Source organism: Candoia aspera, chromosome 13 (assembly GCF_035149785.1).
Source record: "Candoia aspera isolate rCanAsp1 chromosome 13, rCanAsp1.hap2, whole genome shotgun sequence".
In the NCBI taxonomy this organism is placed as follows: Eukaryota; Metazoa; Chordata; class Lepidosauria; order Squamata; family Boidae; genus Candoia; species Candoia aspera.
In genome coordinates, this window is record NC_086165.1 from 1,889,704 (window position 1) to 2,021,238 (window position 131,535).

Below are 131,535 nucleotides of genomic sequence, written 5' to 3' on the forward strand. Positions count from 1 at the left end.
AAGAGATTATATTTGTAAATGCATTTATATCTGTATTGGGGAAGGTCGGAAGTCACTTTCTTTTTCTGTCTTCTCTTTAATTCTGCACTTTTATAGTTTCCCTTTTTTTCTTTAGTTCTGTTTTCTATCTTTTCTATATTCTACATTTTGTATTTTAATGAAAATTAATAAAGTTCTTGTAAAAAAAAAATTGGGGAGAAGACGAAAGATGGATGGAACAGCTAACAAGTTAGCAGGGACCCAGTGCCCCTAATGGCCCATCTTTGAAGGATAAACAGCCAGATTTAAGAGATCACCGTGTGGCAGGGATAAATGTGGAACTACTAGGTGAAGGTGCCCAAGCCATCAGATGCCTGAGTCTACAGAAGGCTGAGGTCAGGGACCCCAGTTAGCCGACGGGCAAGAAGTCGATTTCCAGAGTGCCAAATAAAAGTCTGGAGGACCAGAAATATGTGGCCTGTTCAGGCACCAAGGTCAGGTTCCAAAGGGCAGCATTACTGGTTGGATTGTAACCAGGCAAGCTGCGGGGTACAATAAATTGTACTGTGGGGGTCCAGGGTCACATGTTCAGTCCTCTGGCCAGGTTGTCACTGCTCACGGCGCATAGATTGCCAGCTAGCGGGGATACCAAGATGCATGTCTCCACAGCAGATGCTGGCACCTCCTAGAAACCTGGCGTGTTCCATGCACAAATGCACATACTGAAGCGCCTTACAGAATGTGCAAAACAACCTTTTCCCTTTGCGACTGATGCAAAATATGAAGAACAGCCAACATCCCACAGAAGACATGCCGTTTCCAAGAAGGGAGGATTTTCTGCTTTTTTTTTTTTATCGTATGGCACAGCAGTTCAGTGTTCATGCTGCTCTTTCTTGCCGGGAAATCGTTGCGAGGTCCAGCAGCCAGATGTGAGGACTATTTAGCCGTGATGAGTCATGTTGCTTGGGGTGCACCACGAGGAGGCTGGTCTGCATTGCACCGAGTTGGGCTGAGAGGGAGGGACTGGCCCAAAGTCTCCCAGCCGCTTTCATGCCTAAGGTGGGACTGGAACTCACAGCCTCCTGGTTTCTAGCCCAGAACCTTCACCACTAGACCCAACTGGCTCTTAGATTTCCTGCTAGTGCCAAGCCATTGCTTGTGAGAATTCCCTAACCCAGTGTGTCTCAACCTTAGCAACTTTAAGATGTGGGCTTCAACTCCCAGAATCCCCCAGCCAGCATGGTGGCTAGGGAATTCTGGGAGTTGAAGTGCACACGTCTTAAAGTTGCTAAGACTGAGAAAACACCGCCCTAACCCCTCAGCCAGCCAGCTGGTTATCGCAAAGGGGAAAAGCAGTTGCGAGCCCACCCGGTTCTGACAACTTGTGGCTTGACCCGGTGCTACATGCAACTCATTTCCTGTGGATTCTTGGCGATTGTTTGCAAACCTGTTATTCTGATATGCATTCTTGCTAGGAGGAAGAAGGTGTCCTGTAACGGCTTCGGTTTTCTGGAGGCTTTACTAGTTTGTCATCAGAAGTAAAACTCAGGGCTACCCTTCCTGCTTAGCCTGAACCTTCATCAGTGTTCACAAGGTAGTTTTCTTCATTGTTCATTTCGGACATGGACTCCACCGGAGACACCCGTATTTCCAGTGGAGCGCAACCGGGGGCAGCTGCCAGCACACAACCGTGTTTGTTTCATTCCATTGAGAGGTGGTGTCTTTATGCACATGAATAAGGTCCTGATGAAGCATTTATTGCTTGCACTGGTGAGGTCAGCAGGGAAATTTTCACCTTTTCTGATTCAGCAGCAGTTGCTTCATATACCAGCCCGTTGTTTAAGATCCTTGTATCTTAAGCAAAACAATATGCTGAATAGAGGCAGTTATTGGACTCCTGGCTTTAATCCACCTTGTTAGCAATTCGTAAGTCTTTGCTTTCATTCTGAAACTGACTCCTGGCTCAACGGCAAGCCTATCCCACAAGTTACGTTTTCTTGTGAACTGTACTTTGTCCACAAACTGGGCTTACAACAAGCTTGCATTTGCTCTTCTGAATTAGCACCGGCACATGTTTTGGCAGAACAGATTTCATGGGCGTGCTTGCCAAAGGCATCAATACACACACACGCATGTGTATGAAGTGCCTTCCTCAAAAGTACGTGTGAGTTGTGTCCTTCTGTATGCTGAAAACTGCTTTTGGCCACCACCTTGACACCTGCTCAGGCCCTCTTGAGTTTTTCAGAAAAGATCATACGGCTTCAAGGTGGAAAGGCGACGGCTATTAACAGCCTCCAAGATCAGAGCACATCAGCTTTATGGCAGTCATAAGTCTCTGCAAACGAGAACGTTCAAGGCTCCAAGAAGGTTCTGCCAAAGTTATTTCTCTGCCGAGATCCCAGAGCATCCATGGTAGGCTGCTCCAGTTTGGTGTCCTACAAGATCCAAAATTCCCAAGCGGCATGCCAGGACTGGGAATTCTGGAAGCTGTTTTCTTAGAGAAGAGTTTGCTATGCTCTTTACAAGCCTGGCTGCCTATACCCAGTGCTTCCCCTAACAGGAATTCTCAACTGATCCTCAGAGATCTTTGGGCAAGATTCTGGTTTTCCATTAGACGGCTTTGAGGTTTAGTTTTACCCTGTTTTTAAGCCATTTATCATTGCTCTTGAGAGAAAGAACAGAGAGATGGGGAAAAGTCAACAGCTGGAGAGAGAGAGAGAGAGAGAATAAAAACGGGGGATGGTACTGGCTTTGTGGTTATCTACAGGGTTGGGCAATATTTCATTTCCCAGCATTAATGCTCAACCTTTCTTTTATCTGTTAAGTGCCAGTGCTGGAAGAGGTGGGGTTAGCCACCTCTTGCTTCTTCAGGCTGATCTTCTTAAGCTTTCACGAGGACGTCCAGGCTGGACATTTCACTGCCAGCTGCTAAAGAGAAGAGCACGCAAAAACTCACTAGTCTTGATTCAGAGTTTAGTAGGGGCCCACCCTCTGCACCGAAAGGGGGCTGGGCCAGAATGACTTGGAGCTGGCAGGAAGCTTGAAGACAGCGCTGAAGCCCGCTTTGGGGCTGAAGACTCTTGACTTCTCTCTCCGGATATTCTGGTTGAGCCCAGCTTGTTTCTCAACGCACGTTGTTCATTGTAAGTTTTCAACCCTCTGCCCTGACGTCCTTCCGGCAAAGTTGGACAGCAAGCACACTGGTCTTTGGGCTGCCCCTTGTTCAACCTGATGCATCTCAGGGACTTTGGATCTTTCTAGTCCTACATCCCCCAGGAGGCCCACCTGAATCTGCTTTGCTGCGACAGGGCTGTTGCCCCAATCGTTTTTCCCCTCGGTGTGTGCTATTTGTACATGATAGTAAAAGAACAGCACCTCACCTGGCACAGGCCACAAAGTCTACAGCAGAGAGCAAGCCACACACCTGCATCATGGCCTATTTTGTGCATCGTCTGGGTGAGCAAAAGTAGCAAGGCAGCAGTTCAGCCCTTCTTTGCCTGAAAGTCTTCCCCATTCATCTTGGGCTAAGCGATTAATTAACAGGGTTAAAATGTACATGACCCCATTCTGGCTGGTGGTGAACTGTGAAATTCCTTTCTTTTCTCCCAGGCTGCCGGTCAATGATTCCTGCCTTCCTCCCATTTAATCACCTGCTGGCCCTCGAAAGTTCCCCCCTGGAGGGGCTTCGCTTCCCAAACGAGCCCTGGCCAGGGTGGGCTCAGTCGAGGCCTAATGCGGCATAATCTCCCTCGGGGAGTCTAGCAGGCACGATCCTGGGGGGCTGCAGACTGACAGCCTCCGCGAGAGAGATCTGGAGATAACGGGGCACCCCATCCAACCTCCTCCTTGCCTGAATATAAAAATCTGTCCAAAAGCCACAGGAGAAGAAACCACAGGACGACATCAGCCTGCCTTGCTAAGGGACGATTTGCGTAGGTCCGCATTTAGCAGGTTGCTAGGATGTTTCACCCAGCCTGTTTGGCCAGAGCAAACAATTTAGTGCCCTTGCAACTTTCCCACTTGGATTTCTTGGTGCCCCTTGAAATGCAGGTGTTGAAGCCTTTCAAGTGTGAAGCGAGAAGAAGAACACACACCCGCATTCAGCTGTCCAATATGTCTTCCAGCCGGTGGCAGAGGACGAGGGAGTGTGAATCCATGAACCAAAGCTGCATAGCTTTCCCAGTTGAATCCTACTGCAGAATTGCTTTCTCATTGCAACCAAGGGAGGGCAGGGAGCTGGTACAGCTAGTCCTTGCATAATGACCACAATTGGGACCAGAATTTTGGTTGCTAAACGAAGCAGTCATTAAGTGAATCTGACCCAATTTTACGACCTTTTTTGCAGTAGTCATTAAGAGAATCACCATGGTCATTAAGCAAATCATATGGTTGTTAAATGACTCATGCAGTTCCCCACTGATTTTACTTGCCAGAAGACAGCCGGGAAGGTTGAAAATGGTGATCACGTGACCGTGGGACACTGTGCCAGTCATAAATGCAAACTGGTTGCCAAGCACCCAGATCATGATCACATGGCCATGGGGACACTGTGATGATCATAAGTGTGAGGACTGGTTGTAAGTCATTTTTTCCAGCATCGTCATAAGTCCAAACCGTCACTAAACAAATGGTTGTTAAGTGAGGATTACCTTCAGAGGAGTCACAGCTCAGTCCCTCATCAGAGAGGAACAGCCCAAAGATGAGGCCTGCTCTGTCTCAGCACCGCCCAGCATCCACCACCCGAGACAGCAGCCTTGCTCTGCCCACTGTTACAGCTGAAAACGCAGTGAAAACACAACGAAGGTGTATTGGGCTGGCAAGGGATTCTGGAAAGGTTCCGATGCCAGTTTTACTAAAAGGTGGCAGCTCTTGCGAACCCCAGCTCGCTTCATCAGGTGCAGGTTTTATGGAAAGGCGCACGCTTCGTAAGCCACAACTCACCTTATCCAATGCATGGAAAGGCTAACGCTACCAGACCCCCCGATTTGGGGTGAGCCACCCTGAGTCCCCCCACTTTTTCCCTAACAGCGCTTCTGCCTGTATCCCTGAGGGTGTAAGAAACCCCATCCAGAGAGAAACCTGACAGGACACACCCCTGCAACGTTGGTGCTTTGGGTGGCAAAGAGAGTTTGGGCCCAGGCTTTGGGCTGGAGACAGCACCGTGCCCAAGGGTCCCTGGCTGAAGGGGCAGGGGGCAAATCCCCTCTAAACCTAGTGGAAAAACTTGTCTATCGGGTTTTGGGGAGGAGAATGAATTGAGTGTGCCAGTTCCAGAGACTCTGCCGTTCAGCCCCTGCCCAGAGAGCTGGATGTGGGCCCCACAGGCATCTCAGGAAAAGCAGACTTTGGCCTCTCAGGGGCTCTGCAAGGCAGAACGGCTGCCCGTTGCTAGCGTTTGGCTGGGAAGGGAGCCCCGAGCGAGGAGGAGGAGGAGACGGGTGGGCTGGTGGGCAGAGAAGCCCTCGCCCTTTTAAGTGGTGGGCACGTTGCTTCTGCTGTCCTCGTGTGACCCTGCCTCCAGACTCTGCAGCGGGCTCCTGGACTGCTGAGCACGCCACGGGGCTGCCATCCGGCTCCAAAAGGCGGAAGGCTGTCGCTTGCCAGAAACCAGCCTTTCTGGGCCAAGCCCTCTTCTGCTTTCCCAAAGGGTAGAAACCAGACTGGAGATGTGAACCCATTGGGCATGCCCAGATGCCCATTTTTACTCCACTGTCCTAGTTTCCCAGCCCAGCTTGGCAGTCCTTGGCAGACCCAAAGAAGAGACTGCGGGTAGCTCCTGATCAAAACCCTGCCAGGCAGGAGCATTCATTCCCAGCCTCAACCCAAAGCTTCAGCAGAGGGCCTGGTCTGCACCCTGGCTTAATTGCTGGCATTTAAAAAAAAAAGGGGGGGGATCAGATGGCAACAAGGGAAGGGGAAAAGTCTGCTCAGACTTTGCCCATCCCAGGGGGTTGGCCTGGCCCACTCCACAAAAGCCTGCTGCTCTCCAGATCCCTGGCTGAGGCTGATGTGAACAGACCTCTCACATGTTGGGCAGGCAGCGAAGGATGAAGGAAGGAAGGGTGGGTTAATGGACAAATCCTTTGCCGCACTCTAAACCAGAGTCCTAAAATGCTTTGCACACCCCCCAGGGAGGGCTGGATATTTCCCGCGACATTCTTGGCCCCCTCTGCACATTAAGCGCGTGCCTCCCCCGACTCAGACAGACACGCTGAGTAGCTCATTCCTCTGCTGCCCAGGCAGGCTTGTGTTTGTGTGTGTGTGTGTGTGTGTGTGTAAGAGCAGCAGTACCAGAAAGCGGAGGATGGGATGCTTCCCCGCTTAACTACAGGATCCCACAGACGTTATGGGCATGATGTGGTCAGCGAGCTTACAGGTTGATGTCTCCTGCAAGTCAACCCTTTGGTTAGGTTGCATGAAAGTGAAACATGCCAGAAAATGAAGGCTGGGTCCTGGGCCCTCCCCTCTAGAAATTACAGGCTTGGCTCAAACCTCAAGAAGTGTCACAGGGGAGGCTGAGCTCACGGCTGTCTGTCATGTTTCTTGAGACCCCGGGGTGGAAAACAAGAGCAAGCCGCAGGGGCTGGGCCGTTTCAGGAGCCCCTGGCTCGGCTTCTCCCCTGAATTTCCTTGAGGTGGACCTTCCCAGCTCTGAGGAGGCTGCAAACTGGAGGGGCCAGGGCCATCGACTTTTACACTGGATGGTTGAAGCTCCTTTTTGGTTCTCCAGGAGAACTTCACAGACAATGCCCAGGCATGTTCTGCTGCAAGGGCAGGGACCACAGCTGCTTGGCAAAGCACATGGTCTGCAGGCCAGGAAGGGTTGGGCATCCCTGGCATCTTGTGCTAAGCAGGATTGGGCAACAAGTGGTGAGAAAGGAACACCATCCCTTGGGCACACTTCTCCAATGACACTGCTTTGAGCCACAGTTGCCTGGGTTCACCCGGTTGGGGTCGCCCAATGCTCTAAATGCCTTGGCAGAAGGACCTCTTCTGTTCCCCTGCAGCATGCGCTTCAAGCATGCTTGGGTGAAGCAAGTCTACAAGAAGCCCACCGTCCCTGGAGCTCCACCAGAGGCTCCTCAATAGTACCACTCCAGCTTCAGAGCAGGTCCCACCGCTATATTGATGCACCGAAATAAGATTGGGTTGGTTTCCCCAGATTTCCATTTGACTGGAACACACTGTTGTTGTTGTCATTTCACAACATAATACTGGGTGGTTGATGCGGTTTTATGTTTGTAATTACATTCTTGGGAGATTACAGTCGAGTGATTGCAGCCCAGTTTTGGGGCAAGCTTCTTTGGCTGCTAGCTTGCTTCTTAATCGCTGGATGTTGGCCAAGAAGCTTCATAATTAAATGTGTGGCGGACCCGCAGGATCTCCTTGGCAGATGACTCAAGGGGGAAAATTTCCCCAAAGTGGGGGGAAAAAAATTGCAAGCTCCTGTTTTCAAAACCGGGAGATTTCTCATGGGGCAGTCAAATCTCACGATCCAGTTTTTGGAGCAACAACATTCCTTTTTACTTTTTATTGTCCCTTTTTCTGACTGCCCCTCCCCAAGAATAGGGTCTCTGTTACCTTCTTGGGAGCCTTCCCCTTCTATGGCCAGGTGCGCTAGACAGATGCGCTGCTGCAGGAGATCAACAAGCCTCCCTGTGTGTTTGGAGGAGGTGGGGAGAGATGTTCAGCACACTGAAAAGAATAACATCCACCCTTTCTTGCTTAGGCCGTCAAAGCTGTATTATTGCACAAGCATGAGTCACGCAGAGTTGGAGCGAGCTGGGCGCGTCCCTTTCTGATGTGTATCTTTCCTGGTTCAATTGAGTTTGATTCTCAGGCAGAAATAACAAACAGGGGTGGTGGGTTGGGAGGACTCTGATTTTCTCCACATCGGCCCACCTTCCTTTCTGTCTCCCACCATTCTTGATCCACCCCAGGTTGGAACGCAGGAGCAAGGGTTCACACGAACAGCCCTGAAGCAGGAAAGTCAAACGCAAACCTGCCAGAGGTAGGCTGCAGGACTTTGGGAGACCACTAGGTGAGAGGCAAGAGTTAGGCTGTCTCCAAGCTGTTTGCTGCCACCTAGTGGTGGCTCTGATCTTTGCAGCCCATATCTGGAAGCCCTACTCAAATAGATCCTTGGTCATGCTTTGCTTTTAGACCAGGCAGATGTTGTGTTCTTTCTTTGAGACCCCGGGGTGGAAAACAAGAGTGAGCTGCAGGGGCTATTTCAGAAGCCCCTGGCTCGGCTTCTCCCCTGAACTTGCTTGAGCTGGACCTTCCCAGTTCTGAGGAGACTGGAAACTGCTGGGGCCAGGGCCATTGACTTTTATGCTGGATGGTTGAACCAGGAGAACTTCATAGACTGCAAACCCTTCATGAATCCCCGGAGTCTTTCATGTTGGCGTTATCATTCCAAAGGGTCTACAGCAAATTCCCTGAACGTTATAAACCAAGGCTTTTGGTCAAGATCTGTTCAGGATCCTGCCAGTAAGAGATCTGTTTACTAAGCAAAGCCTTACCAGCCCCTGGAGCAGGGAGGAAGGAAGCAACAGGATCCCCCAGCTAAGAAAGAAACTAAGGGGAGGTCAAGGGTTCGGGCGGCCAAGAGTCGAGAGCCAGCAATCCATCATGGCCTTAAGCTTAGATGGGGGTCAGTCAAGAGGGCATTTGAGGAGGAAGAGGAGGAGGAGGGCTGCAACACAGGGAATGCAGGGCATGTTAGTTTAACCTGTTTAGTTAAATATTCTAAGGCCCAAAGTTCTAGCCACGTTGGACACGCCGAGCTGAGCCATAAACATTTTGTCTGTGTCAAGCCAACGAGAAAGTGTTCAGTCAGCCATGACTTTCCCTTTTCATGCAATCCAGGGACTATTTTCAGAACTAGGCAGGGCACTAAAAAGGGGGTCGAATGGACCGTGTTGCTGATGCCCATCATCTGATTCCCATGCCAATGTAACTATACTTTTGGCTAAAGTGTTTCTCACACAGTGGGTGAGTGATCCATATTTACGGAACGGCTCAAGGTATTCCCCATCTTTCCGTCCACAGGCACAACCCAGATTTATAGAAGAGGTCTGTGTAAGATGCCTGCCTTACAGTGTCCAGTGAAAGGCACTGGGGTTAAATTTCAAGCTCTCATAAGCTGCATAGGGACTCTCTTCTTTGTCTGTCAAGGCCTTGTATTTCTTAGCTTTGTACCTCTCCTTCCCCCTATCCGGAGGAGTCTGGTAGCACCTTTTCAGATTAGCAAATGTTATGAAAAGGCGTGAGTTTTCAAAAGATATGTGGAGTGATATTTGATGAGTTGAGCTGTGGGCCACAAAAGCTTGCACCTTTGAATAAAGTTTGCATCTGACGAAGTGAGCTGTGGGCCACAAAAGCTTGCACCTTTGAATAAAGTTTGCATCTGACGAAGTGAGCTGTGGGCCACAAAAGCTTGCACCTTTGAATAAAGTTTGCATCTGACGAAGTGAGCTGTGGGCCACAAAAGCTTGCACCTTTGAATAAAGTTTGCATCTGACGAGGTGAGCTGTGGGCCACAAAAGCTTGCACCTTTTAATACAACGTGCATCTGATAAAGCAAATTTGATGCAGCTTGCAAAAGCTTACGCCTTTTAATAAAACAGTTCATTTGAAAGGTGCTACCAGACCCCTTCTGATTTTTGGCTGCCACAGACTCACCCAATTCTCTTCCTACAATGCCTTTACCCCTAAGAAATTGGGGGGGGGGTATCTTAATCACCCCACAACTTCCAGGTCAACACAGCCACAACACCAAAGAAGCCATTTACAAACAGGATCACTGCATGAACATGGGCAGTTCCAGGTACCTGGGATGGTTTATGTACGTATGTACGTATGTATATATTTATTTATCAAATTCCACCTCCACCCATCTCCCTTAAAAGAGTAAAGCCAAAAAGAGATTAAGATACAATAAAAACAAGATATCTTAAATATAAGTATAAAATAGCGTCCAGGATGGCAATATTAAACGTTCTGATTTAAATTCATAAGTTTACCCTAAGAAATCCCATTTTTGTTCCTTCTTGCCTCCTGAAAAAGACATTCAAGGTGTCATTTTCGAGCCAGTCTATGGAGATTCATCCCCTTGTCATTAATTATCATTGTCTATTATTTTATTCTCTTAAATATATTTTGGATACTTCCTTTTTCTTGCAATAGCCATTCCCCTCTAGGGTTTGGACCCTTAGTGCACACAGAGGTGGTTGAGGTTTTTAATGCACACCTATACCTGTTTACAGCCAATGACTGAAAGGGCAAGGGTAAATGAAGGTTGATCCCCCAGGCAGCAAGGAAATCGCCCTGGGTGTGGCTGCTGAAGACAGCCCCTTCCTGATTATTCCACTTGCTTAGATGCCTTTTAAAAGCATTTAAGGACACAGAAAGTAAACAGGACAAGGGAACCCTTTCAGACATCCCAGCTTTTTACAGCTTGGGCTTTATTCTGCAAGGAAATGTTTTCTTTTTTCAGTTTTTCTTCTTTTTAAGCTTTCAGTTTGGTGCTGATGATATATATATTCTCCCTTGGCAAGTGGAAAACCGTCCGGCTGTATCCAAGCTCTGAGTGGGAATCATTGTGACGTTCAATGCGAGAGTTTCACAGCCACTCCTTCCATAATGTGCCTCCAAAGCAAGATGTGGAGCAGAAGTCACCTGTTCTAACTTAAACTCTTTGGAGTGTGTTTATGTGTCTGTGTGCGCGCGCATGCATGTTCTCTCCTGCTGATGCCCTCCCACTAAACCACTTCTGCTGCCGAAGAGAGGCCATGACTCATGCTCGGCAGTGTTGAGCAAAACAGGGCCCCGCCCACCCCTCAGGAACAAAGATTTCGATCTGTACAGCACCTGTTGTACAGCAGAGGGGGGGAGGCGTGTGGGTTTGAGGGCTCCTGCTTTGAATGCAAATAGGAAAAGTAGGTCAGCCCTTAGGATTTGAATGGAAGACATGTTGGTTTTGGGGCCGTGCCCGAAATGTGCAGAGACAGAAATCTGGCTAGCCTCCCTTCCCATCACGATTGCAACACAAAGAACAAATGGAGGAACATTTTTGAACCCCAGGGTGGAGTTGGCTGGGCCAATTTTTATTTTTTCTTTATCTTCCTGTTGCATTTGGGGCAGGGGCAGGGGAATTGCCCCCCGCCCACCCGCCTGCCAGCAGACCACATCGGTATGGCTACGGTGAAGGAGAAGGGCCCCTGGAGTTGGCATAAAATTCACAGCATGCCAGGAGCATCCTGGAGCATGATTTGGAAACCTTCGTAGGTAACCAAAATAAAGAACGATTTCCGGAGTGCTGGCCTTGCAAAGCCCACGGGATAGGTCCATTTGTAAGACGTTCTGTTTCCAGAGAAAGGCAAAGGATCAACTCTTTGTTGCTCTGCCTTAAAATGCACACGTATCTTAGCATGGAACCACCTGCCAGATGAGACCCAGTTTGGTCTAGTGGTGAAGGTGCTGGGCTAGAGACCAGGAGGCTGTGAGTTCTAGCCCCGCCTCAGGCACGACAGCCAGCTGGGTGCCCTTGGGCCAGCCCCTCCCTCTCAGTCCAACTCGGGTGCAACGTAGACCAGCCTCCTCATGGTGCACCTGGGCAACGTGACTCGTCACGGCTAAATAGTCTGCACATCTGGCTGCTGGACCTCGCAAGGATTTCCCAGTAAGAAAGAGCAGCATGAACACCGAACTGCTATGCCATGCAATTAAAGAAACGAAAACCTGCCAGATACCCAAGCAAAAGGAAGAACATGCCAAGAATGACACACACGCACACACCATGTTAAAGAAGGCAAGAGGGGCATGCTGGCTTAACATCACGGTCGTATAGTGCAAGGGGTCAAATTTCTAGCAGCTGCACCACGTCCCCAAAATCTGTGTCATTGGCCCAAGAAGCTGTTGATACTGCAGTAAGCCATCCCTAATCCTTCCCAATGGGCCAGCCATCCAGAACATGGGACATTCCTTTGAAAATAAGGAATATCTACTTATTTACTAGATTTATTTACTGGATTCCCTCTCCCCCCCCCCCCCACCCCACCACAACCCTGTGAGGTGGGCTGGGTTGAAAGAGAGGGACCAGCCCAGAGTAGCCCAGCACCTTCACCACTGCATCAAACTGGCTTCATTTTATTATTTTATATTTTATTTTATTTTATTTCGTTTCGTTTTATTCATTATTTCACATGAGAATACTTTCAAGATCTGGTTAATCTCAAGCTTTGGCACCCAATGGCTTCTTAGCGCCATCGCCTGGTGAGAGAAGGCCCTGCACCTTTGTAGAAGCAGAATTAAAATTTGCAAAGGAGCCACAGCCAGCTTCGAAGCAAATGCCAACCTGCCAGAGGGAAGGCACCGGGAATTATTCCCATCACGTTCCTGATAAACGCCATACCTGCCTGGGGTCATCTTTGGGGGCTGGACTGGAGCCAGGAAAAATATGACAATTCTGTTTCTGGGGCACTACAGAAAGTCAGGGGTGAGATGAGATGGGGAGGCCAAATGTTATTTTTTAAGCTGAACCCCCAGGCTTCTCAATGTTGCGTTTCCATCTTTGGATCCTCCAAGGGAAGCTTCAGTTGCAACCTCTCGATCTCCTTCACTTAACTTTCCAAGGACTGGATGTTTTGCTTTTCCATTTGCTAAACCTTCCCTTTCACTCCCTCCCCCCATCCCTGAAAAATTAAGGAGAAAAAGGCAAAATAGCTGCAAGGACTAGGAGTCCTTTCCACCTGGACACACCTTTTCTGCTTGGGGAGCCTCATTTCAAACCCGCCTTTCCTGAAACGTATGTCTGATTTTGGCTGGAACTTCAGTCAAGGAAAGCCGACATCTGCTGTCTTTTGCAACTGGACCTTTCCAGAGAGTATAGGTGTCTCATTCTTAACTGGACAAAATTTTATAACGATGACGCTAATCACAAGTTTGAACAATAAACGTTGGAAGAAGCTAGACTAGCCGTTTCTAATCATTTCGGCAACGTTTTAAGAGACCTTTTGGAGCACACGTAGCATGGTGTGATGTCGATGCAGAGAATTTTGTTCGGCAGATCATTCCTAGTTCTCTATGGCCCCTCCAGAGAGGAAGAATGACAAAGTACATAACTTGGACCCAGCCAGCTTTGGTGTCCACCTTGGCTTCCCCAGGAGACCCTATCTCCACCCTTCCTTTACTCTTCCTTACACGGAGGGGCTGTTGGAAAAGAAAGACCCCCCAAAGAGGTTGAGTGTTCGGAGAAAGCTGTTAACTTCAGGAAGTGTACCATGGGACCAAACGCCATCTCTGTTGTGGGGTAAAATCTCCCTGAGATCTTATTTTAGCAGGATTGCAGGGGTGTGGATCTTCCTTTTTAAAGAGCCCTGCCTTTTTTTTTTTTTAACTCCCCCTTATGAATATCTGTGTTTGAACTCAAGCCAAGCTCTAAAACCAAGACTGAGCAAGAAGATTTCTTTCTTTCTTTTTTCCAGAAGCAAAAAAGTGGATTGGCATTAACCACAGTCACCATCCATGAACGACAAAGTAGCACTTAGGGAAGTTTGTAATTTGGCAGAAGAAAAGGCTATAATAATACGAAATACGATGTGGTTTTAGAACCCAGGATCTCAGCAATTAAGAGGCAGGAGCAAAGCCAGAAAAGGCCGCTGCTGGAGTTGTAAAAATAGCATGAGAGTCAGCAGGAATTTGCAGTGCGTTGGGAAGCTTCACTGGGAAGTTAACATCTTAAAGGGAGTGGTGGAAGAGGCTGATCTAAGGCCCCAGTGGCCTTAACTGTACCCAACCCCAGATTATACTGAGTCAGCAAAAGAGCTAAGAGTTTATTTCATGCACACAGTGGCATTTTAATGCCCAGGACAAAGAATGGTTGGGCTGAGTCTTTCTGTTGCTTATGAGATGCCACCAATGGATCCGAGAATTCTGCCTGGCATAGTATCTTCCGTTGTGCAAATAAAGTCCCCGTCTTTTATGGTTGGACATGACCTTTCAGATTTTGGTGGTAGGAACTGCTTGTCTAAAAAACAGCAGCAGGCAAGCAGTTCTCATGGATGGTCAGAACACCTTGATTCAAAATGTTGGGGATCACCAGATCTGATGGAGAAAGGAGGGGCATGTGCACCTGGGTGCATCCGCGCTCCGGAAACAATTCTTCAAACAGTGCTTGGGCACTATTTTTAAATGCTGTATTCCTGGGGGGAGGTTGAGAATAACCTGCTTATCTTTTGCAATGAGAGAGGGTCATTGCTCTGGCACTCACTGATGAATCCAGCTCAGGATTCTGGGCTCATAGCAGGACTGACATGGTGGAGTACAAATACCCGGATGCCCATGAAATGGCTGTTCAGAGTGCTGGGAAGCGTTTGGCCCGAGAGATCAGAAAAAACACACACTGGGCATTTCTATAAAAATAAGTGTATTTATAAAAAGCATAAAACATAAACAGTTCTCATATCCAGATCCCTGGATAGGCACAAAAGCTTTACAAGCTCATACATTCACACACGCAGAGCTGGAAGAGGGGCTGCTGGAACGAGAGGCTGCAAAAACGAAACTGAAACTTCTTGCAGCAAGTCCAGGCAAATTCCTCCAGGCAATCAGCAGCTTTAGCTTATATGGTCATCCTTTTCATGCACCCCAACCCGAGGACAATTAAGTTCACCCTGCCGATACTTAAGAAATTATTCAATTACCATGGTTACTTCTTTGCAGCTAACATTTCTTGCAGAAAACACCACATACCAACAACGGCAACACTGAGAGACACAACTCTGCCAGTGTCTCTCTGTGGCACTGTAGTATCCATTTGAAGTTCTGCAGCCCAGATATGGTAGCCCTTGACCGTAGTCCTGAGAAACCTATCCAGAAGGTTCTTGACTAAGGAATGCTCGTGAAGAAAAGTCCAGGTTTCAGTCCCTGGCATTTTAACTGATTGATTGGTAAGCTGATGGAGCCCACCTGACATGAAAACGAATCCCCCAGTGGATGGGGTGGTTGGAAAAAAGTTGCCAACAGCCTTGGAAAACCAATGGGAGGTCAGGTTAACAAAACTGGGCCTGACGCAATAGTATCTGGATCATGTATCGATTTCAGGAGGAACTGGGGGCAAAGCACAGCTTTTGTCTGTCTGCGTGTACATGTACGGAAAGGGGTGTGATGAAAACTGATAAAATGAGATTGCAGGTTGCCTCGCTTGGCCTTGAAAGAGATGCTGGGAACTCGAATAGTTTTCTTGCAGTTTTCAGACGTTGGTTCACAGACAAAATAAATGTCCAGCTGCCACCTTGCCCCTTCTGCATTTGGGGACGTAGAATCTACTGTACTAGGATTTTACCATGATGAGAAATATATTCTCAAAACTGCCTGCAGAGGGCACTGCTGGCATTGGAAAATATCTTCCAATAAGTGCCACTATTTACACGTGGGTGGGTGGGTGTGTGCGTGTGCACATACACACACACACACACACACAGAGAGAGAGGGCAACAGAACTGAAATGCTCGTGAGGTTTCCCCAGCCTAACATTTGCCTCTCGGTGACTGCTTTATTATTTTATTGCTGCAAGGAAGAGTTGAAAGATCATCAGAGGCCTTTCACACAGCTGAAACGAACTTCCTCCCACTTCGGCGGAATTTACAGGTGCCCTAGTGACATTTCTAAGAGGTGCCTTAGACATCCATTGGAGGAAAGTGTCTCGCCTCATGGCAACGGAAGGCTCAGAGCAGAATCTGGCCATCATTCTAAGCCGATGGTTTTTATTATCATGAACAGTTAAGCAAGAAAAAAAAAAGCAGTGGTAATACTAAGTGAACTGTCTCGGACACGGAAAGGGCTTTATTTCAGCCCCTCCCCTGCCAAGATCTACTTCCAGAGACAGAGAGCAGAGCTCTATAGCCATGCCTATGTGAAGCTGAACAGGTCTTCAAATGTGTTCTGTTCACACGTGATCCCAAATAAACAGGGTTTGAAAGATAAGTATAATGCTGCCATCGTGTCACTGAAGATGGCGGCCGTTGAGGAGTGGGCACTTAGCCTGTTTTTACCTGTGTCTGTTTCTCAATCAATATCCTTCTCTAGAAAACATCTAGGTTCACACGTGACCCCAATGAGGACGTATATGATTTCCATCGTGGGGACATCACAGGCAGAAGGACAAATGATGATTTCAGTTTCATTTTGCCCAGCTTTCCCCATCAGCAATTTGCTCCAGTTGGCTTTTCTCTTAATTCATCCCCTAATTGTTTTCATCTGCTTGGCATACCCAACAAGGATCCTACTGCCCTTGTTGTGCTTTGCTGCCTCATTTCCCTAAACGCCCATGGTCCCTTCTTTGCTCCAGCCTGGCCCAACTTTGGCTAGCCCAGACGATAAGGGAAACAGCAAACCATTTGCAGACATACAAGAATACATGGCTCAATCTGGAACAGTGTTCTGACTTTTAGGAAGAGTCTCAGGGAAGAAGAAAGCTTTCTTAGAAGAGATTAGGAATAAATGTCCGCTTTGAATAACAGCTCAGACATTTGTGGAAGAGCAATCCTTTCTCCATCGGAGGAAATGCAGCCCAAGTGTCTGGCCATCTTTGCTTGCAAAATATCCGAGTCGCTAAAGGAGTTGCTGGTTCCGGTCGGTAGGAATCTGACTTTATTTGGGAGAAAACAAGCTAGAAGAACCAAGAGAGGCGGTGATCGATGTGTATTTTTCTTGGCATTCATGGTTTGACATGTACAGCTTGCTAGACATTCAGACACAAATATTTGGAGTTGGACATATGGACAGCAGGGATGAAATAATTATCTATAAACAACCTCAAATGAGGAGGAAAGATTGGGTGGCATGGCTAAGACAGACTTCTGTGAAAGCAGATTCTGGGAATTGTTCCCTGTGTCGTCATCACAACCATTCTTCTCTGTGTTGAAACCCATTTTCGCTCTCTTTCCCTCGCTAAACTCAAGCAGTGTTGTTTCTGAAATACCTCTGGAGCTTTTGCTCAGCATAATCCAGTGTTGGGGGCTGGCTGGGGAATTCCGGCAGTTGAAGTCCACGCATCTTCAAGTTGGCAAGGTTGAGAAACACTGGCTCAACCCATTCAAAATCATCTGAGTGAAATTGATTTCTTGCTCTTTTCAGGTTTAAAAAATGAGCCTGCAACTCCTACCCATCACAAAAAAATGTCTCCAAGGATGTTGGTTATCTCCAGATTCCCCTTTCATGCCCTTTCCCCATCACCTATCTTGGCATCTGCCTCTAAGCTTCTAGCCCTCTGCAAGCCATCTGCTTTTTCATTCTGCCTTTCAGCTTGGCAGGGCCGGATGATGTTCAGATGAGTGCTCTGCGTTTGATGTGGATAAAAATCCTTTTGGATCAGATGCTTTTTAAAGTAGATTTACCTTCAATCACCATTTATTAAATCTCTCTCCACTGGAAACCATTGCATTAAGCCCCGATTATAGAGAATCCGGAGGGGGAGGGTTATTGGAGGAGGTAACATAGCTGTTTTGCCAGTCTTTGTCTCTATTCCTGATCTGCTTGGCGTAGATTGCTCAGATTTCTAGACAGGAAAGACAACCACTTCCTATGGCTTTGGCTGGGACCAAGCACCTTCTAAACTTCACCGGCTGCTGGCTTCTGATGACTGCAGCTTGGAACATGTCTGAATGAGGTTCAGTCTTGGCTGGGCTGGTAGAGACTAGCCACCCATGGAAAGCAAAAGTTTGGGAGCCAAGGGGCAAAGTGGGAAGCTCAGCGGCTCCCTCCGCAGAATGAGCAGCTCCTTCCAACGCACTTCTCTGAAGGGTTCAGTGTCTGGATCCCAGAAGGTAAGGGGGCATTTTCACATCGATCCAAGAAAACCCCTTGTGTGGGGGGAGGGGGCTGGATAAGCCCTCTGGAGGAAGCCAGTGCAGTCGGGGGGGGGGGGGGGTCTTCCAGGTTTGGACTGAGCACTGTGAGGAGTGTTTTGAGGAGAGGCAAGGTGGGGTTGAGGGCTCTTCCTTGGAGCTTGTCTTCACTCTTGGGGAGGGGACATTTTAGGAGGGGACAGCTGCAGAGTCCATTGGTCTAGAGCCTAGAGTCCATTGGAGTCCCCTGGAGTCTAGGTCTAGACTCCATTGGGTCTAGGTCTAGAGCCTAGAGTCCATTGGTCTAGAATCCATTGGTCAGGCCAGCATAACGTAAGAATATTGGGTTTTCTTCTTCTAAGGCATGGGTGAAAGAGGTGTAGATGAGTAGTGGATATGGATGCTTGGCTGCACCTAGATGTGGACCTCCTAAACTCCGCTGAGAGAAAGGTCCAGTGACCCTTCTACAACTCTATTCCATACAACAGGAATTATACAAAGGGATTCCTGGTCAGTTCTGTTTGGCTGACTCATATTTGCTTCTCAAGAAACCTGCATCTTATGGCAGAGTTGGAATTTCTAGCTAGAATGGTTCCTATAAACCACATTCAAAACAAGGTCCAATCTCATATCCAAGCCACAGACGAAACTGCCATATCTTGTACTGGCCCACTCCTCTGTGTAGCCCACAAGTGAGAAATCTGTGGCGGTCTGGCCCAATACCCGTACTCTAACTGACCACATTTCTCTAGGATCTCAGATTCGTGTCTTCACCAGCCCTGAACTGGGGATATGCCCGGGATTCAAAAGGGATCTTCTGCAGTGCTGGGCCACTGAAATGCCTTCGCTCCCTGTTCATGGAACTGGGAACCACTGGATCCATTCTCCCTCTGCCCACAACATGCTCTCCTTTAACTGCATAGGATAAGGGATTCAGGCTGCGACCTCTTGAGGGCAAAACGTTTCAGCCTAAGCATTGGGCCTGACACTTTTGACTCACAATGTGCCTGAACATCTACCGCTTTCTGATGAAGGGAAGAACCATCGCATAGCAGTGCCTTCCCACTTTGAAAGTTTCTGCACACCAGATTGTCTTTAATAATAGCCCAGGAAAAGATGCAACAGCTGATCTGGGTCCATCTGCTGCAGTGCCTGCTTTGGTGTGATCAATAGCCGTATGGATAAAAATTTTAGAAAGCAGGCAGAGGCCCCTATGTCCTACAGATTTGCCAGTGGTAATGTTAAGCTCCCTCGACTTGGAAGCATCAATATCTTCATCTGCTTTTCTTAGATCTTTCTTGCTGGGTGACTAAACATTCCCAGGTGAACATCATTAAAACATACATGCAGGGACAGGCAGACCAAAAGAGGGACAGAGAAACAAAGGTTAGGTCCAAATTATTATTATTATTATTATTATTATTATTATTATTATTATTATTATTATTCAGATTGAACCAAGAAATCAGTTTAGAGCCAAATTTAAACATGACTACAGCACACCCAGGTGGGCTCTGGGTGTCAGCAAAGGAGGCCTGCAAGTAGGGTTACCAGATGTCTGGCGAAAGGAGGACATGTCACATCCTCTGTCCGGCAGGCATAGCTTTAAAATCAAATATTGTCCAGCTTTTTTGAGTATCTTTGGGTGTTTTTAAAGGTTTTTCTTCCCCCCACTAGCAGTCATTCAAACTTTTGTGTATTGGGCCCTTGTAAATTGTCTGCTTCTTTCCTTCCCTCATCTATCAACAGCCTAGATTTACATTATTTAATTTATTTCTGTGAGAAACTTGGAACGTGTAGGGTAACAATGAACTACGTATGAAAAGGAAGACAATACAGAGAGAAGACAAGAAAAACAAAACCCGGATTTCTCTTTCTCCCCTATCTTCGCCTCTTTAATAGTTCAAGGTTAAGAAAACAGCCAGATGCAAGTGTTTAACATTTATATTATTTGCAAATTGTATTATTTAAAAAGATTCCTTTACAAGCTGCTACATATAGATCAATATATTTGCAATTTATGGAATTGGTGGGAACCCCTTTCTTTTATTTTAGAATCACTGTACCTCTAAACATTTTAGAGACCAGTATTGAAGTTCATTGGGGAGAGGGCTGTAATAAATCTGTTGAATATCTTATTAGGGTATTTAAATAGTCACTTCAGAAAGTCAAACTGAGTTAGTGATGGAGCTGCTAAGTGAAGGCAGAATTACCACTGGAAGATTTCCTTGCCTTTGGCAAAATGTCTTTATGTCATACAGAACTTAATTAGTTCACTTATTTTAATATGTATGGATCCAGGAGGACTGATTAACCAAAACTACTTTGTACTATATAATTATGAATGAGATTCATGGTTTTCTTTCTGAAGCCAGGTAATGAAAGAGTGGCCTTATTAGAATAACCTGGATACAGATTAAAGGTGTGGCATCACAACTGGAGAGTATCTATGGGGCAGCAATGCCAGCATCCAACTGATGACTGCTGGGGAGGGGGGGTGGGCTACAGATCTTAGACCTGGAACTGCCTGGGTTCTGTAGCCCAGCAGAAATCATCTCTTGGAGAAAATGCGTCCACAATCATTTCCTTGGCAAAAGAGTGAACCCTTTCCCTGAGTTCATGTGGCCATTTCAGGATTTCAGGGCCAACATTGAAAAACCACCTGCAGTAACGGATTGAGGATGCTTTTATAAAAACATCCTGCCTCCATTTCCCAGCTCTCCTAGTCTCCAGTTTCTTCAAGCTGATTTTTTCTTCCACCTTCTCCTGATGCGTCTGCAGACTCAAAAGGAGAACCCAGCTGGTGTTGCTTGGATGATGGGGTATGTCTCTGGCAAAGAGAAAGCATTTAAAATAAAAGCAGGCTACTCATTCTCAGTAGCTTCACAGTGTGGGAAACTCCATCAAGACCAAAGTGCATTAGATGGACTGCCACCTTGAACCAGCCTGAAGCAGAAACCGTTGGCATTCTCCCTGCCTTGGCAAGTAAAACGGGCATTGCTCACCAGAATCTAGACTACTGTTTGTATAGAGTGAGTGGAAAGAATGGATGCATATAAAGAGAGGTGAGCAAAGTTGCTGTTTCCACCTGAGATTCAGGACAGTCTTCTTCTGCCCACCCTCCCAAGAGGCAGGTTACTGAGGAACAGGGCATCATATGGGATTAGCTGGCAGAACTATTGTGAATTATGGCTTTGAATGGCTAGATGCACAGAGGGGCTGTGGCTCACGGCCAAAGCACAGGCTTTGCAAGCAGAGAAGCTGGTTTCCTTTCTGAGCATTTTCAGTGGAGCAGTCAAGGAAAGCTTGGCAGGTGGCCCGACCAAGCAGAAATGACCAGGTTTAGGAGCTCAGCAGCCTGATGCGCTGTAAGCCAAGTCTGGGTGCCTCCACAAACAACAGCATGTACTATGAGTGCAGAAGAAGACGAGAACCCACAGCACCCAATCCATAGGGAAATCAGTGCGGCCGGACTGTACAGGGCGAAAAAAACTGCTTACGTGGCATCCTCACTGCTTCTAATATAGCAGTCTGGTCTAACTTTAGCTTGCTGTAAGAAGGATTAGACCTAATTAATTATGGCCTTCTTTTTTCAAGGAATGTGGAGTTCTGCCTCTAATGAGGACTGCCCTCTCAGGTCCAATTGTCTCGATTACGCAAATCGTGCTGAGATTTCAGCTGAAAAGAGAGGGTGGGCTTCCAATGAGGATTTGAGAACATCCCATCTAGCTCTTTGTCAAAAGCCAGCTTTCTTGGCCATTGCTCTAAGCCCCCTGTTTGGAGTTGGGGAAGGAGGCTTAGCCAATTGGAGATTTGGGTCCTATCAGGGTTGATGTGTCACGTCGTGTTCTACCAGGAGATGGAACCTCCTTCCAGGCAGGGCAAGGATGGGTCATGGATTTCTAGAAGATTATCTTCAAAGGAAGTCATTGGATTGGGCTGCACAAAAAATGAGCTTGTGTGCTTTTCCTGAAAGAGTGAAACTCCTAACTTCACAGGAGAGTTCTGAAACTTCTACCCCAAAGAGGAGGTTTAAAAACAGACAATTTTGCCTGTTATGCCTCAGTGGTAAAAGCAACGAAACCTCCAAGTTTAATTCCATTGCTACCCCTTCTTAGATGTCCGGCATTTTTTTACTCTTTCGGTACAATTTTCCAGGAAATAACAGGTAGGAATGTTGACATTTGAAACATTTTTTGTGATTGTTATTCAAGATGGTTTATGAGAGTTTCATTTGTTTTTGAAGATGTGTAATAATCAAAATTAGATGTTTCAAAGGAGGCACTGCAGGAACTAAATTGAGGAGCATGGATTGATGGAATCGGGCAGTGTTAGATCAGAAGATTTTGTGGTAAGGCAGTGGCGGATGAAGTCAGGACACTGATTTTGGGTGAATGCAGATTGGTGTTGACCGTTGATTCACCAGTCCTGAACGTACCACCACTGGAATTGACTACCATTCGTAGACCATCTTCCTGCAGAAATGTCATCACTTATCTAAATTCACTCAACTGACAATATTGCTCCTAAACTGGAACTTCCAATTTCATTTCATTTCATTTCACTTTTCCAATGTGATTTTGTAGAACTTCGGTCACCTGGAAGTACTAGTGTTCAATCATCTCCGATGGAAGTTCTGGTGTCCAGTCATCTCCAATCCCTGCCATTCTGTGAGTGTCTGTTAGCTGTATCCATTGAACCTCAACTACCAAATCATGCCAAAGGTTTCTGAGACCCAAAGGCCCAAAGGAGATATTGGAACTCCCAACCAGGGAATTTAGGATACTCTCCTTTGGCCTAATGTTGATACTAGACAGGCGTATGAGCAAAGTCACTATTGATAGATAGATAGATAGATAGATAAGAGAGAGAGAGAGATAAGAGAGATGATAAGATAGATTTAGTGTTAACCAGTTTTGAGTTAATGTACTTAAAACTTTGCTAATGTGTGGAAGTATTCAAAGAAAAAGCTTAATTAGGTTGCTTAAAAACATACTTTTACAAAGCATGCTAAATTACTTTAGCCTGAACTGAGTTTTGTTTCATTTTTGTTGTGGTGGCTTAATATGTAGTAGAAACCCAGATTGTTTGGTTACCTTATGTTTTGATATTGAGTGAACCTCTAAAATGTGTTCATTTTTGTCACACACCGGTAACAGTATAGCCTGCAGCATTTTCAGCAGATTAAGGAAATTAAATATGCAAAACCAGGGAAACTGTAAAGGACTACCCCACATACTACCCCATGGGGAGAGGGACTTTTATCCCAGCAATGAATTATCTCTGTGTTTGTTATCTTCATACTAACACCAGCAGGTCTAGACCTGAAGCCCCAGTTGCATTTCTGAATCCATCTCAAAATGGTGGACAACTGTCTTGGGCCTAGTGATAGATAATCTGACCTGACCAAATGGGATTAACATGTGTCTTTTTAATATAAGATGTAGGGATGCAGCTGTAACAGGAATTCCTGAAATGGAAGTATCTATATGAATCCAGATAACCAGCAGATGGCAGCAAAGGGTTCTAATTTTCTCAGTGTTTTTGGTGCCCTCTAGCAGCCATCCAAATTGGTGCAGCTGAGATATGGTACCCTGACCTCTTCCTTTCGGTTGGCTTCCATTTCCCTCGTTGCTATTCAACCGACCTTGAGTTGTTTCTCTGCTTTCATTCCCCAGGGTCAAAAAGCTTGGATAGAGAAAACCTTCTCCAAGAGAGAGTGCACGCACATAATTGCCAACAGCAAAGACGCTAGCAGGTGACTTTCCTTGGGGGTTGGCGCTTGCATTTGTCGTTTTTTAAACCCACAAATGAGCCATCTTGGTCTGGCAGCAGCACCAGCCAAGCCACTGCCATTATCAGTGGGGGGTATGGCAGAGCCTTGTCTCCCAAGCACCTGCTTGGATAGAGTCCCTTCAGCTGAGCGGAAGAGAGGAAAGATCCAGGTCAGAGGTGAAGCCATCAGGTTTCAAGATCTGGGGGAAGCTGCCTGTCATGCAAGGGGTCCAAAAAGAGAAGCATATTTCAAAAAAGATGAGGTGCAGTGCCAAGGCTGGAATGAGGGGGCCTCAGGCAGTCCTTCCAGCAGTCACCAACCTTGAGGAGCAAAGTCCAAGGTTGGGGTTGCCTGCTCGATTGTAAGGGAAGGCAGCAGATATAAAACTGAGGTTGGCTGATGCAGTGACATTGCAGCCTTGATGCTCCTTTTGAAGACAACCTTAATCTGCAAATCTGCAGGAGAAACTTGGTGCTGATGAGATTCTCCCTGGCATTTTGAAGTGGGGAAAAGAACTCCTGCACTTTTCACACAGGAATAACATTGCCTAGAATAGATTGGAAAGATGATCCTTGCCATTTTATTCCCCATTAAAGATTTAATTTAATTTTAATGCAAGCTGCTCTGACCCTTTGATCTATATGTGGTCGATAGTGTTTCAGCAACCCACTAATTTGCATTATTGATGCTACAAAACTTTGGATTAATCGGAAAAAGTCCCCAATTAATCAGGCAGCAGATTCTTTTTAAAAAGTACTACTAAAATTGCAAAAGGCACGTAAAATCTGCAGTGATGCACTCTCCTGTCCTTGCTCTCATTCCAGAAGGTATTCTCCTAATAAAAGGTTCTCCAAAGATGAAGACTTCTTGCTTCAAAGCTATTTTTTTAAGTGGGTTGCAGATTAATTCAAATGCAATCAACTGATTTTTTTTTAAAGAATTGGCGCATTATCATTTATTTATTTTCTATCCTGCCTCTATTATTTTTACAAATAACTCAAGGCGGCGAACATGCCTAATATGCCTTCCTCCTCCTCTTTTCCCCACCAGAACAACCCTGTGAGGTGAGTTGGGCTGAGGGAGAGTGGCTGGCCCAAGGTCACCCAGCCGGCTTTCATGCCCAAGGTGGGACTAGAACTCTCGGTCTCCTGGTTTCTAGCCCAGCACCTTAACCACGAGACCAGACTGGCTCTACAACTTCCTTTGCCCCAAACAGCAAATGGAAGAAAAGTGGTTAGATGCCAGCAGCTGCGCCTGGTTTCATGTTTCTGCTCTGCTTTTGGCCACAGGTGCTGCTGCGGCCAACTCCTCACCCAACACATCCCCATTCCCGGCGCAACAGCAAACAAGAATGGAGAAGACCCAGCAAGGCAGGTAGAAGCTCAGCCAGAGAAATGGTCCATCAGTAAACACACCCAAGTCCTCCCAACAGATGCCTTTGGAAATCTCGAGTTCCAAGGTGGAGGTCATATCAATAAGTCCATGGTAAGTGAGGAGGGTTCCTTCCCGAGAAGAGATGGTGATGGCATTCCAAGGTGGCCTTCCCGGTGATGTTCTGCTAGGGAGCCTCTGGACATCTGCCCTTAGGCAGTGCCCAGATTTCAGCCCCAGCAAACCTGGAAGCAAATGTGAGGAAGTGACTTTTGAGAAACCCAAAGAGGCAAAGCTTGTAAAGTAAAATGTGCCACTGTAGCTTGGTGGTAGGCTTAGTGCTCCTAGCAGGAATACATAAAACCCCTTTCTCTGGAAAACTAGGGATTAGACTAGGCTAAAACTGCTTTTCCCACCAAACTGGTTGGCCAAGAGGGAAGCCAAAATGGGACCTGAGCGAATCGGGATGTTGGCCAGATCCAGCAGGACTTCTGTGTCCTTTTATCTTGCAGTACATCCGAGTCTCCTACGACACCAAGCCGGACTTGCTTCTCCATCTCATGGTGAAGGATTGGCAGCTAGAACTCCCCAAGCTCTTAATATCTGTCCACGGGGGGCTCCAGAACTTTGAACTGCAGCCCAAATTGAAGCAAGTGTTTGGGAAGGGCCTCATCAAGGCTGCCATGACCACAGCTGCTTGGATTTTCACCGGAGGAGTCAGTACAGGTATCTAATGGCCAGCTGTCCCAAGGTCTTTCAAGAAACTGGCTGTGATTGATGCCATGCTTTCTAGCAAGGTGTGGGTGGAAGACAGAGAAAGCGCAGTGGGCTTTGAAGGATGACCCAAGTACTACCTATTGCACGGGGGATGAGGCATGACTGATCTTGGCTGGAAGCCGATGCTGGTTTGGTGGAACTATGGAAGGCTGACCCTCTCAGAGAGCAGCAGAAGGGTGCCATCACTGTAAAAACAGTCCTCCATCTGGCCATTCAGGAAGATACCCGCTACACATCCTTATGGGACTGTTTTAACCCGTGGAAAGGGATGGGGGGTGTTACTGGAGAAAGTGTCCTCTAAGTTGCATGCAAACATCCCAGGGGCTAATGAGCCGGTCTCCTCCCTTGTGCAGGAATCATTCGTCACGTTGGAGATGCCCTGAAAGACCACTCTTCCAAGTCCAGAGGACGCATCTGTGCCATTGGCATTGCCCCATGGGGCATTGTGGAAAACAAGGAGGATCTGACTGGGAAAGATGTGAGCCTGCCCCACACTTCTGGTGGAGTTTTTACCAAGTTCTTTTTCCTTTCCTTTTCTCTTTCCACCCTGATTAACATCCAGCAGGTTTCAGATCTCACACTCTTCCATTGGTAACCCTGCCCATGTTGCTCTACACAGTTCCACCTTCTTTTCTTACTGGAAAATAAATTATTTAAGGAAGGAAGTGGTTTTCCTGTTTTTTTTTCCTTTTAATTGAGGGGGCCAGGAGCCCCCACACCCACATGGTTTCCTGGTGTCACCCCAAAACAGCATATATGTGCTTGTTCTGGGATTATGGTTCACATCATAACATCTTCTGAAGCTTTTCTCCCAGGCCTACCAAGAAAGAGAGGTTTGATTGATGAGCACCAGACAGGAGAGCTTCAGCTCATCGGATGGCCTCCTCTGAGGTGTCACCAGCTCCATCTTCCTTTGCCTGCTTTTACCCATTTGATTTGCTTCTACACATTTGCTTGTACATATTTGATTTGCTTCAGTGGATTCTCTTGGACATACCCTTAAGGTCTGTTGTTTCCTTCCGTTGTTTAGGCTCATTTTAACTCACAGCTCTGTTACTGCATTTTTAGTTCCTGCTTTGCACTTGGTCTTGATTTCGCTGTCATTTTCTCATTCAGGTTGGAGGTAATGCTAACTCCTAGCTTAACGTTGTACAAATCCATGTTGCGTGTGGGATTTTCCCTTCCTTCTTCTAATGAGGGCACATGTTGGAAACAGGAAGCCTCTGCTTCCATTTTCAGATTAGCTGGAATTCCCCTGAACTTGGAACTTTTTCCCCCTGATGCCTTCAGGATGTGTCCTCCACTAGAAATGGCCTTGATTCAAAGGTTCATATATATATCAGAGTCCCTCTTTTGGGGGAGATGGGTGGTAATTAAATTTGAATAATAAATAAATAAATAAATAAATATCCAAAGAAGCTTCTATTTATTTGCTTGAAGAGGAAACAAGGATGCCATTGATGTTAGAATTAAATTAATCAGTCTCAAGCTTTGGGCTCCCATGGCCTATGTTGTTTTGCAGGAGAGAGGATTTCATTTTGACAGCCCCATCTTTGCTTATGCTACCAGCTGCTGCAAACCTCCCCTCTTTCTTTGCATCTGGCCACCGTATCCGGGAGAGGATGCAATGCTAACAGCCATCTGTTTGGAAATTTATATTGGGCTGGCTGCTGATGTTCTTTTTAGAGCAAAAGGCAGCTTTCTATTAATTGGCATTCTTCCTTCTGGGAAATAATCTCTGGATGGCAGATCTGCCCTGCACTGTGACAGTAACTACTTAATAGCTGCTGTACCCAGAGACATTTGCATCGGTGTGGGTGGGATTTGGGGCCCTCAGCTAAGACCGAGCAACACTGTGCTTTTCTGTTTGACAGGTGACAAGACTTTATCAAACAATGTCGAACCCACTCAGCAAACTTTGTGTGCTGAACAGCTCCCATACACACTTCATCCTTGCCGACAATGGCACCCTTGGCAAATATGGGGCGGAGGTGAAACTGAGGCGCCAGCTGGAGAAGCACATCTCCCTGCAGAAAATCAACACCCGTAAGTGATGGGGGTTCAGATCTTCTGCACAGATAAGGCCTCTTGTTCCTTAGGAAGAGAGTGGTTAGACTTCTCATGGCTGCTGTGTGAGAATACTGATTGGATTCAGTTGAGGAGGGTCAACGTTGCAAGGTACTTCCGTTGCTGATGTGGTGCTTTGGATTTTATGGCGACTTCAGGGCAGCAATGTGGATTAACAGATCTGAATTAATAGATCTTTCTCCCCCATGGGTAGAAACACTCTTCCTGACAACACTCTGTGCTTGATTTGCTAAGATAAAATTGCTGGCTTAGGGAGTATAGTGGTCAGTGTTGATCAGAATAAGGACTGGGATAGTGGGAATGGGAAGGACTTTTTCCTGACATAGCTCACTGGCCAAGCAGTAAAGGCACCCCTGTGAGTAAACCAGGTCTTCCCAGCTCAAGGCCTGCTCTTCTGAGACCCACAACAGCTCAGTGGAACCTCTTCATGATCCGAGGTGGGGCTTTAAATCCACTCTCCAGGCAGATTGGGGTGGCCACCCTCAGAATTCCTAGCCAGGCCATCCAGAGGACACCAGCCTTGCCAAGACTCCAGGGAAATTTCTGCTAGAACTTGGAAGTATGGAAACATTTTCCCAACAACTGTTCTTAGATTCTCCTTCTCAGTCTTCTGCATTTTTGTCCACCCTTGTAAAAAAGGCTAATCATTTAATAATTATTCAGCTCTGGGGATCTAAGCACCTGTCTCTAAGAATGCACGATGCGGAGTTTCATATACACAGATCTGGGGATCAATAACAACAACAATAATGATGATGATACTTTTCCCTTTAATCCAGGAACTTCCTGACAGGTAACTAAGCTTTTTTTGGACCCCGTGACCTGTGGGCTTCCCTTTGTCATCCTATGCCTGGAGCTCACAGTGGGGCAGGGATAGCAAAGGGTTGCTCAGCTGTTGTCTCTAACGTCAACAAGCCATTATTTGCAGCCTAGCTCTAAAGAGTTTGTGTTGGGCCCTAGGACAGCCCTTCGATCTCAAAACAAGACGTCGTAGTAGTTAACTTAAGCATGCCCTTATAATTAAGCGTAGCACAGATGCATCAAAGATTATGTGAAATATATATATTTTTATCTCTTCAATCGTGTCTGGTTCTCTGAGACTGCCTGGACCAGTCCCTGCAGTTTTCTCGGCCAGGTTTTTCAGAAGGGGTTTGCCATTCCCTGTTTCCTAGGGCTGAGAAAGAGTGACTGGCCCAAGGTCGCCCAGCTGGCTTTGTGCTAAGGTGGGACTAGAACTCATAGCCACCCGGTCTCTGGCCTGATGCCTTCACCACTACACCAGACTGGCTCTCTGCAATATAAATACATCTCCCAATAAAGCAATATAACAATCAATGTCCTGATGCACTAGAATAATGAATATAAGCATTTCCCAATACTAGCCCAACCTTAGTATATATCTATAGCAAATCATGAGAGAATCAGAGGCATCTGCAGGATTAGATGTATTCATCACAATGGCTACAAAAGGACAAAGCATGCACCATGTTTGTGCAATGCTAATTTTGCCATTTGATTGTCACTCTTGGATCCCTCTGGGATTCTCCAACTTCATAAAGCTCCTGAAAAAAGAAGCATTTGAAGGGCCTTTTAAACTTCAGGAGATCAGAATCTATTCATAACTCAAGGGAGAGTTGATTCTAGACAGCAGGAGGTAGGCAGGTGAATTAGAAGCTGGCTATTTTAACAAGAGGAAAAACTACTGGACCTTAATTGCACAATTGAGCTGAGCACACAGGACAATTAATTGCAGTTGAATTACTGAAATAATTGGGTGTTCCTGCACACACAGTCCGAATATGAAGTCCGCCATTTCTTCCTCTGGAAGTCCCCTTCTGTATGTTTTCAATAGACATTCCACCCCACCAGAAGGTCAGTGCTAGGTTTAAACTGGCAACACCCCAAAGACCCCAAGCCTCTTTCATGCCATAGTACCTCAGAACCAAGTCATTTCACTGTTGTTCCTTTAAAATTGCACTTTCACAAACTCTTCAGGAGCCTCCCCTTTTCTTGTTCCTGGGTATTCGCGTGAGGTCCCAGTCAATGGAGAACTGCAGGTTTCCATAGCTTTGAAACATCTTGTTGACCTCTAATGGTGTGCCTGGTTTGTTCTACAGGCCTGGGGCAAGGGGTCCCTGTGGTGGGATTGATAGTTGAAGGTGGCCCCAACGTGATCTCGATTGTCTTGGAATATCTGCGTGAAGAGCCACCGCTTCCCGTTGTCATCTGTGATGGCAGTGGACGAGCATCGGACATTATATCATTTGCACACAAGTACTCAGAAGAAGGAGGGTAAGCTGCTGGGGGATCAGGGCACAGCTCGATTTGCCCTTTGCCCTTTTATTTGGGGGGTGGGTCATTTATTTTTCAAAGGCATTGAATCTATTTTTATCTACTGTATTTCCCACCACGGGTAAATGAGTTGCTATCAGGCATGGGCATCACATGCTGCTTGCCCAATCTCTGATGCTGTAATGTAGTTGAAAATTCTGGATAAAAGAATAGCATAATACACCATACGTAATATATAATATGATCTTCTTGATTCCCGAAGCCTAACATGCTTTTTCCCCCTGCTTTGTCTCCCTCAATTTTAGCATAATAAGTGAATCTCTTAGGGACCAGCTGCTTGTCACCATTCAGAAAACGTTCAACTACAGTCGGAATCAAGCTCATCAGCTCTTTGTGATGCTCATGGAGTGTATGAAGAAGAAAGAACTGGTAAGGCTCTTACAGCAGTAATATTTATGGTAGTAGTATTTATACTGTTAGGGATGCGGTGGCGCTGCGGGTTAAACCGCTGAGATGCTGAGCTTGCCGATCGGAAGGTCGGCGGTTCGAATCCGCGTGACGGGGTGAGCTCCCGTTGCTAGTCCCAGCTCCTGCCAACCTAGCAGTTCGAAAACATGCCAATGTGAGTAGATTAATAGGTACCGCTTCGGCGGGCAGGTAACAGCGTTCTGTGACTGTGATGCCGGCCACATGACCATGGAGGAAGCGTCTACAGACAAACGCCGGCTCTTCGGCTTTGAAACGGAGATGAGCACCGCCCCCTAGAGTTGGACATGACTGGACTTAATGTCAAGGGGAACCTTTACCTTTACCTAGTATTTATACTAGTAGTATGATTTGGTCTGCTCTTACCTCTATTTTTCTCCCACAACAACCCCCTTGTGGGCTAGGTTGGGCTGAGAGAAGGAGGACTGGCCCAAGTTCCCCCCAGAGCTTCCATGGCTAAGGGGAGACTCCCCACTCCCAGCCCAGCCCCTTCACCAGTACCCCACACTGACTTGGGTTGAGAGGGACTGGCCCAAAGTCCCTTGGGGCATCCAGGGCTGAGGGTCTCCCCAAGGCCAGCATAACACCTTCACCACTACTCCACACAGACTCTTCTACTACAGAGTTAAATTAGCTAGTGCATTATTCATTGGCCATGTTCTTCTTAATCAGTCTGTGCCTACTTCCCTCCCTATATCTTGATGGGTGCATCCTGTCCTCCCATCCCTCTTTAGAGAAAAGGAAGGAAAAAAGAGAATGGCGCTGAAGGATACATGCAGGCCTTCAGGTCTCATCTGCTGTAGGAGATATAAGAACCTATCCAGGGCTGGATGGTGTCCTTGGGTTAGCTAAGAAACTTTATGTCGTCCTGGGCTGCTCCCCTTCTTCCCCTGCCAGCTGTGTGGCATAGCTGCTACTTAGAACAGAGGTGGACGTCTGACTGGTAAGGGGAAATGTCATGCCCAGCGAGTTCAAATCGGTGCCACTTTGTGATTAATCAGCCCAGGGGACATGCCCTGAGCAACGGGTGAAGCAACAGCTGAGGATACTGAACGGTAACACAGCAGGACATCTGGTTTTTCAGGGAATCCCTTCTGATGATATAATCGGCTTGTCCTTCTTAAAAGCCTCCATCGGTGAATGCCTTTTCTTTTTTTTTTTAATTGTCCTCATGACAATAGTAGTTAGGAGGCTCTGAGTTATGAGACCGGTCTGATCAGATTAAATATTAATCCCCGTGTTCTTCCTGAAGATAAATGGTTGCAGGCAGAACGTCTCTGCGGCCTGTTCCGTCTTCCTTTTCCACCAAATCCAGCAGCTCCTTGGGGCTTATAAAGTACCCTGCGTGCTTTATCGTTGTTTCTGTATTAAAGAAAAGGAAGAGGTTAAGAATCTGATCCTTCAGCCCATTCCTCTGATGGAGGAGATTTAAGGATTAGGAAGGAGAACCCATATGCAGGCATGAAGGCAAAACCTTCATCCATGGTCCACCCTCTTGGATCCATGCAGCTGATACTGCAATGGCTGGTTCCCGGACCGATACGTTTTCTGTGTAGCTTAGTTAAGGCTTGGTAGCAATTTCCCTTTCTTTTAGAGGTAGAAACATATTCGACTTAAAATGTCTCTTTCTTTAAAGAATGGAGGCTGTTTAAAAATGAGATGTAAACATTTTATCAGAGCAGAGTAATCCATCATGCAAAAGATGGGTCATAATTTTTGCAGCCATTGACGGACTGATTATGTACCATCAAGTTGTTTTTGACTCCTAGTGATCACATAGATAGATTTTCCCCAGGAAAAGGACAGAATAGAGTTCTCGAAATCTTCAGAGCACAAAAGAGGAAAATGGAAAGACCTTGATGCTTTTCCTCATTGTTGTCTTTGCCAATCTTCAGATTACGGTGTTCCGCATGGGATCTGAAGGGCAGCAAGATATTGAGATGTCCATCTTAACGGCTTTACTTAAAGGTGAGCTTTCTGTGCAGGGTGTGAGAAGGTGTGGGGAGGTTGGGAAAGGCATGGAAGGCAGAGGAGACCTAACCCATCAAGAGAGGGAAGGCAAGCCCATTGGCAGCTTCTTCCATAAAGGGCTCAGTCCAGGTGGGAAGAGCGCTGGGGAGAAGCCCTTCAGATCCTTCAAAGAGACTCTGCCTTAATGAACTCACTAACAATCAAGGCTGGGAAATCCCTCTCGTGATCAATACAGATCTTGTATTGACCCCAAAACTAACACTAAAGACACTTTACTGAAGTCTTTGTAGTTCTAGCTTCCTCTCACTGCCCAACTCAATGGAGCTTCACACAGGGAACATAGACACTGAGAAAAATAATACGTCCCCTATTTTTCATTTTAGGGTGATCTAAACAACTAGAAAAGAACGGCCAGACATTATAGCCCTAAGTCCTGTCTTTCACTTTACCAGACTGTTGGCCTGTGCCTGCTTGTTTCCTTAGGTACCAACGTCTCTGCACCAGATCAGTTGAGCTTAGCTCTGGCCTGGAATCGGGTTGATATTGCACGCAGCCAAATCTTCGTCTTCGGGCACCAATGGCCGGTAAAGATTTTTCTTTCAAGTCCAACTTCCTCCTCTTGATATTGAAAGGGTGGGAGAAAGAAAAACCAGGGTCTTTCCCCCCTGAATCGCCTATATATTGATTTCCCCTCTGAAAGGAGAATCTTTGCTGGGATTCTTCTGCTGTTACCTTCACCTTCTTCTTCATAACTAGAACTCTGAGGGATTTATTCCTGGGATTAACCATCTCCAGTCCAGGCTTCCACCAGAAGCCTGCCAGTAGCACAAAGCAGCAATTAGAAAAGGCCTTGTTCTGTAGCTGGCCTCGTGCAGTGGATGCCTCCTTTTCAGCCTCTCTCCCTGGTCAAACACGGGTTGCCCAGCCAGGTCTTCATGTAATCCCACCAGCCAAATTTGCATCAGAAGAGGAAGAGAAGGAGGAAACCCAGTGTCCTTTTGCACCTATGTATGCAGATCAGCTCCCTGATGGTGGGGATTAAAGGGCACAGCAGGCATTTGGTCTTACCCCCACCCAACTATCCGCCATGTTCTTGACTCTCTAGCCGTTGGGAAGCCTTGCTGGGACACCTCAGGAAAAGGAGAAGAAATCTCCCGTGCCTCAGGTGAAAGGAACAAGAGGAAAAGGGAAAGGGAAAAAGAAAGGCGGAAAGCAGAAAGAAGAACCGGAAGAAGAACTGGATCCAAGGAAACTTGAACTGTTAAACTGGGTGAGGTTGGGAAGGGCTCGGTGGCTCCTTTCAAGTTTGCCAGAGCTAAGATGTTGCTTTTTTGTCCACATCAGCGACCAGCCCTGAACGTTTTCCTCTGTATTTAGCATCAAAGCTCCCCTGAACCTCAATGTAAGTGGGGTGAACCTTTGGCTGTGCATAAAAGTATGTGGCATAAACCGCTTTCCGTGCGCTCTGGTTGCTAGTCCTTGTGATCACTGGCAAAATGCATTGGCTTCACCCTTCTACCCAGCTTCTCTCTGTGTAAAAATAGTACCCAGAAGGTACGCTGAGAGGACCTTTTCTGGACACCAGCTCTGAAGACTCCCCTGCACCTTGAGAACAGATAGATATACTGTAGATAATTTATTTCTAAAAGGAGTGCATCCAGAGATGGACTTCAGTTAATGAAAATACTGGGCAGAGCTGGCATTCCCACATGGCATCTTCGTAGCATATTTATTTGCCCATCATGCTTACCTAGTCACTGGATTAGCCCATTTTCAGGGTATCCACAATACACTAAATCATAAACTAACATAAAACTTAGGGTGAATTAACCCCAAACTAGGTTAGGCTAAGGTTCTCACAGTACCTTAAGCCACAAAAAAGAAATCAAAGCTAAAACTAACCCAGTTTTGCACCTTCTGCCAAGGTAGCCGCCGTGCTTTTGACCAGCTGAGGCAGGGTTGTCCTTTGCGTTCCCTGGGCATGCTCCCCTCCCTCAGCATGCGCTTTGTCCCTGCCTCTTCGTAGGTCAATGCCCTGGAGCAAGCAATGCTAGATGCGCTTGTCCTGGACCGTGTGGACTTTGTGAAGCTTTTGATAGAGAACGGGGTCAACATGCAGCGATTCCTCACCATCCCACGGCTAGAAGAGCTTTACAACACTGTGAGTGACATCCGGAAGTTTCCTTTTAAGCCTTGGTTTTTATCTGCCCATCGGTATCCATATTACAGAGATGCTTTTCTGCACATCAATAAGTTGATGTCGAAATTCTGCAAAGGACAGACTGTTTTGGTTGCTCCTGTTTTCATAGAGAGAGAGTCAGGGAATCACACCTGGAATTTTCCACCTAACGTGCTTAGCAAACTCAGGTAAAGACGTCGTAGTAGGAGATGGCGGTGATGCTCCCATGCTCTGTGCACACCTTAAAAGGGGCTAATTCAAGGATGAGGTTCAGCACATTATTTGAACACAACCTTTGGTAGGGAGTCGCACACAATGAACTGCATGCGGCTTATTATTAAGAATCCCAGGAAAGGCCAGAAGAGGATCAGAAGAAGAATCCTCTTGATTTCTGAGGAATTACACGCATACATCTGAAATCACTCTCAACAAGTTGGCTGCAGACACTCACCAACTTTGTTACTAAATGCACAGAATGATATCCAGTCCCATTCATCTAGTAATCTACCTGATCTTGTATTGTCTACTTCAGTGTTTCTCAACCTTGGCAAGTTTAAGATGTGTGGACTTCAGCTCCCAGAATTCCCCGGCCAGCATGCTCCAGAGGAATAGATCTAGCAGGAGACTGCAGGGCAAGAGGCAGTAGGGGAGCCGAGCCGAGGAAATGAAATGTCCATCATGGTTCTTCCAAAAAGAAGAAGTTAGAGGGAGAAGAACTGGGGAAAAGAATGGGCAGAGGGGGAATTGCTGAGGCATAGTGAACCCCACATCTTGCCATGTGGTACGAACCAGGTCTTTGTATTAAGCCAAAATAGGGATTCTTTTCTTGGGCAGAGCAGATTGTGCTGACACAGCAATGCTGTTCGTTTAAGGCTTAACACCTTGCATAAACCCCCTCTAGAAGGAATACCTTTAATAACTCTTTGTCACCGTAAAAAAAAAAAACCCACCATGGTATTCTGTTTTTCAGAGACTTGGCCCACCAAACACTTTGCATCTGCTTGTGAGGGATGTGAAAAAGGTAAGATAAAAGTCACTGCAGGGACGATGGGATTCACCAAAAGTTTTTCACACTTATTTCAACTGGGAAGGTCAAAAGAACGGTTAGGCCACGACTCTCTCCAGAATATGCCTTGAAAAATCCCCAGGAGAGTCAGCTTCCAGGCTAGGCATTTAATGTGACATATATGCAAACGTTGGATTTAATATCTGGTGGACTTATGTACTCTTTCGAATCAGCAATTATTCCTTCAGTGCAATGGAAAGAAGCACAGCGTGGGGTGAGGACACCTTGCTTTCTTTGAGAAAGCTGCAGGGCTATCTGCTGACGGGGCAATTAATTTCTGCATTAGCCCTTTCCATCTTTAGTTTCACAGAGTGGAAAGGAAACATTGCTTTTGGTTGAAAATGTAATTAAACCCTTTGGAGAGCTGATTACCACTGTCCCCCCAAAACACATAGATGTATGTTGCTCTTAAGGTTTTTTTCCCCCCCACATAAGAAAGTTTAAAAATTGGTTTTGAAGTTTGAAAAACAAAATTACCAGAGGGTTGGGGCTGAAGGATTTGATAGGGCAACCAGCTATGGGTTGGACCTCTAGGGGGCGGCAAAGAAATACAGAAAACTAATGTTTTTCTGCCATCTACCGGTCATCTAAAACCTTGCAGTCCAGATTTGATAGTCCTAGGATCTGGAGCTTTTTAATACCTATTTGGGGGGGGGGGGGCAATGGAAAGCATGATAGAAGTTTATAATGTTATGTATGGAGTGGAGCAAGTAAATAAAAGTAAGATTTTTCTGTTGTCACTATGCTTAAAACGTGGAGTTTCCCAGAAAAATGGATTGGTAGGGAAGGAAAAGAACTTCTTCACAAAAAAGCTATCAGTCATGAACAAGACATGGTGAAGTCACTATTAAAATGCACGGCTTTTAAGGATGTGCTTCAACATACTAATGAAGAAGCAGAGGTCTATCCATGGTAGCTGGGGAAGGTCAAGCGAGAACCATAAAAAGATGTAAGAACCTATTCCATGGAGAAGAAAAATCCAAAATCTATCACTGGGCCATATTTTTACTGGGACCAGTCAGATAACTCCCAAGCCAGTGCAACCGAATGTATCAGGAACTGGATGTGGAACCCATTGGGTGTCCCAGTCTGGTTCCCTCATTCAGGTTGCCTGCAAGTTTCTTGAGAGGAAAAAATGAGGTTGGCCCCACATATGCCACCTTGAGCTCTTTAGAGGAAAGAGCTCTCATAAAATGAGCATATAAAATAATGTCCTGATTTTCCAATTCTTCAGAACTCTTTATCAGGCACGATGTAACCTAACAAAGATAGTAGAGAAGGAAGTGTCCCAGGATGGAGGTTGTGGGTGGGAAGCAGAGTCAATATTGGAAGGGGCTGGTATCAGATTGTATCTTCCTACCTCCCAAAACATCAGGGTGACTGCTCTTGGAAAAGGAAGCCTTGATGTCACTAGTCTGTAGATCAACATTGCTCAAACTTGGCAACTTTAAGATGTATGGACTTCAACTCCCAGAATACCCCAACCAGAATTCTGGGAGTTGAAGTCTACCCATGCTGGCTGGTGTATTCTGGGAGTTGGAGTCCACACATCTTAAAGTTGCCACGTTTGAGAAACACTGCCATAGATGATCTAGCAGATTCTTGATGTTCTCCCATGTTCACCAGGAAGATGGAAAAATCCCAGCTCAGACTGCATGGTATTCATGGAGCTATCACATCAGCTGCTATTTCATCACTTGCATTCTCAATTTCCTTCCTTCCTTCCTTCCTTCCTTCCTTCCTTCCTTCCTTCCTTCCTTCCTTCCTTCCTTCCTTCCTTCCTTCCATACTGCCATGGTTCATCTTCATTCAGTGACCACCTGGGAGCTTTGGATGGGTGGAGCTGTATCGCTCACTTTGCAGGTCTCATTTTGTCCTTAGCCATTGCCTCGCCTTTTCACAGACCAGACCCCGTTGCTCTCAATTACGCATGAAAGGCACCCAGATTAAACAGCTGAAGCACTGTTTTGAGATCAAAGCTCTAGGAAGTGAGCCAGATTTTAATTGAAGTATTCATAATTTTCAGCATAATGACCTCAGAGGTTATTCCACCTACATGTTGACCAGATCTGGCCTGCAAACAAGCTTTTGATTGTTTGGTGCTGGTGGACAGATGTCTCATCAGTAGCATGCATCTTTGATGTCTTTGGGTTCTTCTTGGAAACAGAAGCTCTAGGAAAGGACAAAAGATGCATCCTTCGAAGCGAGAGACGGGGAATGGTGTCTGCTCCTAAGTTGGGATGGGAGCGTTGTTGCTTACCAGTTATTCTCATTCCTTGTTTTTGCTTCCCTATTGCCTGGTTTTTTGGTCCCTTCAACTCAGCATTGACTCCTGGTGACTGCCTGGACTAGTCCCTGCAGTTTTCTTGGCCAGGTTTTTCCAAAGTGGTTTGCCATTGCCTCCTTCCTAGGGCTGGGAAAGAGGGACTGGCCCAAGGTCACCCAGCTGGCTTTGTGCCCAAGGTGGGACTAGAACTCTCAGTCTCCCAGTTTCTAGTTCTAGTCCCACCTTGGGCACAAAGCCAGCTGGGTGACCTTGGGCCAGTCCCTCTCTCCCAGCCCTAGGAAGGAGGCAATGGCCAACCCCTTCTGAAAAACCTGGCCAAGAAAACTGCGGGGACTAGTCCAGGCAGTCTCCGAGAATCGGACACAATTGAATGGATAAAAAAAATCCTCTCCTAGATCTCTCCTAAACAGGTTTCAATTGCAGCCTAATAAGAAATGAATTGTTTCCTTGCCTGCATTATCAGAGTCCTTCAACAAATCCATGTCGGTGATTCTCTAGGGAAATCTACCCCCGGATTACCATATCAGCCTCATTGACATTGGCTTGGTGTTAGAGTACCTCATGGGAGGGGCGTATCGCTGCAAGTATACGCGGAAGAGTTTCCGAACCCTCTACAACAATTTATTTGGACCAAAACGGGTAAAGCTTATTCTTTGCAAAATATTCTTCACCAGAATTATACCCGTCCTTCCCTTTCCCTCTGCCCCATGCTTTAATCTCTGCATCCATCGGAGATCGGAAATTTCTCCTGATCTCCTTATTCCTTGCAAAAGATTTATTACTCCTGTGTTACATCTCCGACTCATCTTTTATTCTGGAAATCAAGATGTCAGAGATGCAGAAGACAGAGAAGGTGGCAGGATATTTATCCAACCTAAAGTGGGTTGATGTTTGCAAGTTGGCCTCCTCCTCAATGTTTTTGCCTTTGGGACTAGACGCAGCCTGTTATTTAAAAAAAAAAGTAAGAAGAATTTCAAAATATCTTCAGATCTATCTGAGGAATGGGAAGAGACTAGCATAGCATGGGTTGGGTCCAGAATATGTTAGATCTGAGCTATTGAGATCTCAGTATGTAGCTTTCCAAGGTCTATTGGTAATGTGTTGGTATAAATAAATACTAAATTTATTCAAGTCTGTTATCAAGACAGAGTTGGCGTCTGAGATGGCCGCAGAGCCTCATTCCTAGGCCAACATCTTGGCTGCTAGTGAGGAGGTGTTTAACTGACCACAAGAAATTATTGCTGTGCAGCATTCCAGTGAATCCAATGGGTTGACCTGGACGAACCCTGAACCCAATCCATGGTATCTAATAAACTAGCATATAAAAGCAAGTTCACTTGAAAAGACCAGCTCTGTCAGAGGGTCAGAGTAGTAAGGGTGCGACTGGAAAATGATTTCTTTACAAACTCATTTTTCCCTCTCTTTTCTAAACATGCAGCCTAAGGCTCTTAAACTTCTAGGGATGGAGGTAAGCTGTTCTCGTACGATGTGGTGCTTTTCTTGGGGGTGGGGCTTGGTCTCTTTAAGAGAGAAATAGCTACCTCCGCTTTTCTTACATAAGATTAGAGGGAATAAAATTGTCCAACCCCATTAAAGGTTACTGGCAAGTGATTGCTACAGTAAGGAACTACATATGCCTTAATTCTTGCAGCACGGCACTTAACTGCTTTCACATCACAGCGTGTGTCGTGAATTTGCAGCGAATGCTTGCATGCCATCTGTGCCAGAAGAGTCCCTTGTCTTTAGAAAAACTCGGCATGCTAGCATTTCCTGCCTTGTTCTGGAGATCTCCAATGAAAACACACGGCCTTTGCTTTCACGCGTGAACCCGTTAACTACCCAAATCATTTGCAGACAATGGCAGAAGTCTGAGAATGACACAGTCGTGAGGCAGTACCAACTCTGCTACTCCTTCCTAGGATGATGAGCCTCCAACCAAAGGCAAGAAACGGAAGAAGAAGAAGAAGAAGGAGGAAGATGTTGACATTGACCTGGATGATCCGGAAGTCAGCCGTTTCCAGTACCCTTTCCATGAGCTCATGGTTTGGGCAGTGCTGATGAAGAGGCAAAAAATGGCCCTCTTTCTATGGCAGCGTGGAGAAGAAGCCATGGCCAAGGCTTTGGTGGCCTGCAAACTCTACAAAGCCATGGCCCATGAATGCTTGGAGAGCGAGCTTGTAGATGACATCTCCCAAGACCTGGACAACAACTCCAGGTGAGTCAGAGGACACAAGAGATTGGTTCATATGCAACATAACCCCCGTTCTCTGAAGGAGCAACACAACCCATCTGTCTCCTTATGCCCCCTTTTGGAAAATTGTAGATTTGTGTTGGGCGGTTGGGTTGTGGTGGTTGATGGAAATCAGAAAAAAAGGGTGGTCAAGAAGGAAGATAGGAGACCAAGATGCCCAGAAGATGCCTCTCGGAAGAGGTCACAGACCCAGAAGGATTTGTAACTATTCTTCCAATTGCAGTAAATTCTTATCCTTTCTCTTGATGGAAATGTAGCGTATGTGAAGTTAACCACATTATTTCTTTTATATGGTTATCACAGGTATTCTTTCCTTTACTGGTCTGATCTGTGTTACTTTGGTTAATTTCTGTGATGTCCTCCTTGTGCGTTTGTTAGTTTAATTTCCTTCTTTTAAGCGGTTAAAAGATTTTTGCAAACTCAAGGATGATTACTAAGAATGATGAAGAGCTGCAAATTACCATTTTCTTTCAAAGGGCAATGTCATAAAAGGAAGATAAACAGGAACAATGGACAACAATGTAGGTATTCAATTTCTAATCAAACTAGGGTTCTAATACATAGATCATCCCATGAACATCCTACAAAAAGTTGTCCAGTGGTATCATAATTAAATATGCCACTTGATTTAGAAGCAACTCAAGAAGCAATCACCACCCAGAGTCCCTCTTTTGGGGGCAATGGGCGGTAATTAAATTTGAATAATAAATAAACAAACAAACAAACAAACTCATACATTTGTTTATCCCTAAATCACAGCTTGGTCTGCTATAAAAATGTTGTACGAATACCACTTGTAGGTTATGCTGTTCCATAAATAAGATTGGTTTTGTCTATCAAAGTGGTCCAAAAGCTGATCCATCCAGGTTCAGATGGAGTTTTTACCATGCAATCATTCCATGGAATTTTACAGCCTGGAGGGAGCAATAACAGCATCTTCCTTTAATGAACACCAGAAGCTTTCACACTGCTTCTTCTGTTAGTTGTATAATACCTTCCAACTCACAGCATCAGCCCCCCACTGTCTGGAAGCTGTTGGGCAAGGCAGAGCTGAGTCACCCCCTTGACTGGTTCCTGCTTTCTTAATTTCTTCAGGGATTTTGGCCAGTTGGCTGTGGAGCTGCTGGATCAGTCCTACAAGCATGACGAGCAGGTGGCCATGAAACTGTTGACCTATCAGCTGAAGAACTGGAGCAACTCGACCTGCCTGAAACTTGCTGTTGCAGCAAAACACCGGGATTTCATTGCACACACTTGCAGCCAGATGCTGTTGACTGACATGTGGATGGGAAGGTTGCACATGCGGAAAAACCCAGGTCTTCAGGTAGACGTAGACCATGACTTCCTCCAGACAGATCTGCAACCATGACTTCCTCCAGACAGATTTTAAATAAACAAACAAACAAAAACATAAATAAGCAAGCCACCCACCAAATTCCCAGCAACTCTAGGCAGTGTTGAAATCCCACATTTTTGTTCCCTTGAGCTGGAAGGGATGATGGGAATCAACAGATCAATGCAGCTGGAGAGTATCTGCTCAGGGAGAGGTAGCCTCAGTGATCACCTGTGCATCAGATCATATTGAATGACTTCCCACCCTCCTTTTCCTACACAGGTCATCATGGGGATCCTCTTACCTCCCACTATCCTCTTCCTGGAATTCCGCACCTATGACGACTATTCCTATCAAACATCCAAGGACAAAGAAGTTGGCAAAGAAAAAGAGGAGGACAATGCGGTCAGTCTCACACTTCCTCACGCAGAGCAATTCAACCTTCCCAAAGAAACTGGGAGAGATGCTGAGAAATGCCTGCTTCTCAGTGACCAATGCAAGTCCCAAGCCTCCTCCCAGTGGCATCCCCCTCTAGCACTTCCCACAACAAATACAGTTACGACTAACATTCCTTTCTTTATAGTGGCCCTCATGGACACATTCCCTCTGTCTGTCCATTATGGCTGCTGAACCAACAGGTTTCGCAACAGTCCCTAACCCTCAGCCTGGTTGGCGAGAAGTGAAAATTCACCCAGGAAAGCAGAACTAGGTACCGCAAAACAGAAGGGCTCTGTGGTCTGGTGCTGATAAGTTGCCTGGTGGACTGTGTATTTCAGGATGCAAATGCGGACGTTGGCTCTCGAAAGGGAGACGAAGAGGATGGGAACAATAAGCAGAGGAGCCTTCCCATTGGAACTAAGATCTGTGAATTCTATAACGCACCCATTGTGAAGTTCTGGTTTTACACTGTAAGTAAAAATATATCCATGCTGGTCTGAAAACAACATGGCTAGTATTTCTCTTGCCAGTCTAGCGTGTGGGTCAAGGACCACATGGAAATTCTCATTGGGAGGCGAGGTTCTCCACTCTTTCTTGAAGGTGGTCCTGATCTACTTTATCGGCTTTCTAGATGAACCTGCTGTGGCACAAAAGCCTGGACTTGGTGTTCCTTGAACAGCTTCTGATGTTTTGATACCTCTTGGCATCAGTTTGAAGCATCAGATGTTTGATGGACTCCTTGGGTGATAACTTGGAGGAGAAAACAACCTAGCACAGGGGACAGAAACTTTTTTCCCCCCCGTGTTGAGGACAGAATTCATCATAATGTACACCCTGACTTCATTTTCAACCCCTTTCAAAGTTTTGGAAGCACACTACCACCTTTGTTCTCCAGAGGGCATAACTAGATTTCTTAAGGGAAAATAAAAGAAAGCAGATTTCAGCTTACACTAGCAAAACTTCCTAATAGTAGGAAGCCACTGGACAATGGGATAAGCTGCCCCAGGGGGTGGTGGGCTCTTGTGTGCTGGAGCAGAGACTTGCTTGGAGCATGTGATTACGCTAGATGTCCTCTGGGGTCTCTTCTGAGGCTAAAATCCTGTGATTCTGGGCGAAAGTGTTATCGTTGTCCTCAGACAGATCTGTGAAGACATGAGTTGCATGATCTCACCCTTCAGATATCCTACCTGGGCTACTTGATGCTGTTCAATTACATCATCTTGGTTCGGATGGACCGCTGGCCCTCAGTCCAAGAATGGGTGGTCATCTCGTACATCATGACTCTGGCTTTAGAGAAAGTCAGGGAGGTGAGTAAAGTTGGTGATGTGATCCTTCCTCTAAAATCTTTAGCCCGGAACAGTGCCTGAAGAAAGGAGAAGCTTTTTAAACACCTGCAGGTTCTGCATCTTTCTTTCATGAACTGGTGTACCAGAACGATTAGGGCCTAAAGGTCAGGAAAAACTTTGGAACGAAGGAATGAGCAAGGAGGAAACACGGAGGTCCTGATTGACTCTGAGGTCGTTCCACCTCTGAGACTTGCTCCTGGGTTAACACCTGCAGAAGTATGTAACAGGCATCCTCTTGCTCTCCCACTCCAATGTTATTCCTTGGTCCCCCCCCCTCCCCGGAATTGCTTTGTTTTCAGATTTTGATGTCAGAACCAGGGAAGTTAAGTCAGAAAATCAAAGTGTGGCTGCAGGAATATTGGAACATCACCGATTTGGTGGCCATTTCTGTGTTCCTGATTGGAGCTATTCTTCGCTTGCAAAACCAACCTTATATGGGTTACGGAAGAGTGATCTATTGCGTGGATATCATTTTCTGGTACATCCGTGTCCTGGACATCTTTGGTGTGAACAAATACTTGGGACCCTACGTCATGATGATTGGAAAGATGGTAGGTGAATGCAGGTGGACACTTGCATCAGAGGACAGTGGCAGGAAGACAGAGTAGGCTGCGGGTTGCCTGAAAGCAGGAAGACCCAGGAAATCTGTTGAAGGATCTAGGGACCACCTGTGGGGTGTCTCTAGAATCATCTGGTTGGGCAATTTGTCTCCTGGCACCGAGAACTTCAACCGAGACAAAAAACTGGGGGCGGACGCTGGATGCGAATCTCATCCTAGGGTCAATGCAAACAATGTAAAGTCACCTTTCTCTCACCCTTGGCTCTACATAAGGCTGCCAGTTCAGGGGTGTCCACAGTCTGGGTGGGGTCAAAAAAGTCACGATGGTGGCCGTGCCCGTGCAAGTAAAATAAAAAGGGTGTGTGTGGTTTCACTTGCCCAGTCACAACCACCCTGTTGCTTTTTTGAGACCTCCTATAGGCACCTCTGCTGCTCTTTCCTTCCCTAAAGAGGTGGTAGATCTGAAGTGAGCAATATAAGCCAGCACATGTAGCAACCTTTCTTATGGCCCATGGACCACTTGCAAGAATTCAGTAGCAAGCCGCCAAATCACCATTATTTTTCATTGTGCAATATAGTGAAGTAGGCTCACTAGGCAAACAATAAGCTTAACACACCTATAAAAATTGGTTGATGGAGGAAAGCCAACAGTAGCATCTTTCCAGCGATGTCATTAGGTTCCCGGTCTGGCCATTGCAACCCATCCATCCATTGTTCAGTGCATTATGTTCTTGGTCTGGCCATTGGAATCAATCAATCAGCGTTAAAGTGCAGCCGCTGTCATTGCATTAAATAGTTTCTCACGTCTCCGCCCTTTCAAGCGTGATCCCAAGAGAGGAACATCTGGCCATCTTGTGTGCCTAACTGGATTGCTCGGAAACTGCCTTCTCATGTCACAATAATGAAAAGATTATGAACTGAGGGAAGGTGCTCATCTCTTCCATATGCAGGAAAGTAGTCACTGCCTATGAAGGCCCTGTGGTGAACATCTTGGTGGGGTTATTTTAACATGAAGCCCTTGTAGTAGAACCTCCAAAACTGGTGTCCCAATCCCCTGGAGACGTTGTCAAGTCCACTTCTCCCTAGATTGCTCTTGGAGGTTTCCTTGAGACCAAAGTCTGAGGATGTAAGCGCTTCCCGTCCTGAGATTATACTCCCACTGATTCTGGACTAACACTTTAGCCCAGGATCTTAACCCAAGTTCTTCTTTTGGGCAGATGATTGACATGCTGTATTTTGTGGTCATTATGCTGGTGGTCCTGATGAGTTTTGGGGTGGCCCGCCAAGCCATCCTCCATCCCGACGAGGAACCCTCATGGAGACTGGCCCGTAATATCTTCTACATGCCTTACTGGATGATCTACGGAGAGGTCTTTGCTGATCAGATAGACCGTAAGAGCAGAATTCATAGTAAGATTCTGTTTCCTCTTTTCAGGCAGATGATCAGATTCAAAGGAATCCATTTCCCTTTTTGAATTTGGAACCTCTTCCTTTGACGGCAGCCTAACTTTTGTTGTCTCTCCCAGCTGAACAACCACCTTGGAGAAGTCCCTTGAATTTTGTGAGGTTGACAGGCAAGGAAGCATTCCCTTCAATAACATGGCATCCATCCACTTTTTCTCAAGTGTATTCACTGTTTTGTTGTCTTCTAGCCATTGTAAAGTTCGGAGCCCAAGGGATATAAACTTGCAACAAAAGGCCTGTTTTGAGGAAGGGGAATCTTTGGACAAAATTTCTTGTTGCTTCTTTTCTGGATTTGGGAGTAACCTTTGAGTCTTTTTATAGCAGAGTTGCTTCAAAGTATTTTATTGGCATTTGGAAAACAGTGGCAGGACTGAATATACTGGCCTTCTTGTGGAGATTCCCATTTTGCAAACCAGGCTTCATTCGGCTTCCTGAGAATGCCAATAATTAAAATAAATAAACAGCCACTTTCCGGCCCTGTGGCTTTAGAGGGTGTGATCAATGGCTGCTTAGAGCTTCCACTGGCTGCAAAACCTTGCTTGCCTCTGGATGATGACCCTCCCTATTGCTTATTGCACACCCACAACTCTGTCTTCAGATTACAGTCTTACCAGGATGGCCCTGCAGTCCATTGTGTGTGATTCCACGGTGACGTTTTGTCCTTGTGTTGAGAGTGACCCCACACGTTCCTTTACATTGCTGAAATAGCTAGAATATTTGGATGATCATCTGCCAGCTGCCTTGCATAATGTTTCAGAAAGACAAAGAGAAAAGGAAATTCCAGAGCATTCTGGAGTCATGACAAAGCTATTGTTTTGGATTCTCTTATCTTGCCTGTTAAAATATTGGACAGCCTTATCTTTTTCTGGCAGCTGAAGAGTTTTATAATATGCTTTCCTTTCCCATTATTCTTTTTCTTTTTCTTTTCCTTTCTTTCTCCTCTTTTTAATTCTGCTTGTTTTGTTTTATTCTTTGCTTTCGGAATGCTGGGTTAGTCTATGCCATGGAGATTAATCGTAAGTTGATGAATGAATGAATGAAAGAAAGAAAGAAAAGCTTTTTGCGGGCAGGTGATTCCCTCCATTGCATAATCGTGAGCTTTGGGGTTGGGTTCAGCTCAGCTGTATAACACAAGACCCCCCAAACCCACCTCCAACACGCATATTAAACTTGCCTGGCTTCCAAAAACCCACAGCTTGAAATGCTTCGTGGGCACGCTGAGTGGTGGATGATAAGCAGCCGGTAAGAATTTAGCTTGGTCTGTCTAAGCCGCAGATTACACTGAATGCTATTCTTGCATTCAGGCTGATGACTGTAACTTCTCCATCTGCTGCAGCTCCTGTTTTCTCCTGCTGGAGAGGAGAACTGGGAATTTGGTGTTTCACCACCACCATAGATCCAAATCCTTTTCAGTCATTTGAGGAGATGCTTCCTAGCATCTTAGCTGTCCCCTGGCCCCTAAAATCCACTTGCATTTTTCTCATTGAAGAGATGAGGCTGGAACGCAGACTATGAAATCCACATCCAGGAAGCCTCAAAGATTTGTTGGAGACACCTTCCCATAATTGCAGTTAAGAAAAAGATACTTGAAGGTCACTTCAGCTGGTGCTGGAAGCCTCCATAATAACATTTCCCCATTTTCACCAAGGAGTGTCCGTGCCACAATCGTGAAGGCTAATCCAATTTCCTTCTTAGCTCCTTGTGGGGAGAACCTTTATGATGAGGATGGTAAACGTCTCCCCCCTTGTATTCCTGGTGCTTGGCTGACTCCTGCAATCATGGCTTGTTACCTGTTGGTTGCCAACATTCTCCTGGTCAACCTGTTGATTGCTGTCTTTAAGTGAGTATTTCCTTTTCCTCCCATTGTCTTCCAATCAAACAGATATCTAGCATCAGACTTCAGTTTGCAGGATCCATATTATTTTTGACAGAGACAGGATTCATGCACAAGTTGACAGACAGGGAGGCAGCAAACACAGGAGCGTGCACAGAAGAAATTGCACAGCAGCCATAATATGTGGCCACCAGTGCCACGTGTTTTGTAGACTCCTAGGAAAACAAGCAAGCTGTTAACTATTGCCAGATTGCACAAGTTATTCTCTGTTCATTCAGCACAATGGTGGTGGGTAGAGATTTGTTTGTTGGATTTTTCTCCCACTAACATTCTGTCTCATCTACTTTTTGTCTTCATGCAGAAAACAAGGGCTGAGACAGAAAAGGCAATATTTACAGCTCACATTTTTATCTTTCTCTGCCTGGGCCCAAAAGTAGAGACCTAGATACACATGACTGTGCCCACTTTGGGTGCTAGGCTTTGAAATCAGCAACAAACCATCTTTTATTTTATTGCCTGCAGCTGAGTACCCAATAACTGAAAAGGGCATGTGTTTGAAAAGGAATTGTGTGCCAGTTGCACAGCTAAGTCTTACAGGCATCAGGGGGAGAGAGAGAAGCATTATTTTGTAAATATCAACACAATGATGGTTATGTGCAGGGCTGGTAAATAAAATCAGCAGTCTAGAAATTGGGTCATGTGCTTAACACATTCCTATTTGGGCAAATCACACTGGAATGAAGAGGAATATGGGCAGAAACCTGAAGACATCTGTCAGCAGACCCATGATACAGTAATATGATACAGTTGAAATGGTTGTTGAATAGTTGAATTGTTCAACATTGTTGACATATCATCCAAAGGGGATGATCTCATGTATTCCTACGCCTTCGTGGGTTTCCCATCGGACTTCTGTGAGTAGGACTCTTAGGATGGGCTTAGTCTTGGAGATGAACCTGGGGAAAACCTGTGGCATTCCAAAGATGTGTCCTTATGGGAGACAAGATGCCCCTCAAAGGCTAGGAGATAGTCAGAGACAATGACTCAACCTTTATCTTTACAGTGTCTGGCTAAAAGGCTAGAAGCAAGCTAGTTCAATGGAAAAGAATAGAACAATTTGGGCTTCTGTAACTTCTGATTGCTGAGAGAAGTGGAATGAGCATAACGAGATGGTGGTGTTTTCTCCTAAGCTCTAAGAGAATATTTGTTTCCTTGGGTGAGAGAATTTTAGAGACAGTAAAACTTGCATATTGTACACGTGGAATACGAGGCAAACAGCAGGCTTGCCAACAATACAGTAAATATATCCCAAATTCCATCTCACAATTGCATCGGGGCAAGAAAGTAGAAGGTGGAAAAAGCAAATGAGCCCAAAACAAGGCTAGGATGCTTCCTATAATGCCAATCTCTGAAATGCAGCCTATGAAAGCTGCTAACTCAACTGCAGTTGCCCTGAAGGTTAATGAAGTAAGTGCTTTGGATTTGGAGAGAGCAAAAGATTTGCAAACCCCTCTTTTCTGGCCAAGCTGATCTGCTGGGTCTGGATCTAGAGGGCACTCTTCTTGAACCTAGAGACCTCCAGAAATATTGGACCTTAATTCCCACAATTGTCCCATTGGTCACGTTAGCTGGAATTCTGTGAAACCTGAAGTGCCACACATCGGGGGGGGGAGGGCATCAGACTGGGGAAAGCTGGACCAACCTTTGTATCCATAGATGAACCCCAGCTTCATAGTAGAGAGCTCTGCAGTGACGTGGCTAAATGGTGGCTTTGTGTCTCTCACAGCAACACTTTCTTTGAAGTGAAATCCATCTCCAACCAAGTCTGGAAATTCCAGCGGTATCAGCTGATCATGACGTTCCATGACAGGCCTGTGCTCCCACCACCCATGATCATCTTCAGCCACCTTTACATCATTATCGTCCGCCTTTGCTGCCGCTGGAAGAAGCAAAAAGAAGGGGACCAAGATGAGCGTGATCGTGGGCTGAGTATGGGAGGAATGTCCTTGTCTGGTAGACACTGAAGCTCCAAAGATTGGGGTTCTGTTTCCTGCCGCGGAAGACATCTTCCCCCAAAACAGAAGAAAGACCAGCAGGACAGGGAGCAGGCTAGGAGATACATGGCAGGGATTTTTTTCCTGACCCATAAACTGCAACCCTTTCCCATGGATGACCTAGAAGCATAGAACTGCAGAGGTGGAAGAGACCACAAAGTTAATCTGGCCCTCTGCAATATGCAGGAAAGCCAATTAAACCACCTATGATCTCCAGGTTCTCAGTTTTTGGAGATTTTTACGATGAAGCTGGGTGCTACATCTCATGGATGGTTTCGCTGTTTTTTCTGCACCTTGCAGAGGGTTGGATCTGAAGCCAATTTAGTGGCCTGCTAGAACCCCTGAAATGGAGCAGAGCTTACAACACAGCTGAGAAGCTGGCACAGAAAAAGAATATTATCTTAAAAGTAGCTTCAATGAGCACATCAGAGAAACACAGGTTATTGATCTTACACACTCAGCCCTCCCAAGCATAAAGAATCACCCGCTTAGACAGATTAGGTTAAGATATGTAAGAGAATTTCTTACTGATTTTATTGTTGCTTCTGTTACATCCATCTTGGTGGAAAAGATGAAGTTCCTTTGTTCTTCTTTTCTTTCTAAATACTTAAAGGGTAAAGGTAAAGGTTTCCCTTGACATTAAGTCCAGTCGTGTCCGACTCTAGGGGGCGGTGCTCATCTCCATTTCAAGGCCGAAGAGCCAGCGTTTGTCTGTAGACACTTCCGTGGTCATGTGGCCAGCATGACTACACGGAATGCCGTTACCTGCCCGCCGAAGCGGTACCTATTAATCTACTCACATTTGCATGTTTTCGAACTGCTAGGTGAGCAGGAGCTGGGACTAGCAACGGGAGCTCACCCCGTCACACGGATTCGAACTGCCGACCTTCCAATCAGCAAGCTTAGCAGCTCAGCGGTTTAACCCGCAGTGCCACCGCATCCTACTAACTAAATACTTAGTTAGCCCTAAACTCTCAGCCCTATAGCTGCCAAGAGCTGCATGGAAGAAAGGGGCAGAATCCTTCATCAAGGCCCGAGCACATGGCCCTGATGAAGAGAGCAGCATCCATGCTGCCTGCTTGGTCGGTGGAAGAAGGGGAAAGAGAGAGAAAGGAAGTGGGAGTGGCAACAAACTGCTTCCTCAGAGTTGCACTGTGGGACAACTCAATTTACATGCTAATTCACATACTAATGAGGCATGCTGGATTTGCCAGATCCTTCCAAAAGGATCTAGGTACCCTCCAGTCATTTGATGGGATTGTCTATGAGTGACGTGGTCAAGATTGAACTACTAATATTCCAGGAGGTTTTCCAGTAATTATTTTCACAGTACAACTGTTGCATCATCATTCTCACACTAAGATGGCAAGCTGGATTTATGTCAGTGGCATTTGATGGTATTCCCCACCATCGCCACCCCAGAAGCGTTAAATCAGTAACTCTAGCAGATCAGTTTTTGCTCACTAGCCTTGCCATGTCTCCGCCTTATGACAATAGACCAGAGATGACACAAAATAGCAGTTTAAAAACCTGCCACTCCATCTGTTCTTTGAAGTAATATGAAAATGTGCAGTCCCTGGTACTCTCTAAGCCTGGTTGTTGGCTTGCAGATGTTTTCTTGCCTGACTAGGCAACATCTTCAGAGGAATTCGATTTGAATTTGGAAAGAGCAAAAGATTTGCAAACCCCGCTGCTCAGGCCAAGCCGATCTGCACGATCTGAATCTAGAGGGCACACTCTTCTTGAACCTAGTGACCTCCGAAATATTGGACCTTAATTTTGAAGATGTTGCCTCGTCGGGCAACGAAACCGCTGCCAGCCAACCACCAAGCTCAGAGAGCATCAAGGACTCCACAGTTCAACCCTGAGCTACAGAGATTCTCTCCTATTAATATGCAACAGTATTTAAATCTATTAAAATGCAACAGTAGCTGCTTCTTCAAAACCACACCTCTTGCTAGGCAGTTCACCCCTCTAAAAAAAGGAACGTAACTCAGTAACTCTTCTCATTCCGTCCATTTCAGAGCTGTTCCTAAATGATGAAGAGCTGAAGAAACTGTACGAATTTGAGGAGCAGTGTGTAGAGGAATATTTTCGAGAAAAAGAGGATGAAGAACAGTCGTCAAATAATGAACGCATCCGAGTTACTTCTGAAAGGTACCGGATGGAATTACTGTAGTTCTTTTCCCAAGAAGCAAAAGAAAGCTGGAAGCATTTTATTCATTCATTCGTCAGATTAATATAAAAACAACAATCAGGTCAGACAATAAACATATAAAAACAATCATTATAAATATAAAACAATCGTTGTTGTTTATTCGTTTAGTCGCTTCCGACCCTTCGTGACTTCATGGACCAGCCCATGCCAGAGCTTCCTGTCGGTCGTCAACACCCCCAGCTCCCCCAGGGACGAGTCCGTCACCTCTAGAATATCATCCATCCACCTTGCCCTTGGTCGGCCCCTCTTCCTTTTGCCCTCCACTCTCCCTAGCATCAGCATCTTCTCCAGGGTGCCCTGTCTTCTCATTATGTGGCCAAAGATAATTATAATTATAAAGATAATCTCATTATATACAGATTCTTCAGGAGGCATACAAGATGACTTGGTATCCCCATACCACTAAGAACTTGCCAGAATTTGTTATGGTCCACACAGTCAAAGGCTTTAGAACAGGCAATAAAACAGAAATAGATGTTTTTCTGAAACTCCCTGGCTTTTTCCATTATCCAGCGGATATTGGCAATTTGGTCTCTAGTTCCTCTGCCTTTTCTAAACCCAGCTTGTACATCTGGCAATTCTCGCTCCATGAGTTGCTGAAGTCTACCTTGCAGGATCTTGAGCATTACCTTACTGGCATGTGAAATGAGTGCCACTGTTCGATAGTCTGAACATTCTTTAGTGTTCCCCTTTTTTGGTATGGGGATATAAGTTGATTTTTTCCAATCTGATGGCCATTCCTGTGTTTTCCAAATTTGCTGGCATATAGCATGCATTACCTTGACAGCATCGTCTCGCAAGATTTTGAACAGTTCAGCTGGGATGCCGTTGTCTCCTGCTGCCTTGTTATTAGCAATGCTTCTTAAGGCCCATTCAACCTCACTCTTCAGGATGTCTGGCTCTAGCTCCCTGACCACACCGTCAGAGCTATCCCCGATATTGTTATCCTTCCTATACAGTCTTCTGTATATTCTTGCCACCTTTTCTTGATCTCTTCTTCAATCATTATTAAAAATTAAAATATACAGACCACAAGGCACAGGAAAGAGTGAATATTAACCGCAGTAGGGGAGCCATCTTAGAATTGTTCACCTGAAAATTGTGGTATTTGGGGGTATTTTGCCCCCTGAAAATGCCATTTCTGTGCCCATGTTAACATACACTGGTTGAAAGTTAAAATTTGGCTTCTAGAACTCACCCAGCTCAACACCCAATTGGGAGAATCACCTTCCAGCATTAACTCCTCTTTGGAAATTGGAATAATTTTTCCTGTGAATATTTCTCATCCATTGAATATCATGGGAATTGTTGCTTTTCGCGAATCCAAGATTCTTCTCTGAAATAGTACAATGAAGACTGATTTGAGAATAACGTGCTTCCTTACATTTTAATGCTATTTTATTACTCCTCCATGCCTTATCTCAACCCAGCTTCCTTATTTGGAACCTGCCATTGGGCAGTGTGCTTTTAATAGCTCAAGAGGCCTGACCCCAAGGCAGTTAAAGGCACAGCTTTCGGCTAAAAAGGTAGACTGGATAATATAAGGAAGCTAAGTGGCAACTCTTGAAAAGGCTGAATGGCCCAGCAGAATACCTGGCCCCACTAGATTATTCCAACCCTCACTTCTTGCCCTCCTATTTTCTTGTTTTCCCTTCATGATGTTGCCCCTTATCCAAACAAACAAGCGACGTCCTCAGAATCCATCCGCTGAGCCAATTAAAACCCTGATATAAATCTTGGCCTCACTTCTGTTGTTCCAGACTGGTCGTTTCGGCGTGCAAGAGGCCATCCGACTATTTTGCTTACCCGTCTGTCTTTCTACTCCACAGAGTTGAAAATATGTCTATGAGATTAGAAGAAGTGAACGAAAGGGAGCATTTCATGAAAGCTTCTCTTCAGACGGTCGATCTTCGGCTTTCTCAGCTGGAGGACATCTCCGGCCGAATGGCAAACGCTTTGGAGAAGCTGGTGGGCATTGACAAAGCTGAGCTGACTCACACGCGTTCCCGGGCGTCCTCTGAATGTGATGCTGCTTACCTCTTGAGGCAAAGCAGTGTGAACAGCTCTGATGGCTACAGCATCTGTCGCTACCAGAGTGATGAGCTGGTCTATGATACATTGCCCACGCCACTGTCTCCAGCACTGACCTTGCGCAGAGCGGATTCCAAGCTGCAGCTGGTCCCAGATCGGCCAGGAAGCCTCCGCTCGGTCTTTTGCGCAAATGCGGCGACTCCTACGGAAGCCAGTAAAAACACCCTAGAGGTGGTTCAGACTGTCCCTAGGTCCTATTCCAGTTCAGTAGACCAACAGGACCATCGTCCAAGCGATGAGTCCATGTCCCAAACCCTTAAACAGACAGATAGTATTGTGAACAGTCAGTCCGGAACCCAGCCAGCTCTGCGGAATGCCCAGTTGCCTCTAGAGAGAGCCAAATTGGAAGCCACTATCTCTTACCCCTTGGACAAGCCGAGGGCACGGAGGTACTATCCAGCTGAAGCAGGCAGTGCTTGTCCAGCGGCCATAATGAAGTCAAAGAGTTTTATTTTTGCACAAGGCGGAAAGCTGGTTGGTGGGATTAACAACTGGACAGTGGTGGACAAGGAATACAGGACTCTCGTGAACCAGGTGTGCCCTTCTGCAATTCAACAGTGGACTGCTGAGTGGAAGTATGAACTTCAGCAAAAAGTGACTGATGAGCCCCCTCCTGAATATCCGGGTATTGTGCCTAAGCCGGAGAAGCAAGGGGAGCAAAAGCATTTGCTGACCAACCCTGGAAAGAATAGTGGGATAGGCAAAGTTGAGGGTCTAAGTCTCTCCCCTGTGCCCTCACCTCTCATCCAAAGGAGGCCGACTTGCAACCAACTCTCGGTGAAGTCAGGAAGAGCCTGTGGATTTCTGCCCGGGCGGTCAAAGAGTTTACACAGCCAGAAAACCAAGTCCATCAAGGAGAAGCTAAATAGGCCAGGACATGCCAGCAGCATCAGCAGCTTGATGGTCCCTTCTGGATCTGCAACGGAGGAGCAGAAAACAAATCAAGAAAAAGCCTCCACAGAAACCGAATGCTGAACACGGCCTTCTTCTACGAGCCAGCCGCAGGAGATGGGATCAGGCTTGTTTTGCTAAGCCTTGATAAGAAAAGACTGATAGGATAACACTTCTCAAGGACCTGGAAGGCTGTCACCCACAGGAAGACCAAACCCGTTCTGCCTCATGTTCTTGGGCCACAAACTTACAATAATGGATAGAGGGAGGCAGGTTCAACTGAACATTAGAAAAATGGCCTAAGGACCAGGAGAAAAGGAGACTCCACGTCATTGGATGTGTTCCCACAGAGGCTAGACAGCTGCTCTGTTGGAGGGGTTTTCATCTGGATCCCTGAACGGACCAACGTGATGGCCTCTTCCAACTCCAGGACTCTATGAATGCATAAACCCCGACAGACTGCTGAGGGAGTCACTTCTGTTTTCTGCAAGACTGCTTCTCCTCCCAACCCTCCCCAAAAGTCCTTTGAAGAGCGAGCAAATGGTTTATTTAAGTAAGAGAGGACTGAAGTTTACTGGAATGCAGAAGTTAATTTTTCACAGAGAACTGGCCAAAGGTTTAGAGTTACCTTCTGGGCATGTCCATTTGTGAAGGGAATTCCCCATTGGTTTTCATCAGAAGCTCATAAACAGTAAAGAGGTCTTAGGTCAGTGTTTCTCAGCCTTGGCCACTTTAAGAGGTGTGGACTTCAACTCCCAGGATTCCCCAGCCAGCATGGCTCACTGGGAATTGAAGTCCACACCTCTTAAAGTGGCCAAGGTTGAGAAACACTGACCTAAGGAAAGATCTGTTTGACGGTTAAAGTCTGTAGGAGGTGCCCCCATCTCTGCAATTTATCTATCCAGTGGGGAGGACACCCACTCAAGTGTTCTGCTTGGCATCCAGACCGACTGTCTTTAGAAAATCTGCAAAGACACACTTCACCATGCTTTTAACTGTTGGTTCTTACTAATGTTCACTTGTTGGATTGTGGGTTTCTTTTTAATGCTTTCTGCTTTTTAATCATTTTAAGCTGCCTTGCTCGAGTAGAAAGACTGGGCATAAACCAGATGAATAAATAAACAAACAAACAAATTAAAATATCTCCAGATGTAAGTCTTCCCTGTGTTGAGAAGAGTGCCACCTTCCTCCTAAAAGCTGACAATTATGAAAAGAGATAGCAGAAGCTCTCTCTCTTTAGGTGAGTAGAAATGCAGCTTTGATGGATACAATCTTCTGGATGATCACCAGGGGGCAGCCAAGAGAGTTTTCTGTATCTGTTTGCTGGCATCTAGTGGCCATTGCAATTTTTGCAGACCAGATCAGCTGACCCAATGCAAAACTGTATCTGACCCACTAGGACAATAGTATCAATGCTCCCCAGCCTTTATTTTTGCTTGCAATTTTCTCAGGCCATTCTCTCTGTTCCTATGTCCATTCTCTTGCAAACATAGCTGGGCTCATCCCCAGATCAGTGCTTCCCAAACCTGGGGAAAGTACCCAAAATTGGGTAAAAGTGGTTTTTCTTTGGGTAACGACGCAAGAACCCATTACCCGATCACAACAGGGACATTTAAATTGACTTAAAGGGTTTTACCTACATTGGGTAAAAAGGACTTTCTGATCAGTGATTTTGAGTAATGAAGGCAAAAGTCTGGGGAGCCCTCCCCTAGCAAGACCTTCACGACGGCTACAGCCATCGTGGAGGACGTTTCTCCTCCTAAAGCAAAGATTTTGAAATCTAAAATTGCAGGTATTTTTTTGATTGCTGTGTCATTAAAGCCGCCAAACACACCTCTCAAGAGAAAACCCAGGATGTCTGAATGTGTGTGTGTGTGTGTGTGTGTGCAGGCTGCCAAACCCAAGGAGAACATTTTCCAACTGACTGCAGCTGAGCCCTCCTGTAGGTTGCAGGGCATTTTGTTGCTTTAACCCAGGGGTCAGTTGCAACTTTGGAATTTACGGAATTTGGTTGATTGGAAAATCTGCCAGACTCAGTGGAAATCTCAGAGGCAGGGTTGTCTGTGAGGTTTGACCCAGGGGGATTCAAGGGGATGCTGGATTCTTTGAACCCAGAGAAACTCTGAGCTCTGGATGCGTTGATGTATTGTTTTTACTTATTTAGATTTCCTTCTTTGATGTGATTTGGGCCTACCAGATTTGGGGCTGCAAAATCCAGATGGCCACTAGAGACCCGCAGTGCACACCCACCAAAAATGCCTTTGCTGCCACCTGTTGGCCATCCTGATGCCCACAGTCCAGATCTGGCAGCCCTCCTTTCTTTGAAATTTAACTTTTAACCCTGGATTTTCTACCTAAACCATGATTCTCCAACTGGGCAGTTTTAAGACTGTGGACTTCAACTCCCAGAATTCCCCAGCCAGCATGACTGGCTGGGGAATTCCGGGAGTTGAAGCCCACACGTCTTAAAGTTGCCCAGTTGGAGAAACACTGACCCCAAACCAGAGTTTCTGTTGCTTTCCTCTTTCTTCGCAGACTGGACCTGACTTAGCATCGGGTATAAAACAGGGGGGAGGGGGGGAAAAAAGAAAGAAAGAAACCTCCACTGTTTTGTCCCTTCCGGGCTGCCGTCCGCAAAGCACCGCCTCCTCCGCCGCCTCCGCCTCCACCGCCTCCACCTCCCTCCCTCTCGCAGCCCTCCCTCGCCCACCCACAGCGACTCTCGCCGCGGTTGCTAGGATACAGGGAGAGGCGGAGTCTCCTCCTCCGCGCCGCCCGTTGGCTCTGCCCTCGCGGTGACTCCGCCCCTCCCCGCCGGGGGCGTGGCTCCGCGCGCCCGAGGCGCTTCCCTTCCAGGGGCGCTCAGTTGCTCCGCCGCCTCGGCAGGAGGAGGCGGAGCGGGAAGGGGTGGGGCGCGCTCGCGGCCCTCCCCAGCGAGGTGGGGCCACGAACCCCGCCCGGCGCTGCCGGGGAGAGCGACCAGGGCCGGCCTGCCTGCCCGGGGATCCGCCGCCCCCGCTGCCGCCGTCATGTTCTCCCTCCGGGCCCCCAAAGCCACCTTCAAGTCGTACCTTTTGCCGCAGGTAAGCGCCGCCGGTCCGCGCCCCCACGGCCCCGGGCCGCCGCCTCCTCCCCTCCCTCCCTCCCTCCGTCCAGGCCCGGGGCTCCCCAGGGGGTCGGCTCGGCCTCCCGCCTCCCCTCCCCTCGTCCGGAGGCGGATCCGAGAGACTCACCTGGCGGAGCCTCACCTGCGCGGGGAGCAGCCGCCTTGGCCGGCCGGCGGGCTGCCCTGCCAAGAAGGGAGCGGACCTGAGCAGCCCAGGCGGGGAGGGGTCCCTTCGCAGGCGAGCCCCGCCATGCCCATCCCGGGGGGGTCTTTCAAAGGCCCCCCCCCCCGCAGCTTGCAGTTGCCAAGAGGCGGCGGCGAGGAATCCTCCCGCTGGCCAGCCAAGATGCCCCCCCTCCCTCCGGCGGGCACCGGCTGCCCCGCAAAGAAGGGCCCGGGCCGGGCGCAGGGCAGGCTGAGCGCTTGGCAGTGCCCCGGGCCAGGCGCGTCCTCCTCCGCCTCTCTCCGCAGAGGTGCCCCCGGGGTCAACGGAATTGCAGGGACGGGGAAGCCTCCCCGCGCCCCGGGGTGGCTCCTTCCCGTCCGGGCACCCCTCCTGTCCCGGGGCGGGGGCGGGGCGGGGCTCCTGGGAAGATGCCGCCTTTCTCCTCGGCTTGGCCACCTGCATCCTCCGGCTAGACCGCTGCCCCCCGCACCCCGGGTCTCCCCTTGCAAGCTTGCACCCCCAAAACACGTGCTTCGTTTTTATTGAGCGTGGCTGCTTTATCCCTGTTGGAGGAAGAAGGCAGCCAGCGCACTGGGTTGTATCTTGGAAGTTAGGCAAAAAGACAAAATAGTCCACCTGGTGGGTAAGGTAGAGGAGGAAACACACCTTGGAGGGACAGTTTGCCCTGAAGTGATTTTTGAGTTCTTGCAAGGATAAGAGTCCTTGCCCACCGGCTCTGATGAAATCAACACCCTGGAAGCATGTTGGTGTTGGCCTCTTGGATTTCCAGCTGTAATTGAAATATTCCACCTCCTGAAATGTGTGAGAATGTCACCCCAAACAGGAATGAGTTGGCCTAAGGCAGTGTTTCTCAACCTTGGGGGCTTGAAGAGGTGTGGACTTCAACTCCCAGAATTCCTCAGCCAGCATGGCTGGCTGGGGAATTCTGGGAGTTGAAGTCCACACCTCTTCAAGCCCCCAAGGTTGAGAAACACTGGCCTAAGGTTTAAAAGCAAACAGACCCCCTGTTTGAAAAATTAGTAGGCTACTCAATTAGGGTGTTGATTTCAAGACACCTACTGTTTTCCTGGTCATGCGTGAAGTGTGCAAATAATTCGTTATTTTAACAAACCGCTGCTTTCAGAACCGAGCCGCCAAGGAGTCGTTTTTGGAAAGGGTGCCATGGAATGAAGGAAGGAGCCTTAGGATATATAGCTTCACTATGGGAGCCTCTGAATTCCAAAACTTTTGGCTGAAATTTGCTCATTTTTTAAAAAAAACAGCAGGGGTGCTGTCACACCAGTGTTTCACAGGCACAATCAGAAGATGAATCGGAAAAAGTTGCTCAGGGCTGCTCAGACTTGGCGGATCACTTTTGGTGGTTGCTTAATGCTCCGGTCCCGCCCTTTAGACCACGTTAGGGGTTAGCCAACTGTTCAGTCTGGATGGGGCACCCCACCTTCTGTGTTTCTCCCACCTAGAGGGGGGCTTGGCAGGGACTCCAGCTGGGCTCCCCCAGATCAGAGATGAAAGGCCCAGCCTGCTCAGTATCCCGTTCCCAGAGTGACCATCTTCAAAGCCCACTTCACCCATTGAACTTTTTGGCCCTTTTCATCTTTTTGAACTTTGCATCCCATGATGAAGCTGTCTTGTAGAGGTGGAAAAGGCTCTGCAGAGGGCAGGCTGTTAAACGTTATGAGACCCTTCTCTGAAGGTGCTAGAAAGTCGGAGATCCCTTGCACTTACCCCCTTCCACAGCTTCTTCTTGTCCATAGCCTTGATGTTAATAAAAACAAAGCTACCGGTCTTTGTGACCTGTTGGCAGACTTACATTCCACCACAAGGCTTAAGAGTTGCACATAGTTTGGTTAATTGTAGGAGCATATCAACTGTGTATCAATAACCATCAAAGAGATATACAGGAAATAGGGAAGAATTGTTTGCAGAAGCAGCCGAAAGGTTCTGCTTAGGAAAAGGAACATAATTTGGTCTCTTTCATCCTCCTAACAAGAGATTCGTGGTTGCTTTGTGATAAACATGTTGGAATCTCCCTAGTTGCCTTTGTAAAATTGACTTGCCTAGGTTTACAAGGCTCATCTAGGCTTGAAACTGCAGTTATTCTGGAATACCGTTTGTAATCCAGTTTGTTGCAGATTAAGGAGCCGTATACGTCCTCACCAACTAACTATTTCTTCTTAAAGGCATCAGTTTTCTCCAGCGAAGGTCTCAGCTTACGCCTCTTAACAAAACAGATTAGTTGGGAAAAGGTGCTACCGGTCTCCGCCAGGGCATACCCTCCTGAGAAGGAAATGGCTAACGTTGTTTTTGGAAAGGGTTTTTCAGTACATGAGCCCGCATTTTGCTTTTGATTACAGCTTTATTTGCTTTAGCTGGTTTCCTCCTAATTTGCTGTTAAACACGTTTATGATAGCACTGGCTAGTTTTGGATAAAACTGCTTTGAGGGCTGGACAAAATAATACTGGGATTATTTTATGTATTGCTGCTTATCTCCCTTCTCCTGCTCCTGTTTTTCAGGCTGAAGACAAGATAATACCGGAACCTCGACTTAAGAAATTAGAGCCTGTCCTTCTTCCAGGTAAAACATTCCAGACAGATGTCAGAACAGGCTTTGCCCCGTGCAGGATTCTGCTGGAACACATTTCTCAGCCTTTAAGATACTGCAAGACTCTTATTGCTCCTTAAGGGCCTAATTTCCTTTTTAGGCATCTGCAGCTCTTCTTTCAACCCCCAGCTTTCTGTTTTATTTGTCCTGATGGCTTGAACGTTGTACCTTTTTGCCTGTTTGTTCTCTGTACGGCAACAGTTCACGTGTCCACTGCGAATGCCTTTTCCGCCTTCAGAGATTCTGTGGCTTTCCAAAATTGTCCTTTTTTAAACATTCAAAGAGGCCTAGATTCAGGATTTATTAGCCCAACTGATCTCCTGCTTTCAAGAAAACGGCTTCCCCCAGGTTTTCTAGGCGAGAAAAGAGAGGTGTGCAGTATTAATTTTTTTACCGGTTGGTACTGGCTATAAAATTAAATCACCAGGCAGCCCTGTGACACTTATTTCTGCAAATAACCAATGGGAATGGAGGGGGGTTGTGCCTGCTTCTTTCCTCTTTTCCAACTGCTCAGCTGCCTCCTAGAAAACCTCCCAAAGCTCATTGCAGAAGGTGAAGCCGCTTGCTAAGAATCAGGGGGAATGTAATGGTGGTCTTACAAATGTCTGCCAATATTTGTTGGCTCCTTTCCGTGTTATTTTTTCAACACCTGGCACATCAGTGTTTTCTATTTAACTTTACAGAGCCAAGAAGAGAGTGTTCAGTGTTGCAGATACCATTCTTAACACTTAACACTTTCTCTCTCTGAATGGTCAGGCTGGAATAATCCACATAGGCTAAGCCTTCCAGTTGTGCTGAGCGATGCTTGCATAGATGTGGATTTCAGAAATGGGCCTTCGGGTTACTCGAGCAAAATCTGTAAGCGCATAATCCCGTTACAGGCGTTGCAGTGGCAACCGCAGAGCAGAGCTTGGCTTACCATGTTTGCGCCTCCGTTGCGTTCATGCTCAATGATTTATTGGCATTTGATTTCTCTACATTTTGCAGTGTGCTTCCTGGCACTAGACATGTGAGGAGTGGTAGCAGATGCTGGACTGTGACTTGCTAAGATCTCAAAGGAGTCTTGGACAGAAGGGGGCACATTATCTTGAGAATGCTAAGTTGGCAGTGGATTTAAGAGAATGGTGTAGCATCCTTGTAGATTTTTTACAGAAACGTTGCCTTTATGGGGAATGTGTTTGCGCAATGACAGGGAAGTGTGGGAGGCACTTGTGAGCTGGAGAGCAGATATTCTTAAATTCAGTTGCCTGAAGGGAATAAGAGTGCCTTCTCATGCTGAGTGATTGGGCAATGCAAAGGGGAAAAAGGGCTTTGAGTGAATTCCGATTGTTATCTTGTTCTGGCACATCTTGAAGGTCATAATACACTGAGGCAAGTGTGCATAACTGTGTCCTTCCTGTCATGCAGTGCTTTCTGTACGGCCTATGAGACAACAAGCTTATTCAGGGGTTATTCGAATACGTCCCACCTTTGTAAAGGTTTCTGCAGATGACTATTTCCATTTGGTTGCCAAGAACAGGTGGACATCTTCATGAGGTCACCAGAGTAGAGCTCCATTGGCAGGAGATTTTAAGGGTAGGGTTTTGAGCACATTTTCCACACCAATACATGTTATATAATCATACATATCTAGAGGAGTGCCACATGTCAAGGATCTTCAACTAAGATTCACAAGATGCCATGGCAGGAATTGGGATGTCCAGATAAGGAATTAGCAGAAATAAAGTGATCAGACCTATTTGTTTGTTTGTTTTCATCACCGCCCATCTCCCCCAAAAGAGGGATTCTGGGTGGTTTACAATAAAAGGTACTTGATGTAAAAATTCATTCAAGATGCCACTGCACATCCTGGGTTTCAGATCTAAAAGACTAGCTTTTCTCTCATTCCCTTTCATTTCTTAATATTCATATCGCCAAGATAATCTTCTGAACAATATCGCTGTTACCACCAAACAGCATGTCCAAATAATAGTTTGCTGTGCTTAATTATAAAAGGACTCATTTTAAGTCTGTCTTAGCATAGTTTGTTGTCAGCTTCTGCATCTCAAATGTTAAATCTCCTTGAATAGTATTGAATGAAATCTGAACAGGTGGCAACAGTTAAAACAGTGGGCTGTTATTTTGAGGGTTCTTGTGAGACCGTTAATATGTCAGGAGAGCTAAAATCATTTTCAGAAAGCACTTCATGAGCTTGCGAGTTGAATCTCCGAGTGGTAGTTTTTTTGAACCATCAAAATCTGCTACAGAGCAGGTGGAATAGATTCATTTAGAAATAGGTTAGAGGAAATTTACATTTAAATGCCCAGGACATGCTAACAGTAAGCTGCTTGCTGGTGATTACTGTCTCTCAACATTGTCAGGGTAAAATAATCTTTAAAAAAAAACAAATAAATTCAATATATCTGTGGACGTATGTAAACCTATCAGTTATTGTTATCCTACAGCTACCTAAATGCTTCTGCAATACTACAACAAAATAAATAAAGGGACAGAAGTAGAGCAGAGATACAATTTGGAGAGTTCATGGGGAAGAACAATTGCCGATGTAGTTTACCAGAGAGGTGTTGAGTAGCTTTTTCAAGAAGACGGATGAAATTCAAGCTTGATATGGCTTGAGTTGTGCCCATTGTACTGTTCTAAGAGTCGGCAAAACTTCAACGCGGTATGATTTTTTGTTTTGTTACCATTGGAACTCTGGAATTCAACGGTTGATGTTTGACGCAAGAGAGATTAACCTAAAATGTTAATCCCTGAGGACTTCTCTCTTCGTTGCATATCAAATAGACTTCAGCCGGGCAGTGCTTCAGGCATCAGTGAATTTTGTTGGCAGCTGACCCATCGAAACATTGACCACAGAACTGTAAATCGTCAGCCTAAAATGCAAGATGGGATCTGTAACAGTGACCTGTTACTGATCCTATGTATCTGCTTTCCTAAAGGATGGGCAAATAAAGTTTTAAAAGGTGCCCCATTTAGTCAGCATTAACATGTGCGAAGTCTTTGATTGGCATGTAAAGCAGTTGTGTTTTCTACTGTCAAGTAAATAAAGAACTTGGTGCATTGCTTCTGTTGTCAAACGCTAAGCAGATACGGGGTTTAGAAATCCACAGCCCCAGGAAGGCGTTAGGGTCGAGATGCCAAATTCTTTGGCTGGTGTTTCCTTTCCCATAAATTCTCTCCTCTGTTGCAGTTGATCAACAAGTGCTTTTATTCTGCTGCTAACTCAAGGAAAGTTGTAGCGCTTACCTAAAATACAAAGTTTGGGGCAGATTCATGCATGCCCAGAAAGTACAAAATACACTTCCAGGGAAAACTCATATTTATTGGTCATTTAGTGTACGGACTTCTATGAAATGTGGATGATGTAAATGAAGTTCAGAAATACTTGGGTTCAGATCTCCACCAGCTTGCAGAACCTTAGAGAACTGTTACCTGTCTGGCCCCAAGACCAACTTGGCTCTTGGCTTCAATGATCAGTAGCCCCTACATAGAATTTAAGGGTACCGGATTTCCCCTTTTCATCTCTGCTCAACTCAGCATTCCAGCCTTTTTATGTCAGATGGTTACATGATGATATTTCCTGTGTTAGACCTTTGTGGAATTTCCTGGATGTGCTTGGAGAAATACAATGCTATATTGGGTGTCAACTGAGGACAAATCTGTGTTAGATCATTGTAACAACCAAGACTTGAAGCCTCTCTTCTCATTGCAAAACCCTCTCTCTCTACACAGCTGCCCAGCTAAATAGTTTTTTTTTTAAGAATGGACCATCTAATAGATTCAAATAAATCTGGTATGAAGTCCAGATGTTGCCTGCTTTTCTTGATAATTGCCTCTGAAGCATAACTCAGATTTCCGAGGAAATCTTTGTGGAAGATATTTATTTTTGGCTTTAATTTACATGCCTCCCCTTAGGATTTTGGGGGGCTCTTAATTCTGGTGTGATTTCTGCAGATATAACTGTGTGGCTGGACGTTTGTTCAGTTCTTGGCAGAACGAATGCAGCTTTCTTGCTTGAGTCACACACACATGACTGTCATTCTGCATTTGGAACGGCTTGTGCCTGTAAAACGGAAGGAGAGGGGTGCTGGACTGGGGCTAAATTTAGAGTAAACATAATGTTCAAATACCTGCAGATACAGCTGTTGCTTACCTTTGTGTGGGAAGCCAGGGTTCTGAACTGAATGCTGGCCAATGCAAAAAAAAAAAAAAAAGCTTTCAGTTTGATCTGAATTCATAAAAACATAGGGTTGGAAGGGACCCTAGGGGGTCTTCTAGTCCTGCTCCTGAGGAGCATTTTTTCACTTTTTGTTCTTGTGAGTTTCAGATGAGACAGTAGAAAGACACTGACCTGGACTATTCTTTTTGGTTGGCGTTTTATGAACAAGGAATGAGTTTTAAGTATTCCCAAGTGGGTTTGCAAGAAAGCATGCACTACCTGCAGCTTCTGTGGAAGACATGAAGTTTCATTAGCTCTGGGTCATCAGCAGAACAGTTCATAACCTCCCTTTAAATGTTAGATTTTCATTATTTAAAAGCTTTAAAACTACTTACCCTTGAAAACAGAATTGGTTCAACTGGGAAAGTATTATATATATATATATATTACTGTCCCAGTTGAACCAATTCTGAATATACTTGTATTCTCCAAGAATCGGACATATATATCTCCATTCAATCGTGTCCGATTTTTGGAGAATACAAGTATTTTAAAATCAGTTAATAAAAATGTACCATGCTTAATCTCTTGCAGTGGATTTGGACACTTTTTATTGGACGCTTAATTTGTTGTTATAAATAATCTTAGAAAAAATACTCGAAAGACTTTACAGAAGTGTTGTAAGAAAATAAACAGCCTAAGGGAAACGTTTGGAGGATTTGCTTGCAAAGAAGAAAAGAAGAATTGTTTATTGGAGACATCACTTTACATCTAGATGCTTAGGTTCTTGGGTTTCAATAATTATTTCCAATGTTTAAATTTTGGTTCTTTTGCTCTAAATCTTTGCAGCCTGCCAAACAGAAATTACCTAATAATTAGATTCTGGTCGCTATTTGAACGAGTTATACTGTGATCCAAATTATACAGATATTAAGTGAAATGTAAGGGCCCCAAGAAGGGTTGTATTCAACCTCTTTAGAAATAAGTTTTTAGTAGGGCAAGTCAGTGCTTCAGATTCAGTTTCAAACAGGTTCTTTGGAGGGCAAGGACACAAATGTAGCATCTTTCTGTGACTCTTTAAAGTAGCCTCATCTTTTCTTGGGATCCTGAGGTAGCTGCAGAAGACAGCAAAACAAGCAAGGAAAGATGCAGCTGCTTTAAAGAGATGCAAGGAGGTGCTGTGTTCATGCCCCTCCTGCTTCAAAGCACCTTTTTACATCAAATCCTAAGTTTTGTACAGCTCTCGTTTTAAGCAGTTTTTGTCAAGCCCCTTTCTGAAGCCACAAGTTCAGCTGCATTTAATTCGGGCGTTCTTCACCTGAGGTCCCTGGACCCCTTGGAGATCCGTGGATTTCAGAGGGTCTGTGAACTTGCATATGGTGGAGGGAAAGAACCACTTTCTTTTCACCATTAAATTGTCTGCAGTTAACTACATTTTTGTGAGAAGGAGTCCATAGATTTCACTCAAGGGCTCTGTGGCAGAAAACAGTTAAGAACCTCTGATTTAGCTGAAGACTTTATTCAGTGATTTTACCCTCTTCGTGTTCTTTTTTAAGGTGAAATTGTGGTGAATGAAGTGAACTTTGTGAGGAAATGCATTGCAACTGACACAAGCCAATATGACCTCTGGGGAAAGCTGGTTTGCAGCAACTTCAAGATATCCTTCATTACAGATGACACCATCCCACTTCAGGTTGGTTCGATGATATGAATAGGATTGCCCTTAGCGGTGTTGACTCCTAAGCAGGACACCATGGATCTCCACTGGGAAGGCTCTTGATCCTGTGACTTGCCGTCCAGGTTGTTTACCGAGGTATCCTTTTCTGTAGCCAGGATGCATACAATATGGTCTCACGCATGACCCCAGAATAGAGCTTTGATTCTTTCTGAGCCTTTCCACTGTTCTGTCTTGTGTCAAGCTGAGCACGAGACACATGCTAGCACACATCTTGGGTGTGTTTGTGGAGAGAGCAGCATGGCATAAATACACCCCAGCTAGAAGCTCCTTCAGATGTCGTTGGTGGCATCTCAGCTCCCAGCTGTTGTGGGTTTGAGGTTGCTGCATCTCAGCTGACTGCGTTCAGCCATCAGGCAGTCCAGTCCTGCCCAATCTTAGATCATTAGATCTACAGTATGGTTCTCATCATGGGGTTAGATGTTCTGACTCCACTTCACTGGAGTTTTAGGCAGGGTTGTGTTCCCCTTCCAGCCGGTCACGATCTTGCAATCTCTCGTTGTGACACCGCTGTCACTTTCTCACCTCGTCACACCTGTCAATCGAGCGAAACAGGGCAGTGATGAAGATCAACGGGTGGATTGGCTCTTCGGGCATCCTTGTCAAAACTCTGGCCGTGGCCCAGCTGCTCTGGGCACGTTGGGGCTTCCCCGTTCTCTTTCGAAAGAAGCCTGTGTGGAATCCCCACGTGGGCCCCAGACATTTCCTTCATAGACAAGCGGAGGAAGCCCTCTTTGAACTCGGCTTTGGTTCATGCTGTGCGGCTCTTGCGTTGCGCTGCAGTGCAGTGAATTAACCTGATGGAAAAAAATCCAAGTTTTGCAGCTTCTGCTGCCTGGCCCATTTGCATCTTTTCCCTAAATTTGCCCCATGTAAGTGTGGCAAAGGCAGGTAGTTAGTTTAGGTATTTTGTGGCTGAAGGGGAGTAGAGGAAAGATAATTTTATTCCAAGCAAGCACTATTCTTTTTAAAAAAAGGAAAAGGGAAGGGGAAAGTCTCTAAAAACATATGGGCATTTTAAAAATACCTTACAAAACTTTGGAATACAGGTATGGATGCTGAAATTAACTGCAGTTAAGCCACATTAAATGCCAGTCATGTGAGTTGTGTGTCCGAATAGCTGGGAATCAGGGATGGGGTATCTTACAAGAATTGCAACTTCCCTGTTTGGATTTAAAATATAATATTTGTATCACTGTGTTCTAGTGTGTAACAGCATTTTTCTGCCCCCTCAAAAAAAGAAAAAAAAATTCAAGGCAAAGCAAATTTTGGCCTTTCTGCAGCAGGACACAACTAAAATTGTGAGTTCTTGCATATATCTTGAATGCATCTCTTGTATTTCAGAAGTTCCAGTACAGAAATCTTCTCCTAGGAGAACATGATGTTGCCCTGACCTGTGTAGAGCAAATAGTCACAGGTACGGACCAATAAGTTACTAAACTTCTACATTAATTAGGAATTGTGGCATATGAATTGCAGAAACAAAAATACGTGCTAACAGCCTTTATAAGATATGTCTTTTTTATGCTTTGTTTTAAACAAAAGTGTATAATATTTTATGTCTCTTTTCCCCCTTTCTTGCAGTGAACGATACAAAGAGGAAGCAGAAAGTTCTGGGCCCCAACCAAAAACTGAAGTTTAATCCAACGGAATTAATCATTTACTGCAAAGACTTTCGCATTGTCCGTTTTCGTTTCGATGAAGCTGGACCAGAAAGTGCAAAAAAGGTACCGTGTCTTGAGGATCTACAGTTGAAATAGTGGACTGGGGGAAGTATTGGACGAAGACAGTGTTTGCTAACTGCTAATTGTGGGAAGGAAAAGAATGGATCAACCCACCGAATAATTAAAGGGCATTTCACTATTTCAGGGTATTGAAACTGTCAAAAATGGGCCCTCCAGCGTAGCCTCAGAAGTGAAAGGTAGAGTGCTAATTGCGAAGGCAGAAGAAATATATTTTGTCTCATTGATATGATGAACCACTTCTGGACAGGGTTGGGCTTGGAGATGGAAAGTTTCCCAGATAAAAAGATGTTGCGTGCTGGAAAGAAGCTATGCTATAAATTTTGTTCCTTCTGTGTTTTCAGTGGAAGGGATTTCTGCTTGGGGGACATTCCCTCCTTCAGCCTAAATGTAGAGAGGAAGGATGGTGACCTTGTCGGGGATAGGGAAGATCCGTTGCTAGAGTGATGAGGGGTAAAGCATATTTTAAGTCCACAAAAGGCAGATAAGATTCAGAAGCAGCTCAGGCAAACACCTCCATAATTCATGAGCTGTAAGGAGGAGGAGGGGATACAGCACAATCAGACGTGCAAGACTGATGTCAGTCCCATTAGGTAGACCGTGCCAAGAAATTAACTCTACAGGAAGGCTAAAACTACTTTATTGAGATGACAGAATATTAACAGTTCAGGGACAGGCCAGGAACTTGATTGGTTTTATGTCCTGGCATCTTTGGAAGAAAGCTAGCATCCACCGTTTTCTGGTACTACAGTTTAAGGCTTTGTGGTTTGATTTCTGCGTGTGTGAAAGAAGGATTGACGGGGCTGCTTGGGAAGGCCAACCTGGACTTAACAAGCAGGTGAATTGTTAGGGTCTGAAGTATCCCCCTGGGCTGATTCTCGCCCTTGAGCAAGATTTGCATTGAGAAGTGATTTTCTGCTCCTTTAAGCTAGTCAGGGTCTCAGGAAGGGAAGAGATCACCATCCTTAAGGATCTTCCTGATTCTCTAGGGGAATTGCATCCCACTGTTCAGATATTAACCACCAATGGATCGAACAGAATAGGCTTATTTTAAGCCTTGTCAGAGTGGAATTCAACGGTGTATTAAAAGAAAGCATTCACAGAAGAGGTTCTGTTGACTCAAGGCACAGAAATGTGGTTCCCTTTTAAGAGATCCGAAACCCCAGTTCGGCACAGGGAATGACTGTCCTGTAATCCACTCTTCCTGAAAGAAGCAGATGTGAAAATTCACGTGTAGCTCCTGGCAAGTTGGAGTCCAATTTTCCCTGGCAGATGGTTCATCTGCACATATATTAAACCTCCCAAATGAATGTTTGGGCTTGGATTTAAAAAAAAGAACAAGAAGTCTATTCAGTGTGGCATGTACCACTAGTTGGCACCTTGGTTTAAATTTCTCATACAGCTGTGTGTTGAGGCAGGGGTGTTTTTTTCCCAGTTGGTGGAAACTGTAAATATCTAACATCCTGAAACTGAGACATGGGCTGAGTTGATCTTGTTTAGCAAGCTAAAATAGATTGGGTTTTTTTTTTCAAAAAATGGAAGCATAGAATACAAAGGGACCTTTGAGTGTGTTCCTCACATTAGCAGAACCAAATGTTTACACTGCCCAGTATTAGCAGAGTTTAATCTCACAGCACGTACAGTGCAAATAATTTTCTGTAGTATTGCTACGTGTGCTTCTGCACCATCCGGGCCCATGTGAACTTGTGTATGCACCAAAATGGGCGTGGAAGACCGCAACGTGCCAAGGAGTGAGAAATAATTACTTCTAACATGGTGGACAATTAGCTTAAAAAGCTGTGCAAGAGCAAAGTGTCACACGCAGTGCCCAGATGTCACCTGAACCAGCTGATACATTTTGGATTATTTTCCATGTCAACGTTAGTTAGATATCCTCATGGACTGACTAGTTTGTTAGTCACTTGGCAGAAAGGTAGGTACTGGCAGTCCCCAACAAGCATTTCCTTTTGATTTAATCAATGCAGGAAACACATAATTCTTTCATCTGATCAACAGAGGAAACATATAAACAGTAGGCTTTGACCCCTCCATAATCCATCAAGACATTTTCCTTGTTCTTAGCAGCCTTTGGCTCTGTTATTTTTCCCAGAACAAAGCTGATTTTGGGGCTGTCAGAGAAAGATCAACATGTCTCTGCTGCTCCTTAACACCCATCTGCTGGAGGAGCAATCTAAAAGGAGCACTGGCAATCAGCTGCAGTATATTTTTAGCCAGAAGACTAGGAACATGTCACAGTCATCTCAGTTTTCCATATCACTTCTCTGTTTCGGCTTGCTCCAGTCATCCTTGGTCCTGGGTGTTGTTGATGCTACTTAAATTCCAGGATTTGTAAACCCGGTTGAAAACCCAGTATCATGTTGTGCTTCTGAGCCCACTTCTGGTTGGCCAAGGAAGAGAAATAGGGTGCGCCACTTGTCAGCCAAGGATGATCAGGAAAGTTTTATCTTTTCCATATGAGTCTGTTCTCTCTTGCTTCACTTTTTCTTTTCCAAACAGGGAGGGTCCCAAAGGAGAGAAGGCTGTCAGTGAGTTAGTCTCTGTTTGAGTCGAGTCATAGTTCCTGCACTACAGAGGAAACAGTTCCAGGCTCCCTCTCTCTCTTGCTGTTTTCATGGGGGTATTTCCTCCCAAACATTCCCAGTTTGGGAATGTTAAAACCCTTTCCCGTTTCCTTTGGAAGAAGAATATGTCTTTAGGCCAGAAGGCGGCGACTACTGAGGTCTGGGGGGATGCAGTTGGCCTTCCCAGCCTTCCACACCAAGCCATTCCTTGATGCTGCGTCATCACCTGGATGATTGTGGCTGAATTATACTGGCTCTTTTGGACTAAGAGGAACGGGAAGCCTCAGGAAGTGAGACCGCTATGATCATTAGGCTTAGAATCTTCCAGAAGCTTGAAAAACGGCCTGCAGTCCTGTCACCGGAATTCAACCATTTTGCCAATCGTAGTTTGCATAGGCATGTGGGACGTGTCCTGAATAAACGGGTGGGTAGAAACTGAAAAGGCGGCGGAAACCCTGCTGGCTTCAGTCTGCAGTTCAGTTGTTTTTTGCTGTCAAATGATTTTTGAGTCAGGCGGGTGTGGGAGGGAGGGGAGCTGGGCTGTGAGCAAGGCCATTGAAGAATCAGATCAGCAGCTCCATCGGAGAGGGTGTGTTTCAGGCAGGATTCCGAAGTGACCCTCGCTTTGGACGCCGAGAGGACCCTTAGCTTGGTTTGATGGCTCAGCTAAACTTCACGGTCCTTGGGGAGAATGAAAACCGCTCTATCAGAATTAGTTTGACCTGCTGGTTGAAAGCAGTAATGGTTGTTCAGTTGCGTTGCCTTCAAACTGGGGCGGCCCCTTCGCCACTGGCTGCGTATTGGCAGATTAAATTACCCTACTTGGGCACAGAATGCTTAAGATAAATGGCGTTTGGTATCAAAGCTGTTCCCGCTCTCTTATCACTCTCAAAGGCAGCCTTCTGTGCTCTGTCCTCTCCAGATGTTTGGGACCGGAGCACCCGGAATTCCCAGCCAGATGTGCTGGAGGGTGCTAGTTGGGACAAGGCCCCCCAGCTTCCCTCAGGTGGGGATGGGGATCTTCTGGGCCTCACCACAGAAGGAAGAGCAAAGCTGCCCTCCGTCTGAGCACGTCACACCTAGAAGAAGCAGTTAGACGGAGGAGGATTAAGTGTCATGCTCTTTGGGCAAAGATGTTGTCAAAAAGTCTTCTTTTTTCTCCCCGAAACCACCTTATGAAGTGAACTTACTAGGTAGAGCATGAATACAGCATAAAGACATTCTGTTGGGGTCTAGTATGGCTTAGTTCACAAAACACTCCAAAACAATATGTGGTTGGCTTGATTTGGGTTTAGTGTGTTTCATGAACTTAGGCCAGCCTTTCTCTACCTTTTGACCCTGGAGGAACCCTTGACATATTTTTTGGGCCTCAGGGCCCCTGCACATTCAGGCTCACATTTTTTGGGCCCCTGCACATTCAGGCTCAAAGATAGGCCAGAAGTTACAACATTATTATATTTGTTTCATGGGTAGGCCTGTCTATATGCACTAACAGTGTTTGTAAACTGAAAATTAAGAATGAGACTTACCTCTTTAATTGTCATGAGTAAGAATGGTGAGCAGGGGGCTCCCATCCAGGCTGTAAAGCGCATGCGTAGCACTGAGGAATTAGGTAGCCATTCCAAGAGACACAGATCGGGACCGCCTTAACCTTTGGGGTTTATTTGTCTGGGTTTTTCCCACGCTTCTTCAGTTTGTTAGGATTTCTGTTATGTAGCAGTAATAAAACCCTAGAGACCTGTTCCTTGTCTCAGCGTGGTTCCTGGCTGTTAGGACATTAATGTGAAGTTTCCCAAATTTGAAATAATTTTTAAAATAAATCGTGATCTCCCAGGGAACCCCTAGTGACGTCTCGCGGAACCCGAGGGTGCCACGGGACCCTGGTGGAGAAACCTTGACCTAGACCATTATGATTTATTGAATAAACCAGGCTTAATGAAATAGGTGGTCCAGCCAATGAGTTCTGCCCACCCTCTGCAGCCCATTTGGCTGCTTTACATGCCATAGGAAAAGGCCAGATTTCAAAAGTGGGTTTCCAGAGTGTCTATCAAGGTGGAGCAGGGCCAAAAAAAAAAAAAATCGGATCTAAGCATTATCTTTAATCTTCCAGAAAAAGGCAGATGAACGCATGAACGCCCTTCCAGAAGAGAGACGAAAATAAAGGAGGTTGCCTACCAATAGAGCCCATCCGATTGGTGTGGGACACAGAAAGCAAAATCTTTCCTTGGGTCTCCCCTAGGAGTGATCCAAAACCAACCCATAGCCAACCCTGATTCTCAGCCTGTTCCATCTGGGCTGATTCTCAGAAAGTAGGAACTGAAAGTTGGAGCAGTCGGTTTCAGCCAAAGCTCTTAACAGGTCTTCCCTTTTTGCCCCATAAGCACTTCTGAAAACAAGAAAATGATTAATCCGTGAAATGTTTTCCCCTGGTAGACAGAAAAATGTTGACCTTTGTCCTTTTCCATGGCATATTGTGGAGGCCATTGGCAGACTGGCACTAATAAGAAATGGCATCCATTAAAACCCACGACAAAGCCGTTACTGTGTGCGGTTGCTCTTTCAGGCATCAACAGCTAACAAGTTGGGCTTTTGGGGAGGGGAGGAAATCAAAGTTGCGGGCATTCCGGAAGGCAACACGTTTCCGCCGAGAGCTGACTTTGGAAGTCGGTTCTCCGATCCTTCCTCGTAATTTCTCACCCATGAAACTAATTTGTATGGGGTTCCACCTCGCTTGTTCTCGTCTGAAGATTGTTTCTTCTTTTGTCTCTCCACCTCCAGGTGTGTCTTGCAATAGCACACTACTCCCAACCCGCAGATCTCCAGCTGCTTTTTGCATTTGAATACGTGGGCAAGAAATACCACAATCCAGGTAATGGAGACCTCTGAAATGCCAGGGGCGGCGGCTTTTTCGATTGTCACCTGGATATTAACTTCTGCAGGAGCTATGTGATGATTGCAAGAAGCCATATTGTCTGCACCACTTATATTATGAACAGCTTTAAAACAGCCTTTCTGTAGTCATCTGATTTTGTTAAAATGATGCAGAGAGGGTTCAGAAGAGGAGACTAATCTGCAGTTCGGGGTTGAACTGTGGAAACCTTGCTGTTCTCTGAGCCTGGTTGTTGGCTTGCAGACGTTTCATGACCCAACTAGGTCACACCATCAGTGAGAGTCAAACACCACAGAGAGGGTTTGAGACCTATGCTGCTCTCAGATGTATCAATCCTTTCCATTTATGTGTTTTGGTTCAGTGGACATCTGAATGTCCCTCCCTTCCCTTGGTGATAGATTTCTCTCTGGGTCCAGATTTACCCCACTGGGGACACTCCAGCATCTTCCCCTATTAGGTGGCTCAACATCTTTCCACTCAGATTTTGGCTACTCCTGCTGAGCTGGGTACACACCGACTCCACTTAGTTGTGTCAACCTATCAGTCAGATCAATTTGCAAGAAACACCTTGGGGATGGGTGCAAGTTCTTTCACTTCTGGGCGTTCTTGACTGAAGACCTTCAGAATCAATTCTGATCATTAGGAATGAAGTGACTTGAATATCAACTGGTTAGTTTTCCTCTGTATTAGACACAGATATTATAGAACAATTGGGGGAAATTTGTCCATCTCCAATCTTTTAACATAAGCCATATGGGCTCTCTGTCATAAAGCTGTGGGAGGGGGCCTTCTCTCAGATCAAAAACTTTGGCAGCAAAATGGCAGGTGGACAGACTGACTTTGGGGCAATCCCCACTAAGAAGTTGTCGCCCCAGACCATGAGAACCTGACAACAGGTGGGGAATTAGGGAAATTCAGCCTGGTTGTCACTGCAGTTAAAAAAACTCACTGCAGTTTTCAGCATTTCAGTTCATTTGTCCTCTGTTAAAAACCCGTGCATTGAATATTGATCCCTCTCTGTTTTTCCTCTAAAATCCTGTCCCTCTGTCCATTCCCACTCTGAAATGAAAATATTCTTCTTGCTCTGTTTCCTCCAGCAAAAAAGGTTAATGGAATTGACCCTGGAGGAGGAGGAGGAGGAGGAGGAGGAGGAGGAGGAGGAGGTGGTGGTGGTGCTGGCCACCAGACCCCCTTGTTTGAAACTTTCTCAGACTGGGATAGAGAAATCAAGAGGACGGGAGCATCAGAATGGCGTGTGTGTTCAGTCAATGAAGGCTACATGATATCCACCAGGTGAACCTTTTTCTTTCAACAAGGAAGTGACAGCAGGGCTGAAAGCAGGATCAGTGTGAAATGTAGGGCACCATCTGCTCTTCCTGTGAGCTGTTCTCTTCAGAGATGACCACTGATGTATTCAGAAGGAAGTGTGTTTGGATTGCTAAGAAATCTTGGAAGGCTCCTTATTTTTAAGATCTTGTGTTGGAATTAAAATGGCCAACTTAACTTCAAAATGATGGGTATGACCCTCTTTCTGTTTTTTCCGAAGCCTTCCAGAATATTTTGTCGTGCCCTCCTCTCTTGCGGATCAAGATCTAAAGCTGTATTCTTACTCCTTCACGGGACGACGGATGCCAGTAAGTGCGAGGGAGGTGTGGCCGTTCTTTCTTAAGTATAAACAGAGACAAGAGGTGGTGCGTTATTAGACTGAAAGAAATGGAGGCTGCTCTGATGACAGAGAAGAGTTTCTCTTTTTCCTGGCAAGGGGGCCCTGTGGCCCCGGTAGTGCACAGTGGGATACAAAAAGTCAGGAGTTTGGTAGCACCTGTTCTGACTAGCGAATTTTATTTAAAGGCATAAGCAGAATAAAATTTGTTAGCTGGAAAAGATGTAACCAGACTCTTGATGCTTTGACACCGTAGACCAGGGTTTCCTGACCAGGGTTTCCCAGCCAGGGTTCCGTGGCACCCTCGGGTTCTGCGAGAGGTCCCTAGGGGTTCCCTGGGAGATCACGATTTATTTAAAAAATTATTTCAGATTCGGGCAACTTCACATTGAAGAGCTAAGTTTCCTTCTTCATTTTCAGTTTAAGAACACTGTTAAGGCATATATACAGGCCTACACATGAAACAAATACAGTCGGTTTTTTCAGTACTGTCTTAAGTCCGAACCGTCACTACACAAATGGTTGTTAAGTGAGGACTACCTATATAATAATTTTGTGACTTCTGGCCTGTATTGGAGCCTGAATGTGCAGGGGTTCCCTGAGGCCTGGAAAATATTTCAAGGGTTTCTCCAGGGTCAAAAAGTTGAGAAAGGCTGCCATAGATTAACCCAGCTCTTCCCTATAATGATTGGGATGCAAATTATTCATAAGATCCAGAATGTCTAGTAAGCTGATATTTTTGACCAGGATGCTCTGAGGCCAACAGGGAAGAAATGGAACAGAATAAAACTGTGTTGGGATGGGAGGCATATAACAGTAGCCAACAGGGGCAAGAAACACAAAAGAAACTATCCAGGTCACTGTGAAACCCCTGAAAGAAACCACTTTGTTTCAGCAGCTTCAGGCACCAATTTCTGAACCTTCTCTCTGAACCAACTTCTTGTGGTCAGTTGAAAACGAAGACGGATTCTTAAGATGCTGTTGACTTTCTCCGGGCATATTGTGATGTGCGGAACTTTCCGCTTCCCTTAAAACTGTGCCTTGATTTCCTAGATGTGGTGTTGGAATCATTCCAACGGGAATGCTCTGGTGAGAATGGCCCACATCAAGGATGCCCTTCAGCAGCGGAAGATAGACCAACGGTAAGGATCGCGGTCTGATTTCATTTGTCTTGCTCTCTGTCTTGACCTTCTGCCCCAGCAGAGAGCACAGATAACGCAGAGTAAAAGTGATGCGGCTTGGCATTCTGCTCCACCGTGCCCTTAAAGCCATCCTCTCCGCCCAGCATGGCCCGTGGTGAGAACGGCAGGCATGCCAAGGAGCCCTGTTGGCAGATGGAGGGATGAGGATCGCAGAGCATCAGACTGGGAAGAGTCGGTTTCTTGAGTTTCAGGGGATGTTCATGCAAATCATTTTGCACTGTTTTGCACAATTTTATTTATTTATCTATCTATTCATCATATTTTTATTGCCGCCCATCTCCCCCACTCGGGGGACCCTGGGCGGTTCACAATGAAGCAGTATAATATACAATAAAATCAGAATAGTATCAATAGATACACATATAAAATATAATAAAATCCAAGCGATTATCGAGTCTTGATAGAAGTTACCGAGAGTTAAGCCAGCTGACTCAAGTGTGGCGAGATTGCCTCCGTGTCCCTTCTCTTATCCACCCCCCGCTCTGGCCATCTGGTGCTTCAGAGCAGAGTATTTTTTGAGGCTGTGGTTGGGTGTGTGGTTGCTGACAGGATACAGCGAGGCTAGGGAGCAGATGCTAGCAGCTTTCTTCAGGCTGAGAAGGGGCTTTGGGGCCAGCCACGGGGAGGAGCCGTCCTGAACACATCTAGAAATGTCCTCTCTCTGATTCCTCTTCCTTTTCTTTTAGGGTTTGCAATGCTATCACCAGAAGCCATCCACAGAGGAGTGACGTATACAAATCTGACTTAGATAAAAGTCTGCCAAACATCCATGAAATCCAGACTGCCTTTCTCAAACTGAAGCAGTTGTGTGTGAATGGTAGGCCCTCCCAATCCACTTCGATGGGCCTTGTTTTGCAAAGGAGGTGGGCAATCTGAGATGGGCAGGATACGTGCAGAACACGTTCTCTAAGATCTGAGAATATCAACTTCTCAAAGACAAGTCCGAAAAGGATTGCTCAAATAGCACTGAGTATCCAGTAGCTACGACTCTCTAATCATAGTCAGTCGTGAGACAGGAAGGAGAAACTGCCCTCTTCTGTGTTTCTAAATATTTGTGTATTTATTTGTTTATTTCTCAAATTTCTATCACCGCCCATCTCCCCCAAAAAGGGGGACTCTGGGCGGTTTACAATAAAAGCAGCAGTTAAAACCGTGAAAATATAAATTACGATATACAGTAAACAGCCAATAAACAAACATAAAATAAATACGAAATCTAAGGAGCGAGGACCTCATTCACTGGGGAGGGATCCACGGTGCCAGCCTCCCCCAGGAAGAATTATTGCCCCTCCCACCCCGGGCGAGGCGGCAGAACCAGATCTTCAAATTCGTCCGGGAGCGAAGGGGCCTGCCTCACCTCCGGGGGAAGGATGTTCCAGAGGGCGGGTGCCGGTGCAGAGAAGGCCTGCCTCCTGGACCCTGCCTGATGATGTTTTATTATAAATATCTCCTCCTGATGATGTTTTATTCTGAAGGCCTGGAGAATATAAGTATAGGAGCACTGCGGTATCATTTTCACTTTCCTTCACGTGTTCCTGTCATCTGGGAGATGAATGTAAAGATTGGTTTCCATCTTGGCCTAAAGCTTTAAATAGCTATATACAAGCATTGGTTTGAAAAAAAAAAAACTGGTTAAAATTTGCCATATTTTTTGGCAGGGCCGACCATAGACGTAGGCAGGGTTGAGGGTTCTGGGGGAATTTATATTCAAACCTTGAAGGAATACATGCATCTGTTGTCCTCCCTTAATCATGGTCAAGCAACTTGTAAATCCGTTGTGCTTGGACTCTGTTTCAAAGACAGCCACATCACCCCATAATGCTGGTCCTTGATATTGCAAAGACGTTCTTGAAAATAATTTCTCCCTTTTATCGTAGAACCTTTTGAAGAAACGGAGGAGAAATGGTTGTCCTTGCTGGATAATTCCCATTGGCTGGAGTTTGTGAGGTATGGAAGGAGGTTGGAATCTTCTCTCCAGAAAATCTGGAAGACCACTTACCATAAACACAATGTCAATTCAAAGATTAAAGTTGTATGACTTGCAAACGAGATCCTCAGGAAGAGTCCCTGTCTACGCATGGTGTAGAAAATCTGAGTTTTGAAAACGTGAATCTCCTTCTGGAGAAATCAGCATGGCCGGGCATTAAAGCTAACTGATTTCTGGAAATGTTGTATGATGATTAACCTGTAAATTCACTTAAGTGAGCTAATCTAGGGTCTGGGATCCCTTGGTCTAGGCTCTTCCTGAAGCATTCTGCAGAACTGGTCTATATGCTGGACAGCAAGCATGTTTCAGTAATTTTACAAGGTAAGCCACACAATTTTGAAAAATCATGTTGATGCTCATAGAAAACTTTTATATGGTCTTAATTAAGCATTTGTAACAAAAATAATTTCAGTAATATTGAGTGCTGGCCTGGCACCATGTTCAGGATTAATTCACCCAGTTCTTTCCCATATATTTATCCCTATTCCATGCCATAAACAGAACTCTTTTCTTGTTTGTTTGTTTGTTTGTTTGTTTGTCGAATTTTGCCACCGCCCATCTCCCCCCAGAGTTCTTCTCTCATCCAGTTCCTTCCTGGCGTTCATCTGGTGTAGAGACACATCAAACCAGATGGATTGCCATACAGTTGAAGTTTTGATGAGTTGTGCAGGCATTTAAAACCGGTTTCCACCAACATTCATGTAAAAAGCAGATACTTTGCAATAGATTTTTATGTTCCTAGAGGGTCCTTTGTTGACCCTGTGGCTCTGAATAAGTTATACAGCATAGAAAAGCAGTTTTGTGTTAAAAATAGATCCCTGTGCAGTGAGTTGCAGCCAGTTTGCCCAGACAGATAGGGCAGGGCAGGGCAGGGCAGCTTTATTGTCATCCCACTATACACTATACACCAAGTGCATAATAAAATGAAATTTTGTTGCAGTTGGCTCACAAACACAACCAGACACTAAAATAAAAATACCATAATTACTATAAAATATACATTCTTCCCACATTCCACATTCCACTTAAAAAAACGTATTAAATATTCAGGAGTCTAATCACAAGCTGGTTCTTGTCTTAATGAATCATCTAATATGGGATCAGACAACATCCTCCCGACCAAACTGGGAGTACAGTATGTGGAAATAAAAGAGAATGCAGGCTCTGTGGTGTGTGATTAAATTCTACTTCCATTCCATTGTCAGTCACACTGTCCTCCACTGTCAGCCCCACTAGACCAAGAAATCACCTCCACAGGAAGGCTAAAACTATTCTTATTAAAATTGGCTATAACAACAATCTGGCAGGTCTGATGGTGTTCTACCTCCTCCTCCTCCTTGTAGCTCAGTGAATTAGGGAGGTGTCTTTCTGAGCCACTTCTGAATCTTGTCTGTCTGTCATGGACTTAAAATAAGTTTCACCCCTTCTTGTCCTGGCAATGCAGCTTGCATATCTCCATCAAGGTCTTCTTCCTGGCACTCTCCATCCACCCATCACAATAGCATTGGTTGTGCAAAAAGAATCCTGAGGTCTGGTGGCTAACCCTTTCCTTCTTCCACAGAGGAAGAAGGGCGAGACTTGAGCTGCTGCGTGGCTTCCCTCATCCAAGTGATGTTGGATCCCCATTTCCGGACCATCGCTGGATTTCAAAGCCTGATTCAGAAGGAGTGGGTCATGGCAGGATACCCGTTCCTAGAGAGGTGCAATCACTTGAAGAAATCCGACAAAGAGGTAATAGGATGAAAAAAATTATCAACGTGAAGAAATGGCATGGGGAACTTAACGAAATTAAAACTGGGATTCCTCTGCCCAGAAAAAGTAATACAGTGATCCATTTAATTCAGCGGGGGAGAGCGGGCAAGGTGCATGGAGGGACCGGGGGCAAAGCCAGCATGCGTGGACCATTCCTGATCACAGCTTGAGTTCACCCTTGTGAGAACAGGCAACGGCCTGATGGATCAGTGCAAAAATGCTGGACTACAGACATTTAAGGGTGGAACTTAGTGGATCTTGTCTGATCTCCCCACTAAAACAATACAAGGAGAGCCAGACCTGGTTCAAGCTTGGGTGGGAAGCCACTAGGAAATCCCTTGGGGAGACTCGGAAGTATGAAAGGACACCCTTAAAAAAGGCCACGGCAAACCAACTCACGGTTGAGTCCGTGAAGTCACCGGGAGTCGAACGCAACTTGAGGGAGCTTTGCTTTGCTTTGCAATCAACTCAGGTGTCCGCAGAGGTCTTCTCCACCTAACCACGTGTCTCCCCCAACTCTAGTCTCCTTTATTCCTGATGTTCCTTGACTGCGTCTGGCAGCTGCTGGAGCAGTACCCGTCGGCCTTCGAATTTTCGGAAGCTTACTTAACCATCTTGTACGACAGCACCCGGATCTCACTGTTTGGTACTTTCCTCTTCAATTCTCCACACCAGAGAGTAAAGCAAAGCACGGTGGGTGCAAAACATGACCAACAGAGCTGGGAAGGGTCAAACCAAGGGGCCATAGGAGGCAGCACTGAAATGTGTGAAGAGCTTGACTTTACCTGGAGCCGGGAGAGTATCTGTCATGGTATTACAGGCAGTCCTCACTTAATGACCACAATTGGGACCAGGATTTTGGTTGCTAAGTGATGTGGTTGTTAAGCAAATCTGACCCGATTTTACAACCATTTTTGCAGCGGCATTAAGCGAATCACATGGTTGTTAAGCGAGCCACGTGGTCGTTAAGCAAATCACATGGTTCCCCATTGATTTTGCTTGCCAGAAGCTGACTGGGAAGGCTGAAAAATGGTGGTCAGTTGACCACAGGATGCTGTGATGGTGGTAAATGTGAACTGGTTGCCAAGCACCCAAATGACAATCATGTGACCGCGGGGACCGCTGCGACGGTCATAAGTGCGAGGACTGGTCGCAAGTCAGGTTTTAGTGCTGTCGTAAGTCTGAACCATCGCTAAACAAATGGTCATTAAGCCAGGACTACCTGTACAGTCATGGTGGTTGCCCCTAAGCAGACATGTTGCACTTCAGTAGGGAGCTTTTTCATTGTGCAGTTTAAACCTTCAAGGTAAGGGCAGTGTGAGGCACAGGACCTTTTGTGCTGAGAAATTGTGAAGTCGCTGATTTTAACCTTTATCAGTTTTAGAGTGGACTCAAATCTCAACTCTTTCCCCCACGCAGACAAAAAATCTGATGCTGGAAAAGTGTAGCTCTCAAGCATGAAGAGAGTCTGATTTTTGTATCTTCCAGTTGTGTGACCCTAATTAAGGACATAAGCCATGCCCTGCTGGATGGGACCCCTGGCCCATCTTGTCCAGCGGCCTCTTCTCCCAGTGGCCAGCCAGCTGCCCAAGGAGGCCCAGCAGCCACCCAGCAGGCGGCCTCCAGAGCCAGTCCCACCCCCGTCAAGGCTACGAGCCTTTCTCTTCATTGCAAGGAAGGCCTCCTGACGTGGGGTCTCCCTACCCCGGTCTTAGCCCAAGGTTGGGGCGGGCAGAAGGGGCTGGTGCTCAAGACAGGAGTAAGCCTACATCACTGATCAGTTACAAGACATGTAACTATTGTTCTCAGGCTGCTTCCGTTTAGCTTAGTTTAAAAAGTAAAGAATAAAATGTTTCCTTTAAAACCAAAAGTAAATAGTTGCCGATCGTGTCATGAATCGGACAAATACGTGTCTGTGGTAACCTACTAATAAAAATCTTGGAAACTGGAAGGATGCAGGTTCACCTGGCTGAAAATTATGGTAGTTACCATCCAGCACAGCTTTTCTCAGCCTTGGCCATTTTAAGATGTGTGGACTTCAACTCCCAGAATACCCCAGCCAGCCAGCCATGCTGGCTGGGGAATTCTGGGAGTTGAAGTCCAACTTCTTAAAATGGCTAAGGCTAGGAAAACTGATCCAGCACAGTCAGGGCACAAAGGTGGGGGAATCTCCCAGGACACCTCAACAGCTCCAAATGAGTCTTCTGAGGGTCGCAGCCTTCCTGTTTGAGAAGGGAACATTGGTTTCTTCTTTGAACATCCTTTGATTTGGTTTCTTCCAGGAATTTGCCATAAGCAAAAATATTCAGCTGGGCGATGAGAAAGGCCTAAAATTCCCTTCCACTTGGGACTGGTCTCTTCAACTCATGCCAAGGGATCGCCTGCTCTTTCACAACCCCCTGTATATTGGGAAGAGCACCCCCTGTGTATGCAACGGGACTGTGAAAACCTTTAAAAGATCAAAGGTAAGAATGGGACGATTTAACAGTTGGGTTGCAGCGATGGCAGGCTTTGTCATGGGAATGGAAGCAGTGCTTGGAGGCTGTGCATCCCTCCTTGTTCCTTTGGCTTGAGAAACATGTGATGGAAGCCAAATTCAGCTTTTCTTTTCTTATTACAGTTACGGTGGGTTTTTTTTTTAAATGTATCAGTGCACAGTAGGAGAAAAGGTAACTCATCTTCAACTAATCAAGTGGCCTACTTGCATTTTGGGGATGTGAACTGTTTAAAAATCTCTCTCTCGTAAGTAAATACATACCGGACACAGACACAGACCCACAAACACATCTACTTTGCAGAGAGAGTTGAAATGGTTGGAAGGAAGTCTTGGAGATGGCTGGGGTCAAGCCCCCCGCACAGCCGCAAATCCAACAAGCGAGCATCCCCGGGATTTCAGAAAGGCGACCTTCGTGTTTATCGGGTGTGAAGCCTTAACCTTGAAAACAGGAAGAGTAAATTCCCAGGCAGACTTTTAACAAGCCAATTAAGGCAGAGTCTCTTTGAAACATTTCCTTCCCACAATTCCCACATCAGGGCTGGTCCAGGTCAGCCCCATTAGGTAGACCAGAAAATCCACTCCACAGGAAGGCTAAAACTACTTTGACTGAGGTTGGCTGTCATAACAATCTTGCAAGTCTGATTGTGCTGGGCCTCCTCCCCCTTACACTGGGGAGGTGTCTGTCCAAGCTTCTTCCTAATATTACCTGTCTGTTGCAGACTTATGAGAGGTTTCATCCCTCATTGCTTTGGTAATGGAGCTTGTACCTCTCCATCCAGGTCCTCGTCCTTACTCTGTACAGTCTGCCTCTGCTTACGCCAAAAAAACCTATCCTCTGCCTGCTTTCCGCACTCTTTCACAGCCACATGGGTTATTGGAGCTCTTAACTTGGGGTCCTGCAATGGACACACAGAATTCTGGACTAGATAGCAACAAGCCATATCTGCGGTTGCCTTAATTGTATCCAATTCCTTTATTCACTTTACATGTACAGGTAGTCCTCACTTAACAACCATTCATTTAGTGTTAGTTCGGACCTACAGTGGTGCTAAAAACCTGACTTGTAACTGATCCTCGCACTTATGACCGTCGCAGCGTCCCACAGTCACGTGATTGCCATTTTCAACCTCCCCAGCCAGCTTCCAGCAAGCAAAACCAATGGGGAACTGCATGGTTTGCTTCACAACCGCCACAAAAAGTCATAAAATTGGGTCAGATTCGCTTAATGACTGCTTCACTTAGCAACTGAAATTCCAGTCCCCAATTGTGGTTGTTAAGCGAGGACTACTTGTAACAGAGCCTGTGCGGCAAACAGTGGTGAACTGAGCCGATTTTATTTCACCTTTTGCCCCCAGAAGAACTACAGCTCAACCCTCAGAGGCCTCCCGTCTTCCCTCAGGAACGGAATCATCAGCGAGCAAGACTGTCTCCCACGAAGGAACTCCCTCATTCTGAAACTAAAACCCGACTTCCTTCATCACATGGACAACACTACAGATGGCATGGAGCAGTATTTCCGGGACTGGTTTTCTAAGCCGGCGGACCTCCACGGCGTCATCCTGCCCCGGCTCTCCGGAACCCAGATCAAGCTCTGGAAACTCTGCTACTTCCGCTGGGTCCCCGAGGCCCAGATCGGCCACGGGGGCTTCGTCACCGCCTTGCACAAAATCTCCCTGTTGGCGGACGAGGTGGACGCCTTGAACCGGCGCCTGCGGCAGCGCAACGGCAGCCCCCCGTTGCCGGCCGGCGCGTCTGAGCTGGAGCAGAGCCGGATGTACTTCGGGGCCCGCGGGCTCAGCGGCGGTTCCGCGGCGCCCGACTTCCTCTCTTCCGCCTTTCCGTTCTCACCCGTGGGCAACCTTTGCCGGCGAAGCATTCTGGGCACGCCGCTGAGCAAGTTCCTGAGCGGTGCCAAAATCTGGTTGTCGACAGAGACCCTCGCCAACGAGGACTAATTTGACACTTCCTGCTGTCTTAACCCAACACTGCTACTGGGAGCTGCCATAACTTTATGGACAAAGTTGATGTTTTTGCACAAAATATTTAAAGGCAAAACCCTCGTGCTTTAGTGACGCCCAGATTTGCTTTTTAGTTGTGCGGTCGATTGGTCTGTAGGGCACGTAGTATTCGAGGTTGACTCGCTTTCCTGATGTTCCCCTACATCAAAGGTCTGGCTTGGTGACTAACTCTGTTTTGCTTCCGTGGTGGGGTTCCTTGTCGGAGTGGCTGCCCAAAGCCTGCAGGTTGACAGAGGGCTGGATGAAGAGAAATAGCAAAGGGGGAAAAAGTAAATAGATTTGCAGGGTGAGTTCCGAGTACTGTTAACCAGTGGAAAATCCTAGAGCAATATTTCTTCTCAGGTGGTTAAAAACTTCACATTACATTGGATTTCAATGGGAACTTTAACTGTTCCAGTGAAGTAAATTGGATTTAAAAGTGTTTAGCTCCAAGCTTCCTTATAATCATCATGGTTACATTTGGCCCGTCTATTTATTTGTTTAGGGCAGTGTTTCCCAAGCTTGGTGAGTTTAAGATGGGTGGACTTCAACCCTGGCTGGGGAATTCTGGGAGTTGAAGTCCACCCATCTTAAACTCACCAAGCTTGGGAAACACTGGTTTAAGGTTGCCTTCTAGTTTACAATATCTGCCTCCAGAATTGTGTATGCTGCCAATGACGTGTTGATGCTGGTGTGACTATTGGTGTCTCTGAGCAGATTGAAACCAAGAAACGACCATTTCAGAAACTAGGTGGAAAAGTCTTGCAGCTTTAACCATGGTTAAAGGGGAAGGACGAAGAGCTGCCCAAAACTGGTTCCAGACATTGTAGTCTGAGACAGTTCCATCAGCATGTACGCAAAAACAACATTTTTAACACTAGCCTTAAAAGTGCCTTTTCTTGCATCGAAGCTGGTATTTTTCGCCTCTCCATCACGGAACTCCGTTCCATTCATGTGATAAGCTAACATGCTGCCTCTTCGTGTAGCCCGTATCCAGTCTCATTCATAGTTATTTCTGGAGGTGCTTTAAGAGTTACCATCCTCTTAAGAAATTGTAACTGACAAAGAAATCGTAACTGACACATCGTTGCGTATTAGGGACTGTGAATGGGCCTTGAATGGCGTTGGCCAAAATCAAGGTTGTGCTACATTCTCTTGAAAGGAAATACTGTTACATAGATAGTTTGGGGCTTTTTATACAATTTAGGCATTCACAAGATGTTGGTTGAACACTTTTAGGGCCCCCGAGGGCATGCTGATTGCGAAATCTGTGGGGGTACTGTGCAGCATAGGGGAATTTTAACTAAGAGGATTTGGGGCAATCTGGACATGCTAGGGACACCCAGTCACACTTCTTGTCTGGGCAGGTAGACATGATGTCTCTTTGAAGATGGGTCACAACTGCAGTTCTGTAGTGGGGAGGTGACTTCAAGGCCTGTTTGGTAGGCCATGGAAACCTAGTCCATTTTGTGAAATGTGTAGACATCTGGAAAATGGCTTGTGTTTGGTTCCATTGGGGGAAGATGACACCTCCCTTCCCGCAGTCCTCAAGCATTTGAGATACTGGTGCTGATCCTGATCCAACAGGACACGCATAGCACATAGTCACAGCTCTGCTGTTTAGGATGAGGGAGGATTGGATCCCGTCTGACCCCCCCTTCCCACAAAATAGGCTTTTTAACATGCCCTGTGTGGGGCAATGTGGGGATTGAGCATGCCATTTGCAGCAAGTCTAATTGATCATTTGTTGAATTGGGGTCCCATTATCAAGTCTCTAATGACCTTCTCCCCTCCCACACCCCAAGTTTCTACAGCTGATCACCCAGCTGCTGGCTGACTTGTTTTGGTCATTCAAGGACCTTAAATTACACAATTGAAGTCCTTCTCTTATCTTCAATGGAGCAAAAGTTAATTTTCCTACTGTTGAGTTCCTTGCGTCCAAGATTTTTCTTAGGGGGAAAAAAATAAATCCTTTTTATTAAGGTGACTTTCTATGGATTCCCTACTTAATGCTTCATAGTCTTAACTGCATTTCAGATGTATCAAATTTTGCTAATTAAAGTGGAATGAATATATATTTTGCAAATGTTAACCAGGTAAGATGATTTAACTTTTGAGATGTGTATTATAAGCCTGAACATTGACCCTCTTTTTACAGGAATTTTTTAATTGTGCATTTTTGTAACTTGTGATCTTTTTTTTTTAAACCCTCATGGTGTTGCAGAACTTTGCCTTTAAAATGGTTGCCCTTATCAAATGGGAAGAAAATGGTTTTGTGGTGGTGGTGTGTAAAGCAGACATAGGAGATTAATTACAGGTATGTAGACCTGCGATTACCCACATTAGCACCATCTCTGAAACCGATTTGGTAGGAAAGAAGCCTCATTAAATAAGCATTATTTACTGTTAAGCAATCATGCTTAGCAGGAAAATTTGACATTGGGGTATGAGGGTCTGCGGCCCTAGAACCCTGACTAGTCTTGTGAAAATACCTCTTTGGAGTGAATCATGATGGTCAGAAATGAAGGGATGTTATGAGTGTTTCTGCCTTGCTTTTTTCTCAGTAGCTCAGATGGGGAACCTGTTGCCTTTCAGATGGTCTAAAGGTCACCCAGCATCCCTTTTCCCCGTGGGCCATGCTGACCAAGACTGCTGGAAGTTGTGGTTTAGCAACCTCTGAAGCATCAATAAATCCCACCTGGGCTTAGATGGTTCTTCCCTCCTCTGGTGCTGTCCAGATGTGTTGGGCCAAACTCTCAAATTTCCCAGACTGATCACGTTATTGCAGTGAAGTGGTAGCTCTGCCAGTGCCTTTGTGTGCCATGTGGTGATACAGAGAAGCCTAGATTGGAGGTTGAAGGGGGTGGGCGACTGCCTCTTGGTCCTCCCCCTGGATGGGGCAGAAGGGCCCCCTTCCCCAGAGGAGGAATTGTTACGGAGCTCCAAAAGGTTAGTACGGCTTCTCTCCTGAATGTTTTGGTGCCCATTTGGGAAACACGTGCCAGCTGCTTCAAGGCCACGAATGGCCTGGTGGTCAGCCTGGCTGTTCCTCTCTGCCAGCTCATTGGAGCTTGTTAGCTTAAAGGGGGGTCCCTCCCCCATAAGCAGCCCATTTATTATTTTTTTTTCTAAAGCAGGTACTTTCCATTGTGAAGTTTTTGTAAGCGTGCAAAATAAATGGTTATTTTTGTATGTTTGTTAAAAGCAAGCGGCGCTGCTTGAGCTGACGAAGGTGGTTGCTGTAATTAAGCTGTTAAAAAAAAAACTTTTGATACTGTCAAGTAGAAGATTTTAGCTGCTGCGTGGCGGAAGGTGACTGTGGTGTGTTTTACCATGGAAGAAGTATAATTGCATCTCTTAGGCAGGCCAGCAATCCCAAAGGTAAAAGTTTTGCCATGGCAGAGGGCCTCTCCTTTCAACTCGGATGCTTTCTGGGGTCCTTCCCCTTCAGTTCAGGCCACTGATCGTCCAAAAAAAAAAATGTGTGTATCCTAAAAGCCAAACATACCTGACCTTTTTAAAGGAAAAGGTGAAGCAGGTCATCAGGAAAGTAGAATTCTCAGTGACTCTTAGGGAAATGGGGTTGGGGGGGAGACCCCCCCTTTTTTTTTCTGCTTTTGGAAGAGTCTAAAGCTTTGAGGTGCCCAAACAGTGCTCTGAGCACAGCAGAGCTGGCAGGGAGACCTCTCACCCTGCCAAAACTATGAAATTGCAAGTAAATGAGGCTTAATAAACATGAACCTGCCCACTCCCTTGTCTCTTGTGTGAGTTTCTGTCACTTCCTGATTCAGAGAAGGCGAAGAGAGATGGAGCACTGCGTGCATAGGAGTATGAATGATATTTGTGGCATGGCCCCAAAGTCTGAAGTGCGCAAAACTGGGCTCCTAGAAGTACGGTTTCATTGTTTTGGGAGCGTTACAATTGGAACCACCTACTAAATGAATCACTTAGCCCTCCTCGGGCTGACCTGGAACCCCGAAACTTCTATTATTTCCCATGTGCAAACGCATGCACGGAAGGTTTGGAGCGAGGCCAAGGAAGGTTTGAAAGGAACACGGTCTTGGAGAAAGAAAATCCAGTGCCATATCAGAGATTTTATTGCACTTGGTTCCAGACACCATCAGCTCAGGCGTTGGCTTTTAGACCCAACTGCAAGCACGTGACAAACTTCGACTGGCGCCCCCAACTCCTGCAGCTCGGCCAGCCATATCATCTGCTTGTGTGAAAGGCGGTCGTTCGGTCCTTTGACTTCCACCAGCTGAAATGTTGATTGAGGAGTGGAAAAAGAGAGAGCGAGCAGAGATTCTCAGCAGGTTACAGGAGCCATTTTAAAGTTGGGGATAAATGAGGGTGGTTGTCTGAACCAAAGTCTTAATTCTGCAGCTTGCATAAGCCAAAGGAATACTGTCTCTTTATTAAAGCCGCCCCCCCCAAATAGTGAACAAGAAGGGTACGTTATCCAGCCTTCCCTCTTGTAATGGTATGTGGGAAAGACCTTGGGAGACCAGGTGGAGAGACGCTGCCAAGAGAACAGTCAGGTAGGGGGCCCAGCCCACAGCTGCATCATGGGGGGAGACGGGCTCAGAGGGGACCCTCCCTAGTTTCTCGGGGTGTAAAGGAGATGGGGGAGAATTGTACTTCCAGACTTGAAGATTCTGTTCAGAATTTTCGGGCAGGGGGGACCCACAAGAAGGAAATCTTTCAGGTGGGAAACCCTCTTCGGGTGCTCCCCTGCAAACCTTTTAAAACAGCTCCAAGCGCAGGGTTTCCAACGTGGCGCTCCGGCCACACACAAGCCGGTGAAATGGGCAAGCCGAGCGCGATGCCCTGCGATTCACGAGCACAAGACAAGTCCCCGGCTACGGCCTCTCCAGGACAAATTCCCCCTCCCGGGGCTGCCCATAAAGAACGTTTTATCGAGCCGCCCCCTCTCTCAAACCCCCGTGTGGCGACTGCTCCCACCGGGCAGTGGAGAAGGCACCTTAAATTGGCCGTCTCTGCTGCTCCAGACGACGAGATCGGGGAGGCCGCCCCTGCGATGGCGCAGATCTCTGGAGAGTCGCTGGCAGACTCCGCTCAGGAAGGGGCCTCCCAGGCAGCCCACCAGGCTCTGCAAAACAAGGTGCGCCTTTTTTCAAACCTTTGGAAGACCGCTATTTCAAGCAAAGCACCCGGCGGGAGCCCCATCTGGTGCCCGTCTTGCTCCGAGCAGCAAGAAGATCTGCTCGGCCTACTTGGCAAGGACGCTTCCCTGCTCTTCCGTCCCTCTATGAAAACCTCCTTTTCACCAACTTACTGTGTCATTTAGAAAAAAAAAAACGTACATAGGACTGCATAGTCTGGAAAGGGCTCACAGGGACATAAGAAACTGGCGGGATGTGTTGATCTGTTGAACCTGATGCCAACCCCTTTTGGCAGCGGTGCCCCATGGTTTCAGGAGCCTCGAGTGGGTTTCTTAACCATCTCTGGAGATGCCAGGAGTGAACCTGGCACTTTCCGTGTCTGCAAAGCATGGGCTCTATGGAGGCGCTCTTCCCGCTCCCACCTGGGCTTGCTGGAGGGAAGAGAAGCAGTCCCAGTTGATCAGCGCTGCCACTTTGCCCTCCTGGACACGCCACACTTCGCCCACCCATTTCTGGAGGGTCTCCGTCGACGCGTCGTGCAGCGACTGCAGTCTGCCCTCGATGGCCGCCTGGCGATTCCTGTAGAAGCTGCTTGTGTACAGATCCAGCGGGAAAGCCTTGGGACAGGGGGAGATCCATGGATAATTCCACTCAGAATTCCCACGCACAAAAGAGTCTCCCAGAAATTTGAAATATAAATAAATAAGTAAAATAGGAGTCCTTTTATTCCTAAGAGCCCTTTCCTTCCGGCTGCCCTGTTTTCCCTCTTCAAATGCCCAGGAGTGGTTTTGAGGAGATCTGGGGCTGCTTTCACTAACACCAAACTGAAGTGCTAAAACAAGGTGGCAATAACCTCACAGCATCCCTTGACTGGTCCACAGGTGTGCAAGCTATGTGCTACAGAATAGTGCCGTGACATGGGGGTGAAAAATTACAGGTAGTCCTCAACTTATGACTGTTTAACAACGGTCTGAAGTTACAACGACCTCGGAATGGGTGCTTTACGGCCTGTAAAGCGCTTTGAAGCATCACAAAAATTGCATTACCACCCCACCCCGCCCTGGTCCCATGATCACATTTTGGGCACTTGGCAACTGGCTCGCATTTACAACCAACTGCGGCGTCCCATGGTCCTGTGATCTCATTTTGCAATGTTTTTTGCCATTTTCCGGCCCACTGGGGAAGCTGGATTTACTTAAAGATCATGGTGATTTGCTTAACGACCACCGTAAAAAATAGTCATAAAACCGGGTCCGGTCACGTAGTGATTCAACTTAGGACCGCAACGACTTCCAATGGAAATTCCAGTCCCAACTGTGGTCGTAAATCAAGGACTACCTGTCATGAGTAAGGATGGCGAGCAGGGGGCTCCCATCCAGACTGTCAAGCGCATGCGTAGCACTGAGGAATTAGGCAGCCATTCAAAGAGACACAGATCGGGACCGCCTTAACCTTTGGGGTTTATTTGTCTGGGTTTTTCCCACGCTTCTTCAGTTTGTTAGGATTCCTGTTATGTATCTGCAATAAAACACTAGAGACAAGTCCTTGGCTCAGCGTGGTTCCCGGCAGTTAGGACACTACCTGTAAGTTTGAAACATCAACTCTCCATTCTGAACACAAACCGCGTGAGCTTGCGTACATGTTTCACTTCTTCCAAAACAAGGGCTGGACATCCATTCAGAGGAAACGCACGACGCGTGCAGTCTGAAACTATCAGCCCCAAACTTCCCATCTAGTGTTAACCACTGTCCAGTTTCCCAATTAAAAAAATTTGGCAAATAAAATTATGAAGAGGAGGGGCGGCCAAACACTCTTTGCACAAAGGCACCTCACAGGTCAGGGGTGGTTCTGGCTGGGCCGCACGGACCGAGATAATCTTTCCTTTTATGCTCTCTATTCCAGCCTGGTCCCCTGACGAAGCCAAGAGGAAAACCGATTTCAAAGTCCTCCAGTTAGGGTTTCCCTTACAGGATGCCCGGAGGATCAGGATTCCTGTCCACTGGAGAAACAGAGTATTTGGGGAGAGGCCCGGTCTTCCCAGCAGGACCGGCTCGAGCACAGCGGGCCCAGGAGTACTTTAGCTCAGCTGTCAGTGCTGCTCTGAGAAAGCGGTCCAGAGCCGTTTTCCAACCGATGCGTAATTTTCTGTGGGGGGCCCTAGCTGCGGTTACCCGCTGAGGACAAAAGATCGGAAGACCATCTTCCTGGTACCCTCCAGGTCAACAGAGTCTGTCCGTGAATAGGACAGGCACATTCCTTTACAAGGCCTTATATGCTGATCAGCTCCATTTGTATCCCCAGCAATGGATTTTGAGGGTTCGCAAGAAGTCGCTCTTGTGACCCTGAGGAAGACGCTCCCCCTAAAAGAAACTCACCTGGTATGAATTCCTAAAGACATCCGGGATGCCGTCCATGTAGAGGATATCCCACATCAGGAGGCCATAGAGGGTGGTAAAGGTGGACCCTTCGCCGTGGATCCCTGAGGAATAGCCCAGCGGCAGCCCCAAGAAACATTTCAGAACGCGTCCTGTGCCAACCCAAAATAGTTCATCCCCGCTTATGCCACCCCAATGTTGTGTTCAGCCTTGACCCAAAACGGTTTGAGAACCTGAAGGTTCTCCAGCAACTCCGTCACTAAGTGACACGGTTCTTAAGTGAGACATCACAGGACTGCAATGGACTTACGATGTCACTTCCGCTTCCACCGTTAAGTGAATCACCCGTGGTCGTTAAGCAAGACACCACAGGACCCCGTGGGGCGACCAAGTGAAACAAAATTGAGAAGGGAAACCAGCTGGAGAGCTGGCCGACGTTACCTTGATCGAAGCCCTGCCACTTGTAGTGGGCTAAGGCCAGCTCCTCAACAGAGCAGACTATCGTCAGCGGTTTGGGACCCTCCCCTTGGCTGTCCAGGATGAACACAGATTTTCCCATCCCAGTCTGTGGGCACAGTTTTCCTTTGATGGTAACCTGAGTAAACAAAGAAGCCTGGTTGAGGGATAAGGCAAGCCCAGGGCTGTCTTCCCCCACCCCAAGTTCTCCAGAGGTCTTCTCAACCAGCGTAACTCTTGCTTGGGAAGAGCGGGTTACGGCCACGGTCCCAGGGCGAAGTTTATCGGTAAACAGCTGGGCTACCTGCCGCCATTCGGGGGAAAAACAAGAGTGTTTTTCCACCCAGGCAGCCAGAACAGTGCCCTCCATATAAATATGTTCTGGGACGCTCAAAATATGCAGAATTGCAAAAAGGGAACCCAAACAAGAATCAAAACAATGCTGTTTAGGGCTGACTGGAAGCCCCTTAGAGACTTTTTGCGCAAAACAGAAAAAAATGCACCGGAATGCAGCAGCTACTTACATGGGTAACATCATCCACAGAAAAAAGAGGCAGGTCATGAAGAAGGTGCTTGAACCTCTGGCACGCCAGGGTATCTTTCATCCTCTGGACTCGCTGAGAGAGACTAAGCTGGTGGCCTGGGCGAAGGAAGGGATCCAGGAGGCCTTTCCGGAGGCAAGCGACAGCCTAGCAGACAACCAGCCATTGCGGAGGGACGATTAGCAAAATATAACCAAGACAAATGGGCCACGGCCTCAACCACCAGATAGACACACCCCAGAGGAAGCAGAACTTCTGCAAGAACACCGTTAGCAAGAACGCTGGAGAACACACCTTGCCTTGCCAGTACACCATATGTGACTACAGGTAGTCCTTGCTTAACAACCATTCAATTAGTGACGGTTCAGACTTACGACGGTGCTGAAAACACCAACTTGCAACCGGTTCTCTTACGACCGTCACAGCATCCCCATGGTCACGATTTGGGTGCTTGGCAGCCAGTTCGCATTTATGACCGTCACAGCATCCCGTGGCCAGCTTCTGGCAAGCAAAACCAATGGGGAACTGCATGATGTGCTTAACATCCGTGATGATCCACTTAACGACCACAAAGAAGGTCATAAAATCGAGTTGGATTTGCTTAATGATGGCTTCGCTTAGCAACTGAAATTCCAGTCCCCATTCTGGTCATTAAGCGAGGACCGCCTGTGCGGGGCAATGAGGAACGCACCAGGCGCGTTACCTTCTCGGTGTCTTTCAGGTGCTGGTGCAAGTTCAGAGCGAGGCGCTCCCACCACTGTCCTCGGCTGTCAACGCAATAAACGTCCTGGGCCAAAAGTTCTTGCAGCTGCTCCGCGGCCGCCTAGCAAGGGGACAAAGGAGCCCAGGAGGAGGTTGCAGGGGGCTGTCCCCACCTGGCCTTCAAAACTCCCACCTGCCAGCGCCCCCCACTCCGCAGCGGGTGCGGCCCTGCGACGCCTTGTGCTGGCGGAGCGATCAAGGGAAGAAGGAAGAGGCTCTGCAGGGCCGTTGTGCAGGAAGCGGGAAAGAGAAGCACCGCGCCCGGAGCTGTTCCTGGAGACATGGAAACGCCGAGCCTTAAAAATAGCAGCAGCAAAAGGGCAGGCTTAAAAATAGGCCGGCATGAATAGCTTGCAGAGGCGGCGGAAGGAAGGTGATGCTATTTGTTTAAAGGGCTCCTCGGCCACCGGCCGCCCCCAGGCAGCGTGAAGTCCTCGCAGTGCCTTTTGTGCAACTGGAAAGAAAACCCCGAGGGGGAAAAGACTGGCGCTAGATTACACCAGGGACCGAGATGAGGGAAGCAAGGTTTGCAGCATTGCGTACGTTCGGGAGGGCCTGCATTCCTCTGCTAGTCCCAGAAAAACCCGGCTGTTTGTGATCAGCAGCAGGAACAAGTGGGCTGATCAAGGGCCAAGGAGAAGTCACTCCTCTTTAGCCAACCAACTTCATTCACCTCTGGCTATCATTCAGTTTTACAGGTTGTCTGACTGACCTCACTGCCCCTCTAGGTGGCAGCACCGAGCCTTGGCTGATCTCAGAAAACCAAGCAAGCTCAAAGCTAGTCACCCCTTGGACAGGGGACCACCAGGTGATCTCAGGGCAAGAGGCTAGGCAGGGAAGTTACGAAGAACGAAGCATACCACCAATCGCAAATGCTCCCCTATGGCTGCTAAGAAAGCTGCACAGCCGCGGCCACGAGGCCCCCCTAGGACGTAAGCGCAACTCAAGCAAAGCTTTTGTGAGTTCAGGGCACCAAGACAGTGCAGATTTTTTCAAGAGCTCTCCCTGGCCTCCCACCATCTTACCTCGTACATGTGCAGCCGCTGGAAGACCTCTACTCCCTGCGAGAGGATGCGCGTATACAGCCACCCAATGGTGAAACGCCGCAGATACTCTGGGAGGGCTCGGTGATGCCTGCAACAGAGAGAGGTCCACGTTCCTGTCAGACGATGGCTGACCCCAGACCAAATCTCTGGGCCGTTTATTTATGGATACGGTTTTCATCCAAGGCGCTTTTCAGCAGAGTAAACCCGCACGTTTTAAAGTGAAGGTAAGAAAAACAGAGAACAGGAAACAGAGAATAGGAAAGGGAAAGAGAAATAAAGAAAAGGGGAAAAAAGAAAGAATAATAAGTAAGTGGCTTCCGGACTTCTTAACAGCAGTTATAACTACATTTATATTTTACCCACCCCCAAGGTTACATCAAAGTGTCCTTCTTTTCCATAATCTACTCTTTCTAATCATCAATCCATAAATCACCAGTTCATTTTTTTCAGCAGAAAGTTCAGAAGAGGTTTCCAGTCACAAATAGATGTAGTACTTGATCTTCCTCTAAGCCAGCAAGTAAATTTTGCCGTTCCTGGGCCTTTGCAAAGCCTGTGGGAACCCTTGGGCTAAACCAGTCCCAGAACTAACCGCATTTGCCTAGGACTCACTGTAATTCTCCCAAGCTCTATTCCTCCCCTTTGGGTTGGGTGAAGCCCATCTTAATCTATATACTACGAACTCTCTCCTGTCTGTTTGATCCTTTGTAACCTTTAACTGGGTGAAGCGGTGCATCGTAGACCAACCACGTTTGAACCAAGGTACCTCACATGGGCTAACTTAGAGAATGCATCTAAAATCCAGGACCCATGACTCCCGTGGAATAGGAATTTGGCAAATTTTATAAAACATTTTATGACATAATACAAAATGTCCGAAAACATGTCCTGTAGTCAACTCCTGATGTTTGGCTGGGCTCTGTAGTTCAACATGAATGACATGCGCTATTTTCAAGGCAGATCCATCTCTGAAGATCTCCCCAAATTTTTAAGAACTTTTCCAGTGAAGACGTGTGTGTGTGCGTATAAATAAAATTAAGCCCGCTTCCCGCTTTGCACCTGCGGAGCCTAAAGAACAAAAGAACGCAAATAAAACGTATCTTGAACCCGAGTGTTTCCAAGAATCAGGAAGGGCTGAACATCACAGATTCACGTTTCCTTGCAGCAGGGAACGTGAGCAAGCTGCCAAAGATGGGATGCCCTTTGAATCTTTCCAGGCCTCCAACACGCACCTGAGAGAAGGGTGCCCTTTCAGCTCCTGCCACGATCCTTTCGCCACCTCGTACAGGCGGCGCGCCTCTTCCCAGTGCCCGCTGGTCATGGCCACACAAATGTCATTTGAGATATGCACAGCATCAGCGTACCTGTTCAGACATTAAAACCGGTCATTGCACCTTGTCAGGAAGATGACCGTTTCCCCACCTTATCCTTTCACAAGTGACACTACAGGGGGAGAGTACAGGCAGTCCTTGGTTAACGACCGCAGTCCGGACCGGCAACTCCATTGCTAAGCGAGGCAACTTCCTGCCGGCTTCCCCATCGACTTTGCTAGCCAGAAGCCAGCCGTGAAGCTCACACAAGGCGATCACGTGACCAAGGGTTGCTGCAGTCGTCATAAACATGCACCGGTTGCCAAGTGCCCAAATCTTGATCACGTGACCGCAAAGACACTGCGACAGTTGTAACTCTGAGGATGTCACAAATAACTTTTTCAGCACTGTTGTGCGTGTGGTCATTAAACAGGGCGGTCAGTAACCGAGGACTACCTGTAAATATCTTCCTGGGAAGGCATCTAACCAGCTTTCCCTTGCTCTGAACACAGGGAAGGAACAACAGAGAACTCACTGAAGCTGCCTTCTTGACCCACAGCAGCTAAGAGAATAAAACCGTGGGACAGAATTGGGCCTCTGATTTCAAGCAACACAGAACAAACCAAGATAAAATTATCTCATCCTGAAACCAAGAGTAGAGAACATACATAGCTCAGGGTGGAACGGCTGGGAGTCCACTCCCCCGTGCCGCTGTTCTTGCAGACGTTTAGCTACCAAGCTAGATAACATCATCAATGCACGGGGGAGTGGACTCTGATGGGTATTCCATAGAATCGTAGGGTCGGAAGGGACCTTGGAGGTCTTCTAGTCCAACCCCCTGCCTAAGGCAGGAATCCTCATCCCATCTCGATTTATATATAGTAGCTTGCCCTAACAGTCTTGTTTGGGGTGCGGTTTCTTCCCTGATTGTTGATCTGATTCTCTGCTAGAGAGACTGTGCTCTGGGCTGTTTTTCCCTTCCTTGATCCTTGGTTATGTCTGGTTTGTTGGTGGGGTTCATCTCTCTGTGTCGGTGGCTGAGTTGTCAGAATGCCAAGCTTGTTGTCTCTAGTCAGAACAGAGTGTGAGTGTGCGGGGGGGTGTTCGTCCCTAGGGCCATTCAGGTTGGTCACAAATGTTATCCTCTTAGAAGGTTGTAGTCCATTCAGAGCAAAGAGGATCAAAATACATTGCCTGCAGATTCTTAATGGAAAAAGGAAAATCAATGTGAGAAAGAAACCAGGGTAACCTAGAACCCAGAATAATTTTCTTTCCTACCTAATAAAATCATCCCGATCCTGAAATATGGGAGTTTTCCTGTTGACTGTGTAAGTGGGGAAGACCGTCCGGCCCATGTTTACCATGAGCACCGTGGAAAGTTGTCTCTGGCCACCACTGCCAGCTTCGTCGTCGTCCACAGGATCCGTCAGGGAAAAAAGCAGAAGCACATGGGAGAAAACAGCCCGGGGGCCTTTACAAACCTTGATGCATTTCCCCACAAGAACTTTAGCCCTGGAAGCCAGAAAGGAGAAGGTATCAATGCCAACATTCTCTCCACCCAGCTGCAGAAAGAGCAGCCATGCAACTCTACACACATTTGCTACATCCATTGTCTTCAAAGCTGGTTTGAAATTTTGGCCCAGAAGAAGAGAAGTTGTAGTTCTCAGATGTTGAAAATGCTGGAACTGCTTGCACTTTGGATGGCATTTCTGGGCACTTAGCTTCTGAAGATTGGCTAAATCTTCCCATTATTGAGAAGCAAAACTTGCACCACTCCATCTTCAGAACCTGGGACCAAGCTTGTCCACAGCTGGGGGATGACGAATGCAGAAGTTTCTCAATGAATATTCTCTACAACCTTGCCGTTCCCTCTCCTGTTATTTCCAATTATTTCACGGGAACAGAAAGAGCTGTGTCTACCTTGTCTTGCCTTCTTTTTCCTCCAAGTCAACGTATCTACCTTGTCTTGCCTTCTTCTACCTCCAGGCCATTGTGTCTTCCTTGTCTTGCCTTCTTTTTCCTCCAAACCAGTGTGTCTACCTCATCCTGCCTTCTATTTCCAGATATGGGACCCCAACTCCCATATGAGCTCAGAATTCTGAAAAGGTACGCATCTGAGAGTACCAAACTGGAGAAGTGCAGCTGAGCGAGTTTTATACTGTCTGCTCAGATTGATTGATTTATGTTATTTATCAAATTTTTATTACCACCCATCTCCCCACAAAAGGATGGTGCTGACTCTCCAGGATCTGTTGTGCAAAACCTTCCCGTGGTCTGCTACATAGTCCTTTTTCCCCCCGAGATGTGAGAGAACCCAACCAGAAACCTGCTGCATTCAAACCATGCGCTCTGCCCATTTGAGAATTCCCTCTGTGATGGTGGGAAGCCTCCAGCTTCCCCTCTCGAACGACGTTTCTCCTTTTCCAGTCTACCCTTTGATCTGGAACATCCTCCAAGAACCCTTCCTTTCTTAAACCTCTCTCCAAACGCCTCCCTAACATTCATCCTTTCCTCTTGGCCTGGCCACTTGGCATCCTTCCCCCTCTTCTCCAAGACATCCTAGCAGCTGAAATGCCGAGATCCTCCTCCAAAATTATGCACACATCCATCAAGATAAATCCTGCCACTTACAATTAGCACGTAATTCAAATGTGAATTATAAAAAGAAGCAGAACTGGCATCTCCTGGGAGGCTTCTGCTGCTCAAAAACTAGGTTAAGGGTGGAGGCAAAAGCTGTGCATTTTCTGAAGCAAAAGACGGGCTGCCATTGAGAGAAGCCCAAGCAACTGCAATTTTTTTTAAAGAAAAAAAAATTCTGTACTCCCTGCATGGTCTTTTTGCCTTGTACAGGTAGTCCTCGCTTAACAAGCACAATTGGGACCAGCATTCCGGTTGCTAAGCGGAACAGTCATTAAGTGAACCTGACTTAATTTTATTACCTTTTTTGCAGCAGTCGTTAATCGAACCACGTGGCTGTTAAGTGAATCATGTGGTTCCACATTGATTTTGCTTGCCAGAAGCTGGCTGGGAAGGTCAAAAATGGTGATCTCATGACAGTGGGACACTGCAACGGTCATAAATGAGAACCAGTTGCCAGGAACCCAAATTGTGATCATGTGACTGGGGAGAAACTGCAATGGTTGTAAGTGTGAGGACTGGTCGTAAGTCAGTTTTTTCCAGCACCGTTTAAGTCCGAACTGTCGCTTAACGAATGGTTGTTAAGCGAGGGCTATCTGTAACTCTCCAACGGATTTAAAAGCCTAGGGGGGAAAAAACATCCCAGTGACATAGAAAGACTGTTTATTCTCTCTAACGAATGCAAAATTCAGCTTCCCAGAAAGCCAGCATTCCTGTGGAAAACTCCTGGAAGTATCCTATGGTTAAACAGGATCTCTGCTTCCAACGTTCTAGTAGGAAAACCAGACCAGACTCCCCAGTTAGGAAAAAGTGACCTAGAATAGATCAAAAACAGAAGTATGACCAGGGGAGTGCGTGAGTCTACCTACAATTCCTATTATATCTGAACTGGAAGCGGAACAAAAGAACATTTCTGGATGTCACGAACTAAGTCCTTGCTCCATTTGTGGAATCGAATTGTTCCTGATGCAGAATTCCGTTTTGTTTCATTTCGCTGGACAAGGGCCCTTAAAGTAGTTTACCTTTTTAGGATCACACTTCCAATCCCAGCTTGGCTGGTGCCAAAGACGGAGCGCTGCCTTGCCAACCGGAGGAAATCTTCCAGAAGCTGATGCTTCGGAGAAGCGGGGTTCTTCAAATGGAACGCCTTCGCCAAAGTCTTCAGCTCAGGGGCCGAAAGTAAGTTGAGGACTTCCGACAGGTTCTGCAATTCGGCCTCTGCAGAGGCAGCGGCGGGGAGGGAAAAAAAACAGACAGGCAGGCAACTGTGAAAAAAAATATAGCACCTTCCCAGTCTTTTGCTGCCAAAGGCAACCGAGGACGCCATAACTTTCATTCTTTAGATTACAATGCGGAACCAGCTGTCCAAAACCCCATCTTTGAAACCACCTTAAGGGCTGGTTTTGATCATTTGGCACCTGCCGTTTCCTCCTCTTCAAGGCATGAACACCTTTAGAAAGAAGCTGTGGTCCCAAATTTTGGGAGGGTGGGAGGAGGCAGACAGCATGTGTGGGAGATAAACCAATAGATGTAACCAGGTTCTTTATGACATCTCCTTTCTGTCCTTCATGGAAACACAGCCTGCTTTTCACCCTGCAGCCCAACGTCATCACTCAAAGGCCAAACGCCGTTCTCAACCCCCCAAAGAACTCGGGGTCGCCGATTTAAAAGCATCGAGCTCTTGACGGCCAATGGCAAAGTCTCTCTAAATCAGCGTTATCAAAATTGCTTTGCACCCACCTCAGTAGCGGACCTACCGGACTGCAGGAATCCCGCTTCTACCAGCTCTCCGATCACAGGCGAAAGATCCGAGCTGATCTTCGCGTACTCTATTTTATTCATTTTTATCCAGGCCAGTTTACGCTGGAAAAGCCTAACGTACAGCTTCTGTCCGCTGGCTGCAATTGAATTGCAATGTGGGAGAGAAGAAAACTTCTTTAAAAGGGGGTCCCCAAAAGGTGGGATTGCGTGGAAGTGCTTGGAAAACAACTGGACTTACGCAAGAGAATCTCACTTAGTAGGTTTGGCTGGCCCAACATTAAACACAGGTAATTCAGTGGTAAGAAGTGATGCTAACTGGTAGGCTGCAGCGTCACACAGGCTAAGTGCAGAATCTTAAAATATATCTACTCACATGTAAGTCCTAAGAAGGCTTATATCAATGTAAGGAGCAATGTGTAGACATAAATAAAAAGTGGTGGCAGCGCAGGAGGAGAAAAATGCAGATTTCACTATATGAATAATAAATCTAAGGCTGAAAACCTGAAAACTCACTAGGTTTCACCCCTAAACTCAAGGCAGCTTGCAATTTCAGGATAATATATACACCTGCCTCAATTTCTCGTACATTTGGAGTCTCTGACAACGTGGCTGATGAAGCTTGGTAGCAAAGGTGTTTTTTTTTTAATGTTTCAAGGTGAAGCCATTCTGCTCCTCTTTATTGTGCTCTGAACTGGTTTAGCTTGAAATGAGATTTGTCCACTGTGATCTGCGAGCCATAAACTCACAACATGGGCTTGGGTCAGCCACTGTTCCCACGCCAGATTCACCTCCAAGGCCAGGTTCAAACGTCTGAACGCAATTCCAGGAATTATTCGGAGCGGTCCATGCAGTGCTGGGTGCAGCTTGTTCTGACCTGGGTATCTGCGAGGCTGCAGAAAGGATCTCTCCTCCTTCAGCTTCAGAGAAAAGATCCTTTTCAGCAAGGATTCCTTTGTTTATGAAACCTGTGCCCCAGTGAAAGGTACCCTGAGTAAACCACCACCAGTTATTTTTCCCTTTTGGATCAAAATCTTCCTTCTCTCCTTAAAAGTCCTCCCTCCACCCCCACAGTTACAACAGCAGCGACAGGCTCAACAATTCTACATTTTCCAAGGAGGATGTGGCTCCTTTGAACTTCTTCCAAGTCAAAAACCCAGAAGTCCTGCTGATCTTGAAGAACACCAGCTGTTCTCATGCTTCCCTTTGGAAAAAAACAAACATTTCTACGGTATGAAATGCTTTTCCGCACCCATATATCACTTTGGATAAGTCTGCCTACTGATCACTGTTCCACTTTCAACTCAGCTTCGTGAGATTGCGCCGAACTAGGCTGGCTTACACACTTCAATGGCTCATGTGCCCACCAGAATCTGCAAAAGTTGTCAGGGCCATTAATAAGACTGATAAACCAATTATCTTCTCATTTACAAAAGCACCTCCTCAGAGGCTGCTCCTGTGAATTGCAGGAGGTTCCTGGGTATTTCTCTACCTCACTATTTAATCAGAATGGGGGGGGGTTACGATTTCTCCCTCAGAATAGATCTATTTTTTTTTTATTCTTAGAAAGTTTTGTACATTTGCAAACCTCAGGTGCCTCCCAGTTGGTGATAGACCTCTCTTCTGTAGATTTTGGCTATCTAAAATCTGGAATGTGGAGGATAAAGAAAGCATTAGTATATAATAAAGAAAGGAACTGTCGAAGGATGATAACATGCCAATTGTTTCACTGTTGTAAGCGATGCACAAGTGCAAAATGTTTGCTTAGACTACTGAGGGCTAAAGTGGATTACAGGTAGTCCTCACTTAATAACCATTCATTTAGTGACAGTTCGGACTTACGATGGTGCTAAACCCGATTTGCAACTGGTCCTCACACTTATGACCATCGCAGCATCCCCACGGTCCAATGATCACCATTTTCAACCCTCCCAGCCAACTTCTGGCAAGCAAAATCAGTTGGGAGCCATGTGATCCGTTTAAAGACCACGTGGTTTGTTTAATGACTGCCGCAAAAATGGTCATAAAATTGGGTTGGATTCACTTTAACGACTGCATCGCTTAGCAACTGAGATTTTGGTCCCAACTGTGGTCGTTAAGTGAGGACTACCTGTACTTAAAAAGAGAGATTATGAGGCAGCCTGGGCCTTTTCTTTGAAATAGAATGGGATTCATTACAGAGAATGAACCCCACTTCCCTCCAGCTTAGAGATTCCTACAGATTGCCTGGCAGCTTCCAAACAGCTGAGAGTGAAATGGAAATCATTGCTCAAACAGACTGAAAATGTCCTAGCCTGGCTCAGGCCAGCCTCTTTGCTGGATATTAATCAAAAGCCCAGTATCAAAGCCTCAGAGTTGCATAAATCACAGTTTGTCTCTGAACAGAATCCAACCAGTTCGGGAACATGGATATTGCACAGAGAATTCAACTCAAAGTATTTAAATCTGCACTCTGCAACTAAGCAGCTGTTTTCAATAGACCCATTCCTCTAACAGCTTCCTGGGTAGGCTTAGTTGATAATCCAGACCAGTGTTTTTCTACCTTGGCAAGCTGAAGATGGGTGGACTTCAACTCCCAGAATTCCCCAGCCAGCATGCATCCACCCATCTTCAGCTTGCCAAGGTAGAAAAACCCTGATCTACACCCAACCTCCCTAGATCTTTGCACCCTAAAGAAAATATTGTTAAGGATCAGCTACTGTAACTTCCAAGCACCCAAAGCTGGAACGCTGGGTGTGGCTTTTTGGCAAGAAATCTGTTATCTGTCAGTCTTACCAAACTGGGTGCCCCTGAAAGAAACTAGGATTGTAACTATCACTGGTGACTTGGACTAGCAGGTAGCAGCCCCTCCATACCCCTCAAGATCTTTCTTTTTAATTAGACTTGAATCTTTCAGACTCCACAAAGTGCACAAAGTTTCTGGTTTTGTGAACGATTTGCACAGACATTAAAAACAAGCCATTGCAGCCACTGAGATCCGCTGGCTGCTTGGGTTTTTCCATCAGCATCCAAGATTTGCTGCAGGCAGACCTCCCTAACAATCGCAGACTGGACTTCCATTAGGGAAAAATATTCCTTGCTTGAATAACTACAGCGCATTCGGTTCACTAATTCTAACCGAATTAAGTAGTTATAGGCTGGCTCAGCATCTCAGGCCAGACAGGAAGCCTACACATTTACATAACTTTTTCAACTGCTCTAAGACTGTTGTAAAGGGCAAATCACATTTGCCTCCGGCTGATAGCCCAGAAATGCAGAGTTTGAGGAAGGAAGTTAATTTTAATCAGTTTATCTGCTCCCACATTTCGCCGGAATGAATCAAAGGGCCAAACACAGGGGCTTAGGCCTGGTAGTAGCAAAATTAAGGTTGTCACAGATTTGAATTGGGAATGTCTTAAAGAATCAATTTTGTAGCTCAATACTTTCCAATTATCGATGGATAAAACTCTATGCCACAGCTGTTTTGCCATTTGGGCAAGCTGCTGATGCAACCTTTTTAAATGGATTTCCTTCCTTCCTTTCTGCCCACTTCTGCTTTGGTATTCCAGTTGCCATTTTATCCACCAGGGAAATTTCAAGCAAATTTCTCTGTATTCTTGTTTAGAGAAAGGCAGTTAGGATGCTGAGGAAGCAGTTCCTGCAGACGAGATCCTATTTTTCTCTCTTAACTGTGGAAAGTGCCCAATACAAGTAGTCCTCAACTTATGACCACAATTGGGACCAGAACTTCTGTTGCTAAGTGAGGTAGTCGTTAAGTGAGTCACGCTCGATTTTATGACCTTTTTGCCATGGTCGTTAAGTGAATCATATGGTCATTAAGCAAATCCAGCTTCCCCCATTGACTTTGCTTGTCAGAAGGCAGCTGGGAAGGTCACAAATGGCAATCACATGATGCCAGGATGCTGCAACTGTCGTAAATATATGCCGGTTGCCAAGTGCCTAGGTTTTGATCACGTGACCATGGGGACGCTGTGACGGTTGTAAGTGCAAGGACCAGTCATAAGTCAATTTCTTCAGTGCCATCATAACTTTGAATGGTTGCTAAACGAATGGTCGTAAGTCGAGGACTACCTGTACAATGGAAGCTTTATAAGAAGGAAAGAAGGCTACCTGAAAGCTTGTAGAAGTGAGCAATGACATCCAAATCTTCCTCACTGAACAGTCTCCGATCATCATCGTTCTTCAGGACAGCCTCCAGGACCATCAGAAAATTTTGAAGATAATAGGGGTGCCCAGCTGAGTCCAGCTCAGGCCCAATGCTCCCACTTGAATTTGGGAAACTTGCTTTTTCTGAAGTTGCCAAGCATGCATCATCCTTGACTTTAGTTCTTGCATCTGCATCGTCTTCCATAGGAAGCCGTGCCCTAGCATCTCCTATTGAAAAGGAGAACCTTGGCATCCGATTGTGAAATGCTTCTTCTGTTGATGGATCTGGCTTGTTAGAGGAGAAACAGCGGGATTCCAACTTCGACGGCTCTTCTTTAGTATAAGCTGTCAACCATTCCTTCACTGCTATTGAACCTATTCCACATTGGTGAACATCTGGATTTTCCTGGAGGTCAAGTTGCTGATGGCCGTTTTGTGACAGCCCAAGCTCACTGCTATCTACGGGACATGACCCCAGAGCAGGATCATCCAAGTCATCAGAGGGAGATCCTGAGCCATTTCCTTGCCCCACGCTTGGGACTTCACATGCCTTATTTAAACCTTCCAGAGCACCATGACATCTATGAAACCTTGGTGGAGGCACCCGGTTCTCCTTCAGAGAGCCTTCACCCAAAGTGGCAGGTTTCTGCTTGGGGTTCTGCTCCGTGGTGCCAACTTGAGTTGGGCAGGGCTGGTCTTCCCGAGTCAACCCATCACCGCTGTGAGCATGCCACCTCCTGGACAATCTGGTCGACAAGCTTCCCAGGGAGATATTTTTAACGGCACGAATCCTAGGTTGCTCATTGAGCGATGCTAGTCTCCCGACTTTCTTGAAATAAGGACTCGTCTGTTCTCCTGCCCTTCCTTCTGAATCAAGGCTGTCTCCCCCCGAAAGGCCTGGGTTCTTCTCTGGGGTTGAGCCCGTGGCGGCCAAACATGGGCTCGAACCCACAGGCCCAGTTTCAGCAGACGGCCCAGGGATGACATCCAATGCTGAGCCAATCAGATTCACCTCCTCACCATTCTGGTTATTTCCGCACCCTTCGTCAATATGCTGGTTGATTCTGTACCTTGGTACCATCTGTCCACATAAGGGGCAGGCAATTCTGGTGGGGGGAGCATTGTTAAAAAAGGAAACAATAGAAGAATTGTCTGGGGCTAAAGACAGCCCCTCCTTGGTTTTCACCCACCAATTTTTCCTTGAAGTTTTTTTATCGCTCTTACTGAGGGATGAGCTTCCCCTGGGCCTCTTCTTGTCCGGAGGTCCATCTTCTGCCATTACAGGTCCCTAAAGCATAGTGAAAACAGAAGGACCTTCTTTCTACAGCATCGTTTCAAGCCATCAGAAATGTTCTCTGCTCCCAATTGCTGCACATTCTCTTCTGTCTTGTCTGGGGGAACGGGGAAAAAAAAAGCAAAAGCAGTTTTAAAGTTTTGCAGAAAGAAACAATAATGCGTAGTTACTGTATTGCCCCATTGTGAAAAAGGGAAAGCCTTTTGAAAAGGGCCAAAGAATTTCATTAATTGATCTTCATCGTATCCTTATTGATGTGGTCACAGGAGCTGGATAAAAGTTTTAGTAAGAGATGTGGCGCATTAAAACTTGATTTCTTCCAGATCTGCTTCCAAGTTGGACTTAATGGAGAAAACTATCCAAGATCGTTGGTTTAAAAAGAAAAGTCTTGAGGATCCTGTAGAGTTAGAACATAGTGAGAGATCCTAAATTCTAGGGTTTACTGCCTGCAAATATCAATACCAATACCAATACTACTAATAAAAAAAAAACTTGCATGGCTCCTGACTCTCAAACACTCTGGGCAGTCTAGATATATGCCATTCATACGTATCTACCTATCTATCAATCATCTGTTCACTCATATATATTTATATATTTGTCTATTTGTCTCTGTCTTTTCCCTTGTCTCCCATTCATTCATGCATATATATTTGTCTATTCGTCTTTTCCCTTGTCTCCCATACTTAGATGACAGCTAATTCTAAAGTGTCTTTGTGCCTCGTCTTCCCTAGCACCCAACAGAAGTTGCTGACAGTCACAGAAACGTTTTTCCAGTGCCTGCCTACGTAATAAAACACCGCACTAAGAATGTGACCCTGCTTACGCACACAGTGCTGCTGAGCGACGCTCTCAGCCGCTGAAGGGCTCTTACAATCTCGGCTACGATCTCAGCGTGCAGGACGTTTTCCAACCTTTGGTTTTCACACTGAACACTGAAAATGGTTCTTCCATTACCCCGAGCCTTCAGCTGGAACTCACAAGGCGCACCAGAAACGCAAAATCGAAGAGGGAAAGCAAAACTATAAACAGTCCATGCAGCGGTGGCAGTTCAGAACGAGTAGATTAAAAACTTGCTTCCTTGCATCGGGCCCCAGTACCTGTTCCATGCCGGAATCCCTACTGCATTTTGCAAAAATAGTAACAGTGCGGTGGTGGCAAAGGAGCCCTGGGTGGAAACGCACCGCAGGTGAGCAATGCAGTGGAGGGCGCAGGCATGCCCACGCAACGGTGCAGTTAAAACGAGACCCGCGCCAGCTGGCAAAAATTTCATTCAAAAATGCAGATACCCGCGAACTGCGCAGGCGCAGCGCAACAAGCTCCCGGGTGCGCTGGAGGCCTCTTTGCCGGCTCAACGTTCCATCCCGCCGCCAGGCTGTTGCAATCCATCCCAGATCCAGGCATGCAAGAATGATTCTGGAGCGATCGATTCCTTCCAGCCGCCGCCGCCGCCACCAGCAGCACCGCCTTCCCTGGCCAGAAATTAGGGCTGCAAATTCTGAGCTTCTTTTCTCCATATTTAGAGTCCAATCCCTCCAGTTTCAGTAAAAGTAGCTCTTTCTCTCGCCTGCCTGAAATGCATCCAGTTTTTACACTGGACACATAAACTGCACAGTCCTTGCACACTTCTTTTGCACTCTGCTTGCAAGCCCTCTAGTTGAGCGTTTTTTAACCTTGGCAACTTTAAGATGGGTGGACTTCAACTCCCAGAAGTCACCAGCCAGCATGCTTTGAGATGGGTGGACAGCTCCTTTCAGCTGCTCCCCGCCCCCCTTTGCCCAGCATCATCCTATTTTCTAGAACTCCAAGGGAGTCAGGCTACTGCAGATGCACCTTTCGCATTTAGGACAGAACCTGGAGACATCATTGAGTTCAAAGTCTCTGCTGGATTCCCTGGAAGAATCTAGCTGCCTGGCCGGAACGAGATTTTGGAACGGATGCAGGTCTGTTCCTGTACAGGCCTTTGGGGAGCATTTGCATTTGATTGCTCTGTTGGCAGCATCGGGCCCTTTTCTGTGCAAAAAAAATCCCACCCAGTTGCATTGTTCTCCTGCTGCTCCCTGATCCTTCTCTCCATCAATTACAGACCATCTTTTCCATTTTTATTGATGGGGGCCTTACGTTTGCTCCCTATTAGCTGTAAACGCAGCCACTTGCCTTTCCCCAGAAATTTGAAACAAATGCAATTCCAGATTCAGTGTGACTGTTAATTACCCGTGACAGATGCCCCCCAAAGCCAATGTGCAAATAACACATAATTATGCAGCCAGAGAAGGGGGTACAAAAATTATGTATTTAATGCCTTGCTAAATCAATGGCGTTTATTTCAGGTGCTAAATGGCATCTTTTGATAGACTGTCTCCCCACCACCACCACCAGTCTGCTAGAATGCATTAAGGGCATAAAACTTCTTTTCAACCTAACAGGGATAATTGCTGCAAATGATAGGCCTGAAAGGTAATTTTGCAGACTGAATAAGCACCTTGAAGAGTGATAACGATTCCTGGGCTATCTTGCTCGCTTTTAGTCTTATTAAGATGAGGAAATGGTGCTACTTTAACCGGACAAGTTAGAAGGGTCTGTTCTTACAATCAATTAAACTTCTACAAAAGGAAGTTTTTTTTAAAAAAAATCACACGCCAGGATGGGCAACGAAACATAGCAGCTACCCATCTCCCCAGGCGTTTGGAGGAATCCAAGCTCTTGAAAATAAAAATAATAAACCACTTCTTCCTATTCCTCTTGGGCAAGGAACAAATGCCCCAAGCTCCTGATATTCCAGAAGATATTTTACAGCTTCCAACAAATGCAACCAGAAGTGTGGAACAGAGGGTAGATGACTATCTTAAGCTTTCTACCACATCCCCTGATCTGGCTTAAAAAATTAGAATTTATGCAGAAATTTAATATGAATTCTGTTCAGCATAAAAACCACCTGAATCAATGGGTTCACGTCAAAGCATGTCTCCAGTCAGTATTTTCACAACTGGGTCACAACAGAAGGCAGCAAAGAATGCTTGGCTGCTCTTGAAAAAACCCACCGGATGGACTTGGCTCGTTTGGGTGGGAGACCAAAGGCAAGACTGGGAAGGAAAGATAAAAAATAAATCAATCACTTCCATGTTATTGCTGAGAATTGACACTGCCGTGTCCAGGAAGTCATCAGGCTGATCAGACCCAACCTAGTCCCCTTCCAACCCCAGACAGCGTTGGCCCTAATGCTGCTAAGTGGCAATCCTTAGACGAAGAAACATAAACCGTATTTTGTTGTTTAAAAAAAAACAAAGAAATTAGAAGTGCACAAACCCCCAAGTTTGTGCACTTAGGTAATATGAACTTGCATATTCAAAAAGGAATTGTCACACCATCCCTTAACATGATTAAATGGTATCTTGGGGGAAAAAGTACACACGTATAATAAAATGTATTTAAGGATATATAGATGGAAAAGATGTTTATGGTAGGTGGTATCCTTTCACAAATTTTATTAGTAAATAAGGGTAAGAGTCCTCAGGACTACAAAATATTGCAGTCAAAGACTTAATCGCGCAAACTCACATATGATGATGATGGTGTGGGTTGGCTCTTTTTACGGGTTATCTCACTTTTTTTTAGAGGAATTAAAACAATTCATTAACAAATCCTATGTTAAAAAACGGGCGAGTCCTTCAAAAACAAAGCACAGCAAATGAGCGTGAAAAAATGGCCCTGCCAGATGATGGTGCCACAGAGCCAACCTTGGGACAGCTCCCAAGGCTTCTGGTGAGCCCCCAAATCCTTCGTCCCTTTGACAGAGAAATGCTTTGAATCACATGTGGCCAGAGGTGACCACAGGGTGTGGTCACAAAAATCAAGATGGGACACAATACTTTAGATGTGCTCTGCGGACACCCCTGCATATAGCAATGGCTTCAAGAGGAACGGGGCTCCATGCAAGCACATGCACACTCATCAAATGAAGTTAACTGAAAGCAGAGTTTTAAATTACACACACACACACTTATTTTAATTTATACAAAGCAGGGCATGCATAATTTATTACAGCTTTAGCTTCTGGGCAGAGAGTTCTTGCTGCTTTGGTCTTCTCTTGCTTTTCTTGGCATCCTTAATTTGCATTTTCACTTGATCTTGCAACTGAGAAAAGAACGCCTTGGAGGACTTCAAAGCCTTGTCTCCACCGTCATCCTGTAAAGGAGAGGCATTTATTTCGCAAAACTGAAATATGCCAGATGGAAGTACATGAACCATTAAAAAAACAAACAAAAAACAACCCACAATCTCTACATGTAGAGCAATTCGAGCCACACAAGGCTTTCCGGAGGAAAAAGCCCATTTGTATTCGGACTGTAACTAAATAGCGGTGGCAGCTGTTGCGTCAAGCAGTACAATCTTTCTGGCAGCCCAACACCCCCAGAAAGCCTTGGCAGGATCTACACATTCATGCTTCATGCATGCTAATGAGAACGGAGGGCGCGGGCCAAGGGTATCTATGGTTCTAATGGGGGGGAAAGCAAGTCAGTCCTCCTTGAACACATCAATATTCTTGAAATAGCTCCTTCGTAACTGCTGAATCCTTAAAGAAAAAAAAAAGGGGGGGGGGAGGCTGGCCAAAGCCAGAAACTGTTTTACCATCTTTTCAAACAGGAATTTGCAGCACTGCTAAATCAGTCCGAAAGCTCATAGTTTGATTGCAAAGCGAACAGATGGGAATCTCATCCAAGGGCATTCAGAGGATCTGGGACGCGGTCCCTCCCCCGCAAGATCTGGATCATGCCCCCCCCCCCCCCGTTATTGAGAAGAGCCTTGAAGATCTGGCTCTTCACCCAGGCCTTTGGTGAGGGAGAGGGAGACCTCTCGCTTCATCGCGCTGGCCATCCTTTATCTTTTACCCATTTGATTGTAATTTCTTTTAGAGTTGTAAGCCACCCACAACCACTGAAGAGTCGGGCAGCATACAAGTTTGATAGATTATCATCATCATCTTATTGTTCATTTGAGAGCCAGTCTGGTGTAGTGGTAAAGGCAGTGTTGCTCAACCTTGGCCACTTTTAAGTTGTGTGGACCTCAACTCCCAGAATTCCTCAGCCAACCTTGCTGAGTTGAAGACTTGAGTTGAGGCCCTGAAGACCTGAGATGAAGTCCACCCATCTTCAAGTGGCCAAGGTTGAGACACACTGGGTTAAGGCATCCAGCTAGAAACCCGGAGGCACGAAGCCAGCTGGGTGACCTTGGGCCAGTCCCTCTCTCTCAGCCCTGGGAAGGAGGCAATGGCCAACCCCTTCGGAAAAACCTTGCCAAGAAAACTACCCGAATCAGACATGATTGAACAGATATTTTTTTTAAAATGTTCATTTAATGCAGAACCAGCAAGTGAATAGGTGCCTTCTCTCACAAGCTTCTGCCTGCTACTATAACTGGGGATAAAGAGGCCCTGAAGTCACCTCCTCAGCAGGTTCATGACGGCCCTCCCCTCCCAGCCATCTCAAAGGTCACCAAAACCCTTTTGCTGAGAGAGGTTTGAATTTCCGAGTCTCATCCTTTTAGGTCTGTTACTTGTTCGTTTTTTAAAACTCACTTGGATCCTGTTTTGTTAGATTGGGGAGATGCTTTGAGGCTCCACATGAAGCCATACAGGTGTCTTTAGATGCACACCGATGTCCATCAATCTCCCTCTCAAGCAACGGTGCTCAAGGGACATGGATGGGTGAATCCAGCACCCAAGGGATGGGAGGGTGGAAGGTGTCCTCGGCATCTTAACTCTGCTGTTGGACTAGGGGGTCTAGGTGGGAAGCAGGGAAGGTGTAAAATTCCCTTTTCCTTCCCTGCTCCGTTTCACCGGCTGGAAAACTTAAGGAAGAGAACAAAACAGCAGGTTGGTGGCAACAGACGCCATGCAGCGTCGAACGGGAATTCTACTGGTTGTTTGGCCTCCTCGTTTACAATCCTGTTGGATGGCTAAATGGTTTCTGGTTCAGAGCAATTTTGGACCATGATTCCCCCCCTCTCCACCTGTAGAAAACAGCATACCGACCCCTGGCAAACAAAATACTATGAAAATGGAAGCTGCCATGGCTGTGAAGGCATCAAACCGACCAAGCTTTGGGGCTTGAGGGTCCTCAGTCCCACATTGTTGGCCATACCTTCAACAAAGAGGTTCTCCTTTCCTTTGTAAGCTTTTTCAGCTGCGCAGCTGACGCTTTTCTGCTTAACTTGGCGCTCGGTTCCAATTTCTTCTCCAGGACTTTCTGTCGCCTTTCCCTCTCCTTCAGTTTCATGCGCTTCATCAGCTTCTTTTTCCTACGATCCCGTTTTTTATCCGTGGGGGTCTTTTCGGCACCAGTTTTCACATCCCCGCCTTTGTTCTTCTCCTAAAGTCAAGGCGAGTGGAGCACATGGACAGATTGGCAAAACTCATAATTTGGATCCTACGAATCTTGGGAGGCAGCACAGAAATCTGAGCGATGCCCAAGGCCCACCGCTAAGAAGTTTTGCTTTATCCTCAGAGATGTTAGCTGGGGTTATTTCCCAGCCCTCGAGACCCACTGAAGTGACCGGGAAATCATTCAATTCAGGGGAGCAGGCGGATTCCACCCCGCTTCCCCGCACCCCTGCCCTGGATTGTGCCCGGAACTCTCTAATCCAATCTTTCCAATCTGGCATCCTCCAGAAGGGTGGCAACTCCACAGGCCCAGGGCATTTGTTAAGGTGCAAATGTCCCTGCAAACTTTAGAAAAGAGTGGAGGTCTGCAGATAACTACATTCTGATTTGCAAACAGACGAAGGAATGGAATGCAAAGCGGGTACGTTCGTATTTAACATGTGGAGCATATCCCACCCTTACGAGATGGAAGAGAAAATGAAGGATTAAGGGAACCCACACCAACTATTTCTTCTGGCCTGACCATCTGGCAGGCCAGGGTTAAGGATGAGGCTATCCCTAAGTCCTGGGGACACTGTTTTACCTGCAATCTGGTAAACTTATTTTATACGTTATTTCACCGAAGGCAAAGCAGCCCCCGGTGTCAAGAAAAGTAGCAATGGGAGTGTGACTCGAATCAAATGCATTAGCTCCCTCTGACTTCACACCAACCTGGAATGGAATAGGATTCCCAAGGACAGAATTAGCTACAGGTAGTCCTCACTTAACAACCATTTGTTTAGTGATGGTTCGGAATTCCGACAGTGCTGAAAAAAATGACTTGCGACCGGTCTTCACACTTACGACAGTCACAACGTTCCCCCCAGTCACGTGATTGCGGACTGGGCGCTTGGCAACTGGTCCGCATTTATGACCGTTGCAGTGTCCTGTGGTCACGTGATCGCCTTTTCCTACCTTCCCGGCCAACTTCTGGCAAGCAAAATCAGTGGGGAACCGCGTGAGCCACTTAACACCCACGGTGATTCGCTTAACGGCTGCCGCAAAAAGGTCATACAATCGGGCCGTATTCGCTTAACGACCGCTTCACTTAACAACCAAAATACCAATCCCAACTGTGGTCATTAAGTGAGGACTACCTGTAGTGGTAGAGAGCAGGAAAACTCAAGAGGAATGCCACACCTTAATTTCTTCAGGGGCCAGAAGTGCAGCATCGCTAACATGCACCGGAGCAACTTCTTCCATGGTGATTGCTGGGAGATTGGAGACTATTTTAACTTCGGGCACAGGCTACCAGGAAAGAAAAGAGGCGTTTTGCATACGTGTCAACATCACTAAACGATTGCCATCCTAAAAATAAATGCTGTGGAACCTTTGGGGCTAGTAAGACTGCATTGGATCCACACTTATTTAACTGCCATCCTACCGAATTAACTGGGATGGCTTCTGCATAAAAGAATAGAGGTTAAAAGTCTGATAAGGAAACGAGAGGGTATTCTCAACCCTTTTCTACTGAAACATTGAGATTTTATTGATAAAATACTTGCCACCAAATCTGCAGGGACACCATACTTACCGGCTTCGGCATGAAGTGGAAGTTGGACAGGGCATCCAGCTTGACAAAGAGAGAGTCCATCATTTTCCGTATTTCTATATGCTCAGGTTTTTCTTCCTCTTCAGTTTTTTTCTGCATGAGCACAAAGCGGGATTAAGGAGAGCAATTCCCAATTTTTTTTAAAAAAATGCAAGATACCCATAATGCCAAAATACAAGGTTTGCTTTCTTTTACAAAATTATCTGTAGTATTTTACTGCTGAACGTCAAGAAATCAGTGCATATAAAACAGGGTCTGAGAAGGTTTTCAATGTGTATCACCGCAGGTTGCACTTGAGAGCTATTGAGCTATTTCACAAAAATGTAGGATATTGGGGTGCTAATTTTTTTACAAAATCCCAGACATGATTTCTAACCATCATATTGCAAGCTCGTCCAATCCCAATTCATACATAATTCAAGCACAGAGAGGACACAAGCAAGTTCAGTGAAGTCCACTTAAGAAGAATCAGAAATTGACTCACAATTCTTTTTTCCTGCTAACCCACACAACCACATGATCTTCTGTTAATGGACATGCTGTAAAACATTACTTAGAAAACATCTATTTTTCAAAATGCAATTCCAGCTTGCTTTCAGCAATTGTTCTAGGGGAGAACTGGGGAATAGAAAGCTGCAATTGCTTCCTTCTCAAATTTTCTGCTCCCTCCGGTAACCATCACAACAAGCTCATCACTTCTAAATGGGCTCAGAGGGCACCCAGTTATTGCCACCAAGGACTGGGCCTTCAAGTAGAAATAAATAAAACAAACCGCTTCAGCAGAGGTGTGTCCTGGATTTCGGATATAGACAACAACACACCTGGTTCAGTTTCAAATATTCTTGCTCATAAATTTCAGCCAGACTCAATTTGCTTTTCTCGTGATCCAGAGTCAAACGCTTCTTATACTCAAATGGATCTTCTTTCGGTTTTTCTTTACGGACCACATCATCCCAAGCCTAAAACCACAAAACGTTAGAATGATATGCCTGTTGTTGTTTTTTTTAAAAAAGAAAAGAAACGCCAGAGCAATACCAGTTGTAGGCAGCAACGACCATCTCCCTTTGGGTCAGTTTCACATTTATGCAATTCTTTCTAGAGTAAGCCACAAAATGAGATCACAAAATTCCAGGAGTAAGAACACAAATATTTTTACGATGTAAAAAGATTCTTTTTAAAAAAGTGGAGCCAGAATGATGAAAACTTGACAACCTTTTAACCCTGAAGCACCAGCTCATTTCCTTAGAAAAATTCCACAGCAAGAGAATCCTAAGGGCTCTTAAAAGGCAGGAAAGCCGTTTTCTCCAACACCTTCAAGGAAGGTCATCTACAACCCAGGTAACCTGAAGAATTGCAAACCAGCACCACGACATGCTGTGGTGGCGGAATGGACAGATCCCTCTCCCAAACAGCAAACAGGTAGTCCTTGACTTACAACCATTCATTTAGTGACTATTTGAAGTCACAACGGTGCTAAAAAAGTAACTTACGACTGGTCCTTACTGACGGCCATCACAGTTTCCCTGCGGCCACGTGATCAAAACTCAGGCACCTGGCAACCGCATGTATTTACAACAGTTGCAGCAGCCCAGGGTCACATGATCGCCATTTGCAACCTTCCCAAGGGGCTTCCAACAAGCAAAGTCAACGGGGGAAGCCGGATCCGCTTAATGAACACGTGATTCACTTAACGACCACAGCAAAAAAGGTCATAAACTTGGGCACGACTCACTTAATGACTGCCTCACTTAGCAACAGAAGTTCCGGTCCCAATTGTGGTTGTAAGTCGAGAACTGCCTGTAGTCAAGAGAAAGACAGCTGTTTTTATTCACCTGATCTTTTATCCTTCTCTTGATAATCTCTTCCAGCTCAAGCGTTGTTTCTTCTGTGACCATAGGAGCTGAGAACACAAAAAGACCCAGTGAGATTTAACAGCATCCTTTCCGAAAATAACCAGATCGTGGACCCTTCTTGGCCAGGAACCACCACCATTCCTGGCTATCAGCCAAACAGCTCCCCCCCCGGCACATTCCTCCTCCGGAGCGTTTAAGAGCGAGCACGCCTGGGCTCAGTCAAAGGGTTACCCATCCGGACCGCGTGGTCAAAAAGCAGCATTTCCTCCAGAAGGCTGTTCTCCGGTCTCTTCTGCCCCGTAATTTCGCCTTTCAGCTGCCACGGCTTCTCCGTCAGCAGCTCCTCTTCGAGGGATTTAATCTTTTCGCTCATCTGTAAGGGAACAATCTCTCAGTGGTCAATTCTAAAGACGCGGACATCTCCACCCCCCTCTTGTTCCTTCCCCATTCTCTCGCTTTTTTCTTTCCGCCTGAAGATTCCGCCTCTGCTGTAAACAAGATTCTTCCAGGCAGCAACGTAAATGCGTTCGGGTCGCGCGCCTGACACACAAGTTCACCTTTTCCTGTCTCTTCTCAAAGGAAGATTTCATTTCGGGGGACTTGTTGGACTTTTCCCGGAACGCGGGGGTTTCTTCTTCCATGTCACTGTCAGAGGGCAAGGTGAACGTCACTCTTTTCGAAGGCTCTTTGTTTTTCCCATTTTCGATCTGTCTGATTCCACCCGTGTCCTCAGTGCTCCTATTCAACAACAGGGTAAAAAAAGGAACTTTGTTAGGCATGTATTTCTTACCAAAGCTCTCCAAAGTATCTACAAACTTCAGCTTGCTAGGGTGCTAAACAGAACGCCAAAAGAGGAAATTTCATGATCCCACATATAGAATTCCCCTTGAGAAGGGGGAAATACTACAGGTGGTCCTCGATTTATGACCATTCATTCAGCGACGGCCCAAAGTTACAACGGCCTTGGAATGGGTGCTTTATGGCCTGTAAAGCACTTCCGAGTGTTGCAAAAAGTCGCACACCGCCCCACGGCCACATGACCGCATTTTGGGTGTTTGGCAACTGGCTCGCATTTACGACCGGTGGTAGCATCCCACGGTCACGTTTTGCGACCTTTTCTGCTGTTTTCAAAAAAAGCACCCATTGGGGAAGCTGGATTCCCGTAACAACCATGTTGATTCACTTAATGACCACCATAAAAATGGTCATGACCTGACTTACGACCGCAACGACTTACTGATGGAAATTCCGGTCCAGATTGTGGTCATAAATTGAGGACCACCTGTATTTCACAGGATGACATTCTCAACCCCACGCCTTCCACTGTGCTGAATTTCAGTGCGCACAATTCCCAGCCCAACACATGAAGGAAGAGAACAACAGGACCTCAGATACCACTTTCCTGTTTGTGTAATAAAATGAGTTTATCTCAGAAGAACTTTTAGATGCAGACATCACCAGGACAACGGCCCTAACTTCTGAGAGGACTTACAGAGGTCGCCCTATAAATGCATCAGGGCTTCAGAATTCCTTCTTAAAGTACTAGAGCTGTGCCCTTAGATACCAGCCACGTACTCAGGAGCACTCCCAGCGCTGTCGTCGTCTTCTGCTTCTTCTACTTCCCCTTCCCCGCTCTGGATGTTTTGGTCATCTTCCTGTTCATCCACGGGACCGCTGTCGCCATCCACAGGATCAAAGTAATCTTGATATTTAAGATCACGAGCACTTTTAATTGCCTGAGGAAGGAAAAAACGGAGGCCAACGGGCAGCTGAATTTTGAACGCACTGGAACGACTGAGAGCCGTGCGTTCTCAAAGTAAGCGGAATGGATCTAGAGTTTGCTAGAGGACTTTCCAGTAAGAGTCCATTCTGCTTCAAAGTGTGCAATACCTGGATGGAAACAAGCCAGAACTTGTTTGACAAATCTCCACACATCATTTTCCTTCCTCCTGTTCTACCTACAAGCTCCCACCAGTGCATGCAGCCAGGCGTTAACTCCCAAGAGGCCTACTAGCAATCTGCAGCGAATCCAAACACCTTGCCAACAATATATACACCCACATTTATCTGAATATCAACGATCGGCCTCGCTTAACAATTTCTTGCCACCCCACTCTTTTTGCAGCAGCCTCGTTATCTGAACCTAGGAACGAAGTGCCTTAAGCGGCTGGTTCTGAAAAGGAAGGGAACCAAGCAGCAAATCTCTCCTGAAAATGGCGCCCTCGACAACGTTTACTGCACTGTCAGTCCTGTGTCTATTTCCAGCTTCAACTCCTGTCCCATTTTCTTCTTGGGGCTCCTGACCTACCTGATCTCGAGGGAGAAATGGTAGGGTGACGCTACCTGGAGCAAGCATCTGAAGGTTGGAATGAGTCATGCTGTCCCTCGACCACACACGGGAAGGGTTGGGACAGACATAAGGTTACCCAGGCTATGAAAATATTACAGGCAGTCTTTGTTCGGTGACCGCAACTGGGACTGGCAATTCGGTCGTTAAACAAAGCAATCGCTAAGTGAAACCACGACTGTGCTTCTGATCTTACTTCAGGTTTCCTTTGCTTTACAGTCGTCAATGTGAGGATTGGCCGCAAAGTGACTTTTTCACCACCGCTGCAACTGCAAATGGACACTGAACAAGACACTTGCTAAACGAGGACTACCTGTGTAAGGACAATTGCGCAGAAATGTCTAGCAGACCCTGGCAACTCCTTAGTCTGGGGAGGCAGGAAGTGTGCCTGAATTTTGCTAGGTATAAGTTGACCTGGAGAATGGTTTCGATAGGCTTTCAAGATTCTGGGGTTTTTAAAATAAAGATTTTTCCAGAAATGGTATTTGCTTCCCAAGTTTGCCTGCCTCAAAGGGCTTCAAAACAATGTCGCCTTTAAGAGCAGACTAAGTTTTACCTTACAGGAACACAATATTTTCCCCCAAGCCCTTACCTTCTTCTTCATCACTCCAAACTCTTCTTCCTCCTCCTCCTCATCTTCAGAGAGAATCTCTTCAAAATAATCTATTCCTTCGCTGTCGCTGTCTCGGTTTCCTTCTCTCTCCTCCACCTCCAAAGCGGCCTCCATCTCGGAGAGTTTGAAAAATCTGTCATCCACCAAGGACTCTTCCCCCGTCTTTTTCATGACGTCCTTTGACTTTCGGGTTGGCTGCTCTAACTTTTCGATATCAAAGTCCAGGTCCGAATCCTCGTCACTGAAGTCACCGCTGTCGGCTGCTCCCAAACGGCTTCTCTTTCTGTCGGGCCCGCCTTCCTCCTCCTCTTCGCTGTGGCCGCTGCTGCGGCCAGATTCCTCCTCCGCCTGGTCCTCCACATCTGTCTCCCCCCCGTCTCCCCCCCCAGACTCGTCCTCCCCAACCTCTGGGAGGAGGGAGAGTGCCCCCTTTACCCCATCCTCTACGTTTCGAGCAACTGCCTTCTTCAAGGGCCCGAGGACAGCGTGATTCTGGAGCTCCAGCTGCTGCCAGATCTGTTCTTCGTCAAAGTTCTCGATCACCAGCTCTTTCAAAGGACTTCCCGCCGCGGCCCCCCCGCGAAGGGCGTGGTGGAAGTCATACAATGCTTTGGTCAGGGCGACGAAGTCGGCAGCGAGTCCATCTTGGACACTGGAAGGCAAGGAGGGTAGGTTACGGGCCGCTCGTCACAGCGAGATTCGTCGCTTCTTTAAATCCAGTTGATCCCCCCTAACCTCACTTCCTGGAGCTCGCCAACTTTTACCTTTACTTTTTATGTTTTTGTCGATTTTGTCATTTGGTTGTTGTGAGCTGCCCAGAGACACTGAGAGTTGGGCGGGGGACAAACAGGTTTAATAAACCCTTGTTATTATTTTATATTTTATTGAATCTATTGCAATTGCTTTGATTGTTGTGAGCCACTAGGGTCATTGAGAGTTGGGCTGCAAACAAGTCCAATCAATTATTAGTATCAATATTTTTATGTTTTGTTGATTTTATTGCAATTTCTTTGATTGTTGTGAGCTGCTTAGAGTCATTGAAGAGTCAGGAGGCAGACAAGTTTACTAAATCGTTATTATTACTATTATTTTCCAAGGAAGGAAACGCACCAGCCCCACAGGGGGATCTGGACCCTCCTTTGACTCCCCATGCAAAAGGCGCCCCTCCTTCCCCAACTGGGCGCCCTCTGGGCTGCACCTGGCGGATCCCCACCTGGCAGCCAAGGCTCGGCCGGGAGAGGGCAGCCGGCGCGGGTGCTTGGCCGGAGGAGCCTCTCCTCCCGCGGGCCCGGCCACCCCCAAGCCGCCGTCCTCCAAGAGGGTCCCTGTCTGCCCCGCAGGCTGGCTGGGAGCGATGGGAGCTGTTGTGCAACAGCTCGGGGGAGGGCTGACCCCGACCGCCCCCGCCGCTCAGCGCGTCTCTACCTGAGGAACCGCTCGGGGCGACCCGCGGCGGCGCCCAGCACCTCCAAACACGTGTCCAGCCGCTGCGCCGGAGACCCGGCTGCCGTGGGAACTGCCATGCCTCTCTCGCGCCTCGGCGCGTCCGTCCCCAAAGCGGCCCGCCCGGCAACGAGCGCTCCGCGGAGAAAGGTTCCGCCGGGAAAAAGGGTCCGGGGGAGGTTCATGCTGGCTGGGGAATTCTGGGAGTTGAAGTCCACCCATCTTAAAGTTCCCAGGGTTGAAAAATACAGTGCTACAGGCACTCTTTCAGTCTGCAGTTTAGTCTCCCAGCCAGCACTGGGAGGATCTGTTTGCCCCCCATGATTATCTGTAGACCTCCTTCAAATAAAATCAGCCTTGCCCGGCCAGGTGCCCCCCCATTTATCTTAGACTACAATTCCCATGCTCCCCTCCAGCAGAAGCATGCATTTGGGAGGATGGGCCCTTGCAGTCCAACATCCCCGAGCCCACCAGGTGGGCAACGTTTTTCCTAGGGAAATGGGGTGGAGGGTCTATTTGGCAGGGAGGAGTTTGCAATGGGCGTGAGTCCCGTACTAGGACAAACTAGGAACAGTTGCCTACACGGCCTGATTAGGAGTTTCTTACATGGAAAGATTTTTAGCTTTTTTTTTCCCCTTAAACTTCCCTTTTAAAAAATGTTAAAACACGTCCGTGAAAGTGGTAGGTATTTGGGGGAAGCCTTGAAAGAAGGGATAGCGCTAGGACCCAGCGGCGGCTCTTCCCTACTTCCCCGAGCTCGGCGAGCGACGGCTGTTCTTCCGCCTTCTCTCGCCACCACAGCCTTTTTGACCCTGCTGCGACGCCGTTGCCCGTTCTCTCTTTGGCTTCACTGCGGCTACAAGGCTGAGGTTCTGCACGAGATGGCCAGCCTGGCCGTGCCAGGGATAAAGATGGCAGCCCCCAAGTGGAAGCTGGTGGCAGGTACCTGCTGGGGAAGGAGGGGGACTGGGAGGTGGAGAGGCGCTTTCCGAATGAGCCCCCTTTACTGCATTGGTGGGTGGGGTTTTTGGCCGACTTTGCATGCGTGCATTGGTGCTTGGACGTGTGCAGGACGGGATGCAATTCCTTGCCCTTGGCTGGAAGGCATTCTAGGGGTAGGCTGGCCCTGCACATGGAGGCTCCATTGCAACCTGTATATATGGCTCTTTATACGTGGCTGCTTTGGGAAGACCACGTGTTGTCGTTACTCCTGCAAGTAGGGAGAAGTCAGCCTGGTGCGGTTTCTGCGGGCAGGCGATATTCGTTCTGCAGCAGCTTCTCAAAGAGAGCAGCTTCATCTTTTTGCATGAACGAGAGTTGCTAGGCAGTGTTTCTCAACCTCGGCAACTTTGAGACGTGTGGACGCCAACTCCCAGAATTGGAGTTGGGTGGGGAATTCTGGGAGTTGGCGTCCACACGTCTCAAAGTTGCCGAGGTTGAGAAACACTGTGCTTTAGAGTTAAAGGGGTTGTACTTGATTAATCCAAGGCTCCCCTTCTCTGGTCCTGGCGACTTTGCTGCAGTGACCCCCCTCCCCCATTTGCAAGGCCTCCCCCTTGGAGGAACTTGTAGCTATTTCTTTGCCAGCTTCCAAATTGTAAAGACTTCCTTGCACAAGGTTGCGCGTGGAGATTGCTGCTGCTGCTGTCTACTATTTAGTATTAAGCCATTCGCTCGGAGGCTTGTAAAACGTCTTGAGACTGAAACGTCCGGACCCCGAAACGACTCTCCTGCCCTGTTTCACATTCAGCGATGATCCTTTCCTGGCTGGATCCCTTCCCGGAAGGTGGCAAGAGCCGTGCCAAAGTGACGCCGGAAAGTTTCGAGCCAGGCGCGTTTGGCTCTCAAAACGCTTTGCAAACCTCTGTTGTTGTTTCTGGTGCTGGTGTACCGATTTTGTATGTTGTACCCTGTCGCAACCTCGTGGGTGTTTACAGAGAAAAGTGAGTTAGAAGTAGAGTGAACCAATGAGTTTTGCACCAAAGGTTCCCCTGGCCTATTTATTTATTGCCTTTGAGTAAATGTTGACTCCTGGTGGGCACGTGGCTGCCGTTTTACCCCTCTGCAACCCGCTTTCCTTCAGGCTCCCTAGACATAAAGGACAGGGTTATTTGCCTTCCATTTCTAACCACAGTGGTGAAGTGGGAGTGGGTGGGGGGGATAATTGGATGGAGCCACCTTGGGGAAACAGAGACTGCATCTTTCAGCGTTGATGGTGAAAGCTTTCCACTTGCAAAAAAAAAGCAATGGGGGATCCCGTGATTCGCTTAACAACTACGTGGTTTGCTCAACGCCCACTGTGATCCGCTTAATGACCGCCGCAAAAAGGTCATAAAATTGGGTTGGATTCACTTAATGACCGCATTGCTTAGGAACTGAAATTCTGATCCTAATAGTGGTTGTTAAGCGAGGACTACCTGTAACCATCTTCACTCCTTCTGCAAATGTTCTTGGGTGCACCTGTAGAAGCCTCTCCTTTATCCTGAGCCCTTTGCCCAACAATTGCATTAGGACTAGCTGCCTTCCAGGGTTACAGGATGCTGGGGGGGTCTCTGTCTATGCTCATTTCATAAACAGCAGCAGCGGTAAGTGATCAAGCTATACCCAGCTGTTTGGGAGATAATCCTGCCCTGCCACTGTGCTGGCTGGAGCCGATGGGAATTGTGATCTACAACATTGGGATGCCCCCAGTTGTTTGGTGTTGATCAACCTTCTCATCTTTTTTTTGCTTCCTGAATTAAAAAGCTCCCTTCCCCCCACCCCACTGTAATAATAATTGATTAAATGTATATGCTGCCCTGACTCCCAGCAGCTCTGGGCAGTTTACAAATTGCTGGAAAACATTAAAACAAGAAGAACAAAGGTGGCAGAGATAACAAACCCAGATAGGAATCATCACCATCTGCCTATCCCAAGTCCTTGGGAAGGACTCGATAGGTGGGCAAAAATTCCAATCCCAGTCTAAACATCGGGCTGACTGTGTGACCAACCATAACATCAGCTAACATTTAGGACAGTAGGAAACTGCCAAGACTGAATTTTTAATGCACTGCATAATTATTCTGTTGCTGTGATCCTTCCAATAATCCAGTAAATAATAAACCGCTTGTCATGCTTGTCTATGACTTGTGGCAGGTCCAGCAGGCACATTCTTAGTTTCTTCCCGCATCCCTGCAGCCCAGTCTCTTTCTGCTGAATCCAGCCTACAGCTAGGTTGGCAACCTGTTTAAAAGTCGAGCAACGATTCTGATTTCTTTCATTTCAGCCTAAAGAGGATGGCGGGAACCAGCTGCCTTTGTGGCCAGAAGAAATCCTAGAGCGTGGTACCCGCCCCAGCCTTAATGTGGGGTGGAAAAATGGGCTCGTTGATTCCTATTTGCATTTTAGCACATTTGTGAAAGTGAAGCATCAGGCATTTTGCAGCGTGCTTAACAGCTGGGGAGAGAAATGCTAAGGATTTTCTCCTGTGAAACAATAGACGTAGTATAGGACATCTGGGAATTTCCGACTTGGATACAGGATCCACCCTTTTCAGAAGGAAGCCGGGCTCCATAATTCTGAAAAGTTTGATATTTGGTGATTGAGGGTGTAACCTGGTGTCTACATTCTTGACATTCATGTAGCATTTTCAACAATATTTTCAAGCGCTTCTCTCATAAGTCAGCCTTTTCAGTTAGAACAGCATCATTATGATCCATTTTCCAGATGGGAAGACCGAGGAGAAGAAAAACATGAATGGCCATTGAGGAAGCTCATGGTGCAGGATAAATTTGAACCAGGGACCACCTGATTCTTAGCTCCATTTATCTGGAGTGGACATCCTATATCTACTTTATTTTCTCCCTGGGAGTAAGTCCCATTGAATTCCTTTCTGAGTAGACTCAAGACTGCAACTGTTTAACAGACCTTTCTGCATCAAACACCCTCAGTGTAAAAGAAAAAAGAAAAACCAGGATAAATTATTTGCACTTGTAAAGCACTCTGGGGTTTTAAGAATAAAAAAGTGTTACAGGAATATTTTAAATAATAAACAAGTAGAGCGTAATAAGGAATGTGAATTATGTTCCCTAATGTTAATTAATAATACATGAATAATGTTTCTCAGGACTGGAGCAGAAGGGAAAATGAACCCTTTGTAGAGGCAGACATGTTAAGAAAAGCCCCCGTGGACCTCCTGCCTCGCTTCTGTTGGGGGGCGGGGAATTGAAAGGCAAGACTTTAAAGGGCAAAACAGACCCTCAGCATATTTTCCTGGATGGTAAGAATCAGTTTGCTAACTGACAGGAGGACCACACAGGTAGTCCTTGACTTACGACCACAATTGGCACTGGAACGTCTGTCAGTAAGTGATGTGGTTGTTAAGTGAGTCGTGCCTAACTTTACGACCTCTTTTGCGGCATTCATTAAGCGAATCCAGCTCCCCCGTTGATTTTGCCTGTTGGGAGCTGGCTGGGAAGGCTGCATATGGCGATCACGTGACCCCGGAATGCTGCAACCATCATAAATACACCCTGGTTGCCAAGCACCCGAATTTTGACCATATGACCGCAGGGACCTGCAACGGTCATAAGGGCAAGGACCAGTCACAAGTCGCTTTTTTCAGCACCATCTTAACTTTGAACAGTCGTTAAGCAAATAGTTGTAAGTCGAGGACTACCTGTAAAAATATCGTGCCTTGTAGCTGCCCTGGAAAAAACCTTGCAGGGGTCTCTGCTCAACCGTTTGCAAGGTCTGGACTGCTGATGTTCAAAGCCAAGACCCCGAGTGCAGCCCAACTGCGGCTGCCCTAATTTTCAGGCCTGGAGGAGGAGCGAAGGCTGTAGAACGTGGCGGGGAGACGGGACGACCCCCCCTGCTGCCTGCCTTCTCACCCGTACCTGGGATGCCGGAGTATCTCTCTGCATGTCTGAAGGCCGCCATTCTTCATCCGAGGAGTTACGGTCCTTCACATCTCCAGGGCTCCGTCTGGTACCCTGCGGGTGCAGAAGATCATGACGCCCAGCATTCCTGGCCCCACGCGTCTGCGGGGTGCTGGCGTAGGACGAGTGTTTTTATTTTTTCAGGACTGTTCGCCCATCTGCGCTTGAGGGCCCCGGCGGCAAGGTGGCTCTCGGACCAGGCGGTCCCCCAGCCCTTGTGGAACTTGGGGCGGCTCAACCACGTGGCCATTGCTGTGCCCGACCTGGGAAAAGCCTCTGCGCTGTACAGGGACGTGCTGCGAGCCCGAGTGAGTGAGGTCGTTCCCCTCCCTGAGCACGGGGTCTACACGGTCTTTGTGGAGTTGGGGAACACGAAACTGGAGCTTCTTCACCCCCTCGGAGACAAGAGCCCCATTGCTGGCTTCCTGCAGAAAAACAAGGCTGGAGGGATGCATCACATCTGTCTTGAGGTATTTTGTCCTCTGGATTCGTTCCAGACCAAAGAGATTATTTTGAGCAAAATCTGCTTTAGAAATAGGTACGTTCATCAAGGCGAAGGTGTCCGGTGTCTTCGGGATCCTGAAAACGGACTTCCTTGATTTACAACCATTCGTTTAATGACCGTTTGAAGTTATGGCGGTGGTGAAAAAAGTGACTTGCGACCGGTCCTCACACTTACAACCATTGCAGTGGTCACATGATCAAAATTCAGGCGCTTGGCAACCCCTCACCCCCTTGGCATGTGTTTACGACAGCTGCAGTGTCCCCAGGGTTACATGACTGCCATTTGCAACTTCCCAGCCAGCTTCTGACAAGCAAATTCAATAGGGGAAGCCGGATTCGTTTAATGACCATGCAATCTGCTTAATGACCATGGCAAAAAGGCTGTAAAAATCCATCATGACTCACTTAACGACCGCATTCCTTAGCAACAGACGTTCCGGTCCCAATTGTCATAAGTTGAGGACTACCTGTATTTCTTTAATTTGCTTTTCAGGCAGAGAGGAGGAAAGATGAGGTAGAGAGTTCCAGATGTCACTGAACTGCCATCCCCAGCCTTGCTCACTGGGAGTTGTATTTTAGGAACATCTGGGGGCCCAGAGGTTTTTCATTCCTGTTTTAAGAAGTCACCCCTCTATTTCTCACGAAGAACTCTTCACAAAGCAAAGTTTGTGGATCCACTATAAGGTTCCAACATTCATCAAACTCATTTGGGTTTGTTTTTGAAATGCAAACTGTTTGGATCCATTGTGTTTTATTTACTGATCGTTCATTTATTCATTTAGTTGCAGCTGTTTAAACACTACCCAATTCCCAAAGTTCAGGGCAGTTTACAAGAATCATAAAGCAAAAACTGGTATAAAACTCACCACCCACCGACCTCAAGTCCGCAAAATGGTGCAGCACAGCCAGCAGAGATCAGAATAGAAAAAGATCTATAAAACAGCAATGCAGCTTTACCTGTTGGTCAAAAAGCAGCAATTGCAGAAGCCCACCCAGTTGGATTTGATGTTAATCCCACCGGGCTTCAATTCTATTCCTGAAGAAAAATATTCAGCGACAATCTGATTTCGGGCATATTAGGGCAATATCACCCAACCACCCTCTTTAAATGCATTTCCTTTTTTTTTCCTAGGTGGACAACATCACCAACGCCATAGAAGAGCTGAAAGGGAAAAGGATCCGTGTGCTGAGCGATAAACCCCAGATCGGGGCTCACGGAAAGCCCGTGGTTTTCCTTCACCCCAAAGACTGCGACGGGGTCCTGGTAGAACTTGAGCAAGCCTAGGAGAAGGGGATTCACCCCACGTTGCTCGAGCAGAGCCCTCCGTGGCACATACGTGGGGTGCTCCAGCTGCGCTCTGGGGCTGCCCATAACTTCGGAGCTTCTTTTGAAGGGGCATGTGCAGGATTGCAGGGGAGCAGGGACAGAAATCCATGCCACAGAAGGATCCAGTTCATCGGTGGGCAGGCCTTGGGATGCACCCCAATAAACAAATACCAGCGTAACAGGAAACACGGAAGTGGGAATTCACACGTAGAATCACAACTTACGATTTAGGACAAAAGAGCATTTGTGGGAATGTAACAGCCAGAAGAAAAGATGGTGTGTCTGTGTGTGTTTTGAATGTTTGAGCCAACTTACCAACCCACTGTCGTCTTTAGGGCCTCCATTTGTGTTCCTTGGGTCATATATTTGCTTAGTCGGCTTTTTTATGTTCCCCCTCTTGCATTGCAACTCTGGGATATAATTTTACATCCATTTGATAGAAAACGGTTTTGAAATCTATCCCTTTCTGTTTGCAAGTGAGAAAGCGGGAGACCAGAAGAGCTTTGCAGGCGCTTTCCTCCGTAATTGCTCTGGTATTCCCTTAAGAAAACACGAAGCCTCTTTACTTTTTTGCTTTCCGTATTCTGAGGCCTCTTGGAGTATCACTTAATAATGAGGTAGTGGTGGTTGTCACCAACATGCTCTCAAGTCGCCTGGGCTCTGTGGTTGCCTTTTTGGTGCGCTTGCAAAGATGTGGGTATGAAAAGAAAAAAATATATATATACACACACACACACAAAATATATATACAGTATCTACAGTGTATATATATTTATGGAATATATATATTTCTTCCATACATACATACATACATGGAAGAAACAAGAGTCTTTAAACTTTTAAATAATTCAGCTGCTGGCACTAAGAATTATTTCTAGTTCTTGCACCTCCTCATAATTTCAAATCATCTGAGTTACCAATGAGCAATTAAAAATCAGATTTTTTGTTGTTACTTATTCCAACCTGTTCAACCAGTGAAGAAACTTGTGGCTGCTCCAAAATGAGCCGGGAGATTTTCCAGCTGTAATTGAAAGCGCGGCCCTTTGTGCTTTGCCCCAAGCCTACTTCCAGCCTATGTCAGGAGGGGCTGACAGATGATTAGAACCACAAGGTCTGAAAATGCTTCCCAACATGGCTGAGCAAATTGCAGAAACTAAGATTGGGTGCAAAGGGTGAATGTTTTCATGGTAGACGATAAGTGGCAGCTGACTACCAATGGAAGGTGCGCTAAAAGCCAGAAAAATAGATTTTAAGGAAGAAAAGACACACTAAGCCAGTAAGAGTATTCGTCCGAAACATGGACAAATCGCCACAATTTTGTGGGAGTTTCCTAACGTTTTGCTAGACCTCTGAGGTTCCATCGAGACTTTTGCTGTTTAAATGAAGGACAGCCACCCCTGTTCTTTGTTTAGAAGCTGAACAGCTGAATCTGACTTCGATACAGCAGTAAGCCAGCCTAGGGAGCAAAAATTAGGCTGCAGGGGAAGAACAGATGGGGTGGCTGTTGCGACCACCAGCCTGCCTTGGACAGAAAAACTTCCCCTTGGGTCCTGTCCTTCGTCTTCCAATTAGTTGCTCTAAGGCCAGCACATCTTTGAATTTTGCGACCTCGGAAATACCGTGTCTGGAATATTTTGATCCCGTTGCTTCCAGGAGCATGCAGCTCGCTCTCTGCTAGCACCCGGGTGTGAAAAATGGAAATTTAAGCAGATTTGATGGCATGCTTTCTGTTTGTACAATCCAGTAAGTGTCTTAAGTGAGCTGTGAGTCAGATATAATTAGCCACCAGATGACACCAAAAGCTTTTATCCTGATTCAGGAAACTGGACTGTAATTTAACATCAACTGATCATCACTTAGAGGTGACAAGTTTTTATTTATGCAGTTGTATGGAGATCACTTCTCCTTTCTAAGAAAAAAAAAAGGAACAAAAATATAAATATTAATGTTCTTGGATTTCAGCTGGGTTATACATGTACCCTGCAGGATGATGTCCTGTTGCAATTTATTTCTAAACGTGTGGAGAGAACCTGCGTTTTTCCAAAGCTTAATATTCAGAAATTTAAACTTTTCTTTTTCCATCATGCCATTCATGACTAAATTTTAATCTATTTAGCATCTTGGCCTAAGAGGACTGGAGCTGGTGTCCAGACCTGAAATGTTGGATTTATTTATTCAGTACATTCAAAACTGCCATTCAAAGGAAGGTCCAAAATTCAGGGAGAAACAGCAATGAAATTAATGCACTCCTTAGGAATGAAGTACAAACAGGAAGGTGGAGTATCTGCAACAGTATGAAGTAGCAAGTTGCTTTTAAAAAATTAAGATGGCTCAGTAGGACAAACTGCCTATGGCAGTGTAAAACACAATAAAATGGGTTGGTGTGATTTCCAGGAGAAGGAATTCCAGTCATAATACTGCTTCCTCCAGAAAAGTCTGACTTGGCATCTTCATCCTTTTTCCTGTCTCTGGGGCAACCTACCTGGGGCCATCCTGATGCCCCATTCGCCTGCTGGCTGGGGTTGCTGGGAATTGTAGTTCAACAGCATCTGGAGGACCACCTGTTCCTCACTCCATGCAGGTAAACCATTTAATGGGGTGTTAGATCATTATTGGAAGTCATGGGAAGAGCCACCACTCCCAACTGGCCTTGGAGCCTCCTTGCAAGCCAATGAAATCCATCAAAGAGTAGTTAAGATGGTTGGGGAATTCTGGGAGTTGAAGTCCACTCATCTTAAAGTGGCTACAGTTGAGAAACCCTGGTTTACACACTTCAAGTGTAATGAAAATAAAATACAATGCAACCTTTAATTACATTTGCCTATCATGGTAGAGATAGGAGGCCCTTCCTAAATCTTCATTCTTCCCTCCAAGCCGCTTTAAACAGCTCAAATAAAATTCCACTGGTTATCTGCTTTTTAATGGACAATCAAATTTACGCTCAAATGTTCCATTCCTCCCTTCCCATGGCTTGACACATTTCCTTAAGGGGAGCATAAAACTCCTCCTTTATGGCCCCCTTAATTAAGAACCCATTAAATCTGCACACTTTATACAACATTTTCCCAAATGGGGGGAGGGGGGGATGAAGTAAACTTCCATTTCTGCCATCAATTTACTTTCTGACAAAACGGAATGACCCGCTAATATGCGTGGCATAGTTCGTGGCTCTCTGTGGCAAGTCCTGGCTTTGTAACTGGCTGAGGAAGCCGTCTTTTCTCTGCATTTTGAACACGATGATAGTTTAATTAAGGTGCTGTTACAAAGTTTAAACAAAGATTTGATCAGGCCATCCAACCTTCTGCCAACGAAGATGGGGTTGTTGGTAATACTTCCTGATGTTTTCATTGTTGTTTATTCGTTCAGTCGCTTCCGACTCTTCGTGACTTCATGGACCAGCCCATGCCAGAGCTTCCTGTCGGTGATGTTTTCATATTGAACCAAAATATTCTCTGCCACTGTAGAAATTTGCTTTGCATGTTAGGCTGAATTATTGAATGTGCAGCACTGCTGTCTGCGACTGGCTGAAGACCAAGGTAAGTCCTGTCCTTTTGCCTAAAAATAGGGCAAAAATAGCACGGTTTAGTCACACGTGTGTAACAAATGGTTTTGTGGGTGCATACGAACGTCCTTTGCATATAAATTGCATTGAAACCAACAAGTGCTTTGCTCTCCCCTCTGTGACCTGGGGCTTTACTCATGCTATCTGGTGCCCTTCCAATCTTACATACAGTCTGAATGAGTACTATATATCTTATACAAAAACATTTACCAGATCTGGGGAAAATAGGTGCAACTGAGAGCATCTGTCAGAAACAAAGAGGACCCGATTCTGCCTGCAGCGAGATGCAGAGGAAAAAAAAAGACATTTTGTGTGGTTACTTGCAAAGCTCAGTGCGATGGATTGCTGGCAAATAAATCTCAGATCCTCTCAATTCGTAACTGGGCAAAGTGGCAGGATTCAGTCCCTTTTTTTCCTCTCCTGGTCCCCATCAAAGGATGTCCTTTGATGTCACCTCACAGCTAGGATCATGCCCAGTTTCAGGATCCGCTGAAGGGCCAGTGGTCTGGCTCCAAGCCAGGCCCCACTTTTTTGCAAGTTGGAGGACTTGAAAAACAAAGTTTAGGCTCTCCAGAACTCATGGTGTGGCCATTTCCACTGTAGGAATTAAGCTTCGGGTCTGAATTAAAATTCTGGCCAGAGAGATGGCGTAAGAGGCCCAGCCAGGATGCTTTGAGTTGTTCTCCATCCCCATTTTTCAAACTTGGCTACGTTTAAGATGGGTGGACTTCAACTCCCAGAATTCCCCAGCCAGCTAGGGAATTCTGGGAGTTGAAGTCCATGCATCTTAAACAGTTGCCAAGTTTGAAAAACACTGGTTTAAGACCTGGCAGGGTAGCAGCTGGG

General features: G+C 46.4%; 5 protein-coding genes across 6 annotated transcripts; 3 read left to right on the forward strand and 2 right to left on the reverse strand.

Moving 5' to 3' along the window:
- Positions 1-17,690: 17,690 nt before the first annotated feature.
- Positions 17,691-54,923, forward strand: TRPM1 (transient receptor potential cation channel subfamily M member 1). Its single transcript, XM_063314311.1, has 27 exons — positions 17,691-17,810; positions 23,510-23,589; positions 24,897-25,092; positions 25,491-25,704; positions 26,109-26,233; positions 27,630-27,801; positions 29,961-30,135; positions 30,441-30,564; positions 32,517-32,589; positions 33,076-33,176; positions 33,698-33,862; positions 34,619-34,753; positions 35,742-35,792; positions 38,623-38,763; positions 39,563-39,592; positions 40,044-40,339; positions 41,471-41,699; positions 41,991-42,113; positions 42,485-42,616; positions 43,325-43,453; positions 43,792-44,043; positions 45,269-45,443; positions 46,511-46,531; positions 47,211-47,355; positions 49,136-49,338; positions 51,428-51,560; positions 53,451-54,923. Exons 1-27 carry the CDS (start codon positions 17,691-17,693, stop codon positions 54,685-54,687), a joined length of 4,977 nt encoding a protein of 1,658 aa, XP_063170381.1. The 3' UTR covers positions 54,688-54,923.
- A 2,597-nt stretch (positions 54,924-57,520) lies between these two features.
- On the forward strand, positions 57,521-84,831 carry MTMR10 (myotubularin related protein 10). Its single transcript, XM_063313918.1, has 16 exons — positions 57,521-57,686; positions 60,412-60,472; positions 66,215-66,351; positions 67,738-67,810; positions 67,978-68,120; positions 73,496-73,586; positions 74,705-74,900; positions 75,154-75,241; positions 76,324-76,412; positions 77,159-77,289; positions 78,350-78,419; positions 78,710-78,780; positions 80,021-80,190; positions 80,734-80,904; positions 82,494-82,676; positions 84,064-84,831. Exons 1-16 carry the CDS (start codon positions 57,633-57,635, stop codon positions 84,661-84,663), a joined length of 2,328 nt encoding a protein of 775 aa, XP_063169988.1. The 5' UTR covers positions 57,521-57,632; the 3' UTR covers positions 84,664-84,831.
- A 1,659-nt stretch (positions 84,832-86,490) lies between these two features.
- Positions 86,491-106,423, reverse strand: FAN1 (FANCD2 and FANCI associated nuclease 1). 2 transcript variants are annotated; one of them, XM_063313917.1, is made up of 13 exons: positions 104,822-106,423; positions 100,711-100,851; positions 99,976-100,171; positions 97,595-97,828; positions 96,239-96,370; positions 94,989-95,097; positions 93,905-94,024; positions 93,184-93,348; positions 92,645-92,798; positions 92,204-92,307; positions 90,251-90,445; positions 89,687-89,815; positions 86,491-86,654 (listed from the first exon to the last, which is right to left on the reverse strand). In XM_063313917.1, exons 1-13 carry the CDS (start codon positions 106,134-106,136, stop codon positions 86,571-86,573), a joined length of 3,078 nt encoding a protein of 1,025 aa, XP_063169987.1. In that variant the 5' UTR covers positions 106,137-106,423; the 3' UTR covers positions 86,491-86,570. The 2 variants fall into 2 exon arrangements, with proteins under 2 accessions (XP_063169987.1, XP_063169986.1); XM_063313916.1 differs by lacking the exon at positions 86,491-86,654 and adding an exon at positions 88,823-88,963 and having other exon boundaries at positions 104,822-106,420.
- Positions 106,424-110,150: 3,727 nt separating this feature from the next.
- Positions 110,151-120,481, reverse strand: MPHOSPH10 (M-phase phosphoprotein 10). The gene is made up of 11 exons (XM_063313919.1): positions 120,360-120,481; positions 118,914-119,586; positions 117,550-117,710; positions 116,532-116,712; positions 116,206-116,347; positions 115,954-116,021; positions 114,943-115,080; positions 114,104-114,214; positions 113,710-113,817; positions 112,292-112,519; positions 110,151-110,336 (listed from the first exon to the last, which is right to left on the reverse strand). Exons 1-11 carry the CDS (start codon positions 120,455-120,457, stop codon positions 110,190-110,192), a joined length of 2,055 nt encoding a protein of 684 aa, XP_063169989.1. The 5' UTR covers positions 120,458-120,481; the 3' UTR covers positions 110,151-110,189.
- Positions 120,482-121,202: 721 nt separating this feature from the next.
- Positions 121,203-127,313, forward strand: MCEE (methylmalonyl-CoA epimerase). Its single transcript, XM_063314223.1, has 3 exons — positions 121,203-121,319; positions 125,441-125,766; positions 126,933-127,313. The coding sequence occupies exons 1-3, from the start codon at positions 121,259-121,261 to the stop codon at positions 127,083-127,085; spliced, it is 540 nt and encodes a 179-aa protein (XP_063170293.1). The 5' UTR covers positions 121,203-121,258; the 3' UTR covers positions 127,086-127,313.
- The last annotated feature ends 4,222 nt before the right edge of the window (positions 127,314-131,535 follow it).

What these genes read in the sequence shown, in the direction of transcription:
- FAN1 (XM_063313916.1), bottom strand. Translation starts at nt 106,136, where the DNA reads ATGGCAGAAGATGGACCTCCGGACAAGAAGAGGCCCAGGGGAAGCTCA. An exon ending in TCTTTAGGAATTCATACCAG is followed by an intron (nt 90,446 to 92,203) that starts GTGAGTTTCTTT and finishes CCCTGTCCCAAG; the next exon opens with GCTTTCCCGCTGGATCTGTA. An exon ending in GCAGAGACGGCCAATTTAAG is followed by an intron (nt 88,964 to 89,686) that starts GTGCCTTCTCCA and finishes TCAACATTTCAG; the next exon opens with CTGGTGGAAGTCAAAGGACC.
- MCEE (XM_063314223.1), top strand. Translation starts at nt 121,259, where the DNA reads ATGGCCAGCCTGGCCGTGCCAGGGATAAAGATGGCAGCCCCCAAGTGG. An exon ending in CAAGTGGAAGCTGGTGGCAG is followed by an intron (nt 121,320 to 125,440) that starts GTACCTGCTGGG and finishes TTATTTTTTCAG; the next exon opens with GACTGTTCGCCCATCTGCGC. An exon ending in TGCATCACATCTGTCTTGAG is followed by an intron (nt 125,767 to 126,932) that starts GTATTTTGTCCT and finishes TTTTTTTCCTAG; the next exon opens with GTGGACAACATCACCAACGC.
- TRPM1 (XM_063314311.1), top strand. Translation starts at nt 17,691, where the DNA reads ATGGAAAGCAAAAGTTTGGGAGCCAAGGGGCAAAGTGGGAAGCTCAGC. An exon ending in GTCATATCAATAAGTCCATG is followed by an intron (nt 25,093 to 25,490) that starts GTAAGTGAGGAG and finishes TTTATCTTGCAG; the next exon opens with TACATCCGAGTCTCCTACGA. An exon ending in CTATGCCATGGAGATTAATC is followed by an intron (nt 46,532 to 47,210) that starts GTAAGTTGATGA and finishes TTTCCTTCTTAG; the next exon opens with CTCCTTGTGGGGAGAACCTT.
- MTMR10 (XM_063313918.1), top strand. Translation starts at nt 57,633, where the DNA reads ATGTTCTCCCTCCGGGCCCCCAAAGCCACCTTCAAGTCGTACCTTTTG. An exon ending in AGTCGTACCTTTTGCCGCAG is followed by an intron (nt 57,687 to 60,411) that starts GTAAGCGCCGCC and finishes CCTGTTTTTCAG; the next exon opens with GCTGAAGACAAGATAATACC. An exon ending in AGAGAGTAAAGCAAAGCACG is followed by an intron (nt 80,905 to 82,493) that starts GTGGGTGCAAAA and finishes GGTTTCTTCCAG; the next exon opens with GAATTTGCCATAAGCAAAAA.
- MPHOSPH10 (XM_063313919.1), bottom strand. Translation starts at nt 120,457, where the DNA reads ATGGCAGTTCCCACGGCAGCCGGGTCTCCGGCGCAGCGGCTGGACACG. An exon ending in AGAGAAGGATAAAAGATCAG is followed by an intron (nt 115,081 to 115,953) that starts GTGAATAAAAAC and finishes TTGTGGTTTTAG; the next exon opens with GCTTGGGATGATGTGGTCCG. An exon ending in TCCACTTCATGCCGAAGCCG is followed by an intron (nt 113,818 to 114,103) that starts GTAAGTATGGTG and finishes CTTTCCTGGTAG; the next exon opens with CCTGTGCCCGAAGTTAAAAT.